Source organism: Anopheles gambiae, chromosome 2 (assembly GCF_943734735.2).
Source record: "Anopheles gambiae chromosome 2, idAnoGambNW_F1_1, whole genome shotgun sequence".
Classification (NCBI taxonomy): Eukaryota; Metazoa; Arthropoda; class Insecta; order Diptera; family Culicidae; genus Anopheles; species Anopheles gambiae.
In genome coordinates this window covers 32,436,330-32,580,508 of record NC_064601.1, presented here as the reverse complement: position 1 = coordinate 32,580,508, position 144,179 = coordinate 32,436,330, and the positions used below count along the sequence as shown (strand labels likewise).

The 144,179-nt window shown below is 44.2% G+C and overlaps 2 protein-coding genes across 13 annotated transcripts; both read right to left on the bottom strand.

Annotated features, from left to right (window-relative positions):
• Positions 1-33,586: 33,586 nt before the first annotated feature.
• Positions 33,587-34,592, bottom strand: LOC1273786 (serine/arginine-rich splicing factor 2). The gene is made up of 2 exons (XM_312800.4): positions 34,348-34,592; positions 33,587-34,265 (listed from the first exon to the last, which is right to left on the bottom strand). The coding sequence occupies exons 1-2, from the start codon at positions 34,372-34,374 to the stop codon at positions 33,843-33,845; spliced, it is 450 nt and encodes a 149-aa protein (XP_312800.4). The 5' UTR covers positions 34,375-34,592; the 3' UTR covers positions 33,587-33,842.
• A 231-nt stretch (positions 34,593-34,823) lies between these two features.
• LOC1273785 (neuroligin-3) lies at positions 34,824-124,279 on the bottom strand. Of its 12 annotated transcripts, none has more exons than XM_061647250.1 (10): positions 124,200-124,279; positions 122,277-122,460; positions 109,099-111,583; positions 54,547-54,764; positions 54,289-54,438; positions 52,437-53,499; positions 51,363-51,481; positions 50,980-51,240; positions 48,605-49,534; positions 34,824-37,575 (listed from the first exon to the last, which is right to left on the bottom strand). In XM_061647250.1, the coding sequence occupies exons 3-10, from the start codon at positions 109,329-109,331 to the stop codon at positions 37,253-37,255; spliced, it is 3,297 nt and encodes a 1,098-aa protein (XP_061503234.1). In that variant the 5' UTR covers positions 109,332-111,583; positions 122,277-122,460; positions 124,200-124,279; the 3' UTR covers positions 34,824-37,252. The 12 variants fall into 12 exon arrangements, with proteins under 12 accessions (XP_061503234.1, XP_061503235.1, XP_061503232.1 ...); XM_061647251.1 differs by having other exon boundaries at positions 122,277-122,455; positions 124,200-124,241; XM_061647248.1 differs by having other exon boundaries at positions 122,277-122,519; positions 124,200-124,240.
• Between the last annotated feature and the right edge of the window lie 19,900 nt (positions 124,280-144,179).

Sequence of the window (144,179 nt, the reverse complement as noted above, 5' to 3'; positions counted from 1 at the left end):
ATTCCTGCTTGCTGGGTAGGTCGGGGGCAGGGGCAGGGCTGCCAACAAAAAATAAGGGGCCATAACGGTTTGTAATTAATTCGGTACAGTTTAGGTATGCATCCGCAGCACCGCACATTTACCTGTGCATAATTGGGAGATGTTAGGTGTGTTGCGTTTTGAACGTAGTTTAAATCAATTGTAAACCCCTTTTGACAACACACTCTGCTATCCTATCCGCCCCTGCAATCAGTTACAGTTTTAGCATAAACGAACTTTTTAAACATTTTCCATAAATTCAACATTTGAAATTGATCTATTACGGTTGGTTATTTATTCATACTAGTTTGAGCATTTCAATCCTCGCAAGGGCTCGAACAGGCGGCAAAGAACCTTGAATTGTAGATGAAGGAGTCAAATACCAAAATGACCAAATAGCACACCCAGCGGAATGGGCTTTATCCAAGATTTCACCTGCCATGGGTCAAAGGTCAACATCGACAAAGTTAGCTCGCTGCCAACCGGTCATTCTATTGCTGTCTGAGGAAACAGTTAACTTCGAACGATCTCCCAATTGACATTTTAGAGTACGGCAAAATGTAGCAAAATTATTATGTTCTGCTTTTTTCTAGTTTTTTTCGTGTGTTGTTGGTTGCTCTTGGAGTAGTGCACGAATCGTAGATTGTACGCTCATTTGATAGTGTTGATTGACCAGATCGATGTTCATCGACACGACAACTCTTTCTGTCTCTCTCTCTCTTTCTCTTTCTCTTTCAGATGTTGATCTACTGAAGATTGAGCATTGCGTTGTGAAATGTTGAAGTTTGACTACTTCCAACGTTCCCGAATGCATCTGCTTGATGGTTTGGTTGGCTTGAATGCAAAGTAACATAAGTTAATTAGGTGAAAGTCTCATTAATAAATAAAAGGTAAATTATCACTTTTATCTCAGTTTAAGTATCTTTAAGTACCGTTCAAGCAATACGGCCATTCTTCCTGAATAATGAAACGTAGCTGTGTTTACAACACGAATGAACGAGTGAAGCAATGTTTAGAATGACGTCACTTGAGCAAGATCATTCCAACCTTCACACCGCCACGTACTGGTGGTCCCTTCGCCTCGAACGAACTACGCACGTGTGGGATAATCGGGTCTGTCGGATAATCAAAGCGCACAGCTCATGTAATCAGCTTCGAGTATAATTTTACCTCCTCCTCCTCCTCCTCCTCCAAAAGCCATAACCACACTCCCACTCCCTGCAGACTGATCATAGACGCAATCCCGCCCCATTCCGGTGTATCATCATTAATAATACGCATAAATTCTGCTCTCCGCTCTGATTGCCCGACCCGAGGTAAGCGCTACAGTCAAGTGCGTGTCTCGTAACGGGTGACATTTTCGCTAATGGCAACGGCAAAGTCACAATCTATCCGTACCGCCCCGATGACGTACACATAAATAATACTTATCCTTTTATAAGGGGCGCGGGCTCGGGCTCGGCGAGGCTCTAAGACACATACACATCCGTTCCGTTCCTTGGGCGTCGGTGACGGGCTACTGGTACTCCCGCCACACGGCCGGTAAATGCTTTACACACTCGTAGCAACCATTGCCATTGCCGTCCATCATCGTTTGGTTGCAACCACGCAAGCCAGCCTGCTGCGATTGGTGGATTTTCTTTTTTTTTTGGAGGTCGTGGACTTACTCGCTTCTCTTGATCATATGCTGTCGCAATCATAATAAATAGGCAAGGTAGGTTGAGTGAAGAGAGAGAGAGAGAGAGAGCGAGAGAATGACAGGGAGAGAAATTGGTTCCTACATTGAAGAGAAAGAGAGGCAGAGGGAGAGAGCGAGTTGTTGAGAGTGTCAATTGTGGTGTGATTTGAGATTGGGCAGAATAAAATTATCCTCTCCCACCCAAAAACAAGATGCTTTCTGTTCTGGCTGGAGCACCTGGGGAGCCCCCCCCCCCCCCCCTGTTGACATTTCCCACCAACCAGTGTTGACAGCCAGTGGTAAAGGGAGGTGAGAGGCAGATGTTGGTTTTGGTCGCATTTCTTAAGAAAAACCACCCGTGGAAAAGCGTTCATTTGCTCGCAGAGTCGGTGACGATGGTTTCCCATTTTTAACCCTCGCATTACAACGCCCGGCGGGCGCTCCCCGTTCGGTTGTGGAATTGCATTATTTATTTTCTTCTTTCCTCCCTTATGCCCCCCCCCCTCCCCCTTGCCCCACTCCGCCAAGGCTAGAGGGGTGGTCCTTTATTTGGGCATATTTCTTTTTTCCCGATTTCCGGGGCTAGCGTTCCGTTTTTCATCCCGCTTGCAGCAAAGAGCAGATCATCAACCCTCCGGACCATCCAAAGGATGGAGCACAAACGATGTACGGCGGTGGTGGTGGTGGTGGTGGTGCAAGCAGCGGGTGGTTTTAGACGATATTTATGAGCTTCGTTTAATCTGCAGCATGATGGGTAGGCAGGGAGGGCAGGCAAATGGAGGAAGCCAGCTCCATTTGGAAGAAAAACCACACACACACATACACAAACCGATTACACTAGTGGCAACGAACCCCTTTTTCCGGAGAAGACTCGAAACTGCAAACCGCAGCAAACGAATTTCGGCAAAAGGAGTTAAAGATAAAAAAGAATTAGGGGGGAAAAATATGGTAATAAAAATAAATTGAAGACAAACTTGAGGAAATCTTTCCCTTGCCGGCCGCGGGATGATGGAACGCTCAACGAAGGGGGTTTCTGGGGCTAAAATAAACATCAATCTCTTGTCCGGCCGGAATCCAAATTGCACCACCCGCTCGGAGCCAAAACTCCCGAATTTCGGAAGCACGGAAAAAAAGGGTGAGGAAAAAAGAAGAGGAGGAAAAAAAACAACAACAACACATACAGTTTCCGGTGTTCCGCGTTCTGCCACTTGGCCATGGCGCTTGTCATTATTCTATAACTCTTTATGAAACGGGTCATATTTTCTACTTCCTGCTACCATCATCCACCCGCCACCTTCGGGGTTAGAAGACAACCTGGGTTGGGTGGAGTTGTGCACGCATCAGAATGGACAGCGGCCGAGGTGAAGGTGAAGAGAACCTCTTTCCGGCAGTGAGATGAGGGACCTGGGGCTCAAAAACCAATCTCATAAAATCTAATGGCTTTAATTTGTTTAGCATAAATTTCGGAACGAAAGAAGTTTGTTTCTCCCTTTCCCCCTCCTTTTTCTTATTGGGCACTTTTTCTCTCTCTCTTTTTCTCTCGCTTCTCATTTTTGCCCCTTAAGGTGCTCCATTCCGTTCCATTTCGAGAGCCACCAGTATGGTGTGGGTGTAATCCTTTACTTTAATGCTTCCGAATACACACAGACACACAGACACACACACACCTTCGTAATGGTGGAGGATAACTTCCGTTGCCTATCGGCTTCCGATTGCAGCTCGGGAAGGGAAACGCACGCCGAGGATCAGGGTTGTGCCGGGGAGCCGACCGGAAACACACGCATAAACTAGAACCACTCGATATCCTGTGGAGACCGCCGCTGGGGGGCCAGTTTACCAACGGGCGCGAGGATTGTCGTTAGACACATGCGAGGAAGGGAGCTTAGCCGGAGATAACAAAACCGAGTGCGTGAGTGCGTGCCCGGGGAAAAGGGGGAAGGGAGAAGGTCATAAAAAAGGTGCCCAGCTCCATCCGGTTCGGGGCGAGCAACAGGGCCGGCGTGAGGGCGTAAATTTTGATGACTGCTCTTAAAAAAAATGGATCACCACCATCGTCACACAAATCACAATTCACGGTGCAAGGGCATACAAACATACACATACGCACCAGTTTGTTTTTCTGTGTGGGAAGTGAAGATAATTCCAGCGTTAACGGTGACGACGTCAGCGACCGGAAACAGTTGGTTTTTAGGGGCGAATTGCGTGGTAGTTGCGGTTGCGAACGCCAGTGGTCGGCAACTAGTGGTGGCATGGTGCATGGAACAGGGGGAAATTGTTTCGTAAAAAAGAAATACTGCAAAATGCTTCCACAGCGAAACAGCGTCAGAATAACCAAAGTGCTGCATATTTACGTGTAATGTGGGCAGATGTACACATCATTCTGACATTGAAATTGATCTCCCTGCTCGTAGCTCGTGCAATGATGCGACCATTGTTCATACTTACGCCAATTATTTAAAAAAAAATGCGTTTTTCATTTGAATGATCAAAAAGGCAAATGTCAAAAAAAAAAAAACAAAATCATTTTCATTTTCGTGTGGTGTGGTGAAAACAATTGAATCCGTATCAACTATACGAGAAATATAATATTTTTCATCGCATTTTTATGAGGAAACGTTTCGAAACCCTCTTCAGTGGTGAGGCGCAGGCAGTTGGTGTAGTGCGTTTGGTAATGTGATAGCTTCAATTCCGAGCCAATTCCAACACAACAAGTTGTAGTTCAATTAAAAATATCGAAAAAAAGGAAAATAGCTGCTCGTGTAAGGGAAACCTTGCAGTTGTTGCGATAACCGTGTTACTCAGCGGAAAATTGATTAAACTGTGTGTTCATGTCCACCTGTCATTTCATATCGGTGAAACATCCGTTATTCGAGATTTATTAACCCATTTCCTAATTGACAGCTGCACGTTATGATTTTGACAATTAATCATCCACAAACAATGATCACAAACAATCTTGCAACCGTTATGAGTATCGTTACTCGATTAGAAAATATTTCATGTTAGAGATCGAATGCTTATACCACCTTATACCATATATTCGGATGATTTTTTACTTTTTCTGTTAAAAAATTGCAGCTTCAGTACAAAGGTTGTATGATGCGCACAGGAGGGGGGTTTTAAAAAAACTGATTCTAGAGAATAATGCCGGTCTCATCAAGCCGTACAACTTAACAACATGCCCGCCATGGGTTCAAGCCCCAAATAGACCGTGCCGCCTTAGGTAGGACTGACTATCCTGCTATGGGGGGTAATCTAAAAGTCATTGAAAGCCAACCCCACAAGTGGTACAGGCAGGCCTTGACCGACAACGGTGTTTGAGTCAAAAGAAGACAATGTTTAATGTTTAATAATAGGTTGATGATATTTACTGCATGACAAATTTAAAATGGCCTAAAATTCATGTTTATTTAAGATCTTCTTAAATAAACATTAATTTTCATAACACAAATTTCAGTTTTCCAAAACATAAAGCAATCCAATACTACATCAGCTTAAAAAACGAGCTCTTGAATGTATTATTTGTATTTTGCGAGAATTTGAGTGAGGACGCATTCCGGGTTACCCGGGATTACGCCAATGATTGCATCACATTTTATAATAATGTTTCCAATTGTTGTAGATCTTTTTTTTTTTTGCAATATTTTCTACTGTTTCTTTTGCACAAAATCTTTAAGTAATGAGATTGGCTTTCCTGTAACTTGTTCGAGTACTTATTGCAGAGGAGTAAGTCGCACGAGTCATACATGAGCCAACCAATTCGAGCACGCAACGAAGCAGCATTTGTTTACATAAATGGTCAGTAACCATTAGCCGAATAAAAGAATAATTCAATCGAGATTTTAGCCCGTAAGCATTTAGTTAAGTTCCACGACTCAATGACTCTCCTGCGAGATCGGTTGAGATTTAGGTTGAAAAAAAAGGGGAACCATCAACGTCACACTCCCTTTGTCGACCACTGAGTTCTGTTCGGTTTTTTTTTTGTTGTTTTGTCACACGAGGAGCATTCTCGGTTGTTTGTGTGCATGCGTGGTATGTGCGTTTTTTTTTGTAAAAGTCCCCTTCCAATGTCGGTGCTGATGGGAGGGAACGTCGCGAAGTAACTCTCACTCGCTGCTACCGCCTCCGGGGCAACGGAACGTTCGTTTCCTTGTTTTGTTTTTTTTTTTTTCGTTTGCGCTTCGCTCCAACCCCATAAAACGACGCCCTTCTTTTTGTGGTAAAATCTAGCAAAAGTAGATACACCGCGTAGGGCTGTAGCTCATCTTCAACCGGCACACACCGGCAGCTTGTGAAGTGTCTCCGTGTCAATTATGAAGCAGTAAAAAGATCGATATACTGCCCCAGTGGGTGATCGTTCCGTGGGGCTAAGGCGGTTTGAAATAGAGCCATGAGAAGGGGAAGAGGTGGTGGAGGGGTGGGGGGGGGGGGGGGGAGGATGAGGAGGAGCTAATAAAAAAGGGGGCATCAACAAAGTCATCAGAAGATCGTTTAACGACATCGTTGTGGTGACGATCCGCCATATCCTTTCGGGTGTAGTAATCAAAGCGTGCTCACCAGACTGACCCATGTGCCGTAGGATTATCTTTATGGTGAGCCCCCACAGAGTTGCATCCCCGGCGATAGGGATGGGTGGATTTGTTGTGAGATGTGTGTGCGTGTGTGTGTGTGCTACATGTCAACAATAATTAATATTGATAATGTGCTGGAGAGTGTCGTTATATTTCCGGCTGCTTGGATGACCGTGCCTTCCACCTGCACGATAAGATCATTCATTCTAACTTCAGCACACGCGATGCACTTCACCAGCCAGGGGACGGAGGTACACAGTTTATGTCACGTGGTTCCTATCCATCCAAGCAGTCGCGCTAACGATGATGATGTTGATGATGATGGTTATGCTTATTTATATATCGCCTCCGACGCCTTTAGCGTCGAGTGGTTGGTTGGAAGCGTTTGCTCGCGCTCGCTTCTATTTGTTTTGCGCGTTCGTTACCATTACCGTACCGGAGGGTGGTGGCTGCAGCAATGGCAAAATAACAGCAAAAAAAAAAAAACATATTTTCTACCAGTGTAAACGGGTGGAAAAAAAAACACGCACGTGAATGAAAATAAAGGGGCAAAAAAATAAAATAAAATAGAAACATCTTTGTGCGCGGAGCAAAATTTGCATCTTTGATTAAGCATATAACATATGCGATACGGTCGGGATGAAAAAAAAAAAACATCACCCACCCAAGCTCTTCTAGTTCCCGTGTATCAGCGTGGCAGGCGTGGGGAGCGTGTGGGGATTGGAGAGGGGTCGTATGTTGAATCGAAAATGAAATGAGCTTTTTTTTACATTGCTGCAAACAAAGCTTCTGTGGGTTATCTCTGTGCGAAGAGGGAGCGAAAGCAAAGGCGTTTGTGAAGGGGAAAATAATTTTCACGATAAGGTACGCTTTACTGTGTAAGTGTGTGTGTAGGTGGGTGGATGGTAAGTATAATTTTTGTAGCTGATGGAATTGCTCGCTTTTGTTGCTGTTGCTTGGAGGTGAAATTTTATTCGCTTGCATACCGCCGACTGGCACCAACATCGGCCGGATGTTTTATGTGCGTGTTTACTCCGGCAATCAAATATGGCTGAGGCGGATGGAACAGGCTCTACCTCCCTCTAACTCCGCCCTTACACGCTCCCCGTCTGTGTGTTTGTGTGTGTGTGTGTGGCGATGCATTCGAGATGTTTAATGAACCGTGCTGTTTCCAGTGATTGTTATCATTATGATGTATTTAAATTACATGATCTTCCATGTTCCTTTTTGAGCTGGTTTTGCAAACCCCCGATCCAAACCACCCGGCACTCCGGTGTGGGATTATCAGGATCGATTGTTTCTTAATACCGGTGAAACGTGGTCTGTTTGCAGCAAACAAGGGAAGCAATTCCGTTTCGTGTGGTATTTGCGTTGAGTGGATGTTTTGCGTTTTATTAAGAATTGCTTTGCCGTTACCAACTTCTGCTCTGGTGTAATAATTCCTCCATGCAAGATAGAGTTTGGTAACCATTTTTAAATGCATCACAATAAATTTTGGCACTCATCTCACGAGAAAATCGTTCCATCGTTGCAACAGCTGGCCCGTCCCAAGCGGATAATTGAACTTTTCCATTAAGCGAAAATCATCACAAACATTACCACGAGATGCTCGCTGCTCTCATTACACTGTCATTACACATTCGCTACGGATTGTGCGGCTGGGATGTGTTATTGTTCTTTTCTCCCCGACTCCGGCCCGCAATGGCCGGAATGGTCGGAATGTCAGGCGGAAGCGGTACACTGCCGGCATGCATTTCCCTTTTACAAATGCAATTCCGATTGCGGTGTGGCGCAGCTGCGGCTTGGCGCACGTCGCGGTGATTGCGTTTCGTCGCATTTTTGGGCATGCAATTTGCTGTACCACTGTAATGCCTTGCAATGTGTGCAGGTCAGTGAATGTTTTTGTGTCCCCAATTTTAATATTTAAATATAAAACATTAATAATATAATATTTAATATTTAAATATAAACAGCAATTCCTTCGCTGTATTGCAATAAAAGTCCTATTGAGTACAGTCAGTACTCAATAGTTAGACGCCTTATAGCTCGCATTATTTGTATTCTTTTTGATTTATAGTTGGCAGACAGTTCAACTAAAAAGGACGCATTTGTATCGAAAAACTGGTTAAAAACACAAACACAAAAAAGCCATCGCCGAATGAGACACATTCCTAACTGTATTCTTATGGGCAAACGTGTCAACTAAAAAGCACAAAAACAATCGTTGGCATGCAATTAAACTTCAATTAATGAGGTCAGACTGTAAAAATCAAAATCAATATAATACAGAGGTCGAGTCATCGAGAACATTTTATCAAAAAGTGTGAGAAAGTTTTGGCAATTAGATGAAAAAGCTTCAATCAAAAAGAATGTATATGTCAGGTTCGACAGTTTGTTTCATAACAAAATCACAATTCGACAGTTTGTTCCATAACAAAATCTAGTATGCCTTGAAGTTGAAACGGTATCTCTCAGAAAATGGTATGTGATTTTATTCAGGCGTAGCACGAAGCAAGAACCCAAAAAACATACGTGACGGCCAGTTCTTGGATTAAAACGATGATCTGAAGATTACTGCTTTCAAACAAAACATTTCCTTCGCAAAATCTGATGCATAAGCAACAATTATTGAATCCGTTCAGCCAGCAAGCAAGTAGCAGTATACCAACCGAACCAAATACGCTATCATACTCAAAGTGAGGAACTTATAGCAACTTGGGACCACTGCTGTTCTCGCTTTTTATTAACGACGTCACACTGGCCATTACGGAAGCAGATTGTCTGCTTTATGCGGATGATGTTAGGCTGTTTCGTATCGTACGTAACACTTCCGACTCTCTTTCTCTGCAAAGATCGATTGATGTTTTCTCTGACTGGTGTATCAATAACGACCTGCTAATTTCTGTTGATAAGTGTACGTCAATGTCTTTCTTTAGAATAGCTAGTCCGATAAGGTATATCTATAGCATATCAGGGACACAACTACCGCGGTGCAATACGGTCAGGGATCTAGGAGTCACCCTGGATCGCAAACTAGATTTCCGACAACATTACTGTGATATTTTAGATAAAGCTAACAAAATGCTAGGATTTATTCGTCGACATTCGAGAGAACTCAATGACCCACTCTGCCTGTTAACTCTGTATAAGTCCTATGTTCGTTCCATCCTCGAGTTTAGTTCTACAGTTTGGTGTCCATTCTCTAGTGTTTGGTCCAATAGAATAGAAGCTGTCCAAAAGAGAGTTACTCGTATTGTCCTACACTTCACTCCGTGGCGTAATGTAACCCCTCGTCCATCGTATCATACTCGTTGTTTGTTGTTTGGTCTGGACACACTTGCTAGGAGACGTGATAATGCCCAATGTACGTTTTTGTCCAAACTTATTGTCGGTGAGATAGATTCGCCAGAACTACTGGCTAGAGTCAACATAAATGTCCCTCCTAGAGTATTCCGTAACTACAGACTAATAAGAACTGACCTTACAAGACGTGCATACAGCGAGAACGACCCAATGACTGCGATGGCCCGTAAGTTTAATCAGCGTTACATTTTATTTGACTGGCACCTACCTACTAGATTCTGTTGATCCGTCTTGTCATTGTACTGCGTTAGTTATTTAAGTTTTAGTTTTAATTCAGTGATAAGGCCGCTTGTTTGGCCAATCACTTAATACAATAAACAAAACAAAACAAAACAATAAGAGTGCCTGTGCATGTATCCATTTCGTTCAATCAAAAGACCTCCGATTGTTCTCAAATATCGTGTAAAATTGTGAAAGCTTAGGATAGAATTAGAAAAATGTATATAGAATAATCATCAAAGCACCCAGTTTGTTCTGGATGTAACTGTCAAACCAGTTTTTCTTCCTATTTTAGTTTTTAGACGTGAAAATTGCACTGGATAAGACTACCTGATATATCAACTCACTTTGGCTTCAATAGTTTCTCCGCAGCATGCATTGAGGTTTTAAGGCCGGGCTACATTGATCGTACTCGCACGCGTAATTTTGATTTTCACTAGCGCATCTGGCGGCGGCTGACCGAAGCATTTTGCCAAACAATTTGGAGCCGCTTCAGAAAATACGTTATTTTCCATTTTTTTTACCTTAACTGGACTGGAAAAGCTTTGTAATTGATAGATGAATATGTTGTGCAAGTATTTCAGCCGTTTTCGCATCAAAAAACGGTGAAAAAACAACTTAAATTTGAGATCCGGCACGACCATTCCCCCGACGACCAAAAAAAGCTTCCACCAGCCGCCACCAGATGCGCTAGTGAATATAAAAATTACGCTTGCGAGTACGATCAATGTAGCCCGGCCTTTAGTTTTTGGTGCACGCATTGATCTGGATGCATTTTCGGTCCTTTTTACCACGTTTGTTCGTAATTTTATACTTACAAAAAAGACAAACATCGAGAAAAGATAGAATTATAGTTATCGATTAATTATCGATTATAACGAAATCAGAGCACAAATTTGGAACGAAATCATGTGCAGCTCAAGAGTACCAAAGCTAAGAGGCTAGTTTCCTGATTATAGTCGTTTTTAAGTGATGAAACACTGAAAAAACTACTCCATGCCACGTTCATGAGAAGGAAATATATATTTACACTAGGTTTTGTGCAGAAAATACACAATTGGCCCTAAAAAGTGTTTGGTTGTGTGGACATGTTTGAAAACACTTTTTCATCTAACTGGCAAAAAAGCTTTGAAAATGGTGGACCAATATCGAGCTATTCAGCGACCTCTGTATTTTACAGATTTTGATATAGACTTTGGTTTAAACTTTTCTTCAACTGTATTGTTTTATTTGATAGAAAGACATTTGACACATTTTGACCGGTTTTTTTTTTGTGTTTAATCAAAGGTGTCGTAGATTTGTGTTCAAATTGCACGTTAAACTCTTTAAAAGTATGGAATTTTCTCTTTAACTTAAAAATGTATCTGCTTAAACAGCATGTCAGAAACAAAACTATAAAATAAAAAGTATGAAAAAATGTTCCTAGTAACTAACCTTGCTAACATTGAAAACCTTTAACCCTCCGAATTAGCGTCCTCTCCGACTGGGTAACAGTTATTGCTATCGCCTGCAATTCAGTACAGTTTTCACACGATTTAATTCTTTCCGCTTACGATCGCTTCCTTAGCCTGCAAGTCGTCCACAGCTGCTGCCGCAAACACACAGCCACACTTAAAAAGTAAGCAATGGACCAAAAAATGAGAAATTAAAGTTTTAATTGCTGAGACCTACTTTGGCTGTAGTTGTTTGGTCTTCTTTTTTTTTTAATTTCAAACAGCACTTTCCATTACAACCCAGCTTACTGCCCCTTTGCGTCAACGCGTAACTCATTATGGCCACGGTACCAAAATCTGCAAACCCGCAAAGCCCACTGCGCGCCGTGCACCGTGCACAGTGTGCAAGTAGTGTAATGAATAGGGGGTAAGGAGGTGCAACAAAAGAAACCAAAATAATCCATATAAAGTTTTTCATTTAAACTATTTCACTTTTGACTGTTACCCTCACCCCTCTCCCTTTCGCCACCGGCCCATCATGGCCATGGAAAGCGTCGGCCGCGGGTTTGGAAACAAAGCTAAAGTTTTTACCACGGAAAGCTCCCCTGCCAGCTTTGGCGATGTATCGTCTCAGCTTATCTGCCTGCTGCTCGTCTCTACAAAGGCAACAGAAGAAAAAAAACACACAAGTGCACACACAGACACACACACACACTTGCTCATTCTTGGCCGGGACAAGGGATAAGTAAAAGTTTGTGATGTTTCGCTAAGCGCTTGCTTAAAACCGCTTCGCCTTCAAATTCCATCGCTCCGATTATCGGCGGTTCCTTGGGCAATTATGTTTGGCTGATGGCAGGGATGGTGGAGAAGAGGAGTGAGGCAATGGGAGGGGTGTGGGTGTGCACCAGCAGAAACAGGCTCGACAGCACCAGGAGCAGCTGCAACAGCCGGCTTGTCTTGTTGCGATTTCAGTTTTGATAAGTTTTTTCTTCTTTTTTCCTTCCCCGGGAAGGCGTAGGACGGAAGTGTTTTTTTTCCTTACCTTCCAAAGTAGTATCTCTCCCTCCCTTCTTCCTTTTCGGTCCACTACTTTCTTTGGCACAGCCACCGGAACCATTGTAATGGCTGACGTTACGGGGCCGGAATGCCTTTGTCTTTGTCTCGCTTCTACGCTCGCTTTATGGGTGTGAGGGTGGAATGGCCTTTGATTTTGGCCATTCCAGCATTCTGCCACCTATCCCTCACCCCTAAAGGGGAACAATGTTTGGGATTAAATGTGTCTTAATTTCTTTTCCATCGACCGGATAATGGAAACCGGTTGTGCCATCGCGCATGAAGCAATAATTAGTTTTAAGCTCGTGGCTTTACGTTTTGCTTCTCTGTCGCTGCTTCACGGTAGAGCGTGTTGTGGTTTTGAGTATGATTTTTTCCTTTGCTTTGCTTGACCTTGAGGAAGCGTGGGGAAGGAAAAACGAACGGAAAACGGGAACATTTCGTTTTCAAATATGATTTATTTAATTGTGACCGTGTGTTAAGGATATTTATTAAAGAGGATTTTAATAAGAGAAAAGGATATTTCATATATCAATATTACAACATCGATAATAATAATAATTTGAATATTATTCTCGGTAACAATAAAATGTTCGTTTAATCATAGCTTGACATTTAATAAATAATAATATCCATTCGGTAAAATTCAAGAATAACCTACAGGTTCACAAGGTTCACAGGTTTTAATTAACATTACGTTCATTACGGTAATATTTCGCCATTAGCTTCGGGCGTTCGGTGTGATACCAACGCCAGTGGTTAGTGTCCATTGGCACCGTAGCAATGCAAACTGACTTCTCTGATCTATAGATGCAATTAAATGTTCGCCCATATCATTATACATGGTCATCATATTTTTTCGATAAGTAAATTTAATTTGTCCTGCCGCGTGTTGGAGTCGATTTAATTGCAATTTCTCCAAACAGAGCGCACCTGGAGGGTGGGCCTTCTTCTCAGCACCGTCCCGCTGCCAATATCGATAAATTATCCGTACCGGAGAGGTAAGGGGGTGGAAACTAGGAAAAATGCTAAAAATAAGACAAAGTAAACGACAGAAAAAAAGCTTTCTGCATTGCGTTCATTCGTTCTCGTTCGTAAGGCGCACAGAATCTCTCAGCCCAGATAGGCTGGTGGTGGTGGTGCTGGGCTTGTACCTAGCCGTAGCCGTAACCTTCGCAGCCGCTCCGTGGTACGGACGTCGGCCTGTGGAGAGATGAGTTTGTGAGAAAGTTGGCTTTAATTTAAAGATTACCAGCCACCGTATCGATGGTAACTGCCCGGGTGGCTTGGGTAGACTGCAGCCGCGGGGAGAGAGGGGAGCATTAAGCTCCGCAAGGATGATTAGTGACATTGGCAAAGCGAATGTGAAGAAGAGCAGAGAAAAGGTTCGCCGCGTCTTTTAAGCGAAAAGCTCACCATTACTGTACGATGGAATGGAAAAGGGAACGGCAATAGATAAATGTATGGGAAGATAATCGAAACGGCCAGTAATGGAAGGGGCAGCACGGATGGGAGTGGAAGTGGAAGGACCAAACCCCCTTCCCTCGGTTCGACGCATAGTAGGCGAATCATTGCGAGTCGAAAAGACGCAACGAAAGAGAGAGAGAGAGAGCAAAAGCGCAACCGATGTGTTTGAATTTCGCCCCAAAAAGCGACGACGTGGGTTGGGATATTTAATTTATTGCTTCCGCTGGAAAATGTGATCTTCTTCTCTTCTCTCCCATCTCTTTCCTCCTCATTCGTGCACGGGGTTTTAAGGAGTTGCCAGTTCGGCTTCGCTTATGGCTTAATTTTGCTTGCTCTTTCGCTTTTTTTCTGATCTGTGTGTGTTCCACCGCCACAGTTATGCCCCCTCACCCGTGTCTTGGTAGCCGGGTGGATGCGTGTCATAGCAACCTGGTGTCGAAAGATGAACTCATCGAAGCGGGCCGGCGGGCGCACCACGTCCAAGCACCACAAAACGCTCCCGTTCACGGTGGTGGCTGAAGGTTCGTTGGCGATGTTTATGCCACCGTGCTGCCGTCCGTTGCCACCGCCGCCGCCGTGTCTGACGCGGCTGGGATGGGGTTTTTGGTGTGCTCGGCGATAGTGAAAATGTAATCCCCTGATTACGGGACCCGGGTGAAATGAATCGCACAACGCAACGGGTGGACAGACACGAGGAACGAAGCAGTAGCAGCAGCAGCAACAGCAGTAAAGAAGCCAAGCTGCTGGAAACAGCTGGAACAGTATGAACATTCAATTTAGAAAGTACGGTCGCCCTCGGTCCGGTATTCCTTTGGCACAAACACACACACACACACACCCATTGCCTCGATTGCCACGGAGTGTCTCGTGGACGAGAGTCGTTCGTTTTCAGCGCCCACCAGCAAACGGGTTATTTAGTGCTCGATAATTTGATTTACGATCACGACCATCGCCGTGTTCCAGGTGGCTGACAGAAGGCGGGACGCGAGCATGGATACGGGCGAGTGGTGGTGTGCAGTGGTTGGCGGGCACTCGCCCTATGTATGTTCGGAAGAAAAAGCGTCCGCATCTTAAAGCTTCAACCTTGAAGGTGATGTGGGTTGAACGTTGGTTTCGGGGGAGCACAGACGAAAAAATCAATCCCAGTAGATTTCGGAAAAAGGAAGTCCGAAGTTTTCATGCTTTTAGATGTGCTGCAATAGCTATTAAATTATCATCCCCCCGGGGAGATACATATCCTGTGCGCTGGGATATTACGAGGTTATGGATTATATTGCACATTGCAGTGCATCATGGCACTGAATGCCATTGTGGACGGGGTTATGTTTGAGCTTCTCATTGGAACTGTTCGATACTTCCATTGAAACGCATTCGCTTTGATCGTTCTGTATTTGTTGGAATGCTGTTCAAAGTTAAGTTTGATCGCAAGCACATAACTCGGTACGCTGATTCCGTTCGCCAGAGCACACCACCTTTTGCTCTCATTAGCGCTCATTTTGAAGTCGGCGCTGAATGGGTTTCGCCGGACGGAATCTGTGCTTTGGTCGCTTTGGTGTGCTCTAAGTTTGCGAGGAGGAGTTTTCGACGAGATATTAATGCAAGTGAGGTTCATTTTGTCGCAAGTCTTCTTTTATGTACTATTCAATTGACATATTTACATGCATTAACTGGGTTAAATAATGAATTGATGCTTTCTTGGGATACGAAACGGACTTAACGATACCGACCCAACGCAATGCCCCCGGACAACGATCAAAATGGGCTCATGGAACGTACGCACTCTTAGCAAAGCCGGAGCCTTGAAACAACTTGATGACGCCCTAGCCACACTGAGCATGGACCTCGTAGCTCTACAAGAGATTCGGTGGCTAGGGAACGGTGTGCACAACAGGCGTGGTAAGCAATGCTACGATATTTACTACAGCTGCCACGACCGCCACCACGTGCTCGGAACGGGTTTCGCCGTAGGTCCCCGGCTGAAATCCGTAATCATAGATTTCAAGGCTATAAACGATAGGCTATGCACCCTGCGCATGCGAGGCAAATTTTTTAATATAAGCCTCATAAACGTTCACGCCCCTACCGAAGATAAAGAGGAAGAGGAGAAGGACCTTTTTTACGGCCGCCTCGCTAGAACTATAGATGCGTGCCCCAGGCATGACCTCAAAATCATCCTGGGGGACTTCAACGCAAAAGTCGGTAGGGAGCCATTGTACCGCCAATACACTGGCTGTCACAGTCTGCATGAGCACAGTAACGATAATGGTAGTAGATTGGTCCAGTTCGCCGCAGCGAACAATCTGGTTGTAGGAAGTACCAAATTTGCGCGGAGGGACATCCACAAAATGACGTGGGCGCACCCGGATGGCGAATTCTTCAACCAGATCGACTACGTGTTAATAAGCCGCCGACGACAGTCGAGCCTGTTAAACGTCAGAACTTATCTAGGAGCCAATATCGATTCCGATCACTACTTGGTTGGCTTAGTGATACGTTGTAGAATCGCCCGCCCCCGCGCCAATGGGGGAGGAGAAAACACGCAGCCTCGGCTCAACACGGACTCTCTAAGGGACATTACTGGAGAAACAGGAATTCAAAGCCGCTTTAGACGAGTCTCTACTACCAGAAAACAGAAACTACGAGCGAGAGGTGGAACGCTCTAAAAACAAAAATAATAAACTGTGCAAGAAATATACTCCCACCACGTCGTGGCAACACCATATCTGCCTGGTTCGACGATGAATGCAGACAAGTGACCGAACGTAAGAATATTGCATACCGAGCAATGCAGCAACGGCATAGAACGCGGGCATGCGCAGAGGAATATTCACGGCTCAGACGCGAAGAGAAACGCGGTCATTCTACAGCCTGAAAAAGCAGTTCACCTCAAAGAACCTGTCGCGACGCACGAAGCTGGGACTATATAGTACCTATATAGTACCAGTACTCACATACGCCTCTGAGACAAGGACACTGTCCAAATCTGACGAAGCCCTCGTAGCCGCGTTCGAGAGGAAGATGCTCAGAAGGATACTTGGCCCCGTATGTGTGGAAGGACAATGGAGGAGCCGCTATAATGACGAGCTATACGAGATGTACGGCGACCTCACTGTCGTACAGCGTATTAAGCTCGCCAGGGTCCGGTGGGCTGGCCATGTTGTACGCATGGAAACGGACGACCCAGCCCGTAAAGTCTTTTTAGGCCGTCCACAAGGACAGAGGAGGCGTGGTAGGCCCAAATTGAGGTAGCAAGATGGCGTGGAGGCGTCCGCCATTAAGGCCGGGATAACGGACTGGCAGACGAAGGCGCGAGACCGTGAGCGGTTTCGGACACTCCTGAGGCAGGCCAAGACCGCAAAGCGGTTGTAGCGCCGGATAAGTAAGTAAGTAAGCTTTCTTGGGATTAATTATAAAATTTGAACGTGTACAGATGGATTATTCGAATGACGCATTTGGAGCATATCCGCAAAAAAACGGATGCTTTTGAAGATTTCTCCATATGGTTTTTTTTCCAAATATTTTCTTAATATTCATTTGCGCCTCGTCTTTTGCTTGTATCAATTAAGGTATTATGTAGAAAAGCTGACAAAACGGTCTTTAAAGCTTTATTCCTGATACATCTAAAAAATTTTGTAACTTTAAAACTATGAATAACAATAATAGCATAGAGCGCCTGGTCTTGGTTATGTAATACGTAGATGACCACCTGAACTAGTCGATGGACCTTTAATAATTGATATCAAATGATTTAAGAACCATATTGGACAATATTGGCATGCTACGTGATCATTTTGCTATGAAATGAAGACAGTCCGACATTCAGTGGACCGCATACTTTTTATACCTTATATCACATTTATGCATGGTGTTAAGTGATTTTAAAGGACATCGATCTGATTTTTTCCAATAACATAGCTGAAGAGTGTCCTCAATGATGGGTGAAAAAATTTCTCCGATAAATGGTCTAGGGAACTGGCCAGGGTGCCGCAAAGTCAGATAAAAGGTGGGCCGACTTTAGGTGGCTGCCACTGTACATCCGATTTGCGTGGATGTTGTTGTATCATTTTTCATCAATGTTACTCCCTACACCAATCGGTGAAATTCATGTAACCAGGTAAATCATCCAAATCACTTAAGTTGAGCCTTGAGGCGTAGCTAGCTTGTGTTGAGATTATTGTGACGCTGATACCGCAGCTGCAAAAAAAAAACAGAGAGTGAAAGAAGAAGTGAAAGAAAACACCCGAGATTATTCCAAAAATCCCATTCGATCAGGTTGTACGTGTGTTGGCGTAACTTTGCTTGCTGTACGGCTCATTCTTTGAGCTTCTACAGCTGCTTCTCCACATCTGCAACCTTTGGTTTCATTAATTCATGCAAAAAAATAGAACAGAAAGCGAAGGAGGGAGAAGTTACGCCATTTTCAGTGCGTGGGTAGAAAGTGCAGCATAAAAAAACAACAACTGCATTTATACTTCTCGTGCTCAATCACGGGAGAGTGTGCAGAAAACATGAACGCACATCATTTGGAAAGAGAAAGCGAATACAGAGAGCGTGAAAGAGAGAGAGAGAGAGAAAGAGCTACGGCGAGTTAGCAACAGAAACACATCTCAGTAAGCGAAGGTTTGGAAGGGAAGCCGTCGTACAGCAAACGGGACGCAAATGACCAACTCTACACACAAACTCACACGCACAAACCAAACCGTCCATAGTAGGGTTATTTGAAAACGAAAAAAATAAAACCACCATACACGTGTACGCCGTGATGATGGAAATAGCAACATAGAAATAGAAAACAGAAAGCGTGGAGCGGAACACAGAAGAAATGGAAGGCACAAAATCAACCAAACGCATGCCGAACGCAGCGTTATTATGTTTATGGCACAGCATAAATAAACGCCTCATGTTTACTACGCACTCCGCGCGGGTACGAGGGGTTTGCATGACCTTCCGACACCCGCCCTGACTCCTTACCGACCGACCTTTGCCGTGCCGTGTGCGGGTGCTGTGTCCACTAAAGCGTCCGTCCCATAATGCCGGACGGTATTCCATCATTGCTTCGGTCGGGATGCCGTAACCCCCCTCCACCTCTCAGTGCATCTTCCTGCCTCAACCCCAAAACAGGAAGGAATGCTAAGGAGTCGGAAGGAGTAGCGCACGATACTTGCCTTTTCACCGTCCGGATCCGACGTCTCGCGGGATACTGCTGTGCGTGTGTGCTTGTGTGTGTGTGTGTATAGGCTTGTAACGCAATCAATTCCTTTCCAGTTTCTGGAATCCGGTGCTTCTGGAAAGAGTAGAGCAAGCAAGTGGAGTGGAGAAAAAAAAATGTGCAGAAAAGTGAGGTGCTCATTCACCGTTCACGGGTTCAGGGGTTCACGGGTTCAGGTAGGTTTGTTCGTGGTTCGTTTGCATCCTTTGGTGGGTGGGAGAGCCTGCGCAACTAACAACAACCAAAAAAAAAAAAAAAAAGGAGTAGTCGACGAACCAATCCAGAGGGTGCGAAGAGCAATTTCCCTTTCTTGTTACGACGACTGCCAGAAGCCGTGAGTGAAGTATGAAGCCACTGTGCGCCGGTACACCTCTCCCCCCGGTAAGCGGAACTAGCCGTCCTATGTTTGAGCTTCCAAGAAAATGGCACAGCAGAAAAGGGGTGGGGGAGGGTGGAACCGCCTCACCAGCAGGGCGGTAATGTTTGGGCGTTCGTGTTCGCATATTCGCTTTAATAAAGTTGTTTGTCGTGGCTTGCCGTGGTTCCGTGCTAATGAAGGCGGAAATTTGATTAAGGGATTCGTCGTCGTTCATTCGTTCGTTCGTTCGTTTGTCGAGCCGATTGAACGAACGAACGAACGACGAGCACACACCCGTTTGTTGTCGCGTGTGATTGAATCAATGAATGTCTGGGCCCTTGTTCCTTGTACGTACGCATACGTCGTGGTACACGCCGAACCCGTCCAAAGGGCGGAACATAAAACGAAAGCAAATACGTACAGCGATGAGGATCTCGAAAGATCCGCCGTGCGCGGGTAGAGCAGGTAATCCTCATGTACTCATTACCTTTCCTCCGATAGGGGGGCCTTTTTGTTACATTGGATTTGCGTATGCTTTCAATATGTTAAGTGTACTATCGGATTGCGTATGCTTCAACTATGTGTGTTAAAGCCGTTTTTGTGATGTGTATGCTACCTTTTGCCTCTTTTATTACCACACAACAAAACTACACGGTGCACGAACAGTTGTGCGTTACTTTGTGCCGATGGAAATTGGAATAGAATTGATCAAACAAGCTTTAGCTCGGTCGTTTTTTTTGTTTTTTTTTCATTTTTTCACGGTTCATTTTCTGTGTGTGTGTAATACTGTACGAAAGGATAATTCAATTTATTGAATGGTTAAATTTATTTCACTCCACAATCAAACGCAACTAGCAGCGATGCAGAGCGGTGTGAGCACACAAGAGCAAAGGGGAATAATGGAACATTTTGTGAGAATCAAATGTGAAAATAAATTAAATCATATGATTCAACATCAATCGTATGTTGGTAAGGTTGTAACAAAAAGGGTGAGGGAAAAAATTATCCAATCATATCGGGCGATGGATAAAGAACACCAATCGCGCTTGGTAGGTGTTTTTTAAAAGTATTTTTTGCCTTTATTATTGGCGGGCTAAATTTCTACTACAAGCAAATGGTAGACACAAAAGCTTTCACGTTTAAGCGGAGCTTAAGAGGATAATGTTATGCGGTGGAGTGTTTAAGCTTTCATCCAAAATGGATTGTTTTTCAAACTCGTTTTTTAACTGTTGGTTCGGCTGTACTTTACCCCTGCTAAATGTATTAAATAGTGCTGTCAATTGTGGTGATGGGTGATAGTGAAAAAGATAAATGAAAATGCTGTTAAAATAAATGAGAGCGTTTGTTACATTTTTAAAGCTTTAATTACATTTCCGTAACCAGCAACAGCGAAAGCACAAAACTGACAATCAATTTCAATAACAAAAATACTATAATGCCTTGGTATTTAATTGTTTTGTAACTGTTCGCACTATTTTTAACGAAAAAAGTCCCAGATCAATTATTTGATCGTATGCATTTGTGTTGTCGATCATAAATTTTTATATCAATTTCACAATAAATGTGCAAGTACAGTCTGAACTGAACTAGATTGTGATTTAAGAAACAATATCTAAATCCATAATTCAAATGAAAGCGTATTGTTCGTTAACGAGTTGTACAATAATTTCATTTCATTTCATTTCATTTCATTTCATTTATTTCATACAATATCCGCCATCAAGGCTAAATATAATAGACTTAAAACTAATTTAATACTAACAAATAAACAAAATAATTCATGAAAAACTAAGCCTAACTAACCTAGTCTTGACCTAGCAAAAAAGAAAAGAAAAAAACAAGAGTAGAGCGTAGAGACTATCATAAACTTAACAAAAACAAAAAAAAAGAGAGTAATAGAAAACTAAGGAGAATAATTAAAGGGAATTAGAAGAAAAAATACGGTTACGGAAAGAGTTAAGAGAGGAGTCGAAATCAAAGAGATAGTAAAAGTGGTTGAACAACCTGAAACAGGACAGAAGAGGGTCATTGGAAGTATAAAGAGTATGACGTGTTTCAATTGACAGAGGATCACGTGGACGAAGAGAACGAGAGGGAACATACAGCGAGATGGACGAGAGTAAATCAGGAGCATCAGTAGCAGAAAGTAATAAGCCACCAATAAAACAAGCCTGAAACACTTGGCGGCGGAAGCTTAAGGAGTGAAGATTGAATAACTGCAATCGCGTTTCATAGGGAGGTAGTGAGGCAGCACCGAACAAACGACGAAAGGCAATCCTGGTAAAGAGGCGCTGAAAGTTTTCAATTCTCGAACAGCCATCAATAGTGGGAGGATTTCAGATGATACTTGCATATTCAAGAATAGGCCTTACCAAAGCACAATAAAGGATTCTTAGGATGCTTTGATCTCTAAAAATAGAGGTAAAACGTAAGATAAACCCAAGGGTTCGATTTGCTTTTAGTAGCACCTCATCAAGCTGCAGTTTAAAGTTAAGACGACAGTCAAGTATAATACCAAGGTCACGGATGGACATAACACGAGAGAGGGAAGCGCTAGAGAGAGTATAGTTAAATAAAATAGGAGAAAGAGAGTGAGAGAAAGAAATAACAGAACATTTTTCGGGACACAGGCGAAGTAAATTGGATGAACACCAATGAGCAAATGCATAATAATTGAATAAATTTTTCGCCGCTTTAAATCGATTCAACGTTATGCTCTTTTAGTTCAACTGTATCAATGATAATCGCACTAGTATACTACAATACTTCCATATCATTCAGATCGGCATAATCATTTGCTCGGCAGCTTGTGAGCCCTCTAATTTACGCGATTCATCGGTACTTTACATCGCAAACGATCCATCATTCGCTGCTGCAGTGTTGCGCATCGCACGCCAATAACGGCTGTACTATCGTGCTAGGCTCCACTATCGTGCATATCATATCAATAAGAGGGTCATATTGTTCAGGGAGTAGATATTAATTAATCGGGCTTGATTATTCTACCCCCCCAACCACCAACTTATCGATATGCATTTCCAATGGCCGATGGCCATTTTAATGCATAAATTGACCACAAACATCATTCCCACCATCATCGCGGCACAACCACGTGTAATAATGGACCAAAGCTTTTTGCTTACCGATTTCGTGTGTCTGTGTATATTTGTGTTCGGGTTTTTTTTTGTTCTCTACAAGCATGATCGTATGTTTTATGCAATAGGTATTAATTTCGATCAGATATTAATGGGACCAAATTGTCCCGGTTTCAGACGGAATTCACCGGCCCCGCCGTCTTTCATTGATGGTATGGGGCATGCTGCTATTTGTTCAGTGTTTTTAAACAGTAAAAAGAGTTGAACTGAAAATATGGTAGATAGAAGATGAGAAGACATATTCATGAAGCCAACGCATTAATAATTGAGAATTGAGACGGTTAGAATACTCTCTACAGATCATCAGTGTCAGAAATTTCCTGTTTGTTATTAACAATTGATAAAAAGTCAGATAAAGTAAGATTAAAACCAACAACTGTCATAAAGATGCATAAATTGTTTGTTGTACCGAGAGAAATTCAAGATTGTAGTGAAAAAGAACAATCATGGTGGAGGCGCATGGTTGCTGGTAAAATGTACACGTTACCATGGGTGAAATAAATTGTAATTAATCATTTCGACGACTTTTCAACCAACAGGATATGCAAACCATTCTTTAAATCTGGTGTATACCTTTAATATAAATAACAGAAAAGCATTGGCTTCAGAACGGAAACGGTAATAACTGAACTTGCTGTAACCTGTAACTGTATAGCATGATTAATATGTACTGTTTCTTTGGTATGTTATAGTAAGCTGATTAAATTTGACGTCGAAATGCAGATGTACAGACATGCCAGAGATTTCCAGCTCTTCAGACGGTTTGACAACAAGTGTGAAATTATAAATATTTACAACAATAGTGCGGTGGAGGCGCATGGTGGTTGTCAGATGTTTCATATTACAAGGACTAACTAACACTTTGAGCACTGGCATTCTGCACTAGCTTTCTGCGGAGAGCACAGTACAAGATAAGAGAGTGGATATAGCGTTATGATGGCTTACGATCGTTCAATCTCTTTTTGATCCTCAGAGACAATGCCGCTTCTACAATATGCGCTCTCTCTTTCTTCCTGCTGCAATACTTTTTGCGCAAAGTGTTAAACTTTCTCTCTCTTTCTCTTTCTCTCTCTCTGCAGCCTCTCATCCATGTAGACACTAGATCTTTGACAGTTCTCGCTGTCGAACACCTTCTTGGTGGGGCACGAGTCCGGCATCCTCATAACATGCCCCAGCAATCGTATCATGCCAGTCTTCGCCACGGTCAGGATGTTCGGTTCGCCGTAGATCTCAGCAAGCTCGTGGTTCATCCTTCTCCTCCACGCTCCATGCTCGAACACACTGCCAAAGGACAATCTTTGAGAATGCGTTGCTCAAACACGCCTAGAGCGTTTGTATCCTCCGCTCGGATGGCCCAGGACTCGTGTCCATAGAGGACCATCGGGCGAATCAATGTGCAATATATCTCACATTTCATGCGGGCTCGAAGTTTTCCGGATCTCAGCTGTTGGTGAAGCCCATAGTATGCCCAATTACCCTGCACAATGCATCTCAGGATTCTTCTGGATCTGCGTCATTTGGAAGATCTGTTGAAGAGTTGCCTCCAACAAACCCAGCTTGATAGCTGGCGACAAAATTTGACTAATTTGCAGCACACTAATTAAACATATCTTTCTTTTTCTGTAAGTTGAGCTTTTGATAGGCAGACCAGATAGAAATGATTAGGAATTTTCATGCGTACAAAGGATTATCAACTTTTAGTAAAAAAGATACTGTCTCGTTAAATACGTATCGTTTAGTCAGCCTATACTTTAGTAGATTTCCTTCCATTGTGTGTCCATCCGTCAAACATTCCCTTTCGATTGGCACTAAAGAACCAAAATGTTCCTTTCCAAAAGCGCATGAAGCTGGTCGCGTGTAATCTGTAGCGCGTTGCAGATACAATACCGCATCAGTCACGTGGGAGGGCACGGGCGCGCGCGCGCGTGTGTGTGTATGTCATGTTGTTGCGGGATTAGGCGGCGCATTTAAGTAGTTTATCATTTTCCAGCCCGTTATCTCACAACAATTGGCTCACGCGACGGTACGCTCTCTGCTTGGCCCTGCGACGGTTGGTGCATGGTGAACGTTTGAATATTAATAACCGGACACCGGGCGGACGCTTGTGCCACACGGTCACCGTTGCAGAAAGGTGGTGTGTTTCCTCTGCTCATCACCCCGGCCGATCGTCACCAATCGCCATGGTTGTTCGGTGGAAACTCTTCGCCCAGCTGCGCCCGCGGTGGGATGGGCTGGCTCGCATTCTGTCGGTCCATCGGGCCTGTGCCGGGCATTAAGCTTCCATGTTATAAATTCAGCCATTTTCCACGAAAAATAAAGCCATCCACTACGGCTATCCAATCGCTTCGAGCGTTGATAACGGTGTGCCAGGTGAAGCTTGCTGGGTGGTGGGATGGTGGTAATTTCTCTAAAATTGCGATCATAACCGGTTGGGCTAGATGATAATCTAGGCAAAGTGGTTTCGTTTCAAGCGGGCGAGGACGTTGAGCGGTTGAGCGCGGAAGGGAGAGTATGCGCCCACGCCCCGTTTGAGTGAATCTTCCCGTTGCGCAGTGAAACTTGCGTCAAAATAAATGATAAATAATTAATTAATTACGTACCCTTGTTGGTGTACGGCGGCGAGCGACAGGGTCATGGCAGCCTGGCAACCGTGTGCGTGTGTGTGTGTGTGTGGTTGCTGGACGGTACTGTTTTCCCGAACCACAGGAAATGCGTGCAGTCGACCGATAGTTAATGAAGCTGTCGGGAAATGGTCCAAGGGAAAATAGGATTATGAAAGGCTCACGGGGGGACGGTTTATCGTTTTCTGGAAAGGGAGGCTAAAATTAAAACCTTAGAAATGAAGTTTAAAATAAGAGTGAAAAGGTAAAGTTACCCAAGGTTTAGTAAAGCCTGGTGGAGTGGATGAACAGGTAGCTGCAAACGAAAGAAAATTATTTGCTAATGTTTGGTGGATTGGGTGTAATTTTAATTGTAATTTAAATTACTTAAATACGTTATGTTTGCAAAACTCGTAGATACTTTATACTCGAATGCTTGTTCATTGAAAATGGGAATCCAAATTTAACCTAAAGTTTTCAAAAATATGTACGTCTTTTTATTTATAATTTGAACCATTCCAAAGCTTTTATATTAATAAAACAGGAATTGTTACTTTGGTAGCAATTTGTTTCCGGGTGTTGATTGCGCTCATCATGTTGATCCATATTTAAGTAGTTTTTTTTTATAGAATCCTTGAGTGTGTACAAGGCATAGAGTACAATAAATGCTGGAGACATTTTTGCTCGTATTAGTTTTTTACATGCTAGTTTTTGGTCGGTTTTGCGATAGATTGTGTTGACCAGACAGCAGATGAGCCGAGTGTTTAATATATTTAAATTATTGGTTTCAACCGCAGAATGACTACTTCTTTGGCTACAGCATGCATCTATGGTAGGTGTTCGTTGTGAATAAAAACCCCATGAAAAAAGAACGAAAGAATCGTCGTTCACGTTCGGGTCTTTTTGGTGAGCGAACTAGTTCGTTCGCGTGCGGTGAAAAGAATCGTTTTGCCCATGCCTAGACTGTACCATGAGACCGACTCAACTCGCTTTTGCTAGTGGCAATAATTTCGCGCCGTTTCCTGCCCATGCCCTTATGCTCGACCTTAACGGGGTGTGTGACCGGAGGCTGGCCTTGTCTCCTCATCTCTTTCGTTTCCTGTTGTTTATACTTTCATACTGGGTTCATACTACCAAGGCGGATTAAATTATCAGGTTGTTGAAAAGAGTCTTTGGGGGGGGGTCGCCATAGTTTAGAAACTTTACGTCATTTTAAACCCGTTCGCCATTGGTTTCCGCACACAAAGCATAGCAAAGAGGACAGATTTCTTTGTTACTAGGTACATTTTTGTATGTCTATTTTTATTTTATCGAAACAAATGAGATATATTAACAAAAGATTTGATGGTTTGTTTAGTCAGGAAATTTAAAATCATGCGAGTAAGAGTTCCAATCTCACTTAAATTCTTGATGTGGCTCGCAGATAATGATGAATAAATGTAAAAATAGGAAAAAATAGATGATTTCTTAGTTTTTATCCTCAAACATCGAATCATCCACATGTCGAATACACATTGAGTTATAGAATAAATTCCCGAAATAACACACCTCAATCTATGTTTTAATGTTAAATAAGAACTCCCCACGCTCAAAATATATTTTTAATTAATATGTTGGCAAAAATGTGGCGGTTAAATTATATGAACAAATGAAATAAATGTAAACAAAGTATGAATGTCTGGGGACCGTACGTCAAGTGATGAATTCCCGTCAAACATTGCGAGGGTTGCGAATGATATCATCTGCTCGAAATCTTATGGTATTTTAAACAATCTTTGATTTTTATTCATGGATTATTATTTTTTTTTCGGTAGTATTTGTCGAAAAGGTCACTATTTCAATTTTTGTAGATTTTTTAAAATAAAATGACAAAATTCAGGAGTTTAGTATGCTACAATTTGCACTGGTACACCTTCTCTTGGGGTGCTATAATTATAACTGCTAAAACTAGGGGTAAAAAAACTACCAAGGCTCGCAAGCTCTTTAATGCGAGGGCTCTGGGGCGGTGAACTTGTATGGCGTGCGAGCCCTCGCGCGCCCTCGCAAATCGCTGTCAATTGCATGGCGGGTTGTCAAAATGCTCTAGATTCCATCACCTGATATGTTTAATCCACCTTGCTGCCTACACAGTCAACACAAAAACGTGCTAACAGGCTAATGCTAAAGCTTTTTTGTAAGAACATATCATTGCTGTATCGTAAATGTTCTACCCTTTACATTGATTCGTTTTTTTGAAGGCGTTTCAAATGCCTCTTAAGCCTTTTAAACCGCAGTTCAAATGCTTTACTGCTCATTGTAACTGTTTTTTTCTATTGCATTTAAACCTCGAAGAGTGGAAATCTATCAATGTCATGTGACATAAAATCTCGATATACTCTGTATGATTGACTATTGTATGATCGTGTTCAAAAGATTTGATCGTTCTCGGGTTACTCATGCCTTAGCTACGTCTTATTGAAGCTTATAGAAACTTGGTTATGCATACTTAGTGGTACTTACGGTACTTAGTGCGGAAGATAATGATTTAGAATGGATTCGAACCATGTCCAGCCGTCCAGTTGAAGGTATGAAAGTTGATACCTCTATCTCATGTGATCGACTGTTATCTGATTTTATTATAATTAGAGGTGGCAGATTAGCGTTCAATAATCATTTCATTGGGCACATATTGTTAAAAGCACTACGACAATGCTAGGCCTTATGATGAAGCTGATCGGCGATATAAATACATAGTAAAATTTAAAAAAATAATTAGAAACTAATTGCTTAAAATACGATTGTTCCAGGAAATAATAAAAAAATGTATTATCAGCATATTATACCATGCGGTAAGTTAAAACCGTGTTAATAATCTTTGGCTCGACAGGATGTGGCTGGAACAGCGAACCTACACGTAGCAAAATCCATCTCAAGTGTAATCTCTCTAGAAATATGTTTTGCTATCAAAACAACACACAAAAGACCGTACGTAAATTTTCTTCAAGTTGTGCTTGAAAAAAGACCCAAGTTGCATCCTCAAAAGTACTTCATATCAGTTTCTTCAGCAAGAATTCGAGCTTTAACCTACCAACGTGTAAGCTCAGCTGAAATAATACTTTTTTGTATGACTGTCTGTGCGTGTGTGTGTGTGTGTGTGGTTAATTATTTGCAAACCAAAATCTCGTGCCCAAAAGTTTTTGCCCATCTTCAAACGGTCGACATAAACGAAAAAAAAAAACAAAAATGGGGGAACAAACCAGCCAACACTCACACTGGCAAAAACGATCAGCGAGGCCGGCGCAGCTCGATTGTTGTACCACAGCACAGAAGGTGGTTGTTGAGGGAGTGTAACCGCAATGGGGAATCTCTGCATGGGGCCAGCTCCAGCACCAGGAGGGCGAAAATAAAAAAAAACGTTTCAGCAGAAATAATACCATTTTAATGAATGAGAACCGTTTTTGCTTGCTCGGTTGTTGTGCTGTTGTGCTGTGCAGCAAGTTTTCCCTCCGCAAGTGTTCTGTTTACAGCGAGAGTGCTTTCATCATAAGTGCGCTGTCGATGGCGGGTGGTGAAAGCAAAAGGTGATCCAATTTATGGTACTTTTTTTTTGTATAAAACACAACAAGCTAACCAAACCTGCCCAAGGGGCCCCGAGCCCTGCCGCGAGCCAAGGGCGTGTGTATTTGCGTGGCACACAGAGACGCGCAGTATAAAATATGGTAACAAGTGACAAATTTGCAACTCAAATTGATTTAAATCTACTTGATGTATAATGTGCTACAGAGTGAGCGAATGTAGGTAGGGTCCTTTTACGTCTATCGAACTGTGTGTGTGTGTGTGCATCCCAAAATGAAGGACTCACGCAGTTGACGAAGCGAAAAACAAAATCCTTTTGCACCCAAAAGCAACGCATACGCATGGCATAGAGCGTTTTCGGGGTGTTGTCGAGCAGCACAGCTAGCAAGTGTGTGTGTGTGTGTCTACATTTGTGAGGAAAACAAAAGAATTTGATCAATGGGCTCAACGAAAGCAGCCCGAACGACGCAAAAAGGGGAAAGGGGATCAGAAGCATACGAAAAAAGAATGAAACAGTACAAAAAGAAGAACAGTGAAATGAAAACATGCAAAGAGGGAAAGAAAAAAACACCATCAGGCAAAAGATAAAGTAAAAAACAAAAAAAAAATCATGTACATAAAAACATTAGCCACGATAAATCATTAAATATTTATGAGCATTGCGCGTGCAGAGCAGAGCCAACAGCCGACGACAGAAGCGCAGAAACGCAGAACGGGCCCGAACGCGGGCCAAAGCTATCGCAGGCCCCATCGCAGGCTGTTGTAGTAATAATAATGTGTACGCAATATCGCTACTATTCCTGGTGAGCGCAAGGCAAAACAAAACCCCCCCGTCCCGTCCGGTGGGCTCAAAACACTAACGTAGAGAAACAGGGTACTGCTTTGGTGGGAGAAAAAGGAAGAGCACAAAACACATAGCACACACAAAAAAGGAAGCTCCCCAACGAAATGAACGCAGCGCGTGTGAAAGTAGCGCGAAGAAGCGGCAAAATCAAACAGCAAATATAATGAAATAATATGTTGCGCGAGCGGTTGGACCGCGTTACTTGGCGCTTTCCGGTTGCGCCTGCAACGATGTGCTAGGGCGTGTGTGTGTGTGTATTTGGTGTAGAGCCTGGCGCACCAACAAACTGCACGCAAACGTGGGATTGGAGCGGCTTTCTCCACCCGTAGCCTTTGTGTGTTCGTTCCCCGTTTCATGGCTTCTGTTTCTTTCCATGGGTTGGGCTTTGCTACTTATGCTACGAGAAACAAAACAAAAAAAAAAAAAAAGAACCATCCCATCGTTCAAAAAGCGTATCTAAATATGCCTTTTCTTTTACTGCGCTGAATAATTTCTCTGTGGGGGAGTATGCGTGAGCACTTGCAAGGTTCCGCTTGCATGCGCAAAGGATGGTGTTGGCGTTGGTGTTTTTATTTTTTTGTTTGCTGGTTCTGGTTTAGCTTATAAGAGCAAATGCTTGTTTCGAATAAAGTAAAATACGGCAAACCTGAGCCAATAACTCTTCTGCAACAATTGCAATGGTGAACATAGTGCAGTATTTTGCCATTTACATATTTTTAGTTTTTAGTTTTTATTTTTTTCAAGCTGACCGATAATGGAGCAGTAATGGTAAATGCGACGAGATGTTGGTCCCATCGTGAAGGGCGCCCCATTTTATCCCGTCTGGGAATTGGTGCGGCATGTATTTAAATTAATTAAAATGACCCTCCTGCTCCCGTTTGCTGGGAGTCACGTGGCGCAAGGGCAATAAAATGCCGCAGCAACGGCTAAATTGATTTCTATTGCTCGATAGATTGTTTTTTTTTCATTCTATTTCTCTTTTCTTTACCTATTGCTCTCTTTCTCTCTTTCCTATTAGCTATTAGCGGTGGGTGTCCTTGGCAACTGGGACCGGGGGCAATAAAAGTTTAATTTAATCGCTCTAAATGCGGCCCGACCCGTCCCGTGAGAGCATTCCGGTGGAGCAATCAATGATCGGGAGTGCTCGAGGACGCACACGCCTTAGCACATCCTTGATCGAAGAAGGCGCGCCGGTTCGCCGAATGGTGGGTGCCGCTGCAAAATCAATTCCGCTGCCACTGCACAATCAAAGTAAGCTTAAAAGAAGTGCGTCAAGTGCGTGAGTGAGAAGGCTAAAACAAAAAGAAGTACCCCCGCCGAGCGTTCCAATCAAGTTAAGAATGCGTTAATGCACGACCGTGGGTAAAGAGTGAACCGGTTCGGGGAGAGCGGGACGGACGGTGGCGATGGAAAGTATGCATGGTTAATGTGCGCTGGAAATTTTAAACCCGTTCAATTATTCAACACAACGGGTTCGCGGACGGTAACGCCGGTACCATTCACGCGCAATGGTTCCGCATCAGGAAGGTTTCCCGGGGTTTCCCGGGGTAGTAAGGACGGCGGGGGGAAGCGGTACTCGGTTCACTTCCGTGTCGGTACTGTTGGCAAACTTTCCCATTCGTCGAAGTGGACCGAGGGACAAAATTAAAAGCGTGCAAAGGTTGGATCGTCCTAGGTCGCAGAAGGGCCATAAACTCAACCGGTGAATTTTCGTGCGCAGTGGCATTACATTTGCTGGTGTAAAGTTATCGATTTGCTTAACTATACTCACGGAATAAATTTATAATAAAAAAGTGCTCCTTTAATAGAATAAACAACGAGGAAAACGGAGTTCAACTCTTGGATCTAGCGTTGTGCATCCTCCCGGTCGGTAGATATAACCCTTTTTCTTTTGCTTCCGCTACTTCAGCCCTCGTGTAATGCGTGTGTATGCCAGTTTTTGTCCTTCCTTCCCTTCCGTTTTGTTTGCTGCTAATTATACGTGCGGTGAACAAGTCGGTCAACCCCACCAGCATACAGGCGCAGCTGCATCCCGAGGCCTGCTCCTGTTTCTGCTCCCTTCTACTTTCGTTCCAAAAAACCCCGGCCATTGACCGTTCCTGCAAACAGACAGTAAGATCGGATGTGTCCCCCTTTTGCCTGCACGACCCGAAGCAAAGAGAAGCTCTCCTTTCGTGCACAAATATTAAAGCACAGCACGCATTTACAGCTACACGACCGATCCAGCGCGTTGGAAAAACGGAAAACAGAACGGAAGCAAGCGCAACGCAAAGGAAATGTTCAAACCGGGCGGCCTGCTTCTTCTGTTTTGCTTTTCCGCCTCTTTGAGTAACGCGAGGGGGGGCAAAAAGAAAAAAATGCCAGCACAATACGAATGTGCGGTGGAATGTTACTCTCCTCCCAGCCCTTCCAGATCCACCACCAGCATCACCGGAAGGTCGCGTGCAATCATCCCCCTCCAGGGGCTAATGGAGAGCAAAGCGTGCGCGGAGCAGCAGAATACATCAAGCAAGCCATGAATGTGCGGCGCTGCTTCTTTCTTTGCCGGCAGGCGAGAGGAGGTTTCGGGAAAATAATTTCTTCGACCAGCCGGCCCCGAATGGCTGCTATATTGCATCATGCCCCACGCGCCCAGCCTCTACCACCCCCCCACCTTGCACTCGTTTTCGATCCGTTATCAGGGAGCCGGAACTCATTATTTTGCATCGTTGGAAGGTGGCGGCGATGGAGGGCTGGAGGTGGATTAAGGAGTATTGGGGCGCTTGCGAGGTGAGGCCTAGGTTCATGATAATTTAAGCTCATTCCCTCCACCACACACACACACACACAGACAGTGCCACTTGTGCAATGATCTTCGCCCACTGCTATCCCTTCTTTCGTTCGGGATTAGGCCCCCGGATCCTTCAAAGTGAAGTAGCACACACACACACAAGCAAACGCCCCGAGAAGCTGGATGGATGTGGCTGCCTCCCTTCCACTCAAACACTTCCCCCACCCCTCCTCCGAACACCAGCAACACTTGCATGCGAAACGAAAACGGAATACTTAAAGGCAGAAAGCGATCCCCGGGACGATGATGTTGGCTTCCACTGGGTTTTTTGTTTTGCAAGCGGGCCTTCCTCTCCCTCCCTCACTTGTGCTCCATTTCACTGCCCCTCCCCCCTCCCAGCCCCTGAAGATTATCATCATCAACGGCGTTGGTCGTGTGGTCCACACCATTTTCGAAGCGAATGAGCATCAGCCCGAAACGGAATCGTATCCCCCGTCTTAACCTTCCTGTTCCGCGTTCGCCCACCCCTCCTCCACTCCAACCGACCGAGTCATCGCACACGGTAGTACCAGTCGTTGTACATGATTTTATCATATCACTCTCACTCAAAACGATGCACTGGTGGTGGTGGTGGGGCAGACGACTGGCAAGCTTCAAACGGGCGAATGTTTTATTCATGGATTACTACTACAACTACTACCGTAGCGCGATGCAGGAACATTTGCCGGCAGGAGTTCGAGGGCAGGAGGGCAGCAAAAAAAGAGCGTGTGTGTGAGAGAGAGAGAGAGAGAAAACGCAAGAGCGTAAGAGAAAAGTGCACCCAATTGACGTAGGCTGCGGGAAGTTCGGGGTTTCCCTCGGGCTGGACAGGAGAGGTTGCTTTTTGCTCTCGCTTTCTTCCTTCCGCTCGTGTTCGTTTCTCGTTATGCAAATCTGCACCCCAAAAGCGCGAACGTTCCCGGCCCGAACACGCAGGCATGCAAACGCTCACGCGACCGACCAGAGCGCCACGACGCTCACCCACACCGCCACCACCAGCGCTTCCGGTCAGAGATGCCGAGCATTATTCGAGGTATTAAAATGTGAACAATGTGAAACACGCTTCGCTCGGTTCTTTTTTCTTTTTGCTTCTGCACTTTTTGGCTGCTCCACCACACAAGAGGCCACCAAGAGGCAAAGGTTCCCATGTTTACTAACGTTTTGCATGTGCTGCATGATGAGTGAGAAAGAGCGCGAGACGTTGTGCCAGCGATCGCGCAACGGGAGGAAATGAATGAAGGACACGCCAATGCCTTTTTAAACTTTTATCCAAAATATATTCAATGTATTTGCACAGTGTTTGAAAATTTACCGAAACAGTTTGCAGCGCGTAAAGCACAGAGGGTTTCAATTTAGCCCACCTTCGAAGCTTGTTGTGGATGCTAGCAACAACCAAAAACGTAAAAAAATCTCCCCGATCCAAGCACTCACACACAAACGAGACGACCGAAATGAAGAGCGTACCGAAACACCCGCTGTCGTTGTTGCGAATTCTTCCATCCAGCGACACCTAGCGACGGCGGGAGCGGCTGGTACGACGGCCACCGCTCTGCGACCGCTTGCGGGCGGGGCGGGACCGGGACCGAGAGCGGGCCCGGCTGCGGCTCCGGCGCCTCGACTGGCTGCGGGCGGGCTTGTGCGGCGCCGCGGCCGACCGGGAGCGGCTCCTGCGTCCTCGGCGCGCCGGCGACGGGCTCGACGGCTGTTCGTGCTGCTGCTGCTCCTGGGCTGCCTTCATTGCCATGCGACGGCCGCGCGACTGGGAGCGGCCGCCCCGGGAGCGACCCCGCCGCATCGGTGCGCCGCCCGCATCGTGCGGTGCTTTCGCCGTCTGCCGGTAGGGTGCGCTTGCCGCCGCCGTCGTCATGCTGGCAAGCGCGTCGCTCGGAAACGAAAACATGCCCGACGCTTGATGCTGATCGGGCAGATGGGCCTGGCGGAATCGGGGTGGAGCGAAAATCGAGGCGGTCAATTATGGGGGACACCCATTCGGGGCGGGCAATGGCAATACTTACATCCAAGTCTTCAATTACCGGATCCATGCTCGTTTCGAATGTGTGCAAAAAATGGTGCACCAAATGCTCGGACAGGGCAAAAGACTGACGGTGCTCCTCTTCGTTGCTCGCCAGGTTCCGGGAAGGAGTAGTTGCACTGTGAAGTGCACGAACGGGAGACAAAGTAAAGCGATCCGTACCAGCTAACAGCTTCCTTCGTAATGAGCGTGTGCTTCGGCAAGGCCGCCAGTATTGTGTTGGCAATGTGTGCTGTGATTGAAAAAAACCCAACTGAACCTACCAAACAGTGGGTGATGCTTCGGCAAACGCACCCGACACGCTGTTGAAAGCGTTGCACACTATGATGCAATTTGAATTGGAACCAAGCTCAATTCGTTACGTCGCGTGGTACCGTTGAACACTTCCCAAAAAGAACAAAAAAAGACCTTTTCCCTTCGGATGTGCACATCGGCGGTAAGCCTCTTCAACGAAGAATGTTCTCTTTATATTGTTTATTCGAATCTTGAATCTTTCTGGTATCGTCTCTCGTGTATTACATATCTAATTACAATCGTATTTTACAAAATCATCATTCACTCGACCCCCTTCTCCTCGGGTTCATCCACTCTAGCACACGATGCGTAAATGCTGCGCAAAACGCAAACGGGCTGCATTCGTGCCTTTATGTTAAACGATTTTTGTTTCTAAATGGTTGTGGGTGCACGGTCTTACCTTAGTGTGTTTTTTTTTTTAAATATCCTATCTGTCATCGGGCTCATCGGTCGATATCTATTAGTGTGTGTTTGTGTGTGTGTGTTTCCTTAAAAGTCTTATACTCCCATGTCTAGACGGTAGCTTACAGTGTACGAGTTCGTTCGTGCGCGATTAATGCAATGTCCCCAATCCCCCCCCCCCCCCCGCGATAATTATGTGTGTGTGTTTATGTGTAAAACGTCACTGGAAGTAACACTGAACATTGTCACTGGAGCGTGCTGAACGGGGTCATTACAGTGATTTCTTATTTTTACAGATGATCAACAACCAATGCTGACGCAGGTTCACGAAAACACTCGCACACGCAACGCTACATAAACGAGGAACAGTGAAGCTAAACATTCATCCCTTGCAAGTGTTTGCGTAATGATTGGAACGTATAATTCTGTTTTTTTTGTTGTTGTTATTAATATTATTATCCTAATCCTAGCAATCAATCAATTATCAACGCGCTTATCGAATGCGGTTCAGTGCTGAGCGGAGGTTGTCCACTTAGTTTCCTCTTCTCTGTGTGCTGCCCCATCTGCTGTGCCGGGCGGTTTTGTGGATGAATGGTAATTGAACTGCTACCCTAAAGCGTTACAATGTACAGTTGGTTTTTTGTGTGTTTGTTTTTGATCGTTACAACATTTTACACCCAGCTTTACAATGTTGCAAAACCCATATAGAGCCGTGCAGTGCTTGCAGCGCTTTTTTCCACTCTCTCTCTCTCTCTCTCTCTCTCTCTCTCTCTCTCTCTGTCTCAACTTTCAAAAGCGCTGTTTCCTTCTGCGTACAACCACGAGTTGCGCGGTTCGATTCTGATTGCATGTGATTTTGCACGTGTTTTGTTACGGCACTTTCAAACATTGTCAATGGACGACAGCAGATGGAAGTTAGAGCGGAAGTTAGATCGTTGGATGCATTTTAAACACAGCATGGAAGCATAACAACAGTTTGCTGTGTGTATGTGCTGGAAGGCAAAACAAAGTGTAACTAAAACGGGAACTTTTTATCAGTGTTTACGGCAGCCACTTTACAAGGTGCTCAATTGGACGTGTGATGCTATTTGATACCTTCATCAGATATGTTGGGTGTTTAATGCTATTGCTACATTGGTTCGGTTTTGCGCATTGATGTTTGTAACTGCGCGTTAATTGTTGTTTTTTTTAAAGGTGTTTTTGCAGCTCACTTTCCGCAGTGTGGTTTGCTGAAACGAATAGTTTTTAAGTATCATTTGAACATAACAACATGAAACTCTTTGTCGCAACTCTCAATAAAGCAATAACTAATATGGTGAACCATTCCATTGGCACTTGTTAACCCAAAAAAACGTTCATGTGTGTGTTTGTTATGCTTCAACTGCTTCTTATCTACCTCTACCGGAACGAAGTGCGAAACAAGTTTAATTGAGCTCACCAAAACTCGATTCCAATTCGATTCGATCGAGCGCGTTGGAAAATGGGCAAAGTTAATACAAAGTTTACCAAAACGGGGAAAAACGTTTGCAAAAGGTTGTTTTGATTGGCGAGGTTGTGTTATGCTTGTTTGCGCGGTGAAACGTTTGTTGAGAAGTAGTTTTCCCATTCCCAGCAAACCGGTTCGGCGTATTTGCAAACGTGCGCGATGTATCAACACACTTGTGAAAAGAGTTTAACACGCGCACACACGCACACACCAATGTACACACCAACTGCTACCGAAACAAAACTCAATTAGAGTAAGTAATCATGGGAGGTTTTTCTGGGAAATCGATTATCCCGTCGGTTGATTGAATAGAGTCCAAAGAAACGCTCGCTCTCGCTAAGCGCCTAACGCTGATTGATTGACGCGCCGATATCAGTATGCCATCTGCACACCCCTCCGCACCCCCCACCCCCACCCCAAAAGCACTGAATTATGTTAATCCCTTCGCCCGTGACATGTTTGGCGCGGTGGCGAGCGAGCGAGCAAGCGAGCTTTAGAGCACAACATTAACATGTGCCAGTTGGGACGACCAACATCTTGCGAAGACGATCCATTTTGATCGATTCGGTCCACTTTACCGGGTGGAGGGAGATGGAGGGAGGAATGAGAAGAAGAGGGAAGGGAACAGGGGCTGCTTTTAGTTGGCCACACTGCCCCTAGCTGCACCGTCACCGTCTCAAACCAAATCACCGCAATCGGTATGCAATCAGACCCGCATTTCGCTCATCGCGGCATGGGGCAGCTGCGGGGCGCAGCCGCTGTTCTTGAGATTTTGGGATTTTAATTGTGTTAAACTATCTTGATGTTGTTGTTGTTGTTGCTGTTGCTGTGGATGCTGCTGCTGCTGCTGCTGATGCTGCTGCTGCTGAAGCTGCTGCTGCCCGTGCTGACCGTGGTGGGAGTGATGGTGGGAGTGTGCCGTATGCAGCGGGGGACGGTTTTCCGGCGAGCCGCTCGAGCAGGTCTGGGCCGCCCGCATGTGGATGCCGATGGCGGTCCCGTTTGGTGGTAATTTAATTTGTTGCACATCTAGAAAAGCAATCGAACATAATGACACAACGGGAGGAGAAGAGAAGAACAGTGCGAGGGAAGGGAGCAATGGAGAAAGAACAGTTTTAGTAGTCACGTGGTTTTGGGGGGGGGAGTGCCGAATCGGAATCCGGGTTCCGGGTCAGGTCTCGGTCAGGTCCGGGTGTTAGGTGCTAGGTGTGCTGTGTGTGTGTGTGTGTGCTGACTGATAAAGGGGGAAAACACAGCAAGCCGTACTTTGGTACTGTTGGATTCGAATGGGATTAGTTTCGTGTTAGCGATGGTGACCGCTTTTACCAGTTGTTTACGCAGCGAATTAAGCCCGCTCCTATCACCCGTGTTAGGGCAGAAAGAAGGGCGTCAAATCAAAGGGGGGGGGGGGGGAACTCGGAAGCACACATGATAGGAAAATTTTGTAACCCGTGTTACCGCCGTGTTTACAACAAACAAGCTCTACAACTAATCCGGACGGATGTAAATTGGGTTAACAGTAAAAATTAACACACCCTCCCGGGCAGGCATCGAACCGTGCGAGTGTGTGTGTTTGTGTGTTTGGGAAAACTTAATAATCTTTAATTGGTAATTATCAAATTCGATTACTCTATTGCCCGGAACGTTTTCCCGAGCATGGTTTGTCGGCTAATGTTTGTCGGCCACTCGTGCCACTCGTACTCGTGTGTGTGTGTGTGCCATGCACTACCAAAATGACCGGTCGAATTGTAGCAGGCCACACGAGGGGGCCGTGGGAATCGGTTGCACCTGGTCCACCAACCGACGACTAATTGGGCAGCGCGAGCGCTTATCAATAAATCAATCAAAATAATGAAGTATTTTGAGGTTCGGAGCCCACACACACACGCACATAATCCATCTTTCCGTATGTGTGTGTATGTGTTTGGTCGGACGGAAAATCATATCAAATTAAACTGAATCAATTAATTGATCTCGCTCCGGTGTTTGCATGGCCGGTGGGGAATGATGAAGCTGTGACCGTGGGGTGTGGTTGGTGTTTGCGCGAGGAGTGTTACAAAATTTGCGATAAAGTAATTAATTAGTCTATCAGTGTGGGTATTTTGTTGTTGTTTGCTTTTTTATGTTTTATTTATTTACTCTGAGCTTTTACTATCTTCACTCCGTCGATGGATGCGCTTTGGATGGCAGTGTGTGTGAGTGTGTGTTCGATCGTGTAAGTAATAACTGATTCGAAGGTAGTTAGTTGGCGCGATTGATTTTTCAATGTTAGCGATTGTTTGTTTGTATGCGATGCAACGATGTATTAAATGTGATCATTAATTGATTTTACTCCTTTATATGACTACCCAAATTACATTTCATTGCATGTTTGCCATCTTGTTATAGCCATTTTTCACTATGTTTGCAGTAGAAGTTTACATTGCTTAAAAGATCATCATTTTTAATGGAACGTATCGATCGAGGAAGCAGTTAATTAAAACCATTTATTTGATTAATTCAATTCGAAAAAAACTTCGTCAGCAATGACAGGTTTCAGTAATGTAATTATTTATCCATCCCATTTATTGGTACAAATGCACTTTTTTGGTCCTTATCCTTACGGCGTATTCCTTTCAATGTGAAAGGCTTTGGAATAATTTCCATTTGATGCATTTGATTGCAAACATACTACACATGTACAGTAGGGTGTAGAAAAGATCTTATGGTATGATATAGACACTTCTTCTTCTTCTTCTTCTTCTTCTTCTTTGGCAAAACAAACGTTGACGGTCAAGGTCTGCTTGTACCACTAATAAGTTTGGCTTTCAGTGACTTATTGATTTTGAACATTGATATTGATATTGAAGATACTACATACCAAGATAGTCAGTCCTACGTATGGAAGTACGATCCATTCGGGGCTTGAACTCATGACGGGCATGTTGTTAAGTCGTACGAGTTGACGACTGTATCACGATAACGGTCCAAATATATAAGCTGGATAATAATTTCCAATAACATGTGTTACCCGAATCACTCGGTTGACCTTCTACTACAGTCAGTCCAAAAAGTATTCGTCTAGCTGAATATTTTGCAGAAAAAGGCGAATTATGGCCGCAATAGGCATGGGGTGGTAAAAGTAATCATGGGGTTTGATAAAGGGACCATCAATACACACGTTTTGCAAAAAATAAGCATTTAAATAGTACTATATCAACCAAAATACATAAAAAACTAAAAAAAGTCGTTTGATGGGCGCGCAAAAAGTATTCGTCCATCAGACTTTTGGCGTAATATGCGTAAGAAAACAAAGGTTATGGAGTCAAAAAATGTCCTGATCTTGTTTCTTATTGCATTTATGACTATTGGTGACTGCTTGCACAACGCAAGAACACATTTGAACCTTTAAAAAGGCGTAGTTTTGACCCACACATCCTCCAAGACTTGTTCCAATTATTCGCTGGTAGAGATTGCATTTCCGGGCCATGTGGCCAAGTTCCATTGAAAAAATGGCAACTGCTATCATATTGAGAGTCTATTAATTCATTTTCATCAGTTTGGTTTCAGCTGGTTTGATGTTTCGGGCAAATGACAATGCTCTGTATGTTCTCCAGCTTGACTGTTCTTGAAACATGTGGTATTTTTTTAGTACAATTTCTCAGAACTGGCACCCAAAGTACTTAAAACTGCAAGAATATATTTCTCCATCTCGTCTCCTATCAATTTGAATCATTTTTCTAGCTCACCTTTCCTCCATGTGCCCTGGTAAAATGACACCATGATGCTACCGTTCAAGGTGTATGGATATTAGGAGGTGAAGTGCTTCAGAGCAAATTGACATTTCACGACTTGACATAACAATACTGGGGGCTCCGGTATTAAAATCGGGGAGGGCTGGAGGGGGGTATAGAAAATTGTATGCGATTTGACATAACAATACTCAATGATGGCGCCCGGAAAACGCGCTAACAATTCACCTCCTTAATAAACACACCTTGCTACCGTTACACGAGATTTTGTTGCTGCATCTTAGTAGACTGTTTTTGCTACAGTAGACGTCGGCCGTATGACCTTGGCGATTTAAACATGTTTTAATATGTTAGTAGAGCCTAATTTGAAACAAATTCCTGAATTATTTGATGCACCTTAACAGATTTGGCCACTTTCTGGGTATGGTATTATTCAAACAAAACATGTTTGTAACAACTCACTCATTCAAGCTATTACATGACCAGCTACGATGAAATGCAGCATGACCCATCAACCAAATGTGACCCATCTATTCTCCTGACCTTATTGGCCATCACAAAATGCATTGATTCCTTGGTAAAATTTGATTTTTTGGACATTAAACCGCTTCTTTCGTTAGATTAACCGTCAAAGATGGCTGCTAAATGGCAGCTTGTCACACAATTAGTGTCAGAAAAATGGCCAAACTCTGATCAAATGAAGGAACGAGGTCTCCCACACCTTTTGTAACCTTCAAAAATGGGTAGGATAGGTTATGCATAAGTTAAAGATACGATTTGCGCCTTCATGCTGCAATCATTTAACTCCCCCGCGTTTAGTGCCTCTCTGACCGCTTGAAGTGCAATTGAAACAACAGGAATGCATTTATTTAGAAGAAAGTCACCAGTAGATTGATAATAATACATTTAATTTACGTCTAGGTAGTGTTTGTCCAGCGTAAATAATTAAAAAGCTAGATGGACGAATACTTTTTGCGCGCCCATCAAACGACTTTTTTTAGTTTTTTAAATAATTTAGTTGTTATTGCACTATTTTAATGCTCATTTTTAGCAGTAGGTGTGTATTGATGGTCTCTTTATCAAACCTCATCATTACTTTTATCGCCCCATACGCATTGCGGCCATAATTCGCATTTTTCTTTAAAATATTCAGCTAGACGAATACTTTTTGGACTGACTGTATATGATGATAGGTGTTACCGCGCAGCCACACGAGGGGCAATATACAGCGAAATGAACTATTTGACAGATGAAATATCTGTCAGATAACGCATCACAGCAGCCAGCTAGTGTGTAATGTAAACAAATAATGTGTACAAAATCGCAACGCATAACTTCAATATCAAATATTTCGTTAATGTTCTGTCAACAATTCATCATTTGTTCCAATAATAGGAAATGTTCTGCTTAAGAAGATATTCTTTTTAAGTGAATTTCGAAAGCGATTGTTGTATCTCCCCCAACCCTTTAACTGTACCTTGTCAGATATTTCGCCTTTCAAATAATTAATTTTGCTGTATATTTCGCCTCGTGTGGCTGCGCAGTTACACACGCGATTACAGTCAACTCTCTCTTATTCGAGAGGTGATGGGACTGTCGAATAAGAGGGGGTTTCAAATTACAGAGGTTGAAAGTGAATGAAAGGTCCATACAACCAAGAAAGAGACATAACATTTAGTATGCAGCCTTAACTGTTGCTATAGGAAACTGCGAACACGATTGCCAATTTGAGCATACATCATTCAATAACCATGGCAACACCATACACAAATAAGAGGGACACAGATACAGATTTCAGAGGTTTTCCAAATTAGAGCGACAAAAATGTCACAATAAGAATATTATGCAAACACGAAAAAAAAAACAGTCCGAACGGATAATCGAGTAAAAGTGCAGGGGTAAAATTAAGAATAAAAGTAGACTATGTGTTCAATAAAAAGATATTCAATCGCAGAAGTTCTTGAAGTTAACACCATCAATTCCAACATCCAAAATAGGAGAGCCTCTGGATTTCCTAGCTAAACACTCCCTTCCGACTGCATAGACTTTCCAACCTTTGAATCAGAAGCAGCTAGCGGGAAGGACTGGTTAGTGGGCAAAGTGTCAAAGACTCTGTCCAAAAGTCCGCTGTTTGTTTCTACCCTTGCTGAGTTGAGGGCCAACTCTTCGCGTGGCCTGCCGGAGAAGCTCGGCTCGTAACAGTAGGTATGATTTGAGAAACAGCAATGTTTTAGCAAGTCATACAAATGTGTGCTAACATGATCAGTTGCAGATGGTCTGGTCATAAACAAAGTGGATTCACTGTTTGGTGTTTTTAGCTCAATCAGCCACTAAGTTATTGTACAACCCATACTCAGTGCATCTGGTACGGCGCACCCATTGAAATCCCATTAGCATCAATCCAACCAAACGGCCTCTTTGGTGGGTGGTCATATACATTTGCCGACCACAGACGCAATAGCGACTTTGGAATGTATTATTTATTTTAAAGGCAAAGCCGATTTGAAAACAAAAAATAATCCCGAACGCTTGTGATGAAGCATTCCCTTGTGATGAAGCAGCACTCGTGTCGTGCAAACAGCTGTGAAAATGGGAAATGTTTAAGGGTATAATGTTTCACGTGTAATGTGTGCAACACTGCCGAAACAAATGCCTTTCTCAATGAACTTTTCTTTCCAAGTAGTAGCTCTAAGTAGTGGAATGGAGAGTTTGTCACCCACGTAAATCCACGCAGGTCCTCGCATGCACTTAAAGCTAACAAGTTTGCAGCCTCTACATTTGCTCCTTTCATGTGTGTGTGTGTGTATGTGTGTGTGTGTGTGTGTGTATGTGTGTGTATGTATGTATGTGTGTATGTCTTATTCACGCGAATTCCATCGGAAGCGTACGAATTGCCTCGAGTGTCTCGATTTTATCGCTCGAGAAGTATTTAAAACAAAACCAAACCTCTCTCTGTCTCCCTCTCTTTCCCTCTCTTCCTCTCTTTCTCTCTCTCTCTGTCTCCCTCTCTTCATTCCCTACCATTGCGCTTCTAGAGCTACTACGCGTTACTGTGTGAGTTTGTGAGTGGCTGGGTGGTAAGGAGAATCATAATTCGCACAACAACAACAGCAAAGAAGAAAAAAAGGTGGAAGAGGAGCGCAGTGTGACATTTGTCGGGATATCACACACACACATTGAACCATTCTGTTGCGCCACACACCCAATGGAACCACCAGAAAGCCCTCGAGACTTTTGCGCGAGCTTAATCCCCAAAGCTCAGTCAAAAGGGTGTAGAGAAAGAAGGTGCTAGGTGAGCAGGAGGGGAGGGGTGTTGTATTTCCCATGGCTTACCAGCGTTCGCGTATGACTTGTTTGTATGTGTGTGTGTGTATGTTTGTGGTTGTTGTGTTTTGTGTGCGTGTGTGTGTGGATGTTTTTTCGAATCTCCTTCCATCGCTTAGTCGAAGCGCTTTGCTTTGGGGAAAAGGAAATTATGTGTGCTTAAAATTGCTACGAGCTAGCCGCCAAGTGCTGGTACTGCCAACGCTAACCTCAACTCCCTCCACACCCCTGGCCTTCACCCCCCTCTCCCCCCCCCCCCCCCACACACACACACATACACACTCAGGGCACGCCGATGTCGAGCAAGTGTTTTATTTTTGTTTTTCCAACTCCGCCCTGAGGGTGAAAGGGGGCAGAGAGAAAAAGAGAAAATCGGAATGTGAAGGTGGTGGGTGGGTGGGCGGGTTGGCTGGGTTGGCAAAACCCACTTCTAAAAATTGCTGTCATGTCGCGTGGCAGCACCAGTACCAGCAAAGCAGTACGCCTGCCGTGTGGTACAAAACGGGGCCACTCTTTCGCTAATGCTCTTCAACCGGCAATCGGCCCCGGGGAACGGGGCAAGGGAAACGGGGTGAAAGAGTAGAGGGCTCCATGGAAAGGGGGAGGGGGGGGGAACGGGAGGGAGGAGAGGAACGTGGAAAACGTAGAGGATGTATTTAATTTGCCTTTTGCGCGAGCTTCCCCGTGCGCTTCCGGTACGGTGCGGCGCAACCATTCGCTAATCACTTTATCTTTCGCGGTCGCCGGAAAAGCGGCCGGAAGCGGAAGCGGCATCGTTTAAGGATTTCCTGCCATTGCTTCCCTTCCCCTTACGTTCGTGCTCATGTTGCTTCTTCTGCTTGCAAGAGGGCGCGCGCGTGTATGTGTGGCCCTGCGACGGTGTGCAACTGTGAAGCTTTAATTATACGGAAATAGTTATTTGATAAAGCCTTCGGGTGGTGGTGGTGGTGGGGTGGTTCTGTAAAACGGGTCAATGTGTGTGTGTGTGTGACGCTCTTGCGTGACGACAGTGACACCATCTTGCTTACGCCCCCCTTCCGCGAAAGACCCCGAAATGTGTATTATTGCGAATAATTGATTGAAAATAATCGTCTTAACAAATGGCGTTCCATCATTTGTGCGACACTCCGTTTGGTATGTGTGCGTGCGCGCGCCCGCTCGGAAAGCGGAAACTCCGGGTGCGGGGAGGAGAACATGGGGAGGAGTGTTTCTTTTTGTAGTTTTGCCACCCCTGTTTGATGGTTGGATGCGTTTGAAAAGTGGAGCACACCGCGTGTATGCGTGTTGTAAGCGAGGTTTAATTTGATTCCCATCCCCCCTGGTCGGGTTCTCGGGTAGATTGTTTAACGCGCGCTAAAAGCGTTCAGCGATTCAGTAACAACCTGGGCGGTGCCACGGAATGCCTTTTGGTGCCCGCCCGGCAGGGGGTGGTTGGTTGGCTTGAAAAGATGTGTATGTAAAAGGGGAAGAGGTCCTGCTGCGCTTCTCGCCAACCCGTCCGCGTCCGGTGTGCTGATCGGTCGTTGTTTGACGATGGAGTATTGTTGTAAATAAATAGTTGCAACACTAGTACTGCACGTGGGGTAGGCGAGGGGAGAACTGAGGTGAAACTGAATGAATGCCTGTTAAGTGGTTTTGTTCTGGTTCCCCCCTCCGGGTGGCCATCGTTGCACCCGTTGTGCACGTTGGGATTACCGAGGCGAAACCGACCCGCCGTCGTGGGACTTATTGACCGGCAGCGGATGAACATCATGATGGACGTATGTTTATTGCAATACAATGCGATGAATGGGTAAACGATGAACAGCGGGTGTGTGGCGAGCGTTAATGCGCGTTGGCTTTTCCTGCGGATGCCCGCCATCAATCAAGATTAAAGGCGACACTGCTTTTGGCGGGAGTTTAAAATGGGTTGACAGCCATTGTCGCCGTCTGGTTGGGTTGGGGGCGCATGCTGACCAACGGCAACAATACAAACCAAAAAACAAACACGAAAGCAAGAAAGGTGATCCAGAATTGATTACCGAAATGATAATAATAAAAAAAATGGACGCTGGTGGTCTTTATTCCCGAAACGTTGGGGGGTTTCAATATTTAATATTTTCCCTTAAATGTGACACTCTACGAGAAACCTTCAATAAGATTTGATGTATTGTAACCGTTTTTTGTTTTTTTGAATACTCTTGTTTAGTGACTAAGGTTTATCCTTTGAGCTTTTGCTCTATGAGTCAATGGCATTTCGTTGCCTATCCTAATGCAGGGATGTTTTCCCTTTAGATGCAAGAGAGATGTTTTAACGGGACCGCCCCCAATTTATAATTTATAATTCATATGCACGTGGTGTTTTGAAACAACGTATCCAGAAACCGCAACACAGTTTTTGTATTTAAGTGTTATTAGCGAAGATACATCACCAAATGAACTGACCGGCTTAGAAGTGGCGCTAATCGGAGTTAAAAACGTTCCGTTAATTTAGTTCAATCAATTGCCATTTTTCGATAAAATCAATTACTTCAAATATTTTGCCTAATAACTAAAGTGACAAGCAAGATACGATATACAGTGAAATTTCTCTAATGTGAATCTTTAAGGGACAGTCAGCTTAGAGAGATATTCATGTTGAGGGAAACTAGTAAAGGTGTTGCTATGAGGTATCCAAGAAATCACATGAAAGACATGGCATCCTGTGACCAATGTTTTTATGAACCATCATTCAAGAATTCATCTTAGAGAATTCCGGCTGGCAAATCGCATATGCAGCTTGAAGGATATTCGTCTTAGGGAGATATGCATCTTGGAGAGACATAAAATATATGGAATATGAAGGGACCGTCAAAATATTCATCTCAAAGAAACAATTCATCGTGAAGAGATTACATCTTAGGGAGATTTCACTGTATTATATATCGTAATTAGTACTAAAATTGATTTATGACCGCGGCTTGTTCGAGGCCGGTCCCATAGTGCACTGTTTGTTAACTATCGGGCATTTAACTAAAAAGAATGTCCACTACCAAGGTCTGAACAAACAGAATTCAGTTTGTATTGAAGAAATGTAAAAAAATCAAGAATCTAAAAAGGAGAAATTAAACCGAAGGAAGCGTTCAGTTTGTAGTTCATGTCTGAACAGCTATACCATAAACGTAGATTGCATTCATTTTCTAAGGTTTTTCTTATCTGTCTTTGTTACTACAGTGAACCCTCTCTTATTTGAGAGGCGATGGGACAGTCGAATAAGAGGGGTTTTCAAATTAGAGAGGTTGAAAGTGAATGAAAGGTCCATACAAACAAGAAAGAGACAGAACATTTAGTATCCAACCTTAACTGTTACTATAGGAAACTGTGCATACGATTGCCAATTTGAGCATACATCATTCAATAACCATCAATAAAATGTTCAAATAAGAGAGGTTTTTCAAATTTGAGAGGTGTCAAATAAGAGAGGGTTCACGGTATATATAAGGATGGTGATGATGATGATGATGAAAAGTTTATTGGCAATGGTTTTGGGACAAAAATGCCTTATAAATATGACAAAAGATACCTGACGAGACAAAAAATGTTGACTTGGAGGATCCTTTAAAATACCTTTATGGGCCGATCTTTGCCTAAAGATTTTATGTTTACTATTTTGCATGATGATAAATAAGGTGGAGCATTTTATCCTTCGACTTAAAGCTGACACTATAATTAAGGGGCAGGTTGGTAAACGCCGCAAAACGGATAACAAAACAAATCCGAAGCCAAAGCACAAAACCACCATCCAACCAAAGCTCGCCGCATCACTTTCGGAGCAACTAAGTATCCCGCCAAACTGGTTTTGATTGAAACGTGTATGTGTGTATGTGTTTTCTCTTCGTCTTTATTTACTGATATAGTTTTTCACCCTCACCCGGTCTTAGGTACAGGTTTATTCTTTCCCCTCCCACGTATGGCTTCTGATTCATCATGTAACACGCTCCCCCGGATGTTCCCACCCCTATCTTCTATTTCGGCCCTATGTCTGAGCGCTTACTCCTCATACTACGTTTCTTACACACTAACACAAACAATATGCTTTGCTAAAACTATCCCTCCACACAACACAACGTTATGAAAAAACGCAAAACGTAACAGTGAACGAGAAGAATGGTGTGGCGTTGCACAACATAACGAACCTCAAATAACAATCGAAATACACGTGTTCAGCTCTCTCTCTCTCTCCCCCCCCCCCCCCCTTTTCCCACTGCTTCTGTTCTCAGCTCTAATGGTGTGGGAAGTAATCCCGTGAGTGGACGACCGTAGCGCCATCCTAACAATCCTTAGCAATCAATCAGATAACGGATAATGAGGAAGAACGAACACGGACACGGCCGGACGCGGACCAGCACAGTCTGACAAAAGGATGAGCCGGTTTAGTATGGGGGGTCGCAGTGCCGTATTCCGGTCACTATTTCCGGGAAAGACAGAGAAAGAGAGAGAGAGAGAGAAGGTGAGTGAGCGAGAATGACGCTTGATCGTGGGCTGCCACTGCCTCCCGGCAGCAGAATCATAATCGGCCCTAATGTCTTCTTCTGCCTGCTGTTTTGCTTTTGTTGAAGGGAAAGCGTCGGGCCCCCCTTAATTGGAAGGCAGGGGGTCCTTCTCCAGGCTTTCCGTGTCTTTCTCGTGGAAGAAATGAATGATGAGGACGAGATAGTGGAACAAACAACGGGGGTTGTTTGGTTAGGGGTTGAGGAAACGGAACGACTGGAACCTGCCTGCCCTGTCTAACGGTGCAGAACATTGAGGTGAGCCTGAATACTGCATACATAACGGAACGCAACTCAACGCGGACAAGAACTGAGTTTGTGGTATGATGGTGAGTTTGGGCCAATGGGTTTTGTGTAAAGGTGAGATGGTGGTGCTCGTCATGGTGTTAGTAGTAGTGGTGGTGCTCGTAGTAGTAGTACTAGTAGTAGTAGTAGTATTAGTAGTGGTGGTCCGTTTTCAGATCGGTGTGGTCATGAAATCTAGTCTCGGTTTACCTGCATTGGGTCCGGCGGAGGACGCACTCAGTCCAGTTCCGCCAATGTTCCGTGGCAGCGTCATGCACTCGTTCCGGTTGTAGCTCATCGGGATGTGCACTTGCTGCTGCTGCTGCTGCTGCTGCTGTTGCTGGGAGCTGGGCTTTGGCAGTGTCATCATGCCGCTGACAAACGTCCCCCCGCCCGTACCGGTGCCGCTCCCGATGAAGGTCGAGTTTTTGATCGGGATGGCGATGTGTTCACTGCGGGGCGGCAGCTTGGCCGTACCGTACGCGTTGTTGTTCGCTTGCAGCGGCATCTTCGTCACGTTCGGGGCCGGCACGTTACAGCTGGTCGCGTCACCACCACCACCACCACCACCACCACCACCAACACCATTACCACCAACACCAACCACATTACCACCACCGTTCCCGCGACCATCGACACCGCCGTGGCCGACGCCACCGCCCGGCGAACCACTCTTCATCACGCTGATCTGCATCGCGTTCGTGCAGATGTGCGGCGACTTGACGTCGCCGGCCAGGATCAGCGCACCGGTATCGTGGTTCTCCACGTCCACGATCACGTTCGCCGACTGCGAGTGCCCGAGATGGTAGTGGGCGTGCTTGATCGGATCGAACGGGCCCTGCTGGTGCAGGCCGCCGCCCCGCTGCTGGTACTGCTTCTGCAGGCTCTTCACCTCGAGCCGCGTCTTGTCGCGCTGGTAGTAGACGCCGGCAAAGATGAGCACGTTCAGGATGAGCAGGCTGCACCCGATGGCGATGGTGACGCTCAGGGCGGTTGAGTAGGCGGCGTAACCGGCCGCCTCCAGCCCGGCCAGCGTGTCGGTCGTGGCGTTCAGGATGGTCGCCGTCGGCACGAGCGCACTGTAGTTGCCCACTGGCATGCAGGTCGTTAGCAGGACCGGTTCCGCCGTTGTCATGACGACTGGAAAAAAAAACAAACAGGAAGTGAAGAGTTGTGACGAAATAAGGTAGAGTGAAGGCTCAATGGGGATAGGATAGTATTAAGCATTAAATCATAATACATTTGCCTTATGCGAACCTGCAGACTGATATGTTTAGTATACTAATATACCAAACACTTTGAATTATGTCAAGTGTTCATTCGTTAGTTCAAGTGTCCGAGCAAATCACCCCAAAAGTATGCAAATTGTGCGACCCAACAATCGGACAGTGGTTGTCAAATTTTGTCAAACTAATCCCATGCTTATACTTAGGCTATAAAATGGTTTTTTTAAATAAAAATATGAATGATAGGGTTTTCCAAGGATTTTGGTTAATTCCCGACTACATAAACACTTGAACGATAATCATGATTGTCAATCAAATGTAACTCTTATACAGGATTTTCCAGAAGTTATCATAGCTGTGGGACGTGAAATGAACTTAATGTAATGGGAATTGAACTCTATAGCACCTTTGTTGACAAATCCAACAAGAATTTCCAATAGGAGCTGTCCAAACAGGGTGCCGTAGAGTCCAATTTCCACGATATCAAGTCCAATTCCGATAAGAAAGAGTTAAGGAAGTGTCTCACAACTATCAGAAAATACCCCTGGAAAACCCTGTAATATGAATTATTACTATTTCCCATTATTACAACAATCTTTTACGTGAAACTGCTGTGCAATAAAACATACTGAGGAAGATTTATTTGATGGGAAATTATAATAATCCAATTTGGAATACAAATACCTTTTCGTATTCATATTTGTATATAATAATATAATATATAGCTCAAAATATTTCAACATACTTTTAAAGGGATTTAAATGTTTTTAAACGCATGCAACTAAATTTTCCTTATCGCCACAACACTGTCACTGCTCAAAATATTTCAAACGACTAAAGAGCCGCCACAGACTCTGCTGACTACAGCTTTAGTATAAAATGCTGTCTGGTAGGGCATGGTTTTCGTGTAATAGTAGCAGAAGAAAAAAACAATAAAACATTTAATAACATGAGCCCCTTGTAAAACTCGGATGAAATAACATTCAACATGTTACACTCAAACAACCAAAAACTATTTCCAATAGCTATCGGTGCAATGTACAATGCTTAATTGCTCTCCCATTGGTTAGTTTCTATTTCCTTTGTTAGTACGAATGCTACTGTAACAAAGCTAAACTTCTCCATGGCACCAGCAAATCTGTACATAGAAATAACACTAAACATTGTTGAGCACTCTACTACTGGGTCGAATTAATTGCGTTCGACGCTGTACTGTGCCGTGCTGTACTGGCTTATGGCTCATGCACAATTTCATTGCACCAGCCACCGGAATGTGGTTACCGGGGCCAGTTTCTGAGCTCCCCAGCAACATTGCGGTAACAGTCGAAAGCGTGCGAAAGTTGGTGCTAAAACACCTACCGTTGGCGTGCAGTGCGTGGCCCAGCTCGCCGCCCGTCAGCATACCTCGCCGCTTGAGATTGTCCTCCAGGTAGTTGAGCCGGCCGGCGAACGAGTCCGGCTTGACGAGCCCCTCGTACAGGTCCATGTCGTCGTGGTTTTTGAAGAGATTGTGCCTCGCTATCACGTCCTCCATGCCGGCTTTGTGTAGCTCCGGTATTAGCCGCAGCCAGATCGAGAGCTGATGCGCTCGGAAGTGGTTCTTCATCCGCGGTTTCATACCTGCAAGCGGTGCCAGGAACGGGAACAGAGATGATGGTTGAAGATTAAAACATACACACACACACAGACGCAGGTCGGTAGATAAAGGGAATGCGAATAGAAATAGGTTCGGTGCGCATTACCAATTTCCAGATATTTCTGATGCACCGGATCGTACTCCTCCCAGTTGATGCTGCGGAAGCGATTCCGTTCGCGGGATGCGGCCAGAATTGAGTCCTGCCGGTGATGCTCGTTCGGGTTGCTGGTTGGGGTTTGGGTTTGGAAATGGAGAGGAAAAATAGATTTAATCATGTTAATTGAGCTAATTTCTGCCGGAAGTGAATGAGGTGGAGAAGCTTTCGGATTGAAATAAAACCGTGGATGTGATTGTGTGCAGACTGTAATAAACGGTGGACGTGTGTGGAAGATGGAAGCGCTTGGTGGAAGAAACGTTTGCATTCGAGTGTTTGCAGAATTTCTATGAACTCGCTCTTTCTTTTAGGCGAAACTAAGAAGTGGTGAACGAATACGTAGATCAAGCAGCTATGATATCAATGCTTCCCACTATACATTCTGCCAAGGTGGGATTTTAATTGGTGAAATGAAATTGAGAAAATTAATTTTTCGTTGCGGATCTTCAGGTCGTTGAAATAGATTACACTAATGACTCTGTTGCTCGTTTAAACCACATTATCCGTAAATCATTCAAGAATATTGGATAGCTACGATACACACTGCACGTAATCGTTACACTTGGCATAACTGTCAAATCAAAACCAATCGAAAATATCAACTTATCATTTTTGAGTAAATTTTCAGCTGCTCATAATTCATTTCATGGCTCATTTTATGGTTCATGTTACAGGGTTTTCCAGGAGTTCCCATAGCTATGGGACATTTTATTGACTTTTCCTTACGAGAAATGAATTTGATGTAATGAGAATTGGCACCCTTGTATGACGCATCCAACAAGAATTTCAAGGTGCCTGTTCAAAAAAGGTGCCATAGAGTCCAATTTCCAATATATGAAGTTCATTTCCAATAGGAAAGAGTCAAGGAAGTGTCCCACAACAATAAGAACCCCTGGAAAACCCTGTTATGTGTTATGGTAAATAAACATGACAGTAGGCTATTCAGTTCACTTATAGAACTAGGCAAAACAGAAGACTTGGAGTATTTCAGACATCCCTGGAGACTTAATGCATCCCCGTACTTACCCAGTTCGGGCAAAGTTAGCCCAGTACACCATGAGCGCCTCGGACAGGGCCACCTCCGACTTGGTGTAGTTGCGCGGGAAGTGGTTAAACCCGTCGACCAGCGGCGCCCCGAACACGTACGGCAGGTCCTCGCCGTGCACCGTCCCCATGCGCTGCGGGTAGTCCCCGTCCTTCGTCTGGTAGTCGAACACGTAGAAGAAACACTTCGGCCCGGACGGTTCCTGTCCGGGCAGTGGCGGTGGCGGCGCCAACATATCCCCGGTGTGCACGAGCGGTGCCACGAACTGGGCGTCGGACAGGGCGGAAACCGCGGCGTCGCGCATATTAATCGGATGCTGCACCGTCCGCTCCCAGTCCGTGTACTCGTTCACCACCGTGTAGAAGATCTCGCTCAGATGGTACGTGTACGCGTTCCGCACGTACGTGCGCAGGATCTTGTCGCGCCGTTCGCCCTCGAACCCGCTCTGGATGTCGGCCGCACTGAAGCGCCACAGCGCCTCGCCCGTCACCACGCCGAACAGCAGATCGTACCGGCCGGCCGCACCCTGCGACCGTTTGGACGTGCCGCGCACCGGCAGCTCGTCGATGTCCTGGTTGGAGCGGCCCGGCCGTATCACGACCCCGTCCACCGACGGGCCGAACGCGCTCAGAAAGCTGGGCGGCTGAATGTCGGCCCCGAACAGCTCCTCCAGCGGCACGTCCCGCAGACAGTCGACGATCTGCTCGTGGTTTTTGATCAGATCCTCCGGGATGGAGCAGTTCACCTCCTTCGCGAGCTTGAGCGCGTACACGACCGGATCCTCGACCAGGGCCCAGGACGAGTAGGCCGACCCGGACAGGAGGATCGCCCGATGGAACAGCCCCGGCACCATGGTGGGCGACGTCATCAGGAAGTTGATGCAGGCGGCACCGCTCCCGTGCCCGGCCAGCGTCACCGTGGCCGGGTCGCCCCCGAACTTGGCGATGTTCTGCTGCACCCAGTGCAGGGCGGCCATCTGGTCCATCAGGCCGTAGTTGGCGACGCGGGCCCGCAGCTGTGGGCTGGGATTGGCATTTAGAAAACCTGCCGCAAAGAGGGGTGGACGAATGGAAAGCAGAGTGCGTTAGTGACGGGGGTTAGTCTTCTGCGGGCCGCGAAAGCGGTCACAACTTTGAACCACCCAAAATCTTCGGGGCCATTTCATCGGGCTTTCAGCACTTTGCACTGGCCGGGCGGATGTGCCAAAGCACTCCATTAATAAATTCATGCCAGTGGCTGATTCGTTGATAAGGATCGGAAAAGGGAGGAAAAAAACGGGCGCCGAAAGTCAACCCTCGAAATCGAAGCCAAAGTCGAGATGAATAATAAATGAATAATCGATTAACCTAATGAAAGCCTCGACCGGCGATGGTTTTCAACACACTGTGCATACACCCGAATGACCGAAGGGCACTGCCGGATCTATTCCGTTTGATGTCTATCAATAGAAGGATGCTCGTAACGTCATTCCGATGATCGAAAAATGGATTGTAGTGTATCATTTAATGTAGGCTGACTGTGAACGCATCGTCATCATCATCATCATCATCTTCTTCTTTAGCATCCGGTGGATCGCCCGAGGGGGAGGGAGAATAAATCTTTTAGCCTGAGTGGCTGAGAGGTACAAAACTTTGCCCGAGAATATTCATCATCCTATGCATGATTGATGAACGAATGGCGGCAACATTGCTTCTTTGTCGGGCTGGAGCTTTTAAGGTTTGCTGGGGCAAATGTTAGTGGTTCGAGTTTGCTTCGCTCCAGCCTTAAGAAAGCCTCCAGCCTTGTGGCTATTTTTAAATACCTGGAAAATAAGGGTGGTGGGAGAGAACTTACCCAATATACCTAACCGATAGTTTAACGTAACTACGACTAAATCACTGTAACTGGCTAGCACGGTGCCATCGTACGGGTTGCCGCTGTTCCACTCGAACGATTCTCCGTGTAAAAATACTATAACAGGCAGTTTCTTGTCACTTTGAGTGGCTGCATTGGAGAGAGAGAATGAATGAAGACGAAGAACCGTGTCATTTGCGTTGCCATTTGGAAGGACAAACGGGTGGTAGGGTGCTGAGCCTTGCATCCGTCACTCACCATGAACTGGAGCGAATACATTCAAATACAAACAGTCCTCCGATTGGTTCTGTAAAAAAGGTAGCAAACGTTTCAAGTACTCCAGTCGTCCTTTTGGCATCTTATCTAAAGCTGCTGTTTCGTTATTTACATTCGGCAGTCGCTGGGGACATACCGGACTAAACTTATCCGCTATCCGTATGCCGTCCCAGGGCGACGGCGTACGCGTTGGACTAAATCTGCAATAAAAAAAGAGATCGTGAAAGAAAGAAGTTGAAAGCGGTTCAGACTCGACGGTACGGATGGATATTTGGATGGTGATTTGAAACAAGCAAGACGTTGTTCGCCACTGTGACGGAAGTTTCCTTTACTTTATTTAGCCTCTCCCTCTGCCTCAAAGCTTTTGCCCGTTTTTTTTTTGAGGTCCATTATAATCGAAATACCCTTCGGGGAATGAATGGTCGTTCGAGATGCTCCCGGTTATCACCGTCACCGCATGTATACATATACTGAAATCACATTCGAACCCCAAAACGAAAACACCCGAAATAGTAGTTTTGATTGGTTTGAAATTTGTTTTCGAACGAGTTCGTAACGAGAATGGGAATGTTTTTTTGAAGCTGTCACAATGGGGATGTGTGGTCTGGGAAAAACTGTCGAACCGCAGACGAGTAGCATTATCGGAGGCTTTGCGGTGGTGCAGTCAAGAGGATTGTCTGTTTTTGGAAGGGTAGGGATGGTGTGGGACATTAAAAACTACTACTACCACCAGTGTTTTCCTGCGCTGGCGAACGTCGGGGCTATTGTGTGAAGTTGGTGGTGAAAATTGGGAATCGATTTTGGGTTGATAATATTATAATCTCTATGATGACCACGTTGCGGTGTTTGGAGGGTGTTTTTTGGTGAAAGTAAGTATGTCGTAAACAGTTTATAGGGTTTTAGTATGAGCGAGAGGAGTAAAGAACGTCTTTAATGATGTGATTGGGCAATGAAGCAAATGTTACATTTTAGTATTTGATTTTCATTTGAATGGCAATAGAAAAAGGGCAAAGGAACAAATGGATATACAGTGAAAATAAAGATATAAAGTGAAAATGGAGATGCAAACAAAACTGAATGCAAATTGTAAAGGTACCAGATACAGTTTGTGGGATGGAAAAGAAAATAAAACAAATTAAATAAGCATACAAATGAAAGAGTGGACGTAGTTTGAGTTCAATACAGTCGTTGAATCGCTAAAAATCGCATATTTGACAATGTGTATCAATTTTTGCCATCAATAATAGAAACTATTAATAGTAGTAACAGAAAAAAAATGCTTCAGATACAATACTGATAGCGTGCATGTACGCTTAAAATATATAAATCACTATGTTAATGCCGTGATTCTGTGAAATTTAATATGATGCAATCAACAGAACCCTTTCATGTATTGCTGATGCAACTTAATTTCTATTCATAAAATCACTGTTATTTCAGGGAACGATAAATCCTTTTTTCCCAATGTATCATAAATTAATTGTTCTTTGATGTTTTCGCTTTGCATTAACGTAGAACGATAAACATCGATTCAATAGTGCAATCGCTAATGTGAACGTGAGATGCTTTGTGTTGATATCAATCGGTACAACATAATTGAAGTATTTTTAATTTAATTATCCTACCATGAATGATTTTGCCAGCTAAGTGAGCTAAAATAGCAAAATATCGATCTACAATACAGGGAACACAAATATTACCACTGGTACCTATTAAATTTATGTTTCATCACACTTGCCAACTAGCGACCATGTCGGATAATTGGCAGATGAACTAAAGAGAAGCAATACAAATAAATGCAACTTGGTCGCTTTGCATAGAAACAAATCAATACAGCCCCAGCATGTCGCAGATCTGTTTTCCCACCATTTCTTCCCATCCTTCTTGCATCGCTTGCATCACGCGGTGGTTCGCGTATTATTAGCGCCGACATAATGGTGAGTAATTTGGTTTGGCAAGTTCGTTTTATTTTTTGGTGCATCCTCTACCCTATTTCAATCTGCTAAGATATCATCTCGCTTTCTCTCTCTCTCTCTCAGTGTGACAGTTTCGGACAGTAGTGGAGTGGATAGTTCCAAAACAGAGCACAAAATGAATGGAATTTCAATTGACATACATTTCAATGCGTTTTTATTTTGTTGCGCACAATCAAGCGCACGAGCGCGAGATGAAAGCAACCATAGCAACGCGAATTGTAGGTATTTTTTTAATTTCATTTTTGGCGATTGTGCGATTGTTGCAACATTGCCCTCGTGCAAACGCACACTAGCACACAGACACACACAGACACATACACACAAAAACCAAACCGATGCTCGGTCAGATTGATTTGTGTACGATGTCTGGTAACAATGACACCGTTACCGGGTGTGATTATGAAACGAATATTTTTACGCACAGCGGAATAAGCACGCGTCAAGCATTGTCAAGCAATCAACCATCTGCTGCATCATGCTGATGCTGGTTGTTGCTGGTTTGCGGATACAACTGCAGTCAAATTGATGGAGTGTTATGGAGGTTTATGAAGCTTTGTCACTGGCTTTATGGTTTTTTGGCTTTGGCGCGAAGGAGGAGAAGGAGGAGGGATGGGGTGTAAAATAAAGCAAAAAAAAAAAGAATGCTCCTCCACCAAGCATATTACCAAAGCTATACAGGACGGTTGATGAGGGATGTTTTTTGCTCCACCGTATGTATATGTTATGCCGGTATTAATTTAAGCAAAATGCATAACAGACACAGTGACGCACGGAATTGATGGTACAGCTGCATTGGATGACTTTGCATGCGATGTGCTCGTTCAATTTGTACACGATTCGATATGCTTTGCAGTCATTTGATACATTTTTGTCCGGCAAATTTTGAGGCATCCTAAAAGGTCTATTTTTTTATTTATTAAGATTAATGTACCATACTTACATATTACTGAAAAACTTTCATATCACTTAAAAGCTACGAGCACCATTGAACATGACAAATTGCAGGTAAGTAAATGTAATGTAATGTAATAAATGTTTTGGGCGCTTCAAGTTCCATGAAATTCAATCGAATAAGAATCAAACAGAGTTGGAGGTAAATTCTGTAAACCCGTGCACTTGAGCTTCTTTTGGACAAGCAAACGATGAAGGACAAAACATTTTTTTTAAATTAATTTGTACTGTATAATTACTGAATAAATGAAGGTTATTTGTACACTTTTTACATTTCAATTTACAAAATCGTATATTATAAATTATAGCATCCGGTAGGATACTTAGACCATGACATTTTTAGGATCATAATTTAAAAGTATACCATTTGGTACTTATGATCTTATGATTATACAAATGACCTCTCTTTAAAGCGATTTAAGCAAATGAATTGACCTAAATATGACTTTGGAATTAGACCTTAAACCTTAGAAATTACTACAACCTTCTCTAGCTTGCGTTTTGATTATCTTAATGTAAGTGATGATAATATCTTTTATCTATTTTTTATCTCCTCCGTCTCCTTTATAGTTCCGATAAACATTTTTAATTTGTTTTTCATTCATTCCAAAGCTAAAATGCATATGTTAAAATATTAATATTTATGATATTAGTTTATGTCTATGTAAAGAACTAAAAATAAATAAACAAATAAATAAATGAAAAAATCAATTAAAGAATAATAAATAAATAAATATATAAATAAATAAATACAATAATAAATAAATAAATGAATAAATAAATAAATAAGTAAATAAATAAATAAATAAATAAATAAAATAATTAACGACAATAGCGGCTCGAATATACCGTTCTCAATAAAGACTAGGCAAAGCTTCAATGCTACAACAACCATCAATGCATTTAGCCACTGCATGTAGTTTTTTTTATCACAAAAACATTTGCAATTCGATTGAAAAATTAGCTGAATGAGCTGTGTTCATCTGGATATAAAAATAAAATAAAGCAAATTAAGCAAAAGAAATAGCCACTAATCATCCTAGACCCGTCACTAACGAAACAACACTCCAGCGCGTGTGTGTATGCGTCCCCAATGTGTTGTTTTTCGGTCGGTTTGACGTTTGACCGCAATGACCATTCCAGCGGAGTGGTTTTAGATCAGCGTAGGCCGCAGCTAAAGCTCTTGGGTGGCAAATAATTATTTTTATACGGTTATTACCATTATGATAATACCCCTCGTGCAAGCATCGAACGTCGCGTGCGCCTGTGTACGGGGAGAGGTTGGCCACTGTGTCCATGTTTTTCCCATGTCCCGCCGGGAAGCGCGAGCGCGCGCGCACCGGTGTCTGTGGTTAGGCGGTTTCGAGCAGGGTGGCGCTGGATTTAGCTGCATTGCCGTGTACGACCGGAACACGGGACACATCATTAGTGTGTGCTCTCGGCCACTAGACACAGTGTGGGAGGAAAGGCCAGGAAAGCCGTGTGAGCAGAAGATCATCAGAGCATCTGCTGACCGGAGCAAATCTGAACCGTGGCAACCGTGTCGTGTCTCTGGCTATGTGTGTGTGTGTGTGTGTGTGTGTGTGTGTGTGTGTATGTCAACTGAGTGGATGTTATTTGCGAAATGACGATGTTGTTGCGGCCAAGGTTTTCCCATTTTAGCTCCCTGGCCCTACCCACCACCACACAAAAAGTGTCGATGTCGACCGGTAAAGTCACTTTTTATATCCATCATCAAAAACCAATCCCATCCCCTCTCCCCCACCTGCTCCCCCGCTGCGGCTTGATGTAATTTAGATGTGTCCACGGGCACCTCAATGGAAAGATCCGGCGGTGCGGTAAGTGTTTTGTGATAGAACGACACCGACTGGCGGCAACACAGCGGCGACGTAGAAAAGAAGCAAGAAGAAAGGGAAAAGCAAACAGCGACCAGTACCAGCATCCACCCCACCACCACCGATGGCGCATCAAAGAGCAAAAATTAGCGCAACAACACGCGCTGGGCGCGCGAGGTCGCATCAGCCATCCCTACCGGAGGGTTTTCTTTCGCGGACCCGGCGAGAAAGGTGAGCCCGCACCGAGTGTGCCGAGTGTGGCGAGAGATGTTGCCAGCATCATCCGTGTTATGGTTATGATTATGTGTGAGGCTTTTGGCCCAAGAGGAGGAAGCGAGCCTGGTGAACAGGAAGAGGAAGAAAACGGAAACCTTACAGCCAGTCGGTGCGTTGTTTGCGCGGTAAGGGAACCGTCAGCCGACTTAACGCACCTTCTGGGAGTGTCGAATTGATAGATAAAAACATGTTAGAAAACAACACCCCACGAAGCCGTGGGTCGGCCGGGGCGAATGCGCACACAGTTGGGTGTGGATTTTTATTCCTTCCCCCCGCTCTCCCCCGGTTTTCCCCCATTCCTTTAGGCATCCTAGGTTGTTGGTTCGGTTTTGCTTTAGTGCAAGCTTTATGTTGTTCTACCATTACACCCGCGCTGCCACACCGTCCGTCGTCGTCCTCGTCGATGCCTCGGTGCGTTCTTTCGCTTAAGCACCCGGGAGTCTATCGGCTTAGAATGTAAAGCTGCGCTATTTTTTGTCCTTTTTCGAGGGGCCACACTTGGTTTTTACAAGGTTGGAGATTGAAAAGAAATGTGATTACTACTAGCCCGGATAGAAGTTTTTTTTACGTTCGACTACTCGTTTTATTTCCCATTTACTGCACGCGTCATAGCGCGGGAAAACGTTTTTTTCATTTCTTTTTTTTTTGGCGTTGGCGCTATCAGCACTTTGCCAGCGCCTGTTCTAGCAAAGCGGCACGGGACTGACGATTCGAATGGCTTGCAGGTGAAAGCAAATTTGTCGAAATGTGTGATGTGCTGTGTTCAAATAATCACATTTCGGGAGGCGGTTTGTGTGCTCGACGCCAAACGAACGATTTTGCTTTTCCCCACAAAGATGACACAAAACACAGCAAAAGCGAACACAGCAGTGTTGCACGCTTCCTCTGGGATCGGTGTGTCGATTGTAAATTCGAAACCTGGAAGCTGGATGTACTGAAATTCCGTCCACCGGTTGGGCAATTGGATGAAATTTTCGTATTAATATTACACTTTCGCGTACAAGAATAAACCCAAGGCCGAACATAGCAGGGGCTCCGTTTCCGATTAAACTGCTTGAGGCGTTTTGGGGTAAATTTATTCGTTCCCATCTCCTTTTTCTTTGTCTTCGCTTGGTTGTGTTTCGTTTCATCGAACGTCTGTTTCACGGAATCGATACTTTCAGTTGATTCGTGGAACAATTACGTGGATACGATATGTTTTAAGGACTGTTCGGCCAAACATAAAGGTTTGCATTGCAAACTCGTTGCTTTCTACGAACGCAGTGAAGAAAGGAAAACTTGCGCGGCGTGTGTAAAAGCTTGTTGAAGATATTTGTTTTTTTTTTTGCTTTTAGTTAGTAAGATATATTTCATTTGATGAGCAAACGAGAGCACGGCAGGGAGACGGGAGAGGTTAGAACATGATGCAGGAAACTTTCAAGGAGTAAACTATTACAAGTGGTCTTTTGGCACATTTTTGAAGCTCCGAGGAAGCGGTTAGCAACGGATGGTACTTGAAGACATGAAAACGAGAAAGACCCTAAAAAAGACAAATTTTCCTTGTGCCTTTAAATCATTCTTAAAGTTTCAAGCTTTGCTTGAACAATATTAAATTTAAACATATTGCTTAAATCTTGTTTATTTAAAATTGCTGCGCTTTGGCAATCGACAAATGCCAAATGTAACTGCCTAAGCTTTTCATTCTAGTCATGAATTATGAGCCAATTGATGTTTTATTAGTTTTTCGAGCATTTGAACTGGAATAACAATATACTTGAATTATTTTTTCATTATTTTTATTGTTAAGTGGTTTGTAGTTAGGCTTGTGAAATACGTTTGCTTCTAAATTTTAAGCAATTTTTTGTGCCTTTGAGGGGATTTAACGAACAATGTCTGATAAGAAAAGCAATGTCTTCTTTGATTACATCTAAAAACTGTCAAGATTTCCTCTATTTCAGCATTGATCAACGGTCAGTATCGATAACAGCATGTGTTCGATCTCAAATGACCTGCGGTTCTACCACAGTGCCGGATTATGGCAGCTGACGTTTTGTCATTCTTGTGGGTCTAGGGAGCTACCGCTGTGAAAGGGGAACCGCCTTTTTGTTGCACTTGTCACGAGCCGAAGAAAAGCGAAGCACGCATAAATGGTGTGTGAATAAAAGAAGTGAACTTACTTGCCAACAAAGAACAACCGACTGATTATTTCGTGTAAAAAAAAAGTAAAAATATCACAACGTAGGGACTTTCACGGAACATTTTGGTGCCGTGACCAGGATAAGTGCCTGATTATCGGTGTCAATTGTGGTAATCATAATTAGTGCAAAAGTTCTCGCTTGTTCTTTGCTGTGTGCGTGTGAGTGTGTGCTTGGAGCTGGCTAGGATTTTGTGTGCGTGTGCGCGTGTGCAACGTATTAAACAGTGTGTTTAACGCAAGTGTAACAATGGCGACGGCGCGAGAAGACAAAATTCGTGGCAAAGAGCAAAAAAGAAAAAACATTATAGATTCGATGCGGCGAATCGATTTATTCGTACAAACGTACACTGTGGACAAGATTCATGAGGTGACCACAAGGCTCGAGAGGCTCGAGAAAGTGTGGTATGGTTTTGAAGAAGTTCAAGAAGAGTTAGACAAGCTAACCCTTGAGGGAGACAACGCTGAAAATGAAAAGACGCGTGCAGAAATGGAGGAGCTATACATGAGTGTTAGATCCAATCTGCTACGGCTGAAGCCATCGTCTAATCCAATAGTCAGCGACGTTAAACCGGTACCCATTGTGTCCCAAATGAAATTACCAGTAATACAATTGCCTGAGTTTGGAGGTGATTTTAATGATTGGTTACCATTTCATGACACGTTTGTGTCCCTGATTGATAAATCAGATGAGCTTTCTGGTGTGCAAAAGCTACATTATTTGAAAGCTGCGCTCAAAGGTGAGGCAGCACGGCTAATTGAGCCAATTCTCACTACAGATGAGAATTACAAAATTGCATGGCAAATGTTGGTAGACCGCTATGGCAATAAACATTTGCTTAAGAAACGTCATATCCAAGCCATTTTGAGGCTACCGAAGATTATCAATAGCAATCTAGATTTATTGCGACGCACTGTAGATGATTTCCAGCGACACACATTGGTGTTAGAACAACTCGGTGAACCAATAAAACATCTTAGCTCATTCCTTGTTGAGCTTCTTAGTGAGAAATTGGATAGTGCTACTCTTGCGGCGTGGGAAGAAGCACAAGCGGATAAAAGTTACACATACAGTGACATGGTTGAGTTTCTGCGTAAGCGTGTGCGTTTGTTGGAAACGCTTGCTAACGATACGGGTGAAACGAGTAAGCGACAACCGCGTGTAAAAGTGAGTGTGAACACTGCTGCAGCGGCCGAGAAAAAAGTGGATATGTGTGTTGTGTGTGGAAAGCAGGGGCATACAATAGTGAATTGTCGGCGTTTCAATGAATTCGATGCAAAGAAGCGCCAGCAAGTTGTGAGGCAGCACAAATTGTGTTGGAATTGCTTGCAGGGCAGCCATTTTGTAACCAGTTGTACGTCAAGGTATGGGTGTCAAACGTGTAGCAAACGGCATCATACCTTGCTGCATGCTGAACGAAGCGATAGTGTAATAGCAGATGATTCGGTGGGTTCTGTTAGTACGATGGTGCTTGCTAATATTCCAATGCAGTGCAACTCTACTGACCGAAGCTCATATTCTAATGTTATGCTGACAACGGTGGTGTTGTTTGTAGTTGACGCAAATGGTACGCAACATCCAGTACGTGCGTTGTTGGATAACGGTGCGCAGCCCAATGCGATAAGTGAGCGATTGAGTCAGCTTTTGTGCTTGCCGCGTATGCGTACCCATGTACCCATTACAGGTGTGGATGGAACGACGACTCAGGCGTCATGTGAAATGAAGGTGGAAATCCGTTCCAGATTTAGTGAATTTGCTCTGAAACTAAATTTCTTGGTTTTGAGCAAGGTAACAGCAAACACTCCAGCCACATCTTTCTCCACATCATGTTGGAAATTACCTGCTGGGTTGGCGCTCGCAGACCCAGAATTCCATCAGTCTGGACGAGTGGATATGCTAATCGGTGCATCGCATTTCTACACGTTTCTGAGGGAAGGCCGGCTCAAACTTAGTGAACATGGTCCATTGTTAGTTGAAACAGTGTTCGGTTGGGTGGTAACAGGTGAAGTGCTCCGAGAAGAAGCTATAATTCAGCAACAAGCAGCTCAGTGTCATGTTATGTTATCGTCGGAAAACATTAGCGATCAACTTGAGCGGTTTTGGAAAATCGAAGAGCTGCATGTTTCGCATTTCTCGGCGGATGAGCAGAAATGCGAAGCTTATTATGATCAAACGGTGTCACGAGACGAAACAGGCAGATATATCGTGAAACTGCCTAAACATCAGCAACATTCTACCATGATTGGAAAATCAGAAACGACATCACTTAAGAGGTTTGCTGGATTAGAACGTAAGTTATTTGCTAACTCACAACTTCGTCAGCAGTACAATGAGTTTATGTTGGAGTACATACAACTCGGTCATATGGTTCCTGTGTCGCCTGACAACCTGGATGCAGCAACCTGCTGCTACCTTCCACATCACCCTGTGTTTAAGGAGACAAGTTCCACGACTAAAATGAGAGTGGTATTTGATGGGTCAGCACCAACTAGCACAGGACACTCTCTGAATGATGCGCTATTGGTTGGACCAGTCATCCAAGATGATCTTTTGAGCTTAATAATCCGTTTTCGTAAATTTCAGGTCGCGCTAGTTGCGGACTTGGAAAAAATGTATCGTCAGGTACTTGTGCATCCGGAGGATCGACCGTTACAGAGAATATGGTGGAGGTTTGACGATAACCAGCCCATTCAGGCGTATGAGTTGCGGACAGTAACATACGGTTTGGCTCCTTCATCTTTCTTAGCTACAAGAACACTTCAGCAGTTGGCTGAAGATGAGGGTGACGCGTTTCCTACTGCCAAGGATACGCTGAAAAAACAACTGTACGTGGATGACCTTATTGCTGGGTCAAATAGTGTTGATGGAGCTATACAGCTACGTGAGGAATTGAGTGCACTGGCGCAGAGAGGCGGTTTTACTTTTCGAAAATGGTGTTCGAATTCATTAGCCGTTTTATCTGACGTTCCCGCTGAACAATTGGCAACAAAATCATCGTTAAGGTTCGACGACAAGGAGACAATTAGTACGCTTGGTATATGTTGGGAACCAGAAATTGATACGTTCCAGTTCAACATTTCTATTACTACGAAATCAGAGAGAGACACCATGCGTAGCATACTATCAATGATTGCTCAACTGTATGATCCATTGGGATTGATTTCACCTGTAATTATTACAGCCAAAGTTTTGATGCAATCGCTCTGGCGTTTGAAGTTGAGTTGGGATGATACGGTGCCTGAGGACATTCAAAGGAATTGGATTAGATTTCGAGCAGAATTACCAGAACTTAAAGATTTTCGTATCCCTAGATTCGCTTTCGCTCATCAATATCGGCAAGCAGAAATACATTGTTTCACAGACGCGTCAGAGCTTGCATATGGCGCGTGCATCTATATTCGGTCTGAGGCTGAGGATGGAAGCATTCATGTTAATTTGCTAGCATCAAAATCGAGAGTGGCTCCACTGAAGGCATTGACGATTCCTAGACTTGAACTTTGCGGTGCATTATTAGGAGCTCGATTGCATGAGAAGGTAATGGCTGCAATGGAGATTAAGTTCGTTGCTCATCGATTTTGGACCGATTCTACCGTGGTGCTAGATTGGCTAAATGCTGAATCAAAGACTTGGAAAACATTCGTAGCAAACCGAGTTGCTGAGATCCAAGCAATTCGAGATGCTGTTGGGCAACATGTATCTGGACAAGAAAATCCAGCTGACCTTATTTCACGCGGAGTTTTACCGCATCAGCTCATCAACAATCAATTGTGGAAACAAGGTCCACAATGGTTATCAGAGAGAAAGGAGAATTGGCCCCAACAAAAAGAGAGAACAGGTCAAATTACAACAGACGAAATAAGATCGAATGTCGTTTTAACAACGCAAATACAAGAAAAAAATGAAATATTTACAAGATATGGGTCATACCAGAAGCTAATCGACGTGGTTGCATATTGTTTTCGTTTTGTTCATAATGCTCGTCGTCTGCAATCAAGAATAAGCAATAGTGCATTGACGGTAAAGGAACTTGCTGATGCTAAAAAGCGACTTGTAAAACTTGTGCAAGCTGAAGAATTTACCAACGATCTTCATAAAATCCACAAGGGGATTCCTGTTGCTCGAAATTCAACGTTGAAGCTTTTAAACCCGTTTATAGATAATGAAGGAATAATCCGCGTAGGTGGCCGGCTCAGAAATTCTGATTTGAATTATAATATTAAGCATCAAATAGTTCTTCCTGGATTCCATCCATTTACTCAACTCCTCATCATGGACAAACATGTAAAAGCAATGCATGGAGGAATATCATCAACTCTTAACGCAGTTAGAGATGAGATTTGGCCAATCAATGGAAAAAGAGCTGTACGTAAGGTCATACGAAATTGTTTTCGATGTTGCAGAGCAAATCCACAACCTATAATTCAACCTGAAGGGCAACTACCAGCAGAACGTGTTACAGTTAACGAGGTGTTCAGTTGTACGGGTCTAGATTATTGTGGACCTTTGTATTTGAGGCCAACACACCGCAAGGCCGCACCAAATAAGTGCTACATTTGTGTATTTGTCTGCATGAGTACGAAAGCAGTACATTTGGAATTAGTCGGAGATTTGAGCACAAATTCGTTTCTGATGGCACTTGATCGCTTTGTTTATCGGCGGGGTAAACCAAAGCACATTTATTCAGACAATGGTACCAATTTTATTGGTGCCAAAAATGAACTTCATCAGATCTACAAAATGCTGTTCAACGATTCTGCAGATAGCAAAATAGCAAAACATTTGGCAAAAGAAGAGATACAATGGCATTTGATACCCCCACGCGCCCCAAATTTCGGAGGCCTTTGGGAAGCGGCGGTGAAGGTAGCCAAAACCCATTTGATTCGTCAACTAGGATCATCGCGTTTATCATCGGAGGAAATGACTACTGTTTTAGTAAAAATAGAAGGTTGCATGAACTCGCGACCATTAGTTCCGCTTTCTGAAGATCCCAATGATTTGACGGCATTAACTCCAGCGCACTTTCTCATTACAAACAATTTGAAGGTTATTCTCGAACCTGACTTGAAAGAGGTGCCTATGAATCGTCTGGGAAGATACCAACTCCTTCAGCGGTACACGCAAAACTTCTGGATGCACTGGAAACAGGATTATCTGAAAAATCTTACTGTTTTGCATCGGTCAGCTAAGCAATCTAAGCAATTATCTGTCGGAGATATAGTTATTCTGAAGGATGAGCAGCTTCCAGCAGTTCAATGGCCATTGGCACGTGTCGTCGAAATACACCCTGGAGCTGATGGAATTTCCCGAGTTGCAACACTTCGTACGGCATCCGGTATTGTGAAGCGAGCAGTATCTAAAATCTGTCCGTTAGAATGTAGTAATCAAAGAATGGATTGAAAACTGAGTGTTTCAAGGTGGCCGGTATGTTCGATCTCAAATGACCTGCGGTTCTACCACAGTGCCGGATTATGGCAGCTGACGTTTTGTCATTCTTGTGGGTCTAGGGAGCTACCGCTGTGAAAGGGGAACCGCCTTTTTGTTGCACTTGTCACGAGCCGAAGAAAAGCGAAGCACGCATAAATGGTGTGTGAATAAAAGAAGTGAACTTACTTGCCAACAAAGAACAACCGACTGATTATTTCGTGTAAAAAAAAAGTAAAAATATCACAACGTAGGGACTTTCACGGAACAGCATGAAAGCTGAGTAACAACCCAGCCCGAAAAGCTCTTTTAGACCGTACACGTGGTACGCCCCACTTGAGGTAACAAGATGGCGTTCAGGCGCTAATGATTAAGACCAGGATAATGGATTTTCAGACGATGGTGTAAGACGATGGTGTGGTTTCAGATACTCTTGCAACAGGCCAGTGGTTCTAGCGCTGAATAAGTAAGTAAAGCGCAATGGATACAAATAGAATGATGGAAAGACGTGATGAAGTAATCTGAACAACTCTCATAAAAAAAATATAACTCAAGCTATTGAAAGTAGATAAAGCTTAAAACATTGTTTGAATGTAAATTTGTTTTAAATTGTTATAAAAGTATTATTAGTGTCTGTATGTTATTTTTAATATTAATTTATTTAACAAACCCCCGAATACAAACGACTTGATAAGCCATTTGTGCAAAGCCTCAGAGGTGCATGGTAGGTGACAGTTAAAAAAGCTATTCCCAAAGAAAGCGTGTGCTTGTTAGTGTCCGCTTTCTTAAAATGTGCAAACTACCAGTAGGACTGGCATCTTGCCAGTTGGGCAGCAGCACAGAGAGCAAGTGCCGGCAATAAACTACAAAACCAAATCTCTAATTTCGGCCACAGTTGCTACTCCCAAATTGATGATTCACACCCAAGTTAGATAGAGAAAGAAAAAGGGAAAAGAGAAAGAGTGTGAGCAAGAGAAAAGAAATGCTATCTGAAAATGTGCCATGTTTGTCTCTGCTCTGTTCCCTACCCTCGGGAAAAGTTGTTCGATATTACACCGAGCCAGGCAGCCCGGATAGTTTACGACCAGCCAACCCCGGGCTTTGGGGCTCCTTATTTCGGGCATCGATATCGGGTGCGTCCTTTTTCGAGTCAAATTTGTCGTCAACATCAAAAGAGTGAATCTGTGCAGCGCAGCACACACACACACACACACACACACACACACACACACACACACACACACACACACACACACACACACACACACACACACACACACACACACACACACATACACACACACACACACACACACACACACACACACACACACACACACACACACACACACACACACACACACACCTTTGGGCGTTGAAACCTTACCCGCCGGGTCATACCCTGGGCAAGGTGACGCCCGAACGGGGTTGCCGTTGCCGAGCCGTTTGTCGAAAGGATTAAAGAAAGACAATAACGACACCGGGTTGCAGAAAAGAAAGTGTGGACGAATGGAAAAAGAAAGCGTCGCACGCAAGCGCTCCGCTCGTAAATAAATGCAAAATTCGTACACACCGAGCGCGGCTGCCGATTCGCCGAGCAGGAAGTAAATAATTTTGAGCCCCAGCTGTGCGAATTCCGGCGCGGTGTAGTGCTCCTAGCGTGTGCCCAATGCTAGAAGAGGGGAGTGGGGGTGCGAGCTAAGCAAAAAATATTTCACAAAAATGGTGCACAAAACTCGGTATAAAGAGAACGCAATAATTGCACTCCGCCCGGATGGTAGATGTTTCGGGAGGAGATAAAAGGGAAAGAATAAAAACCCGCCAAGCTTGAGCCTTATTTTTCTCAAGGGAGTTTTCGTGCGCCGAAGATGGTGATGGTGCCGTGGTGCGCTTTGCTGTCAGTGTTCTTCTCCCCTTAGCCCTCTCGCCCATGCATTTGGAAAACGGACGAAAAAGCTTTCTCCTTCTTTTCGTATCGTGATCATTTTCGGGCATCAGCGGCGACGGTTGTAACGGTTGTCGACCCAAAAGCGTGTGCCGGGGCTTGGGGTTTTGGTACTTCTTTAACCCAAAAAGGGGGAAAAGAGAGGGAGAGAGAGGGAGAGAGAGAGAGCGAGAGAGAGAGAGAGAGAGAGAGAGAGAGAGAGAGAGAGAGAGAGAGAGAGAGAGCGAAAGGAGAAAAACTTTCGTCGGATAAAAATGGTTCGGTCTGGTCGGTTTCGAATGATATTTTGACGTAGGTTCCACGAGGGGGTTTCTTTGTTGTTTTACTGTGAACTAGTGAAGCGCTGTGAAGTGTGTTTCGTACATTCAGCGCTGTATATTTTTTCCTTGTTGCGTCGGTTTCTTGAAAGATGGTATTTTGTGGAAAGATTATATCCGGCTTTGATTGGAGTTGGTAAATTCTGGAGCTAAATGCTTTCTATTTTGCAGCAGGGTGAAGTGTATTTATTCCTTTTTTTCCTCGAAACCCCTAAACGAGACCCAGAGCAAGATAGGTTGAAGGCAGGGCAAAATTTCACCATGCTTAGAAGCTTAACGGAACAAAAGAAAAAAAGGCTCCAAAACTCAAAGTGGCTTGCTGTGTGCGAGATAATCGTGGTGCTGCAGTTGAAAAAGCAAACCGGCAGCCCCAGTACCGCGCAGTGGGTGTGGAGTTGGAAATATTTAACATAAAACTGAAGAATGGCGAAAGGGCGAAAAGTCAAGGCCGGGCCAGCGGCTAAGTGGATACGGCCCGGGCTACAGTGTTATGTGGCGCGCTATCAAAATCAACCCGAAATTGGAGTAAACTTTTTCGTTGCGCTCGTCCGCTTTGCGCGCAACCATGTTTGCGCTGACGTTCTTGTGTGTGTGTGTTCTTCGTTCCTCAAGCTTATGCCCTCTTCCAACCGCTCAACCCTCTCTTGGAGCGTTTCACTCTTGCCAGACCGTACTATCTTCATCGCCAAAGCGCTTCGGCTTGTCGTGTGGCTCGAGGCCATAGGGAGATTGATCTTGTTTGTAAAACATATTGGGAGGCGTTTTATATGCTTTACCCTGTACCATATGTTTTCTGCCGGTGCGGGCTGGGGCGGCTTCAAAGGCTACGGATCGGATTTGGGCGATTTGCCTGTGCCGGTACTTCAGCACCCACCACACTCGTTCACTCATGGGTAGCCGAGCCGAGCTGCGGGTGATGGGACAGCCCCACAAACAACCCCACCAGCGCACTGGTTAAGAGACGCGAACCGCTGGGCTAGGATCGTTTGAATTGTGCATTTTCGATTTTTGCTCAATCTAGCACGAGGCGCCTTTCTCCGTTCCCGTTTGCTCTTGCACGCTCTTACTTGTCGTGCGGTGGTGTGGTGCGATACACACGGATCTCGTTCGAACCGTTTTACATAAAGTGGCCATAATGTATGTAAACGATAGAAAGGAAACAAATAGAGAAGTAAAACGTTACCATTTAGGTGGATGGGTGGAAGGGCGGTTCACACAAAAAAAACCGGGGGTTTAGCGTTATTCGATTCAAGTCCACTCGCAACTAAAGCTCTTGGTGTGGTGAAAACGAAAAACGAAATAAAAGCGGGAGGGAAATATTACAGTAATATTTGATTTCCTTAGCTGCAGTGTACAGGCTATGGGACGAGGGACGAGGAGCTACAATGTGCAATGCTGCAAATTGGAATTTCTGGAATGCTGCTTTTTAGGGATACTGTAAGGGTTGATAGTGTTTTAAACTTTGTGGAATTTGATTTGGCGGACTGGAAGATGCTCTTGGTGGTTCCGATGAGGCTCTGATGTGATTATAGTAAAGCAGTGTAGTAGAAACTATTTGATTGGAAACGATCGAGGAGCTTCATAGTAAAATAATTCTAGGAACTGGACGAAGAACGTGACATTAAATAAACAAAAAAGTTCTCTTTGATGGTTTCAGCTAGAAAAAGCTTAAAAATTCCATCCTGTGAGCGTTGCTTAACATGCTATTTTGCCTATTTTGTACAAATAAACATCTGAGTTTTAACCGCTAAACGTTAAACAAGTTGTACAAAAATTGTTGTGAACAGCGTTTGTTTACACATAGAAAGCCTGACAAATCTTCTACGCTCGTGACTGTTGTAGGGTTTTCCTGATGGCTTGCCAGGATAGGGCATAGGGTGCCCTCCATTTGTAACCGGGGTTTGCGATGGCGGTGGGGAGAGACGGTATAAATAGAGCCGAAGGATGCGCCTTCGGCCTCTTTACAACCACACCAAGTCAAAGGGAAGGAATCAAACTAATTTTGTGATTTTTCTCCAGCAGAAATATCCACATTTTCTCCTTTTCTTAAGTGGCTTTCGCAACAAAAATAGTTGGAATCATATTGTTTTGGTTTCTTTATTATTTCAATGATATATTTCAATTATGACATGAAATAAAAATGTAAACAATGAAGCATTCATTAAGAAAAGAATTGAGTTAAAGGATATAGTTTAGAAAACACTTGAAGGATACACATATAAGCACATATAGGTACCAGATGAACATTTGAAATGAATTAGAATGACAGCCCTGACAGTTTCGGACAGTCCTGAGGCAAGCCAAGACCTCAAAGCGGTTGTAGCGCCGGATAAGGCTTCCGGTCTCTTTCACAACCGGTGTAATTTATACACATATCGTATACTAATCCCCAATAGAAAGAAAACTTGCCATTGAGTATTTTGTTTTAACCATAACACTTCAAGTAGGACAATAAGTGTTTAACACAAAATAATCTTAATGCGAATACATACAAAATAATATGACTCAATTGTTTCTTAAATGACGCTACAATTGCCTTCATTATAGGCCAATCGTTTGCAGGAAAGTTGGCCAAGCGCATCGATAAATGTTCCGGATGAGATGTGAGATGACCCAGTTTAGCCACTGGGCTGTATGGGTCATCTCGGGTTCGGTTGTACTCAATACAAATTACACTATTTTTATAGCACATTGTTGACTAGCACCTTGTCAGCCCCGAAACGAGGTGACATATAGACGCTGACAACAAAAGAGGACCCCCGATAGCAAATCCCATCCCACGCAATGAGAAAGTTTCATTTGCGGCAACATTTTGTCATCCATATTTATTACAGCGCAGCTGTGGTGCAATAATCAGAATATAATTTCCTAAGCTAACAAACCGTACAGTTTGTATTGAATCGTCCCCCCGCAGCGCATTGTCTTAGTTTTGTGAGCAGCATCCCTAAACACACGGCCACACAGCGTACAGTTTGCCACAAGTTCGGAAGATACACTTTCCCTCGAAATGGAGGGATGGTGCTGAGCGAATGGGGAATGGAAGGCAGAACCTACCCACGAGTGAAATGTGTGTTATATACATGTGTGTGTGTGTGTGTGTGTGTGTGTGTGTGTGTGGGTGAGTTTGTGTGCACGTGCAAACACAATATGGTCCGGGTGGGGCTAGAAAACCCCTGCGCAAACAATGCACGAAACGCACGAAACACTTTATGCTGGCTGGGAAATAGTTTCATGTTGCTAGCGCCACGTTTCAGCCACCGTCCGCGTTTCGCGTTTCACCCTGGTTACCCGTTAATGATGGCATCTTGCGCACACGGGGTCGGGCGACGGGAAAGAACAGCCCACAGCAGCAGCAGCAGCAGCAGCAACGGCAGCACGTGTTCGCTAGCGCACACAAAGCAACAAACAGGAAGCTGGCCTACAGCAGAAGCGCAGCAGTCGGCAAGCGAGGCAAAGGGCCAGAAAAGGCCATTTTCGGTCGGAGCACGCGTAACAGCGAAAAGATGTAATTTAACTCATGTGTCGTAAAATGTGTGAGAACCTTGCGGTAGTTGCGTTTCGCGTGGTGAAACACTATCCGCACGCTTACATTCTCATCATTTCGCAGATCAGAAACACGGGACGGGGAAGTGGAATTCGGGTTTGGCGTAGCGTATGCCATTCGCGCACCACATTCCTGTCAGCCCGCAAACAGTGCTCCCCCACTCAAACGCACACACGCGCGTTGGATGGTATTGCCGTCTTGAGAATGTGATGTGATACGCCGCCAACCATCGCTCTTGCGCCAGCCCGATCGCTCGAAGGAAAGGATCTAAATTGAAAACTCTTCACCTAGCAGAGCGAAGATAGCAGCAGCCGTGCGCGGCCGGAATCAGTATAAACATGACGATGCGACGCGAGTCGGCAAGCTTGGCCAGCTTGGTTGATTGTTTGTAGCGACACATTGGAGGAAATCATCGCGCCCGGTCCCGTCTCGTCGCGTCGTGCTGGGCGAGCTAATCCGATTTTATTGCATGTTGATGAAAAGCAACAATGTGTCTGCCATTTCTGAGCAGCGGCTTTGGGGGCTGACACATACGCTACAGAACTTGATTAATGCCAACAGTGTTTGCGCAGTTATGAGCCGTACTGTATGCTGCAATGTTAGTTTGCATGTCTTCATCGCCATTCCCTGGCGCAACTGTTTTGGGGCGTAAAAATGCACGGCATACAAACTTAATTGCAATTGCAGCGCTGGGCCGGAAACTGAGCATCAAACATGTTTCATAGCTTCGGTTTACAAAAGGGTAAAGTAATTTATTCACCCGGAGCCAACAACAAACAAGGCTTCCGCTCACAGCTCACGTCTTACGGGCTGAACACAAAGAAGATCTATTAATGAATCCTTCTGTTTGATTTTCATCCCTCCTCCCATCATCTGCCCCCTGCCTGCACACTGTACACGGGGCCGTCGTGGAGTGAGAAAATTGATGCGAAGGAACCATGCTAAGCCCCACCATGTGTGTTTGTGTTTTCCACGAAGAAAGCCCATTTATGGTTGCCCGCCCGGAAGCGGGAAGCCCCCGCACGACGACAGGTATTTATTAGCTTTTCACACCCTCGGGGGCTCATCAGCGCGATGAGCGATGGGCGCTGGTGGTGGAAGCATGCCTAGTTCATACATCAAAAACTGATGATGAACATACACACAGATAGGCGCACACGCCCAAACCGCTGTGAAGCGCTGGAACGGTGCGCTTTCTTTCGTTGCTTTGATCGAGCGGGTGATAGTTCGTTCGTTGATGCCATTTAACATACACACATACACACACATACACATACATACACATACATACACATCAGCAGCAGGTGACATGAATGTGCCAGGCTTACATCATTTTAGAACCTTTGATGCTGTGCAAAAGCTAGTGACAGTCGTTCATCACGTGACTATGAAGACGCTCGCCAGTTTTAGACGAGATTTGTCCAATGAACGAGCGTATTCTAGTGAAAGGAAGTCGTTTAGACAGGTTGGACCATCATCATAATTCGTTTATTAGTTTGGTTCTTGTCATTTTGAATATTGTTTTACGTCACTGACGTTTTACAGTGGAAAGGAAAGATCTCACTCTATAGCAGACACGTCAAACATCAAGAAGAACTTTGGCAGTTATTTGAATGTAGCAGAAATAGGTTGTAGATTGTAAGATAAGAAAAACGAGTGTATTAATGTTTATACACTGAGGAAGAAGGTTTCAACATTTAGATCCTTATAGTTCGATTAACGAAGTGTGAAGTAAGTTCCACATTGTTGCTTGTTTGGGAAGGTATTCGCGAAGATGTCATGCAGCATGTGTGTTTAGTAGTTGTTTCCTGACTTCATCGAAAAGTCGGTCTACCTACATTTTTACCCATTTTCTTACTTTGAAGCTTTCTGGGAAGTTCGTAAATCATGTATTGGAATACCAATTTCTTCACTTCATTGATGTGGGTACTTTTTAGCCATGGTTCTGCAGAAATCTCAAGAAACTGAGCACTTTAAAGTGGCGTGAATTGTATGAGGTCGACTGAAAGATAAAAATCTCTTTTCCTTAACAAAATGGCCTTATTTAACATTTGCCAATGTAGTGCTAAAATGTTGAGTTATTGTTATCAGTCATAAGCGTTGTGAAAATACTGCATGTGTACTTCGTGTGTCGTCGTGTGTGAAGGCGATATACAAGGTTTAATGAACTGTCCAGGTCCGATAAAATTTCCGACTAAGGGTGCCTACCAGAGAAGTAAAGCATGTGTAAATTTCATAAACTGCTTTTATTATTGTAATGTTATTTCCATGCTCCATTATTTCTACGCAATGAAAGATTTACATCTTGAGATGCATCTTGTCAGGAATAGCATTCTGGATGCTTCTGGAATAAATGTAGATAAGATAAGAATCTGGGTCCAAGAATAAGTCTTTAATTTATTTTTTCACTGATCGAAAGCACAACTTCCTCCTCCCCCCTCCCGGCTTAACTGTGACCCGCGAGAATATTTTCAACCGTAATCCAGCCCGCGACCCAAAACGAGTTTGACATCACTGCTCTTTAGCTTATTTGTGAAGTTCACAAAGGCTTAGCTGCAGTTGTTTCAGCAGCTGGAAGTAGACAGGATATGATTTAAACTGTTCACTTGTCACAGCGAACATTAAAAAGTTACTAATATTTAGTGCCATTTTTCGATTTCGATTCTAATCCATACAATCAGTCATCCGATTCAGAAACGCTGTAGTGGGTCTGCCACGATACAGACTTTCTTACTCTAGGAGGTTATTTCGCTGTAAACTCATTCCAAACATTAAAGCATGAACGATAACGCTGTTCTATTTGGTCTGTTTTGATTACATTGTCACCAAAAAGGCACCGCCTTCAAGATACCATCGCAAGCATTCCGCCTTCGCCACCCGATAAAACCAACAAAAAAAACCCCTCGAAAGCACAAAACAAACAGCTAATGGTGTACTTAATAAATGTAAATCACAACCTTGCGCCGATGCTGATGAAATCTTCGGCAAATCATGCTGTCGTTCTGATCGGCGTTCGCGGCTAGAAGTTAATAAGCGAACACGGCGCCATTTGACCATTTCTTTCCAGGGTGAGCAAACACGAGCCACACGGCGAGATCAGAGTGGATGAAGGCAGAACTTCTAAGTCGAAGCGATGTGAAAATACTCACCGGCACCAGCACTGGGGCGAGCGCTGGATACTTTGCATTGCAAAAATGTGTGTTGCATAAATAAAGAAACGTTTCATTAGCCTAAGCCATCGGGGGCGTTGGTTTGAATGGAAGGGGGTGGGGGTGGGGGGGGGGGTGGGGTCAGGGAAAGGGCAGAAGGTCAACCAAATGGCGCTCGCTCTAGCAGCCACTGTTCAACCGAAAATCGACCCAGCCCTAAGCAGTATCCCGCATTCAAATTAGTTCGACAGCACTTTGCACCGCACGATCGCCACCCCACCGACCCCGTCCAGTTCGCACCATCCCGCACAGTCGGGATGGAGCTCCGATGCCAAAACCCCGAGCTACAATACACAGCCTGCTGGTCAGCAGTTTGGCCAAGTGGCATAAGGCTTTTTCGTTCGAGATTTCTGCTTCTCGGAATGATTAAATTTCCCCATCGATAACAATCATTCCGGGGTTTCGGGGTTTTCGGGAAACGGGAACAGCACAAAAAGGAACCCCCCCCCCCCCGGGAAAGTGCGTCCGATGCTGTCGGGACGGGGAAAATCAGAAATTGCCAATACGCCGACTGTTTTGCCATTGTAACAGGATCAGATTGTGGGTTGCCGGTTTGCCCCGTGGTAGGGAGGGCTTCCCGGATGGTCGATTTAGGATTTTTGGGCAATTTTCGGAAGGTTTAATTTGAAGCTCGAAAATTGCTTCCCTCGATATTTGGTTTTGTTGAACTCCCGGATTCCTGGATTCGTTTAAAAAAGCATACTGTGCGAAATGGTTACACTAAAAAAACAAGTGCAATTACTAGTTAAATTAGGGTGGAAGAAGTTTTTTTCAGGTTGCTGACCGACACTCAGCCAGTATGCTACTTTGTGAGCCACACCGAACAACTTTTAGTTTCGATCACAAATCTCCATATGTTGTGCCGGTGCGAGTAGCAGCCTTATATGGCACCGACGTGCCATTTTGTGTAATTCATTCAGCCCAGTTAAGCAACACACAATTACTCCGAAAGGCCTATGGGGGGCTGCTCTTATCATGTTGCTCCATCGGTGCCCCAAATGCTTTCGTAACAGAGTGCAATAAAAAAAGGCTGTAAGAACGGGGTGAAGGTTTGCTGACACTTTACGGCACCACAATCTGGGTGCGTTTTCCCCAGATTCTCGATACACGCACTAGGCTAGTGCTATAATTAATGGAGTTTTACAGCTCGGAGCACAGATTGAACCAATCGCTCGTGGTGTGCGTGTGTGTGTGTGTGCCAATGGTTCCAATTTACAGCGACAAACGATCTACTACTTCCCAGAAGCTGCAATAAAATCGTAATAGCACATTCTCGGGCGTTGCTGGTTGGGATTTACTACTCTACTTTCTTGCGTTTTACGTTGTGGTATCGTGTATCTTGAACGTTCTATTGTTTGCACTGCTACCGCAAAGCTATCTCCTCCATTTGGCTCGTTTCAAAGATTGGACCCGAATTTAATCGCTTTTCAATAACCGACTCACATAGCAACAGCGTCTTAGCTACGGTTGGGCGTTGCTAGCTTCCCCCTCTCCCCCCCCCACCGTCTTTCCCTAATCAATCAAGTGGGACCGTAAATTTATGAAGCATAAAAAAGAGTAGCCTACTCCCTGTGACGGCTTGTGTACACAAAAATCTTCCCCCCCCCCCGTTGAAAGCTTACCACAGCGTCTGCGAAAGCTTTCGCACAAGCAGCCCGTTTCTGGGAAGCAGCTTTTGCAACAAATCATTCACCTCGCCCGCAGAGGTGAGGTTTTCTTCGGGACTGGGGTTGATCGATTTAAAATTGCTCTATCGGATTGCGGTTTAATGGTTCTATTGAGACGATGCCCAGTGGCCACATTCGTTTGGATGTTTGGGTTGTTGCAGTGGAAAGGGAAGCTTTTGTGTCTGCGTCTATGTGAGTGTGTGGGTGTGTGTTCCAGCTACCCAAGAACCGAAGCTGAAAGCAAAATATAATTCCCTCTGCCGAGTATGTGTGTGTGTGTGTGTGTGTGTGTGTGTGTGTGTGTGTGTGTGTGTGTGTGTGTGTGTGTGAGTGTGTGTGTGTGTGTGTGTGTGTGTGTGTGTGTGTGTGTGTGTAAAGCAAGAAATCGATTCGAGCCGGCGGGCTAAAGAAGGTATCTGCGTGAACTTTCTGACCGGAGGGTTGCAAGAACTCGACCCCTGTCCTAACCTCAACCCCAAAAGCCCCCGCCAGCATAATAGCATTAGAGTGGAAATTGTTCTTTGTCGATTGCGTAGGAAAGGGTGGGAGAAGAGCGGTACACCATCCAAACGGAACGAAAATGCTCGTTCGAGTAAAAGCGGCAAATGATGGTGGACGGTGAAATGCGCGGTTGTTCTGCGGGCTGGATGGAAGGATAAATATTTATTCGAGCGCATTGTCGGGGGCCCGATGTTTTTAAAACTGTACTTTGCTTTTCTTTTCTTCGATTGCCAATGGCAAAATTTAAGTCTTGAGTTATATGATGTGCTTTGTATTGTCTAAAGAAAACGGTCATTTTATAAAGCAACATTCTATAACATGTACATCTCAAGAAAATACTTTGTTCGATGAATGAAACATACTGCAAATTGAAAAAAAGAAGAACACACCGAAAACTAGTTTCCCGACCGCACGACATTATTTGAAAAAAAGAAGAAAGTTTTAAAACTAACGCATTCCTGGAACATTCCCACTTACATCAGCTTTACCAACTGCATACAGGACACTGCTTGCACCATTAATAAAGCATGACGTTTGCACAGCACCGAAGCACATAGCGCACAAAACTCGAACCAGAAACATCGCCTTCATCCCTCGCCGTCTGCCATCTTCCACGAAGCGTCGTCGGCCTGCGGAAACACGTCGATCATTGCCCGAGAATCATAAGTTTCATGATATATTCATCAAAAGGCTTACGCGAAGGGCTTGCGCCGGGAAGAAAGTTTTCTCGAGCCTTCCCCGAAAGTGGTTGATTTTTTGTTTCTCGGGGCAGACAATACAGTGGAAAAGTTTTGCTCACGCTCCACACTTCTCCCCCCCCCCCCCCCCCCTTGGGAAAGCAAACCTTTGTTGCTACGCAGCTCGGCTCGTTCGTTCATGCGTACGATTAAATGAGAGAGCAAAGTTCTGGGCCGAATGAGGGTAAGTGGGGTGGGAAGGAAAATGATAAGATTGGCGAAACTTCTCGTTCCGGAATCGATCTTTTTCGTTGGATGCATTTAATATTGAAAAGTTTTTTGGATGAAAGTCACTGGCCCATTTCGGGGATTGCGCATTGAGAGCGTTGCAGGAAGGGGTTTTGATTGTATGATTTGTGCCGTAACACGTGTGGAATTTGTGCGTTGCTTGGCAACTTGATGCATTTCATTACATTCCTGCTCGAGCACGGTGGCGTATGGTCGATTGTCTAAACATTGTCGGAAGCCAATCGAAGAAGCAACAACAGGCAGAGAGGTATTGGTACAATTATAACCAATCCAGTGTACGTTTTTTAATTGAATAATCCAATATTGCACAACGCTTTAGCTTCTGATTGCTAGTTGCTCACACTGGCACTACTCGCTAAATGGTACACTCGGTGGTATTAGTGGCGAGGAGGAAACCGAATCTTTGCGTGGCGAACATATTCCGATCACGATCACTAATGTGTTGATGCCACAGCCCACGCCAAGGGGACACATTTCGTGGATTCGCGTAGCGTGCTTTGTTTCGCAAATATTCGGCGAATGTTTTTGCCGTGGCGCGCGTTCGCGTTCAGTAATATGATATTGTTTTGTGAAGTTTCCCACCCCGCCCCCCGAAAACAGGCAGTTTAGGAGCGGTACGCGAAGTTTGCTATGCTATGATACGGGAGCGAGGTTTGGGCTGCTGTTTTCACGAACCGGGCCTGTAAAATGCCATTCCGTTCTACGAATTTTCGTACCACCGCGCTGGCGCACTTGGCGTGATTCGTTATTCAAGCCTACGCTCCCATATAGGTTGAAGTAGGCTGCGAGTGAAGCACGCACCGATCGCGTACCCGGATGGTTGAGGTATTGGAAGCAAATGCTACATCATTTCGATGGAAACCGGAATGGAAATTGTATGTACTGTTGTTCTAGAACTTTATGCGCATCAAATAACTCTATTAAATATCTTTCGTTTAAGAATGAATAGCTATAAAAGTACAATGCTTTGTGACTAAAAACGTCACCCAAAACTTTCCCATTTTCCCGTCCCACACGGACACAAACTGTTGGCATGCTTTTAGCTGAGTTGTGTTGTGCTGAGTCGCCCTGACAGTACCTAGTATTACCGGTCCGACAGACCACATCCCACCGAAGCACTGCAGCATCGCAACAGCTCCATGACAGAGAGCGCATGTGTGGGTACGCAAATGGTCGAATAAATAATGATTTACGACTGACACAATACGAAACCGCAATGGAAAACGACTCCAGGACGCCTACGGAAGCCATTGCCTCTTCCCCCTTCCCGAAGGCCCAGAGGTAAGTACAGCCCATCCGTCAGTCAGCTGGCGATGCTGCTCTGGGATGCGTGTAGGACCCTTCACGCAGTAACTCTTTGTGTCGTTGGCTGTGGTAACTGTCACGCTGCATTTCGGGTGCTTCATTCGGGCAACGGTGCAGCAGCACCCGGGGTGCAAAGGGTGCACTTTTTGGTCACACACACACACACACATTACACAGAGACGTTTGGATGTGCCGAAAGGATTGCGGCTACGAAAGGATTATCTGCATCGGTACAGTCAAACGGTGAAGGTGTGTACCTTTCGGATGGATCCATTTGCTGAAGAAAGCATTGCTGCAGATGCAGATGTAAACGGACCCGGGCCGTAAGGCATCCGATTAGTAGCGTCGAATTGCGAGCGGACGAGCGCTGGGAGGAATCTTTCAAATGGATCGGAATGTTCACTGGATGGATGAATTTATCCCTGGCTGCCGGTCGGAGCAGGCTACACACAGTGGGCCAAGCAGCCCGTGCTCTGCCAACTGGAGAAAGCTTATCAGGAGCGGACTCTTGCGTTATGTTTGATTGATGTTTGCAGGGAATGTTTTCGAGCCTATCTCAGCAAATTAAACACGGTACGGTACATGGGTAAACTGCATACGCACATGCCGATCCGTCTTGCAGCTGCATAATACAATAAGCCTTGGGCGGTACGGCGCAGCTAGCAGGTTCTTCATTCTGAAAGGTTCCAGCGAAGTTGACGTTTAAATTAAACCTCCGTACGATGCACAACCGGCCAGTTATTCCGTGCGCTCGTACGTTGCTGAACAAATCATAAGGCGTTTGCAGAAAAGTGATACCACTTGAAGCTTGTTTTGTGGTATTGTAACACTGCAAACCATCGCATCGGAAGTCTGTCTCAAAGCTGCTGTGTTAGGCACACCTTGCGCGGAAGAAGAATGCAAGCATCACCTCGGGGTTAAGCTTTCTATAGCAGACACCCACGGAGGGGAGGCATAGAGCAAGCGCTGTATCGATCCGACAGCCGGGCGGGGCAAAGGTGTCGGTACCATATGGTTCCGGTATCTGACCAAGAAAAATGAGGAAATTAATTTTGCCCGTGCAGCACACACTCGAGCTCACTCAGAGCCTCGTCCTAATTACGGTTCGGTCAGCGGCTGCCTGCGTGCCGGGGCTGTGTCAAAACCATGCATAACCACACAGCAGCAGCAGCAGTACACACACACACACAGACAGAGCTCGTTTTCCCCAAAATTTCCCGGTAACTGTACTCGTTAGGGCGGTAGGGTAGCGTAATATTCACTGGACTGTAGCCGGCCGTACCTTGCCAGCTTAGCTGGGGCCGGCCGTAGCTGTGAAGCTTTAGCTTTGAAAAGTAATTCGCATGCACACACGGCTGTTAGACAACGGGGGAAACTCCCAACCCCCCTTCCGTGGAACTTCCTTCTATACCGAAAAATGCAGAGCTAGAACTTTCCGGGCCCAACAGAAGCAACAAGGCCCAAATCGGGAAGTAAAGAGAGAGAGAGAGAGTGGCTCCGTCGGCTCGCCCGGATGAAAAGGCGAAAAATGTGGACACAATTTTACAGACCCGCTTTTGTGATGTGCGGGGTTCGGTTGCAATGGTGGCAGCATGCCGGTGGGTGAGTACTTCGCCGGAACTAGTTACGTGTAGTTGTAGCGAAATTGTAACTGACGGAAATGGTAAGACGTACCCCCGCTGCTGAGCCTGACATTATTTTGCACCATGACCATGGTTGGCGCTGGTGGTGGTGATGATGGTGGTTTATGTTTGAAACCTGTGCCTTATGCAATGACACTGTGTGCGCGTGTGTGTGCATGTACCAGAATGCAAAAAGGATGATGGCATGTTATTGAAAGTTCCACAACTCGGTGAGGGGTTATCGTAATGACGGCTCTGGTCGTTATGCTTTATAATTTGGAAACTCTGTAGAGCGGCTTGTCTTTGTGCTGTGAGGAACCTGCTGGATGAGTTATTAGTATTCGGCCACTACCGAGCCGAGTGTTAGCCAGGAGGCCCAACTTAGTCAGCATGATGAGACATCGGGAGGATCTTGTTATAGAGAAAAAAGGGACAAACGAACGGCTACCGAGGACCCCATAAAACAAGTTTATGGTTATCATTATCTATACTGATTGTGAATCATTACACTGCCTCAAGTGATGCTTTTTGGGTGGAATGGATTCGGTTGGCTTATATGCTGCAGCAATGGTTCGGTGCGTCGTTTATGATTCCACTGGAGGAGACAGGCCGTAGGAGCCGTAGCTACCATCGTTCAGCATAATGGCTTGGTCTAGTACAGCCTCCCGTGGCGGAGCGGGCGTTTGTTGTTTTTATTTCTCTTGCCGTGCCCTTGAGGACACTTTATGATAAAAGAAACGTTTTTTTTTAAGACGCGTCCATGTTGTTTATTGGGCCGACCTTGGTTGTTTCATATTTTGCAACCTTTCAGCCCACCAGACGTCACTTTTGTCAGGGTCAGATTGTGCCCGTAGTTGCCGTGTGAGTTTATAAAACGCTTGAGCTTGAGTTTTGCGGTTGTTGGATCAGGAGGAAAATGCCTAACGTCAACCAGTGTCTCTCCAGTTGTTAGCGAGTGGGTAAAGGTAGGTTGCAGCTAAAAGGACTGAACTAATTTTAAAAATTGCGTCCCGTTTTCTGTGTACCGAGGCGGAATAGTTGCAGCGGTGCAGAGTGTTTATCCTGTGCCGCATCCTGACAAGGCAGAAGTAATATGCAGTCCGGTAGTTTTATGCGAAGTGATAAAAACGGATGATCGTATCTTTAAGCCGGTGGTTTGTGGTTGATAGTACCGAGTGGAGTACTTTACCTAGAAATACCCTTTTTCAGAACTAGGCAGAGTTTAAGTGTTTACACAGAACACAGCCGAACAGTATCTAACGCAAGCTACCCTTGCATGTAACATTACGTGGAAAACTGTGTAAAATACAGTGAAGCAGCTAGTCAGGGATAGGGGGTTGCCTCCCCTGCTCATTGAAATCGTTCATCTATCTAATCTGCTGTAGAAACAAGCTGCATTGAAGCTCACTCATCAGTGAATGAAGTTGGCTCCAAGTTGAGCGCGTCTGCTACGTTGCGCTTAAATGGAATGGTTTTGGACCATACTAAGGACCAAAGCAAGCTCCACTCAACGGGTTGGAAAATATGCGTTTTCCATTCGTGCCGGGACGGTATGCATAGCAAAACTGCACAACGAAAACAAAGTGAAACTGTCGCAGTCGTGGGGCAATTAATTTGCAGGCTATTTAATTGCCCGGCAGAGCTTTGCTGGACGCTTTTGGGGTAAAGTTTTATCTACCTACGGAGTTAGTGTTTAATTACGCTGTTGCATAAATTATCATACATCATTGCTGTAGTTGTGCACCTGGTTGCTGCTGCTGCTTCTGTTTAGTGTAAGAAATGTTTAGCAAATTTTTTCAACACATCCGAACAGAGGTAAAGCAGCACAGCAGCGAGCTAGAATGCTCCATTCGCTGGGTCTCCGGTCAAACGATGCTTTCTTCACGATGCGCTATCCATTCCTTTAACTGCGCCCGTTACCGTTAGGAGCTGCCTTGCTGGCTGCCGCTCCTTCTCCTCAGTGGGTGGCAAATGAATTTCCACGCGAAGCTTTGGTGGGTAACTAATAAAATTTTACTGCAGCCACCTTGCCCCTGCGCTTTGCGGCCCACCCGGGGAGGGTGATTGTTTGCAGGGGGGGTTTGGAAAATGGAGCGAACGCGTCGGAGCCGCCACCTCCATGCTGCACCTTCAACGAAGATACAACTTGCATTGGGCCCGAGACGCCCAAAGACTTGATGCCCGCCACCTTCCAATTCCCTCTGTCCGTCGGTGTGTGTGTGTGTGTGTTGTGGTTATATTTTACGTTCAAACCGAGCGTGCTGGAATTTTATTCCACAAACGCTTCATGCCACCCGTATCACCCGGTCGGTCGGACGGCACCGGAAGGTCGGCAGAGTGTAGGCGGGAACACATTCTTCGTCAGGTGTTACCACGCCAAAAGCTCTCTTTGGCTGTGGCGAGGATCGTTGGACGCCATCTGCCAGCTTGGTTGGTTTGGGGGGTGGTTGAGGGTTGAAGTTTTCCGAGTTGCTCTTTCGCCGGCCCCGGGTTTCCCCGGTTGGCAGGTGTGGTCCGAGCGACGCTGGAAGCTTGATGAAGCAATATTAAAGCAGCTGCCGGTGAAGGTGCAGGTAAGGTGGTACCGGTCTCCGGGAAGGGGGAAACTGGGACGTGAAATATGAAATGCAAATCAAGCGCAGCGAGCCATTTTGTGCGATTGGTTGAGAAAAGGCGAAAGAGAGCGAGAGAGAGAGAGAGAGAGAGAGAGAGAAGGAAAGAGAGAAAGATGCCCTGGAATTGACTCCGCCGGTAGAGTGAAATCCAGCAGGGAACTCACATTGCATGTGGTTCAGTCGGCCCGGGGGAGGTTTAGTAATTAATTTACGGAAATATTAATCCTATGAAATTGATTTTTCCTTCGCTTACGAAGGCAGTTACTGTGCGTGTGTGTGGCTGTTAGGTTTGATTTACGTTGGAGCGTGGTGTAAGAAACTATTACACCTTTGGGTACGACTGTCAGGAATGATTTTTAGTAAAGTTTTGTAAAAAGAAGCGCTTGCCACAAAACAATGCATTTGCTGTGTCCGCTGGAGCGAGCTGTACTTAAATCACGGCACATACACACAAACACTCCCAATCCTGTTTTCCGCCAACGAATTGGTACTTTGGAGCATAAATTTTTGCGATCATTTCCCCCGCTGCCGCCTGGGGCCGTTGAACACCTGGTTCCACCACATGCCATTGACCTCTCATTAAGGCTATAAAAAGCAAATTTCAAATGCACACTGGCTGTATCCATCCTGACCAACGATACTGTCGCCATTGTTGCACAACCATCAACCATCGAGGCTACCCCGGAGGGCTTTCTTATCGTTTTATGGTGACGAATGAAACTTCAACATCCATCAAACAATTTTCTCTGACGAGCATTTTATTACGTACGTTGCCGGGGGTTTTTTTTTTGTTATATTTGTTTTATTTTATTTCCCTTCTCTCGATCCTTTTCTTATCTCTTTGCGATGCTTCGCAAAGGCACTCGCCTTTCGGTTCCGATTTTTATTGACCGCTAGAACGACACCGGAAAGCTTGATTGTGGGTGTGTGCGTGCTGCGTGTGTATGTGGAACTACCTCTTTGGGTACAAAAACGAAAAACGGCATGGATCACCAACGTTCTTTCCTTTTTTCCCCCCCCGGAACGCCAGATGGGAAGAAAATGGCCCTGACCCAGCCCAGACTTCGGCGAAAGAATGGACTCGAAAAGCAGTGGGTGACGCGCAGGGAGGATGCCCGTATTATGGCCGTTTTCCATGCCATAAAATCCTGCACCACTGTCGTAGCATTTCCATCGCAAACTCGAGAGAGAGAAACGGCAAACGAATAAAAACAGGATCAACGAGAAAGACACACTCCCGTTACAGTCGGGGTGATGCTTTTTCCCTTTCCTGGTTTTTTGCTCCTTTCTTTTTGCCCTTTCCCTTGCCTTTGTCCTTGAAGGCAGGCAGGACGACAAAGGGTTGAACTGTGCCGGGCCGGCCGTGCATAAAACTGTGGCCACAGGAATGCGTCACCGCTCCCTGATTGAGCTGGGAACGGCGCAGCATCGGCTGAAATGGCCAAGGCAATGCGAAAGATAACGTTCACTCAACCGTAGCGAGTTATTGTTTTATTCAGTTTAGTTTCCTCTTTTCGGTTTCCTCCCCTTCACACTTGGCTCGTGCTCCTTGGTACACTGGCCCACACCGCCGCCGGGCCGTGCCCGTTTGAAATGGGCGGTAAAAGTAAACGAGAGGAAACAGTTATAGCCGTAATGTTTATTTGGCACTTAAAATACAGCCGAGTAACATTCGTCCACGGCGATGGAGCACCGGAGCGAGCGGCTGTACCCTTTCCGCGTTCCTACCGGCCAACTCGCGCACGAACCGAGTCATATGTTATTAAATACCTTGAAGGTTCCTGGGTTTTCTTTCCCTGTGCACTCCGGCCCTGCCGTTGGTGCAGAAAGGGGAGAAGGGGGAGGACAAGCAAAAATAAGGCAAAACTCCAGCATTCGCCTCCAGCATCCAGCAGAGTTTTGGTTTGGTGGTAAGTTTTTGTTTTTTCCACTTTCACTAATGTTTCATTCCGGCGGCCAGCAGGGATGATGATGTTGCGCCTTGGCCGGGGGAGGTGTTTTTGCCCCCCTGCCGGTTCACCCCACCGCGCACAAACGCAAGGCAGCCCGAAGGCAATGAAATTAAAAAGTTGAAACGATTAAGTAAATTTATTCATCAATTACACGGCAAACGTTTGGCAGGCCCAAGCTGGTCGGGCTGGGGTGCCGCAAAAGAGCGCATTTTATTATCACCTTCCCACCGGGGAATGAAAGCTCCCAACACGTGTGTGTGTTTGTGGTGGGTTGCGCAACGGCGGTTTTGTGCTGGTATAGGGCACCGACAGCTCATAAAGTGAACGTTTTGTTGCGCCGCAAGAGAATGCAACGCTTGTTGGTGGTTTTTGGGGGCCTTTTGAGCGCTCCTTCATAACCTTCATTCCATCAATGTGCCCATCATTGCGGCTGGGGAGGGGAGAGAGCGGGCGAGAGTCGCTCGCCTTTTATTTATGGCGGTAATCGAGGAAATGAATGTACCGCCACTGCAGTGGGACACAGTTAGTGCCTTGTGCCCGGTTGCAGGTATCGTTTAATTACAGCAGCCACGTGTTTTAGAGCGAACTTTAGAGTGAGGGGAAATTTATTTTAATATGCAATAGCCGTCAATCGATCTGTTTGGGAGTAATTCAATGGTTGAACGGTCGACAAGAATTGATTACGATAATGTCGATCAATATATATAACATACGTTAATTAACTAAAAAGAAGACAAAGTGAGAACAAACAATTACCAGATACTCTTTCATAAAATTGCTTATTCTTGATGGATTACACTGATCTTGATATTGATTACACTGATGGTAACTTTTTGTGGCTCGTTTGTGCTGTAAAGTATTTTTTTTTTTAAATCACAGTTTAGAGTTCTTAGTTATAAGCTATAAACAAGTTATTATTTCTAAATCACAACTAAACACGGTCAATAAGTAACACTTTTTATCAAATCACTCTAATTTTAAATTAATAAAAAAAACTGTTATTTCTGAATAAAACCGTAAAACACAAAGAACATAATATACTGTACATGTAACAGCTGTTACATTAATTAATGACACAAACACTTGACTACTGGAGGGAGCCACAATATTCAGTTCATATTCTTACTTTTGAGCAAAAACTGGCAAACGTATCAGACTTCCTTACCCTCTCATCATGAAACTGTGGACCTTTTATACAAACTATTACGAAAGGAGCTTCATGTTTGAGCAGATAATTTGAGCGAAAATGTAATAAAGAACCCAAACTAACAAAAGGCCTGAATAAGGCGTATGGGGGCAGAAGCTATTAAAAAAGAACAAATCAAACAGGCAGTGCAGGGCAGCTGCAGCGCATCCTTTACAGGCGTTGGAACATTCCACTTCATTAGATTGGCCATAGAAACGGGGTTTCCCTTCATGCATGCATGAGGTTACGCTCTATTGTACCGCACCGGAGATGGATGTGTAACAGGCATGCAGTAATGAGAAATGCCAACTTTCTCGCTGCCTGTCGCTGTTCCATAATGCTTCGACAAGTCTGCACACGTGTGTGTGTGTGTGTTTTTTTTTCATAACTACCGAGCCACACAGCATTTTTCATTAGTTAATCCACCGCACAGCACAAAGCGGAAGGGGTACGAAAGATGTTTGCGTACACTATTCAGCCTATATGTACACACACACACACACACACACACACACACACACACATACAATGTTCCGCAACATCTCGGCTCGGCAAAGGTGTTGGCCTTGGTAGTTTGTGCTATTCACCGGGAAAAAAGAAGCACCGCATTGCGAGAAAAGAGCACACTGCACCAGCGCGCGTATGTCCCGCGTGCACGTTCAAACCACGGCGATGCGCACGACAAAAGATGCACCCGTTTTTCGTTCTTCACAAAGCACACACACACACACATACCGTTGGATGTGCACCGAGTGAAGAGACGAAAATGGAAACAAACAAAAGCTTTCGTCCATTGAATGAATAGTTTGCGGTGCGCATAGATGCCTGCAAAGCTGGACCCCGAAAGCAATCGGCTTCGATGGGGCAGGGGCCAGGAAAGGCAGAGGGAGTGCATTCAGTGCAAAATTCAGTCCGGCCCCTTTCCACTGCCCCTGCCTTGAAAGCGATGCTATGTGTATGCTTACATTTTTGAGAAACTATGGCACAACGGATGGTTTCCGAGGGAATGAAGGTGGAGCGTGACCACGGGAAATGAGGTCAAAAGAACGGGGCTAACCTTGAACGTGCTGGAGCGCGGCCCAATCTGAGTGATGACGATGCTGGAAAGCTGTATGGGCATGTTTGGAAAACAGTTTTAAGTACTTTTAGTATCACATTGTAAACTATTTTCGAGTTTGTTTTCTATATGTACGAGCATATTCGCTATTTTTTAAATCATTCGTGTTTGAGGCCCGAGTGTTTCAGAATGTTGAATGTAGCGACATGTTTTCAAAGAAAACACATTCATATTTTTCTAATTATTATTTAAAAAAAAAACCTGTGCACATAATTGCTCATAAAGATGACCAAAACCTCTCAAATGGGCAACCCTCTAATTCGTTTACTGAATTTAAAAATGATTTTCAACTTCATGCACTCCGCGACTAACAGATTTTTTGACCATTTGTTATGACGACCAATCGACCCAAGATTAAAGTCTTTAAGTGTTATTAATGTGTTTACACTGTCACCTCTAACTCCTTCTAGCACGTAAGAGCAACTTCTACGATGTGCAAACTCCGCTAATCTTAAATTCTCATCGACTAGCAGATTTAAGGTAGTTTACTGTACTAAGAAAGGATCGGAAGGTTGACACTGGTAAGGTAAAATTGGCATTTGAAAGACTTTCGAGTAGTAGATTTTGGATAGTCCATTCCAAACACTTTATAGGGTAACGGTACCTATAGTGGTGCTAGTACCAATAGTGGTGATATTGCACTAAAATGCGTCTCATATGACAAATTAACAGTAGTTAAGTTATTTAAGTTAGTGTGAAATGTTCTTTAGCCTTTTACAAAGGGTTTAAAAGTTAAATGGGGCCATTCCGTTACTTAGTGACCGAAAAATCCATTATTTTGTGAAAGATATCAACATTTTTCCAAAATCCTTAGGATTTCATCACGATGCTCATATTTTTGTTAACGTTCTAAATGACCACATAACAACGCAATTATTAGTTTTTCAACATAATTGTTATCAAATGATATTGTTTTATTCAAATGCATTGGCTTTTGACTATATTTACGTATTTTTAGGTGTTTTTTTACGATAGTGCCATTATAGGTACACTAAACAGGCATGTTCCTATAGAGGTCCTAGTTCAAAAACCAATAAAACCAGGTAATTTTAGATTTTTTTCGACGACATTTTTGACATGTCGTACTGTTTTCATTAAAATAAGCAACAAAAATGAGTTTTCCGTAAGTAATTTACCAAACAAAGGCCAAAACTCGCTTATTTGGCTGAGTGAAAAATCGACTTCAAATCAAGCAAACTCTTCTGGGTATGGGTTGACGACAGGTGTTATTCAGTACTTTAGTCAATATTTTCATCAACCAAATTCATACATTTTTTACGATCAAATTACGAAAGAAATCATTATTATGGCAGTAATCCTTGCTATTCACACGAAAACAGCTTCCAAACTAAGTTATATTGATATTATACACTGTTTTGAGGCATCCTTGTTTACCACCACTATAGGAACACAATGCGACGACTATAGGAACCATACCACCATTATAGGTACAACGAAGCAATCACAAAAATATGTAATTTTTCGTAAATTTGATGTGTTTCATGGTAAAAATGGTTGTGATTGCGAAGATAAAACATATTTCTACTGTTACGTGTTAAAATATTCTGAAATTGTCCTTCCTGACACTTTAAATCCGTTAAAATACATCTGTACCAGCACAAATTGCACCAATGTTGGTACATTTACCCTACTTTGAATAAAACTTAGTAATAACATTAATGAAATCCTTAGAGAAATACCATAATCGACGAGTGAAATAATTCGCCACCAGTCGATTCATATGCAAATTGTTGAACTGAGCAAAGCGTTACGTAATTACAACATTTAATTTATCATTGTCATATCGTTTTGATCATCGATAAGGGAAAGATTATGTTGAAAGTGTACCCCTCAAAACACGCAAAACAAAGTGAGAAAAGAAATATACACACGTATAATAATCGACGTATGCTATTTTCCACAAAAACAAAGCGAATGATTTATTTTCAAAGCAAATATGCACTCCTACCGTAAGCCATCCAAATGACTTTTGTAGCACCAAACGTAACGACAGCTCACGCTGTACGATGCATACGTTAGCATTTCCCTTTGGTGCAGCAACCACTACTGCCACTCCACTCACCGAAGTGCTTACCTTCAACCAGGACGTGACTTCGTCAACGCCACTGTAAGTGTCTGTCTAATGAAAATTTATTCCAAACGTGAAGAAATTTTAATGACCAAAAGGAAAAGAAACACGCCCCTCCCGGCAACGGCGTGCGCGCAAAGTGTTCCTTTTCGGCTGCGTACGGTGCTGAAAAACTAGGCAAACCTATTTACGTTTTCATAACGTGTGAACCACCGAGCGGTACCGGTAAACCTGGAGTGTTTTTTGTTTGTTTGTTTCGCTTGAGCCATTGGCCAATGCTTTTGAGGCTGCGTCATTTCGTCAAGACGCGGCGCGCGCTTGGACGTGATTTTCGTCCGGCACGTGCACGACGAATTTCGCCAGATTTCCGCACCGCTCTTTCTATGGCGGGTAAGGTGGAATGTGTGTGTGTGTGTTTTTTTTCTATCTCTCTCTCTCCCCCTCTCCTCTATTTGCCCATTCTGGAGTCCTTCCAGTGTGCTTAGTATTCTGGTCGATTAGATCTGGGAGCTTGGGACCGCCCCGGTATGTACCCCAAGTGTCCGAGCGTAAATAAATCGTCACTGACCTCTTAGGGCACTTCGGGTGATCCCAGTCCCGGTGTGAATGGGCAAAAGCAAAAAAAGCAAGCCTCCGAATAGGAATAACGCGGAACAAAGAGGAAAACAGAAAAGGTTTGGTGCTTCCACCGCGTCCACCATCCCGATCCCCATTCGGTGAGTCGGTCGAATCACGTAAACACACACCCTGTTGAAGCCCCTGCATCTAGGCTTTCGATCGTTTCAAGGGGTTCGGGCGGGGGAAACAGAGTGGCAGGAGGGATCAATTATGGAAGCCACCGCGTTTGATGGCTCTCTGGTGACTCGCGAACCAAAACGAATGTGTCCTGCCCGCAACGTATCGGTCAGCCATTCGGTTCGGTGGTATTGCCGCGCCAAATACCATTCAAGCGAAGATGGTTCGACTGTCGTGGGCTGTGGCGAATCAGGCCTACAGGCGCTGTGTGGCTGCGTGTCTATGTCCGGTTTTGTGTGTGCGCAAAATGGTGAACCCGGGCGAATGCCGGCTGGAATTTCGTGCCACTGCGCTACACGGCGCGTGGTGAAATTGATCGTGCGGTGGACGATACCCGGTCCCGGCACAGGGTATCATGGGCCTGATTTTGCATTCCATTCACAGATCACGGCGTTATTGAACGGCCCGGGCGTGTGCGTGTGCACCGCCGGGAACACGAAATCGCGCACAGGATTCTCAATTCAATTGGGCTAAATGCTATCGGTACATTTCATCGCATGCAAGGAAAAAAATGGCGCGGGTAGTGCCGGGCAGCGTTTGCGGCCGGGCGGATGGAAAGCGTTCAATGATAACTGTTTGGGATATGGTAAATTCATTCCGATACGCTTTGGAGCTTTTCCCCTCGGTGGTGCAAGCGTGCTTGGTGTATTTGTAGGAATAGGACTGAACATTCTTGCTAGCAAACGAAACGTGTGTTTTATTTTAACGATGCAATAAGAGAATGGGATTTTTCATAATTTGTTACATATTGTTACTTATCTTATAAAACGATCTCATTTTTCTAATTTGCTTTTGTTTTGTTTTGTTTTGTTTCTTTGATATTTGAACTTTTCTTTATTGAAATGATTAGTAATTTAATTCAATTTTTATTACTTTTTCGATTTGATATAAAGTAATATATTTTAAAAGTTGTATGCTGTGCAACAAATGGATGCTTTTGAGTTATTTTCTTTTTTTAATAGTACTCGTTTAATAGTTTAAATCGTTCAAAACACACGATATATACCCTTCCATTTATTAAAAAAAAAACTTCTTCCACCTGCGCTTTCATTGCACGTACTTATGTTAGCTTTTGTGTTGCCATTTTTAGACTATTTTAGTTTGTTGAATGAAGTCTCTTTTAGAGTGCTTTTTTGCTCGCAATCGTAACCGGCTGCTCAGTCCCTTTTGCAGCCATCGGCATCACTTTTCAGAAGCTCCCCGTAATTTATTCCACATCAGGATTAGATACCGGGGGCCTGCTGCTACTCAACCATTATGTGTAAGCACAAAGCGCGCAAAGACTCCCGTTCGTCAACGCACACACACACAAACGGAACGGCCCCTTCACGGCGCATATCCTGTGACATGTGCTACCGGGAACCGTGCTGATGGCATTTCATGAACCTCCCTGGCATTCGTTAAACAACACAATGCACTAACAAACAGGGCAATAGGAGCCAACGGGATGCTTTTTACTCCCTATTTTATTCTGCCCGCTAGCTGAGCTTTCTGTCGCCCTATCGGTAGGGTGCATACATTTACCGATACCGTAGGCAGCATTGCTACAATAGCGCAGGTGAAATGCCAGCGTGTCCCACGGTCTTCACTGATGTGTATGATTAGCGCAGGGAGGTGCGGGGAATTCCTACCGTCACTATCACTATTGGCACCTATTATTTGAGCGCAGATTACACGCGCAAACGATACACCTTCGAGTGCGACTGGTGACTGGTGCTTTGGTTCGGATTTTGGTACCACCGTCTGACCCCAGCGGGTTTGATCTTTCACGCCATTCAGCTGGCGTGTCTTGCCCGTGTGTCTGGTGCTGTAACCGTCACGGGCCCTGTGCCAGGCGCTGTCGGTGCAGCGAGCATGTTAGCTTAATGATGGTTTGGTGCGAGCGCTTCACCACATCGCGCGGTTTGATGAAGCGTGATGTGTGTGTGTGTGTGTGTGTGTGTGTGGGTCGATGAATCTTTGATAAGCCCGACCGACCGTGCTGGGAGCCCACCGAAACAGGCACAGGGAGCAGCACCGTAATGAGCTCGAGCAGTGACGGTACACCGCAACCGGCTTGAGCACGTCATGGTGCGCTAATGAAGGTCCGCCACCGTGGTGCTGATCGGGCTGTGTACTCATTGATGACTGTGCGGTAAACATTGGGGAGCGTGTTTTTTTTGTCGTTTATGTTACATTAATGGTTTCCTGGGTTTTGTACGTGTAGCGTAAGTGGTAAAAGCGTTTTTTTTGCTGTTGTTGCACGTCTTTCCGCTAAAGCACATGATCGATAGGGTCAGTAGAAGAGCCATCTTTCAACCGCTAAAGAGCTGCAAACGGTGCAGAAAGGTACGTCTTTTGGGCTAGAGGAGTGGAAATTCAATCTCGCATGAAGCACAATTTGTAGCGTTTGTATGAATTTTCAAACAATTTCACACCACGCACACCTGCTGCTGCCGCTGATGATGAAGCTAATCATTATAGTGCTCCGCTGTAGTGGAAGGCTGGCTGTTTGTTATCCCATTTGCACCTCACCGCTTCGTTCAGCGCCACCTGCCACCGAGCAGCCGAACAGGAAAGAGTTAACTAGTCTAGAAACTAGGCTCCATCGTTTGCACGGTGGATGGCCTGTTAGCTATTCACAACCTTTCTCGTTCCCGTCTGGTCCGGATAACTGATGCTAATGAAATACGCAGCTGGCTGGATAAGCATTACAAGCGCTTGTTATGTTAAAGTTTAAACAAAATGCTCTACCCGTGTACGTGTGCGTGTATGTGTGCGCGAGAGAGGGCTGTTAAGGGGTTTCCCGTACAACTAGGCCTAAGGTGGCATAGGGCGGTAAACACGGGAAAGCGAGTTTTGCAAAAAGTGACAAATGAATGTGCTCGGCCCCGCTCGGATCGGCGGTACGTGAAAAAGGTGTGCGCCTGGCGACGCCTGGCAAATACATTTGATCCTTCACGTTGGATTATGGTGCTGAAAACAAATGTCACACAGAGCCCCCCCCCCCGTTCGTAGGAAGCTCGTACATCATGGTAAATGTTGCACCTGGGTACAATATTTTTAGATGAGTTCCGGGACACGGCGAACGAACCTAGGCACCCCCCCCCCCCCCCAAACCACCGAAAAGTGGCACCGATTATGGAGCGGCAACCAAATTGTGGAGAGGAAACATCGAGTGCGACAGGAGCATCGTTCGGCAGTGAACGTTTTTCTACCAACACTTTCCTACCAGGGGGACAATCTGACTTTATAGCGGGGGGAGGAGTAGGTTGGGTAGGAGCGGTGCGTTTTGGGATGAAAATATGGAATCCTTTCGCTTCCTGGACTAGGCACTAGCACTCACAAATTATGTTTAATCTCAGCTGCTCACCGGTTCCGGGGCAGGTAATATGGCCGCCCGGCCGCGTCTCGCACACACGTTTGTCGCTGACGTGTGTTATTAATCGCTACAGAAAACTACCTACGCCACTGAAGCTACATAGAAAGAAAGAAGGAGATAATGTGCTGACGGACAAACACACACACACACACACACACACTCGCAAACTCAAGCCATATTCCTGGGGACAGCTAATCCTAAAGATATGATATTTACAGAAACCTACAAAAACCACTTTTCTCCCGGAGTATGTGTGTGTGTTTGTCTGTGTGTTCTGGTTTGGGGTTTTCCCCCTTCGTTTGCCATGAAAAGTTGCTGACGGGTTGAATTTTTCTCTTGAAACTCTCGGTCAGGTAGCGATGTGAATGGGCAAACGTAAATGCCCTTCTTGCAATGCTGCACGGTGTTCCAGATGGTGTTTGTTTTTTCTTCTTCTGTGTGTTACGTACACGTGCTAATTGAAATGAGTTCGTAGTTGGTTTTTTTTCGCGTGTATGCTATGCTGGTATATGGTAAAAGGTAAAGAGTTTTGTGCTGTGCATGTTTCTACCTATCATTCCAGCAGTGAGCTGCAGGTTGGCCAATCTGTGCGGATGCTCAAAATCGATAAGACCAAAGATTAAGTCACCGTGCAACCGAACAACGGCCGGATTGACTTCACCGTGCCAATCGGAAACGGGGTAGTAACGCAAACTTCTTCTTGAGTGGTGCCTAATCCGGGAGCGCTTTTTTGTGATAGTGTGTGTGTGTGGTGCACAAATTTTCTGCCAAACCTTTCTAAAACGGGTCTCGTTTGCTTAGTGCGGGGAAAAACTGAGCAAATGGTTTTAAGCGGCGCTTAAGGAAGATCAATACTGTGCCGGATTGGTGTATGGCATGTGCTGGATCTCGAATAGGGAAGCACCGTATCCATTAAGGTCATGTTGAAGAGTTTTCAGCTTTATTTACAGCACTTTTAGTACAAAAATTGTGATGATAGTACCAACATTGGTTGAAATCTGCTGAATAACTATCATCACGAAGACACACAGTCAATCTTTTTTTATTGATATACAACAGCCGTTAAAGGTATTGTTGCTGCAAATATCATGATGGATATATTTTTAGGACCTGCCATCACCATCACCTGCAACGATTTTTGACATACCAGCAACGACAAAACAATCGCCATTAAAAGTTGAAAATGATACATTTCAAACAAATAATTTATGTTGATATTCGATGTTTTGAAAGTTCTCATCGCTAGTCATATCAAACTACCTTCAAAATTCGGTTTAATTTAATTTAATAGCAATTTAATGTTTTAACCACCACCACCGCATGCACCACTACAGAAATACAATAGCACAACTCTAGAAGTCATATCCACACTAAGCAGATTAGTCTTTTTTTTCGTCATGCTCCTGTATACAATGATAAAACGAGTAGTTTTTGTAGAAAAAGTTTAATTTTCTTTGGGAAAATGATTACAGTGTGTTGCATTATGAAAACATTGGTTTATCTTGACATACTTCAAATGACTGTAAATCTACAAATTGTATCACTAATGGTACATTGAGCTTTTGCGTCAATTCGCATCACATTACCTCGATTCTCGGCTTCACGGTTGCGTCACAATTTGACAGTATGTTTGTACGCACAGTAATTGCGTTTGCAAAGAATTCTGTGACACGGCACACGCAAGCCATCACACAAAATGCGTTCAGACTTTGAACTTCCAGTTTGAATAGAGTTTAAGAGTTTTTTGAAAAGAGTTGCCGCTCTATACTCCCCGTGCAGCATAGCTCTTTACAGAGAAATTTGTATCCAAGTGATTCAAGCATACACGAAAGAACTTTACATTACAGGATAAAATAGTACACCATTGATTAAAATAGTTAACAATTCATGCGATGAAATTGAAATCCCCCACAGAGCGTTGATCCTATTGGAAGCGTGGTCCCATTGCTTTTACCTACAACAAACGTACAACGCAGCGACACAGACACAGTATAAAACAACGCTCGCTGGTACTCAACTACATTACAGCGACCAGAGATGCCGACCATCCCCGTTTTCTGATGCGATTATTAAACTTTAATTTATATCACCGAAAGGGAACGCACATCGCCCAACGGGGCCGCTCGTATCACGTATCGGCCGTATCACCCGCTGGCAGTAATGCCGAAGACCGTATTAAGCTTAATACGTGAGAATGGGCTCGCCCAAAACCCGCGCGCGCGCGTACACCAGCTCAGACGTACCATACGGGGGCCGCGTATGTGTAGGCTGGCAAAGATGGTATCACGTCGCAATCGTACATTTGTGACGGCGTAGTGGCTGGTGGCGTCTACCCCGATAAATCGAAAACGACCACGACCTTTTCTCGTACTCGGTGTGCCGGTTCACGGCGAGCGGATTGCGTGTCACACTGCTTAACAGGGGCGATAATTTTCGACATTCTCCTCTTCCCTCCGGTTTCAGGCCCACCCGCTCTCACTTAAAGCCTGAGCTGCCCGGCGGGGACGAAACGAAACTGGTGCGCCGGGACGGCACCCGACCGTTCGAAGCGATAGTTCTGTTTGCGGTTCGTGCAATCGTTATAGTTTCGGCCCGTGTATATGTGTGGCATTTCAGTGCTGGATTCAAACTCTCAGGCACCCAGCCGTGCTCTCGGCAGAACCGACCGAACCTGGGATTGACTGTATAATTGCTAATTCTACAGTATCTCCGAATGAAATCATTTGGGCGTACGCTCGTTACGACTCTCGTGCTTACATTCCTGGGCTGCGCTGGGCGGCCACTTCCCGCCCGTTCCACATTAGTTATGCTTTTTCGGGCCGGTGTTCGTGGGGGTGTGCGAGTGCCCTGCCATGGCGGCGTGTGGCTCAAAACACGGGAACGGTTGCTGTGCTTTCTCGCAAGCAGCACAACAACAACGCCGGTACAGCGCTTTGAGATTTATCGACAATGCTGAGAAGTTCGATTCCGATGGTAATTTATTTTACACAGTCCACAGTCCCACTGCCACACACACAAACAGGTCCAAAACCTCATCATAAAAGCGAGAAAGGGATGGGGGTCCCCAATTGGAATTGGGAAGGGCGGGAAGACACGGTCGCCCGTTGGCACACTGTGAGTGTGGCAGAGCTATGTGCCATGTTTACAAACACGCTCACAGTAGTCCTAATTTATGTGCAAACATGACGTTAATTATGTTTCGAGCCACACTGCGAGACAGTTGCAGCTTTCGGTACCGGCAGCCGAAAGTGTTGAAGTAGCCAGTTCCTCTCGCTACGCTTGGAGCAGCCGTAGGGTAGTCCACTTGCGAGGAGAGGACGTCAACCGAGATCGTTGAAATAGTTGTTCGTTTTGCTGAAGTGTGCTGCTAAGGTAAGGTAAGGCACAGCCACAGATAGATAAGGTTCGAACGTTGGCAAAATGGATCAATATATCTCTCTATTGGGAGAGTGATTAGCATGTTGGTTGGGTTTTACCCTCCAATGGGACAATTCCTTGATGTCGATGTAAATGAAGACATAGGAAACACTGTTTTTTTTTTTTTTTGATACGATATCTGTATCCTCCACTCGAGTGGATACGCACCATTCTTGAGTGTAATTATAATAAGCAGAAATTGGAAGTGATGCTCTAAGCAATAGCATCTCTATCAGCACTTTATTTCGTTAATAAATAGTTGTAAAACATAATAACGAAGCCAAACTAAATACAACTCTTGGATGATGAAAAAGTGATCTTGGACTTGAATCGAAACGTTTGTTTTCTTTGTTTAACAATAGAAGTTTGCTGATTTAATTGGCAATTAATGCTTGATTTATACTTCCCTGCAATACGCAGGCAAAAGATAAACAAAACCTCTAAAAAAAACAATGACTCCGTACGTACGTATTTGATCCAAGTCATTTCTGTTCTTTTGAAAGATGCTAAAACATCAATTTTGTAGACTTTACGAACAATGAAATGTATCTCCCTCACGTTGAAAACTTAGCAGCACCGACAGCTATTTAACTTCTGCCTTGGCTGCGCTGTTGCTTTATTGTTTATGTTTCGATTCCATTATCATTAAAATCAAATCAAACAATAGCCACCCGCAAAGGCCATTGCTGCTGGCAGCCATGGCAGCCGGGAAAAAGTTTGATAGACTTTGAAAAGACTTTTTTTTTAGAAAAAAAAGCTACTTCTAGTCAATAGTGGCATCGTTCGGTTAAGGTAATGCTATCACTATGGACAAAACTGATACCAAACGGTAATTAGCTTACACACTTTTGGTAAAAAAAGGAAAAAAAAAGAATTCCCTGCGATGGAGAATGCGAAGAAAAAACTAAATTTTGTCTGCCAGCACGAACAAAACCCATCCATACAGAACACAACTTTCATAAACTGTTCCTAAGCGCAAAGTTTTGTTCAATGTACCAAGGACAACAAAAAAAAGGAAGACTGTCAGCCGGCAGACATCAGCCGAGTGGAGTAACTTCATTGGAAAAATTCGCAACGCTCATCCTAGCCCTAGCAGTAGCCTGCCTGCCTGCACTGAAAAGCCCAGCTCGAATCGATTCCAAAGCGGAACGGTGAATAGGATTGACGCATCAGGGAGCAACTGACGAGAAACGGAGGAGAAAAAAAAAACTTTCGATGCGTCAAGTTTTCGATTACCGCCGGCGAACGCGTCACGTAGCTTCGCTGCAGATTGGCGGAAAGTTTGCAAACGCCAGATGGCGAAGGTGACCGTAGGATGAGGTTGATGCCGGAGGAAGGCCACACAGAGGGCGCATACTGTTTTCCACCGTTTGCCTTTCGCTGCACTTTTTGGCTTTTCAATCGCGTTGCCGTTGTTGTTGTTGTTGAGTTCGACACATACCTGTGCGAGATCAAGTGTGAGAGCAAGTAGCGAAAAGGGAATAAACAAATTGAGTTAGCAAACTTCATCTTAAGCGTGTTGTTTGATCGTGAAATGTTTTCAATAATGCATGGGCATTGTATGGGATTTAGTACAGCACTAGGCTACCGTACGGTGGCGTGCAAAAGTGTTGTTAAATGCGGGCTGAGAACTCAGGAGAAAAAAATCCGTACCAATAACTGGCGATCAATTTTTCCGGAATGCTTTCGTGAACTATTGAGACAGACTACGAACAAATACCAAATACAAACAAATAAGTGGTACAATTTTTTTGTTCTTCTTGCGAATGCAAATTGTTTGCTTTCACGCAGGAATATTTGATGGTAGTAGATAAGGTATTGCAATGATTTTGAATTCATAAACTTCCAAGGAATATTGCACGTTACACAGGCTAGAGTCATCAAACGGCGTTATATTCTTGGATGTACAAAGTACGATTTTTTTATTCAAATGTTCCTTTTTTACTACTATTGTTTTTAGGGAAACAATAAAAATACCACCCAATACGCAGGTGTAATTGGCACAACGTGTTGTGATTGATTTGAATGTAAATAAGAAGCGATGCGTCTGTCTATCACGTCCAATTAGCTTCGAGCGGCGCACAGCACCCTCAGTTTGCGAAACGTTAAAAATACATGAAAGTCAAACAAACATTGATTTAGAATTGTTAAAACAGACACCCCCGATGTCAAGCTGTTGGCATTTTGTTGACTTTATTAGTGCCGTTTGCATTCAGCAGCACTCACAATGATTCACACTTTGTACGCAAGATGTACACGTTGAGTGAAAGCTTCATGAAAAATTCACAAAATTTCTCGCACTTAAAATAGCACAGCGACGAGACTAAAAACAATGCAATACCAAAGAGTCTATAAGTGGTTGTGATTGGTTTGGGGTACAGCTCGAACAAGAAGTAAAAGTCTGCCCCCTAAGATTATGAAGCGAACACAAACGCTCCAAAAACACCAGGCGCCTCCATCGGCAGCTTTCTATTTTTATGGTTATGAAATATTAATGATTGCTGATAAATTATTTGTAACACACAGTAAGTGTGCATTTCACCCCAGCCACGTTTTCGCCTGCACAAAATTAATGGCCCAATAATACCACTCGTACGCACAGCTCAGCATCAACGCCCAACATGCTGCTCGGGCTGACCTTGGGGTGTGAAATCAGGCTCATCCTCACGCGCGGTAGTCCGGTTTTGTGTGCAGCTCTATTGATGGGGCCAAATTGCACGGACGTAAACCCGGAATGAAAAATTACTTCGATGAGCCCGACAAAAGCCAAACGACCGTCAGCCAAACTGACACCATGCGATACAATTTGTGCCGAAGTGGAACACGATGCCTGCTGGCTGTAGGGCCCGCACCATTACTTTGCTAAATGCCTTTTCGTCGCGTCAAAATGCCACTCCGTGTCTGTCCATTATGCCTGCCACATTTACCCTACCATTTTTTTATATTTTTTTGTTGGTTCCAGTACATACCAACCGACGCGGGTAAGACTGAGCGGTAAGCTTTGCGGACTAAAAGCCTTTAGCTTTCTCGTGCTTTCCGCCTCCCTTTGTTTGGGTCTCGACGATTGTCCATTTAGACGCTGGCGTTTGTGCATGTATGTGTTTGAGTATATATTTAGAGAAACTTAGGGCTTACTGTGGGCCACTTTCGTTCGTGCGATTGCCGATAGCCATTGGCGCCAGCGCTATTAAGGGTGCTCCACGGTCGATGGAATAGACGGGCGTTTCAGTAGGGCGACTCTGCAGAACCGCGTTGACCGCGACTAAGAACGAACCGTACAGTCCAGCGGAGTGAAGAACGGTATCGACACTATTTCTTCAAGTTCCATCGCTTTCGTTTTAGCTTTCATTCGACCGAGTTTGCTGTGTATAATCAATATTTTTGTACATTTTGTACGTACTGCACACAGTGAATTGCCCTTGTCAATGGTAATTCTGTCCAAACGTGAGATTGTTCGTTTTGCTTGGATTGAGTTTTCTAAAGAAAAACAAAAATAGTACAACACGGTAAGCTTTTTGTGTAAGCTTTTGGATGAGGCAGCTTGGCACGTAGCTGTATTAGCCGGTGAGTAATAGGATAATAGTACCAAACAATCATCACGCTGGCAATCATCGTTATTGATGTTCTTAGAGCATCATGTTCTGGAAATTCGCGGGAAAATAGCTGTTTATCTCTTCAATTGTTTTTGTTCGCCGTAAAAACAAAACGAATTCCCGGCAGATACAAATAAAACTGACATCAATTTATCTGATCAACTGATTCTACCAAAAATGACATCACTACAGCAAAGCCAAACACATCGTTACTGTACAATTTTTTCTCCAAGTACATGGAAAATTGATAAAAATTACACCTCACACACACACACACACACACACACACACGAATGCAGCACAAGTCAGGCGAAACAAACTTTTAACAACAACAAACGCTGCAGTAAGGCTCGCAAACTTTTATTGCCTAAGGTTCACGTGCTCGGCGAGCGTGTGAAAAAAAAAAAAAACAAAAACATTTCCAAACGGCCCACCCGTTTTGCAATTGTCGGCCACGGTTTATAGCTGCATGGTAATAGTGTGATGGTATGTTAGCTATTTTTGCTACACGCTTACAGCCCAGCAAGAGCAAAACGATTTTAGTGTGGCCGTCGGGTGGCCTCTCTTTTGGACGCACAAAAAAGCTAAAAAAAAACAACACCCCGAAAACGAAACGAACCGTGCCAAATTGAATAACAAGAAGAATGATGCCCGATGAAAGCAAAAGAGCAAAACAAAACAAAACAACAAAAAAGCACAAAGCACAAGAGGCATTGCTGGCGAAAGTAAGGCGTCTGATTTTTCCACGAAACAGCATTACCGCCAATGGTGTCTCGCAACTGTGAGCGAGGTCACGCGTAACGATCCGCCCGGTGGCGGAACAGTATGGGGAAATTATTATTGGAGGCCAGCAGCAGCAGCAGCAGCAGCAGCAGCGAGAGTCGGTCTAGTGGAAAATATGCTCGTACTGGAAAATTGTTACAAGGCCCGTTCTTACGACGTGCTATGCCCCACCATGCATGACGTAAATGTGTGTCTGTAAGCGTGTGTGCTGTTGTAGAGGTTTTTTTTTCTTTGGTTTTGTTTTCTTTGGCAAACCAACAATAACAACACGCTGTTTATGGTCAAACGAGCATTTCTTAAGTTTCAGAAAATTTTTGTCTGATTCGACCAAAAATACGATACGAGAGTGTGTGCAAGAAATCGTTTTACACGTCAACATTATGACTGCGCAATTTCATTTTGTTCAGGAAATGCTCGGTGAACTTATAGGCTCACTTGAATTAGCCCATAACAGTGTTTAAAAACTATTTTCAAACTCATCCCGATTGTCTCTTCTTGTGTGCAATACGGGATATGGTGCAATAAGAGATGAAATGTTGATAACAGCGGCATGTCTGACGCAATTAAATAAAACATCTAAAAGCTGTATTATTACATTTTTTTGAAATCTGGTTTTATCTTTTTTGCAAAACAGCATAATTTAATAAAAAAAACAATACACGAGCAACAACGAATGAGCGTATACTCACAAGTTTATTGGGGTTGGAAAAATCTTTAAATTTCGCCCGTGATTTAGTAAACAATGGTGTTTGCTTGATTTCAATAAATTAAAACTGTTTGCCACACCAAAAACTGAATTAAATCTTGGCTGTCTTTTTAATGAAGATTTTAGAAGCAAAATGAAAACTATTGGACGAATAATATAAATCTAATATGTGTTTTAAGTGAGTTTGATCTACCAAAATCCGATAAAAACTGTTTCTACAATTAGACTTCAAATCTTGTATATTTAGTATTATTTCAACCATAGTTTCAACCATATATGCTACATGACTTTTTGCAGTAAGCAATATGTGGACCTGGTTGGCATAAAACCATCACACAAACCCAAATTAGTCCAATGGAACAAAACGCAACCACCGCCAGTAAGTGCCAATCGGCACATTTGCTCCACGGTAATGCTATGCACGAGAAAAACGTTGACAGCGCAGCATTATATCGGCTGTTCGCTTGCAAAAAAAAGATAAATAAACAAATTGAAAGTGTCATCCGTGGCACAGATTTACCACACTGCGCTATTACCATGTTTGCAAAATGAGAGAAAAGACCAGGTGAGAGAAACGTGACCGATAAGGGAAGCGTTCGAAATTCATAGGAAAATCAACATACACACTCAAAAACACACTCAAACACACACTCACGCGGCCTAACGGTACGGCGCAATGTGCCACGCTGCCAATGTTCGTGCGTGTGACAAATAAAACCGAAACGTGCTCCATTAGCTTTATCAATGCTACGAACGTTGCTACGATTGATTCGCATTAGTAGCACCAGCAAAAAGGGGTACGAGAAGAAGAAGTAGTGGCTTAGCCTAGGCGTGGAAAATGTAAAAAGGTGAGTGAAAAACGCGTATGCAAATCGGCAACGGTGTAGCCGTGCTCGTTCTGCAACTCTAGGCCAGCTGCTTTACATGGCACACTTTTATTTCATGTGCCTCGCCACACCACCGAGTCAAACGTTTGCCAAGCGCTGTATGCTTTTTCTTTTTGGTTTTTTTTTTTGTACTATTTGGAACAAATAGGAAAAGCGGCTATGGAATCGTCAATCAAACTAGTTTATGTGCTATTTCATCGATTTCCCCGGGTTATGGTTTGGTTTTCTAGTGTTTTTTTTTGTTCGTACGCCGAATCAGGTCGCAAGAGTGTATTTGACTGTTGCAAGGCCATTCGTGATTGACAATAAATTACGGTATGGCAAAGTGCCACGGAATGTAATGATGAGGATAAAAACGAACACTTTGAGGATACTCGACTGTTCGACTAGTCCTGTTAACAGTCTTATTTCATCAGTCCAATATTTTTAGGTTATATAAAGGTTTGGCAAATGTTGTTTTACTTTTCACTTTTTAAGATACAGATGTTTTTGCCTTTATTGTTTTTATAATACTGGCCTGTGCTATATTTTAAGCCAGTAGGCTGAACATTCCAGCCTGTCAATGGAACAGTATTCAGCATCCGGGTTGTATCCATTTGACTGTCACGCTCTGCCATACTAGATTTCAGCAAATATGAACAAACAAAGATGCGATTTAAAATATTGTTTTTCTTTTTTCCGTTTAAAATGAGTTATAGAGCTATTTTTAAACTTAAAATATCGATTAAAATAATTTGTAACCTTTCTTGACACAAGACCCGATTATTAAACACAAATTGTAAAGACAAGATGTCAAAATCGGAAGATTTGTAATATGACAGCCGTTTGTATTGTGTGTTCGAAACATAATATTTGACGAAACACAAACTCACAAGCACACTGCCAAGATATGTATTATGAAACACAAACGGAAATCCAAAACTGTCAAACTGCTTTCTGCCAGCTTTTTGTCATGGAAAGGCGCCAATCTCAGATTGTTTGACCAACACAACACAACAGCAGAGTTGTTGCTGTTGCTTTCACGACAAAATATAAGTATTTTATTTCAGAGAATAATCAAATTTTATCATTTTAAACAAACATATGTGTACTGCCATATCCATACAAATGGCGATAAGCTGGAGATACTGGTAGCGTGCTGCTGTTTTGGGTTAAGAAGCTGCTGTTATTTCCTTCCTCTGTTGTTCTTCGATGGTAGTCAAAAGATGAAGGGCTCACGCACCCGGTTTGCGTTCAACAGCAAAGGATTCCAGCAACTTCTTCAGTGAGTGACTGCTTCAACAACCAACAGCATAGGCACATGTAATTATCACATCTAATACTGCATACACTTTTAGGAATAACAAAGACTCGGAGGGTTCGATTTCCACCAGAATGTCAAAGAAAATTTCTGCGATCGTCACTTACGAAGTGGGAGAAACTCATTTCGATGTTTTAAACAAGAATTGTTAGTTTGATAAACGATCGTGTCTTAAACAAACTTGTTTACGTTTTTTATTTTGATTTTTAACATTTTGACACATTGACCAAGGCTTTGACACAGCTTTAACGAAAGAAAAAATTTAACGAAACTTGTCTGTCTCAAGAACGGTTTCAAAATGCATACCTATTTTCCGTTTGTCTTGACGCACTTGTCTTGTGTCTTTTCCGTTTGTGTTTAATAATCGGGCCTACAATATTTATATTTCAGTAACAAATCAATCCTTCATTAGCTAACCTGATCGAGTCTGCGACGAATCGGCTTTTGTTTACACATTTTCAGCCTAAAATCTAAAAGCTAATTTGAGGTTAGTTTTGTGTATTGTTTTGTATGTAGTATTGGCATGATTTCAGCCGGCAAGTATCAAACTCCATATAAAACAACTGGCTAATATCGTAAAAGTCCCTTACTACTAGATTAATTCCGAAGATCCTTCCTCAACCACAGGTATGTGGTAGTTTGTGTGTGTGTTTTTTTTTTCTCGCTTGTGTTCAGTCAGGCATACTTTTAAACTTTTTCCAAGTCATAATTTAAAACGTATCAACAACTTTTCGATTCACCCGCACCGGCGGATGTGAATCCTAGGTCCAATCGAATTGTAACCATCTGTTCGTAAAAGTTCTAGGAACTTGCTCGAAACAAAAAATCCAGTGCGTTTCCATCCCCTGAACACAATATGAACGGTGTTAGATACATTTTCCTTGCCTTCCCTCACTGCACGATCGTACCCATTCCATTGTGCCCTTCGAGAGGAGAAGTTTATAAATAGATTTTCTCCCGGGGGTTTTTTGGCGTGTGTAATGTCATGGCTTTTCACGTATCAAACCGATGTCTTGCTTCGGGCGATATGTTTCGCAGAACATCAAGCTACCGGTATATGTATGTTTTTTTGTTGTACGCTCTACAAACGCTTCTCAGTAACAAAGTTGTGCGTTCGAGCTTTTACCGCAAAAGAGATGCTGCAAACAAACCGCACCGCAAGGATGCCACTGCACGGTGGTATATGATTATAGTTTTGCTCGGGATAACGTTTGCCGAGTGGTGCATTGATTGAATTAAACTTTTGCACAATATCACTGTTGTAACAAGCTTGACAGCTGCAGCATTGGAACTTTGGGGAGTAAAAGTTCGTGTAGGATTTCTTCCAGTGTTACAAGTACTTTAACGTCATTCCTTTGCTGAATTATGTCAACCTGGTTGTTTGCAGGGTTTGTCTGCGAGTGTTTCAATACAAATGTTCAAGTATTTCTGATTCTTGTTTACGGTACACTTCATTTAGTCTCATATATACAATTGATGTATAATTCAGTTTTACATTATTTGGCGAGATGATTGATTTATTTCAGCCAGGCTATTGACAATTGATTTCATGTAATGAACAAAGCACACCGTATAACACTCTGGGACAAATTCTCAGAACAATACTGTGTATTCGTGTAAAAGAGACTGTTATTTCGCCCAAAATCAACTTTATGATGAATCTATATTACTTACAAATCAGAAATAGAAAGCAGAGCAAGTTTTAATTTACGATGCTTTTTGATTGACGGCATTAGAGGAACAAAATTTGACAAAACTACGGTCGGTGTCGTAATTAATGTTAATCTAAATAATACGAGGATACTCCAATGTAAATGCACCAACACTGAAGTGGAGTAAAAACTTATGCTGGAGTAGAAGTTGCATTAAATGACTCTCAATTTCATAAATTAGTAGCCACGGTCCAGTGGAATGAAATTTTATTTAAAAAATTCTCTGTTTGGTGCAACATCAAATCGTCTCTCGGTAGTGAGTGCTACATTGACATTAAAATTTGAGAGTGATGAGAAAAAAAGAAGCGGTTCAAACTTTCTTTTTCCCTTTCAATTTTGCTTCTGCTGGTCTATGTTACTTGCTACCAAGTTTTCGTACGACAGTGTCAAAAAAAAACGGACCGTGAATGGTGTTAATTGATAAATTACATCATTTATCACTTTTTGTTCAAGAACGTTCAGCAGCATAAATGCAAAACAGCTAGCAAAAAAAGAGTCCCTGCTGCCCGGAGGGATGCGAGTGGATAGAAAATCCAACAACAACAACAACAACAAAAACAGCAAAATAGCAACTTCCCACCCTGCAGTAGCGAAACCCTTTTCAATCTATGTCAAAATGAAAACATTCGTTTCTGGTTTATGCCAGCAGTTCTTGTGCAGCACGGCCAAAAAAAGAGGCTTAGTAAAATTTAATAACAGTTTCGAAAATAAAAGTGACAGTGCCATGAAAGATTGCTCCTATTAAGCATGGAACGATGGGAGAGTAAGCGTACAGCAGTGACCGAAAAGTTTTTGATTAACAATAAAAGGATTCACCTATCAGCGTGACGTTTTATGGTGAACGATTTTGCATCTTTTTGGGTGTTTGTTTTGTCCCATTTTTTAGTACATTTAGTATGCACGTTTGTTATATCATTTAATGAGAGTAAATTTTTACAGATTTTGTAAAAATATGTAATTGTCTAGGCATTGAAAATGAAATAGTTCAAATAGGCCGTAGGAAAAGGGATAAGAAATGGAGACGCCCAGTACTTTTTGAAAATCGTTTAATATTCATCTATAAAATTGATTCACTTCCTTAACAATCACCATGAAATATGAAATAAAAAAGTATATTATTTTTTCTATGATATGCAGCCAAAGTTCACAATATTGAAAACAAAACATTCCCCACAACAAAGTGTCCGAGCAACGAAGGATAAACGCGTCAATGGAGGCGCCTGGTCATTGCATTAAACTAAGTAAAACAGTATGACAATAACTCGAGCGGAGAAACGAAACCCCCCACCTACCTGTTCATTTTAGTTGGCGGTGTGGCGTACGGGACGCCGAGGAACGCTTCGATGGGTTTGAGAAATTTGTATCCGTCCAGCGGCAGCACCAGCCCCTGCAGACGCCCGTACCGCGTCTGCACGATCCGGTTGCCGAGGCGCGAATTTTTGTACAGATCCATCGTGGCACCGTTCAGGAAGCGCACCAGCAAAAAATAAACGATGCAAAAGTACTGGAATTTCACGAACATCATGTTTCCGCTCGCTATCCGCTTCGGGCTTTGAAAACGACACCCAGCCCAGACACAGTTGCAAGTTACGACCAGCTGCAGTTAGGCTACTAGTCCGGCTAGACTATTGACGAAACGCGTTTGTTTTCTACGTGCTGTATCTACCCTTTCCACTATTTACAATCGGACGGTCAACTCTTCGAGCGGGGCGTGTATGCTTTGGGCGTGTGTTTCCGCGTACGGTTAATGGATTGGCGAGCTTCTTGCTTACGTATGAGTGTGTTTTTGTTTTGTTTTGCTACTTTCACGCGTTATGTTACTCCAACGCCAGCTGTTAAACCATTCATTCAACTGCCCATTAACATGAGATGTTTGTTTGTGGGGTAAATTATTCGCCGCACTTGCAGCCGGGGCAGCGTTTGCACTTCAGCTAATGCTTTAGAATTACTCGATCTACGTGACTCGTGCTCGATGCGGATGCACATTGCGAGAGCGAACCGCATTCGCCTGGAAGGGTGGTGGTCGGTTTTTGCGCGTTTGCTGCACACTTCAAAACACTAGCTTAAATGGTGCAGTACTTCTGGACACACAAACACACACACACATGCGGAAACGATTTTTCTACGCGATCGCTAATGGCATCACTTAGAAAGAAAGCAGCTTGGTCGCTGTACTGCGAGGAAGTTTCTTGAGAAAACTAGCAGCGATGGTCGTTTTTTCACTTTTTATCGTTTTTTTTCTTCACTCTCCCTCTCTCTATCACTCACTCGCTCCCTATCTACACTAAGCACCATCAAATGCGCGCACTATTAAAAACAACATTTTATGACGATGCTGTGCGCACTTGAATCGTTTCCTGCACCACGGCCGAGAATCGTCGATCGTTTCTATTCACTGTTTGCTCATCGAAAAACACTTTTTCCTCGCGCGCACTATCGCTACACACCTAGCCAGACTCGGTAATGATGATGATGATGCTGCTGCGGACGGTGGTGAAGCAGCCGTACGCTTCCTGGTTGAGAGCATTTTTCTGCTTTTAATGTGGCCCCACACCGTCAACCCGAAGCAATTCCGCTGCAATTTATTGACTCGTCGTTATTGGTGCACTAGAACTAATTGCAAACGGAATAGGGCCAACCACTGGCCCGGCCATTGGTCGACTGCCCGGACACGTCGAACCTTTGATGATTTCATTCGACCCTAGGCGCATTCCGATCGCCCCGAAGTGAACACTGTCGCAAAACCGGGTTCTGGTTCATTAGATGACGGGTGCAACGTGTTTGCTTGTTTGTTTGTTAGCCACCGGAATAGTGTTGGTGTCTGGTTCGCTTCCCGGTGCTTCATTAGCTGCGGCGCTCCATTCCCGTTTTCCCGTTGCCATTGGTGGAAAACGATTGTCACAAGCGATACCATCACACACTGTCTCATTAGCACTGTGAGAGTTATGAATGTTCACGCCGTTCGACCGTTTGCAGCGGAAGAAACGAATCGGATGATCTCACCCTACACACACACACGCTACACAATGCTGGCTGCACTGTGAGGTTATCCGGCATAAACATAACCACACATCCACACTAGCTCGCCTTTTATTTCCGCCACAACATCTCGGCACACGGCAGCGCAGCGAAAGAAATTGCTACAAATCGCCAGGCAATAATCTTCCTCGGTCGTTTTTCTTCGCTCACAGTGGGAAACATTTTGTCAACAGCAAACGACCGATAAGATGCGCCCGACCGCTCTTTGTCTCGCAACGGACAACAATACACCAGCACACCCGGGGCAACACTTTCCAAACAGGCCCCGCGAGGCCGAGCTGGTTCCAATGTGCAAACGTCCTCCGATTGGTAAGCGCACGGGCGGCCGAGAAACGGAACACTGCACAACACACTACGCCGTGTCCACCACCGTGTGTATCATTTATCAGTCCCGACCGTCATAAACAGCCATACTTAATGGTGCTGCGTCCATGGTGGACGACGACACACTGCCAACCATGGCATCCCCTTTGGGAGGAGGGTTTACTACATCGGCCAAGGTTGTGCCTCTACTGTACCACTGTCGCCACGATCGCTATCTGGGCATCGATGACTTTCGTTGAACTTTCGCTTCCGGGCTGGTGGTGTTTGCTGGTTTTTTGTGCCTGCTGTACCGTAGCGTGGTGCTGCTTCATTTTGTACATAATTGGGATTTGATTGCCGTCTACTGTTGTTCGTGCGTTCGCCGTAGCTGGTAGAAACATTCACGGTTGACGTTTCGACCGTGGTCCGGCGATCCTGAAATGAAATGGAGCAAGAGATAAAACAAAACAAGCGTTACATTGTAGCATTTTCTTGCTAAATTCCCATATTGGTACCAAAGCAAAGGAAATAGGAAGGATGAAAATAATAACAATTTTCCCGACTTACACTGTTAAAAAGAATATGAAAAGGAGAAAGTTAATAAATGGTTTATTTTTGGATGTGTTTTAGCTTTCTATTAAAATGCTGAATATCAGCCCAAAAGGCCTATGGGAATCTATTAAATTTGTTTTTCTTTTATTCATTTTAACTTGAATTTCACGGATTACATCGCCATAGCAAAAGATTCATTCATAATTAGGATAAAAATAGGAAATTATGTTCCAAACGGCAACAAGATTTTTTTTATATGAATACTTGCTCTTATTTATTTTTTTTTTCAATTGAAAAAATCCCTACCATTTGTGATAATTTTGTTTGAAATAAAGTTTTTTTTACAACCGGAGGTAGAAACGTAAATTTTAATTAGGAGTGTAACATATTCCCTTTATTTAAAAGGAAGGAAGTAATCGTTATAATACAAAATAAAATAAGAAAAACATAGTTTAGTTAACAGTCAAAAATGTTCACCTTGCAAAAATGTTCAATTGCTCATAGTTACTACTGGTAGCGCTCTTCATTCTTTACTGTCTGTAAGCCATTTTTCCTTTTTCCAAAATTAATTTCCCATTCAACGTGCTTGGTAAAAAAAAGCAAAATACGGCTAATTTATACAACTAATCAACAAACAGCAAACCAAAAGCACACATGCTTCAACCTATTAGCACAACCATGTCACTGGATTTCATTCCAGCCAGGGCAAACAATTTAAACTAGAAAAATCACTTCAGCAAACCTCTACAACATGTGCCGCCTTTAGCCTCCATTAGCATGCACGCTACAGACGTTGGCAACGAGCCCGCACAGGAAGGGGTACGATATTAATTACAACGAAATAACGAGTGCGTTTTTACTATTCATAAATCTCCGCTGTTGGGCCACCTCAGCACGCTCAGGCAGCTCATTTGCAGGAGGTCAGTGGTATTGGTTAGTGTGTGCCACAACACACAAACTGCAAACAGAAGGCTCTGCAAGAACGGAACGGACGGTGGTTCGGGCAACCGCAGGCAACTCCCAGGACCGGCCAAACCACCGACGAACGACGAACGTACGAGTCGCTCGTATGCAGCTGGCTGTGTGACTCGTCAGTGGGTTTAGTTTTCGGTCGTTTCGGTGAGCTAGAGCGGTTGGGCTGGTTGGTGGTCCTGACAGCACCATGCGCTTCCAGCGGCCGTTGGAATTGAGTGTTTTGGAACGGAGTCAAAAATAGGGTTTATGAGGTGTGCCTTTTGCATGAACCGTGCAGCCCCGCCCCAGGAATCGCGAGGAAGTTTTGTTCCATTTACAGGAAAGGTATGGAATTGATTGGAATTGATGGAATTTAAAATTTCGTGTGGTACAAGTACGAAATAAAAGCAATCCATTTTGCTGGGTATGATTTCTGATTCGTTATTTATCAATTATCTGGAGGCTTTCCGAGCGATGGCATCGCTTCCATGGCGTTCCGTAAATTTTTTGTTTTGCTCGATGGATCTGGGAATGTTTGATACATGATGTACCATGGTGGCCCGCTATGCATTCTCACGTGCTTTCATGCTCACAGTTGGTGGTGATGCAGTTGAACCCCACGACCCAAGGCAGAACAATTCCTTTTACCTGTATTTGTACGATACCTTCTCACCGTAATGCAATTGCACCGTACTGTGCAAATTTCTGTTCCAAATAAAGGCGAACAACGATGTAATGAATTGATTGGTATTACAGTGCCATGATGCTGTCCGGGTTAAGTGAAATGAATAATAATCATTAAGGGTTGGTAGGCATTACTCGCCACCCACCAGGATCCCGATGGCAATGAATAATTGGCACACGGGTGCTGTGTGGAAAAATGTGCCAGCAAACTGAATGCGCCCGACGCAAAAAATAACATAAAAAGCGTTCTCATGCAGAATGATGTAATACTGAGATTTTGATATGCGATACTTTCACTCCAGTGGAATTGATGATTGCAATAAAATGCTTAATGGAATGCAGCCGAAACCCCATTCCCTTCGCGACTTGAATTAAAGCGATGGAGGTAGCCAACATATTTAAACAAAGCTAAAGTATGGTACGTTTTGCAAAGTACATACAGTTGGTATACCAACTTCTTCGAAACGATCGAAAATCCACTTACAAACTCTTCCCGCCCAACCGAGGAAGAGTTAATGGCTTGCGAGTGGAGCCGAATTTTTCATTCTACGAAATCGGAAGCCACCGAACGCAAAACTCTTTGAAGTTACGTTGGCGCTGTGAGGTTACCGTCACCTTAAAACGTAGCAAAGAAACGCTACGCCTAACGCTTTGCTTTAGAACGAAACCATCAACGCCGCACTAAGCTTTATTGAGGGTTTTTTTTGTGTGTGTATTACTGGTAAATGTAAATCCTCATTGCAAATGCCTCCATTGCCTCCAAATACCAGGAATGGAAATGTGTTTGAAATGAATTTAAAAGTGTTCAACCATTCCGAACACGTTATGGTTAGTGCGCGAAACGCAAAGCCTCCCACCCCCCTCCTGGTTTACTGATCGAAGCTCCCCCAAATTCCATTGACCGTGTGTTTATTTATCGCGTCTGTGTTGTTTACGGTTTCTACGGATGCAAAATTAATTTAGTACAATCTGTTTCGGCCTGTTTTGTTCCACCGCCGAACCTTCGCCCGCTGGCTGAGCTGGCTGAGATTAACGTGGAAAAGCTTTTACCTGAGCAAATTCAGTTACTAATCCTTCTTTATTTTCGGAACCATTGCGCAAACCCGACGTCTGGCCATGTTTACATTTGTCGTCTTCAGGCGCTACCTATTGCCGCAGTTACAATTATGTTTGCGCTGTTAATCTTGTTGCGAAAGGTGCGTAGAATTTTGCGCAGGTGAATAGCGAATAAACGACGTTTTTTTTGAAGATCAATATTATCGAAAGAAACAAGCTTTTATTTGCCCTTCGAGGTTGAGTGCCCAACCAGGAAAGCGATGGGATTTGCTAGCAGTAATTTTAACGGTTCAAAATGTTCATATTTTCTGCAGCATTGCTAAACGACAGGTCGTTCTCTACGTTTGCTGCGTAAGATGGACTTTTCCTGAGGCAGCACACGTGTACCACATCAGCCAAGCGAAAATATAATTACATTACAGAAAAGAAAGAAAAAAACTCTCTCATCCATACGATAGGAAATGTGCGGGACTCGGGAAAGGAATTAGAACGACCGTATAAATCGAAGATGAACATTTTTCATTGATTTTCAAAAGCATCCCCTGCACATGTGCGGCCTTTGTACGGCCCCAGGGCATCCGTGTACGCACATATGTGGGGATAAAATATTTCACTAGAAGAAAAAAACCAACGGAGGAAAACAAGCGGATAAGGATCCTTTTTATGTTGGTAGAACCTTTTTTTTGTTATGGTTTTTTCCTCTCCTTCTTTGCGCTTCTCGTTTCTTCGTTCGTGCCAACTGTTTAATAACACACATACCCAATGGATTGTACGGCGACCATATTTCGATCGTCTGTGTCATCCGCAGATGGGATTAGTGAACATTCTTTTGGGAAAGCGGCAAGCGATTGATTTAACGCTGGCGGTTGAATGCGGGACGGGCACAGATTGTGAAACGCGGTGAAGCGTTCGATACGTTTCTTATTGCTTTTGAAGTAGCTGAGAGTGGCGCTGAGAGCTGGGACCTTTAATTTATTTTGAAGATAAAAGCATTGCTTCGATTCCTTCTTCGAATGAGGTGAGTGTGGGGTTTCTAAAAGGATTAGATTGCTTCTGAGAGTTTGGAACCGAGGAAACAGGCAGCATAAACGGTGAGATAATTAATTTACAAGAAAATGTAACAAAACAAACGTAACGGTTCGTAAATGAATAAAATTGATGTAATTTTAATTCCAAAACAGTGCTAAGATCTTTTTCCAAGAGTTGTTTGAACTATGACCAATAATCTCTGAATGAAACTGTGAGTTTAAAGACGAAACTTTCCCTTGTCCCAAGCGACTTACATTGGATGCATAGGCATCGTGTACATATTCTGATTCAATCAAGCAGCAACGCCTTCACCATTTCCCGAGAGTAAATGACGCAAAGGCACCCGGACGCTCAGTCTGGCCTGTGTGGCGTGGGCTACATGTGCAAAAGGGCACAGCAGTGCCGCTGTCCAAACATGCTTGCCTAAACATTCCTCTCTGCTTTCAAACATCGCCACACCATACCCCGAAGCCAGCGAGCGATCGCATGATGCATAATTGATTGCAAGTGTTTGGCACTTCCACCGTGAAAAGTGCCGGCACTTCGGGCATGCTGAAAGTGCGAAGCAGCGTAGCGTCGATGTACAGCAAACCCTGCAGCGAGCGAGCAAAAGCTGACGTACGGAAGTATTATCCATAGTTCGCTGTCAGGACTACTGATCATTTCCATGTTGTCAAGCAGAAAAGGCGACCATCCGAAAGGCTTCCGAACACATGGCACGCTACGCTCGGGAGCGGTGTACCGTCTGTGCTGCTTTGTTCCTTGCACGGCACGAGGCTTGCGTTGTTAGGGGTGGGAAGGGGAAGCGGCACAAGTCGGTGAAAAAACATCCATCATCTATCCGTGAGCAGCAGCTGAATCCGGTGCCAGTTGTTAACCGTGTTAGGGGTTGCGTATAAAAGCAGCTGTAAGGAAGACATTATCGATAACGTTACAAAAGGTTCCGTGTGGGAAGCCGACGAGACGAGCCATTGGAAGGAGGAGCACATGGTTCTGATGGACCAGAAAAGGGCAAGCAATTGCACAGCTTCGAGGGTTTTCATCATCACCGTCGCTGCTGTGTACCGAGGACAAAGAAGGATAAAAGGAAAAGTGACAGCTACCTACACGACCCACCAGCTGGCAGGTAGAAGATTACCTGTTAATGGAGGCGGAACCATTACAGATACAATGTTGTAACTGACTGGGATACTGTGGGCTCGTGCCAAAATCCATATAACATACATATAGCGATGCACAAAACAAGTTCCATTTTGTACGTTGTTAAGATTGGTTTTGTTTGTAGAAACACAATTTATCAACAGGACGAAACGATTTGAAAGACAACAGCAAAACAGAAAAACAAGCTTTCTTGAATGGGAATAGAGAAGGGAATGAATGGTTTCTCAAATATTAATTAATTCCTACTTCAACATTATCTTATAAGTCATTTAGTCGGCTAGACAGCTATCTTTACCACATCTAACCATATCATGAGCATATTACTGTACAAGCCTACCAGAGCATATAAGCCTGATTGCCTGACGTGTCACGTTCTAAACAAATTTCCTTTTACATCGAACCATCGATCTTTGGGTAGGGACGATAAATTTGCCCTCCAGACAGAGCCCACCAATAAGACGTATCACAACAAATACTGCTTTCTCATCACTTTAGCCAGTCGCTCGAAGTGACTACATACGCAGAAGAAATCCAGTGTCCGGGAGCTAAGCTTATACTTCCACTACAAGCCAACTGCGGTACCATCGCCGACCCTGAACGGCAACATAAATGACAATCGCCACCACTATCAGTACATCAGTCAATCGTAGTGAAGAAGTTTGGCTTCCCTGACACTGGCATTGCAGTGTGCTGCCTGGACCGTGTACCGGACCGTAGGCTCGAACTGGCCCGCACCCCCCAGCTCATTTGCAGAAACAACAGCAATTGCTCTGATTTCGGATAAGAATCGCATCATAAACAGGATAATCCAATTACTCAAAGAGACACATAACGGCACCGGGCTCTTGGCTCTTGTCGATGGCTGCCGATTGTGGAAATGGTCGGTCAGGGATAAATGCAGTGCACACTACTGGCTACATTTACCATCGATTGCTGCCTTTGGTGTCTTTGGCGTAGGAGAAGAACTAGTAGAACGTACGACTTATCGGCAGTGCGTTATTGTGACTATCTACTGGTAAGGAATTTACGAACCGAGTTTGCTCATCTAACGAGGATACTTTATAGCTATGTAGTACTATTCTGAGTATGGATTGGGTGTTTGCTTCAATAAAGGAACAAACAACGAATGATTTCAAGCGAACTAATGTAATCAACAGTATGGAAACAAAAATATAAACAGTCTTTGGATGTAAAAGCAATATTGCTTCGATAACGATAATTAGGGTAAAAAGGTCAAAACACTTCTAATTAATGTCTTAATATGCACCATTGTGCAAATTTTCAACCTATATTAATCAGTTTGGTCCGCTTCAACCCTTTGTATGGACGAGAGGTTTAACGATGAACAAACAAATGCTAACTGGAATTGAACTGGATTTGCTTTTGCAGAATTAACTAATTTATTTTGAAACGAATTTTTCTTCTTTAAATTGGATTTGGCCAACAAGCAAATAAATTATCTTTAGAAAAAAAAGACCCACTCCAAGCTAGCTAATAATACAACGAAAGTATTAAATTCGGTCTGGGCATTCTGGGCTCTGGGCCGCCACGAAAAAAAAGAAGCAAAACAACACTGAACCGAGCTGAACGATGGCTGCAGCTTTATTCGAACGTGGAAAAAGTGGCAAAACATTCAACCCATTCTAACGGACGAACTAAGCGTGGCGATGGACGCGAACCGAGTGTGTTAGGGTACTTTTGCCGAGCGAAATTGAATGATGGCAATAATAGGGTTCACGTGATTATGCTTTTTGCCCACCGCCACTGCCCGGCACGAAGTTGGCAACTCATCCCGGACGGAGCATGATCCCGACGGCACCATAAGGTTCTGGGCCGATAAAGAAGAAGGAGAAGGACGCTGATTTCCTAAGCGCTTTTTATAGCTGATTTTCTAAGCGTGTTTGTGGATGTGCAGATTCCCTTTTCCCGCACACGAGCACTGATAGCCGCAGGGGAGGGACACGCGCGAACGTCAGTTTAATCCTTCCCCCGGGACTTTTGCACAGAAATGTGAAGTGATCCTCCATTCACTTGGGACGGTGACTAGAATGAAGCACTCCACTTGGCCGGTTTCCGTTGTTCTCTTCCATTCCCCCCCCCCCCCTCCCCCATTCGCTCGCGGAAGAAGAAAACGCTCCCTCGTAAGGAAATCCCTCGACACTCAGATCACGCCCCGCGTGTGCTGCTGTCCGGGATTCCCGGGTCCCGTGTACGCCGGGTATGTTGTATGCAAAAATTTCAAATAACAAAAAATCCTCTCCCTCTCCCTCTCCTTGCTTTCTGGGCCACCTTTGTCACTCGGTGTGTGTGTGCAATGTTTCGCACCCCTCCCCGAGGGTATTTCACTGATCCAGGGTAGTGACTGTTTTCCGACAGTGGACCCGTTTCCCCCCCCGCCAGCAGTTCCATGCGCTTGTTCGCCGTCTCTCGAGGGTTTTCCATCAACTGGAAAGGGTCTTGGATTTTGTTGTCACAGGATCAGGTCCACTTGTACGTTGCTTGAGGGTAATGGGAGAAAGGAAGTGTGTGTGTGTGTGTGTGTGTGAGAGAGATCCTGTCCTTATGCGGAATGTACAACCTTAGAGCGGGATTTAAAGTATTGTCCCTTTGCCCATGCATGAACATCATCACGAGCATCATCATGCTGACCGAATGTGTGGCAACAAATGAGGGAATCAATTTGTCCCGGGTTCCACATAAACACACAAACACACACACAAACGACCTGGCTATGTCTAGTTGCTACATGGGCTGTGTCTACGAACCGGAACTCGAAAAAGGGAAGGATTGGTTCGTGTTTGGTTTTGAAATAAGCGTATCGTTTATCCCGCGCAGGAAGGTAGCCCGAACGGAAATAGTAACGCACATAATGGCCCCTTTAAACATTGAGAACAAGGTCCTTTAAGCACCAAGTGCGTTTCACTGTTTCAGTGCACTCGGTTTTGGTACAATATTTGCACCAAATAAACGACGGATTCCCTTCCAAAAGCGTTGCCCGCAAACAGGCCTGTCAAATGGGTTACGGTGCTGTTGCGTTAGGCGCCATATTGAAGCTAGCAGGACAAACAGGCGACAGTCCACGGACCGACTTTGAAGTCTTCTCGGCTGGACCGAAAGGACGCAAACACAGTGCACCCTTGCAAAAGGGATTGTGATGGATTTTGACCCTTTTTGTTTTGTTTTGGTGTACTCATTGTCCCTACAAAAAAAAACGGGATTATCACGCTGATTCGTAAAGCTTTGAAGAATTTCGACAAAGGGATTAATTTTGTCGTTCTCAAATCACTTCGCAGAAGCTGAAGTAGCTGAACGCGGTGGATATGCAATGGAAAACAATACGACAGTCGGCTCGCTAGCTAGGAATGTGTGACATTTGGAATTTGATTAAAAAATTCTAATCGTTTTATGCTTGGATAGAATAACAAAAAAGGACCCAAGCTAGTATAAAGTAAGAGCGAAAAACGAGTGTTTTTTTATGTAAAACGTTGTAAAACACTGCCTGAAGGCACACTTCCAACCATTCCATCCATTTCAACTGCGGAGAATCTTAGCAAAACGTAAAACAAATCCACACCGCGCTGCGAAATGGCGTAATATCAGTTAAAAGTAATCCCACCCAACATCCCACGCTTTGGAAAGTGTAATTTAACTCCCAATCAACAACGATTTTCCCACCAACGAACGACAGACAACGAACGATTCCTGCGTTATGATAAGAAGATAGCGTCCATTCTAAAGCATAAATACACCTAACATCGATTTGCACACCAAAGAAGTGTGTGTGTGTGATAGCGTGAGCTTTCCGTCGTGCATTAAGCAGTGAGAAAGACATCCATATTATCGTTAAATTTAACAGGGAATGCCGAGGGAAAAGAAAAACAAAGTACAAAATAACATCTATCAGCCATTTCTATCTTCATCGGAGCAGGTAAATTGAGTTTTGTGGGTGTAAATGTGGTTTCGGTACGCACACGGCAGGTCACGTTGCCAAGCATCAGGGGAGCGTGGTATTTGAATTCATTTCTCAACCCACACCCAATTTCTCTTGTGGTTTTCATTTGTGTAACACTGGCTAAAAGCACGCGCTAAACATGAACGGTAGACAAAGGCTGCTATGTTACTACTAAAGGCAGGGCGTATTTTGCTTGTTTTTTTTTTAGTTTATTTAAACTGCTTTGGATTAGAGAAAAAAAGGAACATTATAAGGAAGTAAACATTCTCGAAAGTCGTAAGGTGGATGGCCCCATAATGCAAGACGGTTAGCCAGCTAAGCAGATTAAAAGTTAAAAATGGTCCCCCCGTCGGAGGCAACTTATGGTACATCCGTGCGCATAAATCTGTCGCTTTAGGAAGATAAGTAGAATTTATTTCGCGTAATCTCTGCCATGTGTGTAGGCAAACGGGAGGGTGGCGTATATCGTATTTGGAGTGGTTGGCGACATATGGTTGTTGGTAAATATCGCATTACGACGGGAAATTTGAGTAATTGTACCAGTTTAGCAAATCCCCATATGCAAGTTGTTGGGATTTATAGAGTAGATTGATGATAAATTTGTAATGCAAAAGATATCCCCACACACACATACTTGCGGTGTAATTCAAATTGCCATTTTTCTTTTTTCACACAACCGAACATTCAACCACACATCGAGTGCCCTTGATCTACCGATAAACCTTCAATCGCCTTAGTATCAGCTTCGAAAACAGCGTCTATCCCCTCTGACTCCACCCCTCCTAAAACCCCAAACATTACCCCCTCCCCCCTCCTTTCCCCGGCTTTTCACAGATCGCTCGCTGTCAAACGTTTTCAAAAGTCACAAAACTGAGCATCGGAAAATCGTCACGACCGCGGGTCTTACCGTCATCAAAACACTCTCCCCGTGCCCCATCGATCGCGGTTGTAAATGAAGCATAATGAGCAGCCGGTGTGGGCTTTCCACGAATTGATGGAATTAACATTTCATGGTTTTTCCGTCCCGCTACACGCTCACCTGCGTTCGCCCAGTCTGGCACGCTCATTATGCTCAGGTATCGAACTGGAAGGTGTGCGCTTGATGGTGCGTTTGCGTGCCCTCGGTTCCTCATCCTCGCCTTTCGGTTCCCTCGCTATTGGTTCTCCTCACCTTCCCCGAACGATCTAGGGAGATTAGGAATGGTTTGATGTAATGGTTTTGTGGCTGGGGGAAGGGAGCTGGGCGAGGAAACGTTTCATGGTCGGGTGCGTAGGTTGTGACGGTGTTACTGTTAACGGTGAAGGCTACACGGCACAGAGATTAAGCCATTTTCGGGCAGGTGGGAGGCGGTTGCGTCGAGGCGCGGGGTACGGTGATACAAATCGGGTGTCATTTTTCCGATGGGTTTCAACATTGATCGATTAGCAAGTGAGTGGAAGGAAGTGGGAACACATTTCCAGTTGCGTATGGTGCGATACAGAATGGTTATGAGTTTGCTCGAATCATCTCGAGTGTCTTAATAATCTGTTTAACTTTGGGCAGCTACGTCGCGTTACTTGAGCTTTCAAAAACATACGAGTGCAATCTTTCTCCATGCTTTCAGGTATTTTGTTTAGGTTTTTTGTTCAATTGTGATCATAGATATAGATCTAATGAATGTGGTTGAGTAAAATCAAATAAAACAGTCATTCAAATTATACTTTAACATGAACATGCAAAACCACATTACTTCAACTTACTTCTGAGCTGATGCATCACTGCAACCGGAAGTAATTATCATAAAACATAACTACACTTATTTGCGTTTCTTTTTGTTTTACTACACACTGCTTTGAGCATTCAACATTGAGCTTCAATCGTAATCGTGTCACACATCACTGTCACTGGACTACTTTTCAGTACCACATCAACGTTACATCTGCACTTAAAATTAGGATTAGATAAAAAATGTGACCCATCATGGTAAACACTACACTACAAAGCTGATGAAAATATAGTACAATCACATTAAAACTCTCTTATCCATATCCGGTTGGAAAGAGGGGAAAAGATTAGGAATCAGACGATGGGAAGAATCATCTGGCACAATCTGGCACAGTGTTTTATGCGAACTCATTCACCGAAAGCTCCATCATCCAAGAGCATCATACGCTTTAAATCACACTGCACAACATTTCTTGAACCATATACGCTATATACTCCTCCCAAACAATACTCATCACATCCAACACACATCCAAAGACAACACACGTCATGTCACTTGCCAAGCAGCGATTAAAACAGGCAGTACGAACACATTGCATCATTTAACCCGTGCACAATTATCATGTTTTTGCTTTCTATTGCAACCATTTGTTGTCAGCTTTTCCACTTCATTTGCCATCCATCCAATCGGGATGATCTCATTGAAAACATTGTAAACAGCTTTGTCTACATATACAACACTGAGAGCTGGTCAGAGGGTTGGGCGGTGGAGCAATTTTTTTTTTAACTCCCTTTTCCCTTTTCACATTTTCCCTTCCCGAGCCCGATGTTTTCACTACCGCACCACACTCTCCCAGCGGGCGCAGAGGCATGCAAACGGGTTGCTTCTGCTATGCCTTTCGACCGGAATGATAAACTCCTCGGGGGAAGAAAAATCCATCCAGCATCCCGCACGTATTCCGTTTCTGTGTGTCGTGCCGTCATGAAATGTCACACTTTATCCTGCTGTGCTGTGTGTGTGAAGGCAGCGTACGTAAAGCGCCCTCTCGTGTTGGGTTAGGTACGGGTCTGGGCCCGGTGAGCAGATGGGGAAATGAAAGAGAAATAGGTTAGTAGCACTAGCGGGAGAGAGACACCCAGTCGCTGCTCCACAAGGAAAGTCTACTCTCTGTCGCTCGCTTCCCTATGGCTCTCTTTCTCTCTCTCTCTCTCTCTCTCTCTCTCTCTCTCTCACTCTCTATAACAAAGATAACATTTTTTCCTTTTCTCACGAAACCATTGCCATTTTCACTCGCAATTCTCTCTCACACACACACACACCTTCGCTCACACATGGAAAACACTTCTCTCGCAGTAATTCACCGATGTTTCGTTTTAAGGTTTGCACAAATCAATACAATTTGAATGCTTTGCCAAACCCTTGCTGTGTTGTTTTCCCGCAAAGCGTATCACAATTTTCCACTCATTTTTTAACTATTTCCTTCTAATCCAACACGTTCGCTTTCCATTCAGTCTGCACGCACACACGCAGCATGCTCTGAAGGTGTGTCAAAGCGCTGACACTCTCACGCACGCATGTTGTCATTTCCATCTGACGTTTCCACACTGAGCTTGCAGTTTTGACAAATGGAGTTTACTTGCAGCTGAATTCCAAAACCACACACACAGACACACAAACCTATACACCGAGTTCTACCGAGCAATTGCAACTGTGAAGGGTGACAGTTGCACAGATGTCCAGAATCCAGAAAACGCCCGCAGCACCACTACCAAACCTTGAAACTCACAGGAAGCACAGGGAAAAATCACAACAAGATGGAAGCCCTGCGCTTTCTTGCTCCCTCTTCTCTGCCCCACCTCTTGCAGATCCTGGCGGTGAGTGGGCAGGGAAGAATGGCCGGAGCAAGGAGTGAAATTTGGCGCTGGTAGTCTAACGGTAGTCAGAGAAACACACTCACAGACTGGAGCTACCATGCAGGAAGCACGAACGCCCGAAGACTGACGGGCGAGACACAGCATCATCGGATCGGAACGGTCGAGGCTTGCGTTCGTTAGCGGAGCTCGTCTGGCGGCGTCGCTCGTGAGCCTTCGTGTTCGGGCGGGGAGCGTCGGAAATGTTGGGTTTCCTGTTACCCAAAAGTTCCGAGTCTGGCATGCGCCGACGCAACGCTACCAATTTGACGGGGAAACTAGTTGCAAGTGCGATAAAACTGGCCCACGAGTGCAGCTTTACTTTGAGCGCACGGAACGGCATGGAGTCTGCTGAGAGTCAGCAGAGAGCTATTGCAGGGTACGTTGTTATCTCTAATGCTCACGCGACGTCTGGGATGGGTGCTCTGGTAGGTGCGATTAAAGAGTTACAAACAAACCAACTCGCGGAAAGCACTCACCACTTTAAAGACCACTGATGCTGCAGTTAGCATGTATGTTACGGTAAGATTCGGTGTCGACGACATTTATGTGAAGGTCCACAAAAGCCATTGGATGAAGCAACGGCACCTAGTTTCGGTCCTATCTGTCACACATTGAGTGACAATACATTCTAGCAACAAATGGGTTTACTTCTTTTTTTATTGTTGTGCAAAATTTTGCAACCTCCACTAACAAAGCAACAATCTAAACATGGTACGACATACGGCACAACAGCACCCTGTGCAGCAAAGCTCATAACGGCGCTTGTTCCGCGAACGGGGCATGAATTGGATATCCTCCAGCACCCCTCGAACGGTGTGAAAATTGATTTTCACGCCAATCAAACTCCTGATTTCTGGCGACCGAGCGACCTGTTAGGGGCGAGTGTTGTTGTTTTGGGGATTGGGGCGCTTGTCCTCGACACGTTATCTATATGCAGATGGGAAATGTGAAAAGATTATCAAACAAATTGAAACAAACCCCGCGCCCAGTACGGCCTGATAAAACGGTGGCCCAGGCAGGGGAAATCGTGCCCGTTTATTTGTCGATAATCTTATTGGGTTTTGCCATTTTGCGTTTGACAAAACGGGTGGGAGAGTGTGTGTGGATCCTCTTCACCCCTTTCCCTCCATCCCGTTTTCGGCACACGTGTTACCGCAATTGAGTTGTTTGGGATTTGGTATGGTTGTATGTTGCGGTGGCATTGTACGGAGCGCTGTAATTGAAGTAAGAGCGACACACTAACACGATTTGTATTGTCAAATTGTGTTTTTTTTCTCACCTAAAAATAAGTGTCAAAATAAACTGAAGAGAATAATGTTGTAGGCAATAAAGCTGTTTTATTTAGACTATTGTACAGTGAATAGCGCTTCAGAGGAGTATTCATCTGGTGCGCGAGCTAATCCTTTACATCCCGCAAGACCATTTAGTCTGGATGCGATCGAATCAAAGAGAAAAAAAATACATAAAAAGAAACATTTTCATTTCAGTGAGTCTCAAGAGGGCCGGTCTGGTGGTACAGTCGTCGACTCGTACGACGTAACAACATGCCCGTCATGGGTTCAAATCCCGAATAGACCGTGCCCCCATACGTAGGACTGACTATCCTGCTATGGTAACAATATGTCACTGAAATCCAAGCTCACTTCACTAAGTGGGTACAGGCAGGCCTTGACCGAAAGCAGTTGTTGTGCCAAAGAAGAAGAAGAAGTCTCAAGAGTATAGAAATGTCTCTCACGAAATGTCTGAGAAATGTCTCAGACGAATTAATAGAACGAGAGATTATCGAAAGACATATGAGAGAAGATAAACCAAACGAACAAACGTCTTTTCGCTCTTGCATCGTTGTAATTTTTGCATACTTTTTCATAGATATGTTGTCATTGTCAAAGCAGATTTTCACACAGCTGGGCATATATTGGAAAATTTAATAAACATTCGTCCTATTGGCCGCTTTTGTATTTGTGCCGTCATCAGCACTTTCGTATGTTAATAGTAATTGGTTAGAGATGTGGTCTGGTTTTTTTATGCTCATACATTCCTCAACGTATGACGTATTTCTCAACAATTGCATAAACTACTGTAAAAAAAAACTAATGTTTTTCTTTCGGACCACAAGCTTACAGTATTCAATCCTGCCATTTATTCACTTGAAAAGGTATGCTACTCCTAAGCTATGTGATTCGTACATTAAGGAGTATTAAAGAAGTACTTCTTCAAACTGAAGGTATACGTTTTTGTTAAATTTTCCATTCAAATCGCTACAGTACAACACTCGAAAATCATCTTACTTTGAATAAACTGACATTTATAGTGGGGCATACTTTGCTGATGTGTGCATTTCGCATAGGAGCAAACAGGTCAAGTTGCCCGCCTTTTCATTGGTTCGGCGTCGGGGCTTCAAACTGCAATGTACGAGATAAAGCTGCACGCTAGGAGCGCATCATTAAAATTGATTGAAGCTCTCTGCTCGTCAGGGAACGGCCGTAAAGTTCTTACTTAGTTTACCGGTAGTTTGTTAGCCGCCTGAATGCACCGTATACTTTCAATGTGGACGAAGTTATTTACGAGAGTCTACCCTAAACAGGAACGAAGCACTGACACGGTTGAATGCATTTTCATGCGGACGCTTTTGTGCCAGACAATTTCTTTACATTCTATTACGTTACGTTAATGATAGTCTCTGCAGGCCGATTGCTGTTGGAAAAAAATAGATATTCCAAGAGAAGTTGACTTTAGCATTGGCATTACACACGTTTCAATTCGAAATCATACAAATGTCGATTTACCTTGTGTATTAAAATTTAATGCCGAATTGATGACAGTGAGGTAACAGTGTCGTGTTACAGTATGTGTTGTTTTATTTTTCCTTAATGCCTTTAAGGGATTTTTCAACTTAACATTACAAAAGTTATCTTACATCAACTCAGAATGCAGGAGCTATTTAGCAAAATGGTAAAACAAACTCTAAAACTCGAGCATTTGATGTAGTACTAAGTAGCAACGAAACTATTAAGATTTTTGATAGAAAGTTTGAAGCCCTCTATGCTACAAGGACAACACGATAAACCAGACACTTGGGGTGGGCAATGAGGGAAGGAAAAGTTTTCGACCCTTCAACACGTACGCAATAGACGTGAAACAAAATCGCAAACTTGCAGCATGGCATAGTTCCGGTGTTCTGCCAGATTGTGTAGTGCACTCAAACGTGCGAAGAAAACCACATCCTTATGCTGCGTTCTTCTATCGAAACTATCGTGCTTAAAGCGTGTCATTGGCGTCAGGCAGAATGTGTAGCGCCCCGGCATGACAGAGGTAAAGTTTCTCCCAAGCTAAAACTACCAAACCAAGCGTTTATTTTAATACTTTGATGCTCCTGTGCCCACTGTCTAACACTATTGTGCAAAGCATCCTTTAAGTGTTTACTGCTTAATTTTGATCATCCATTATAATTCATTGCAGATTTGGTGAGTAAATCTAAACTAAACAAAACGGTTGACGTATGTGGTACCGGGCGTTCGGGTATCGGTTGGCAAACAACAAAATGTAGCCAAAATTATTGAACCAACGAAACCCATAATCTGCTCTGCTCTGGTTCGATTTTCAGAAAGCGAGCTTTTGTTCGATTTACGTGAACTGAAAGGACACCATCACATGTCCGCTGGAGAAGGAGATGATGGGAGCGATAGGGTGTTGGGTGTGAAAAGCTGTTGTGGAGTAAACAAGCAGGGTTGGCGACCCTACATGGTAAACATGTTCTCTACATTTCTCATTACGGATTAGCTGTTGTAGCGGAATCAATGTTTTCTCAGCGTAGTGAAAGCTGTTTGTTTCCTCTACCACGCTTCCCTATGTTGTGCTTTGAGTGTTATATGGCAATGGCTAATACCGTTTATCAATCTGTTTATGGGAAATTGTACTTAGGAGTACTAATGGAATGAACACATCACAATGAAGTGTAAAAAGTACCATTTTTAAGTACAAATTTCCGTTTCCAATATGTATTCCAACTCCAATTCTTACTGAATAATACATCAAATAACAATATTATTAAACGTTCTAAGAGACTTTCTTGGTTATGTTTATTTTTGTTAAAATTTAATTTAAAATTTAGCTACAAATGCTTTCAAACATGGATTTGACTATTGATTTGGTCTGTTTTTCCAAATTGAATGGACTGAAACACACACATTTCCTTTTCCTTTGTAACCAACACTACCCAACCAAGCCGGCCGTCGCACCGAAACAGTCGTTCCGGAAACTATTCAAACTCTTAGTGAATTCTTTGAACGTGCTGTACCCTACACTGTACATCACACCTTAACTGGCAACTTCAAACCCATTGCCGTAAGAATGTATATGTTTCTGTTTGTGCCATTTCTGTTGTTGTTGTTGTTGTTTAAAGTCTTCCCCTGCCCCTACAACTATCACCTCTCCACTACCCCTTCCTACCCTATTTGGCTCAATATTTTGGTGTCCGATTACGGTGGTACTTGGCCGTACGTTACGTGCACACTTGAGGAAAGCAAAATTGCAGCGACAAAAAATCTCATCAATTTGTTCCACGCCTTCCAGAGGCAACTTATACACACACACACACACACACACACACACACACACACACACACACACACACACCGGAAACCATACTTTGTAAACCGACCGCTTCGCAACTTCCCTGTTCAAACTTCCCTGTCCTGGCGTAGTTTCTGCTGCACTCCGACAGTTTGGTACATCGTGCAAGTAAAAACACATTTTAAGCTATCCAAACATTGTTCCTAGCAAGTGCGGTCACCGTACCGAGAGCGTTGCACGCCTAGACCGACCCGGACCGACCGAGGGTGCGACAGTGTTTTGTATTGATTTACGTTTATGGTAGCTTTTTGCTGCAAATCCCACCATTTAGGGGCGTCGAAAGGGTAAGATTTATACGCTCAAATATCGGGTGCTCTAAGGCGTCCTATTCTGAAGCATTCGGGAGTTAACACTTTGTCCTCCACTGTATCGACAAGACGTTACGACGAGCTCGAAAGAGGACAGGATTGTGTGGAAGCGTGGAACTTGAAGCTGCTTGCTTCAAAGTACGCTTGGGTTGCCTAATCGTGCGGAGGCAAAAATATGATTATGTGAAAGAATAGACGGACAAAGTTCAAGATTGATTGCAAGCAGTGGAGTTTTTAATTTATTAGAAACTTTATCATAAATTGCAAATTGTTGAATTGTTACATTGATTGTAAAAAAGCTAAACCAATAACACGAATCTTAATACATAAAAGTAAACATCAGTTTGACAATCCAATCTGTACGGTGACACATGTTTACAGTGTATAACCAAACAGTAAGGTATGTTGAAACACATAATTGATTAACATCATTTCGATAAAGGTTACGTTAGCGTTGACCATCCTTACGAGCAGCCTACCTTACGATCCACAAGTCCCAAGAAACGAGACGGCAATGGTTCCCCATTCCGTTCCATCCCAACCTCCCAACATCCCAGCCAGCCGGCACCCGCAAAAGGTGAGCTGACTACATCAATGAAGGGAAATGTCTTCACACGAGGCAAGGAAAAACAATAAATTATCCAGCCCGATTTCTTCAATCCCCCGCTTGATTGACAGTAGCCGGCCGTAGCAGGGTACAAGAAAAAGCGACCGAATTAGAAGGACCGACGAGCGCAAACCATGTACTGGTACAAGCAAAAAAAGGACAGGTAGGGCGGAGACAGCAGCCGCCCAACTTATGTGTTTATTCGTTGGTCGTACCGTTTTGCGGTTTTAGCCGGGATGGACGAAAAATTTGCTCAATTCATCATTTGACCGCAAAGTTGTTAGTTTCAGGTGGATGCGGATGGAGGATTTAGATGTTACCTTGGTTTCAGGTGTTTTAGTGCAAAAGGGGGGGTTCAAAACATGTTTTGCTACTGCTGCAAACGTGAGCTACTTATTCTGCGCATAAACTAACCTGTGCGTTCTTATCAATGGGGGATGGTCCGGGCAGGAATAGAAACACATCCTGCTTTTTATAGGAACTGCGTGTCGTTCAACAAAGGTAGTCGTTTATTTTTGAGAAAAAATGAGCATCGAACATTAACAATTAAAGGCTGGAAGTTGGTTGGATGTTCAGTAGTTGGCTGACAGCTGAGAGCAGAGCTGATTCCATCGGCGTCTTGGATCGCCATTGAAGTATAGAGTGGATGGTTTGTGCCTATTAGATGTCCCATTTCAAATAGGGTGTTGAATTGCAAATAAATTGCATCGTTGAGGACAGCTTCATCGACAGATATACTAGAGATTCGTAAAGATGTCAATGAATTGCTCAATTCTAATCCAATCACCCGTTCATAATGCTTCACCTGCCGACTGAACACCAGCATCGACCCTATTCCCTCGCAAGACATCGATTGCTATTGATTCTCCTTTAAAATTAATCTGAATCACTAACCACTATTAAGAACTTCCAAGAACTTTAGATTTGAACCAAACAATAACAAATAATTCAAAATAACATCTGCTCGTAATCTTAAGTTTGCTAAAAATACCCAGAATAAGATATCTGCAAGCAGGAAATGGCTTGCAAAGATGAATGTTAGGAATAACTGTTGGATTTGATTTCCGTCAAAAGGTTTAAAGTTTCTATCCAAAACAACTTCTATCTATTGATTTGTGCACACTTTTTTGATTCAAGTTGCGCTTTTTCATAAAGGCAACCAAAAAATGCCAAAAATTTGACCTTGAGTGCAAACACTGAGGATTAAGGACGTTTACAGACGAGGCAAAATGGAGCCAAAGGGGCGAAGCTGCGCCAGCAAGAATGTGGTAAACAGCTATTTGTTTGAAATTGACCATTGTTTGAAGCATGTTGGGCTTGTAAAATTTTGCACATAAACCCCAACAATTGTTCTGTAGTTTCCATCACCATTCCCGTGTTGTTTTTTGTGGTCTTACTGATCGAATTCCATGCCAATGATGGATGGGACCGAATCAATCCTACCCCCCCGCGCCCCAGTTCAATATTCATTAGCTGCAGAACTATGAATTATGTTTCCACCATCATGGTAGCGTATTAACGGTAAAGGCACACCAAACCACGACAAAAGAGAAGGGAAAAGAATAAACAACTCTTACCCCTCTCCTGCTGGTTGTTGGCACAAGAAATCACACTCCGATAAGAATCGTTTGCATTGAATTGCGCGCCCACACACACACACACGCTCGGCGATCGAGTGAGTACTTCAGCGCCCTTACTAGCGCTAACCACTACATCACTCCAGCGTGTGTGTATGCTTGTGCGTGCGCATTCCAATAAAGCATGTTGCCAAACCAGGACAGTAGAGCAATGCGCACGAAAACCCACGGCTAGAGAAATATGTCTCCGAAAGCACATACGCTCGGCTTATTGATGTGGTTAGCGTATGGGAAACGCACCAGTACCACCACCACCACCACCACCACCAGCAGCATCAGTAGAGGGCCGTTTCGGAGGCAAAAGCAAAGTACGGGATCGATGTGAAATATGGTTTGTATATGCAATTTATCAGGCCGTCGTAGCGTCCGGACGGCAGAAAGCGATTTTCACGGCACACCGGGCGAAAACACCAGATCGCGGACAACAACGAGTAGTGTCATTCGGTGCTGCTGCTGCTGCTTCCCTTGCTGCGTTTGCTTCGCAGGCCCAGTTGTCCGGATCGGAGGATGTTTGTTTCTTTCTTTCGCTCGTGTTTTTTTTTTTGCTGCCTCGGTCGAGCATACCCCGATTGCCAGATGCCGTGTGCTCTGTGTGGGGAGGCCTAAACGCTCATGAATATCGTGCCACCCGTATGCGTCCGTTAGCGTCCGGTGGCTTTAGTGCACCGGCACTGCTATTGATACGGTCCGGCAGTGTGCTATGCCGGCAGGCGGCTCGTATGTCGAACGACAAAACACTTATGCTGTAGGTGCTTAGATGAAGAGCGAAAATCGTGGAATGAATAGTACTAAATTACAAACGAAAAGGCACACGGTGCTGCTGCTCTGTGCTGCATGTTTACTGCTCCGGGATCCGGGAGCATTGATCGTCACCGGGTGGATTGAGTCGGATTGCCTCGGCGTCGGCCCCCAACTGGGAAAACCCGCCTGTGTGAGGGGTTCAGCGAGTGGGCTGGCTTTAAGAGTGTAAGCTTTCGCACTCTGTCCCCCACCGGTGTTCCCGGTTGTTGATGCAGATGTTGCGCCGTATTAGACGGGGACACAATCACGCATACATACACATATAGCGACACATACAGCACACTATGCAGGAGAGACCCGGTCGGTCCCGGTCTGCTCGCCGGCACTCTGCAGATGATTGATAGAACATGGGACTAGTGAACCATTTGTCTCGACCGATTCGGGCTCGATAGCCGTGGTTGTTTGGGGCTGGAGAGCATATACACCCGTGCACACATACACACCATGCAGAGCAGAACAAGCTGCAGAACAAAACAAAACAAAAAACTCCCGTTTGATGAATCGCAGACTTTTATCGATTCGATTCCTAGCAAAGGTAATGGAGTTTTCCTGTCATTGTGCCCTTTAGCTGGCAGGCATGTCGACAAGCGTGTGGCCGATTCGGTGAAAGTTGTTTTGTCAGCCGGTGAAGCCGGATTGGAGGATCAGTCAGCTAGCAATAATAAAATAACAATTTGTAAATGTTTCTTCCAGCTACCAGGCGCTGTCAGCAAAGTTTTTATCGCCACAACTTTACGAGTGGCGATGATGGTTGTTGCGGGAATTGCATGCCAAACGAGAAGAGTGACGTTTATTCAGTGCAATAGTATGCAATTGTATGAACGTTACCGACTTTGACAGTACTTAGATGATTAAAATTGTGCAAAATGCGAAGACAATCTTTTCAAACGAGTTTTATCAATTTAATAAACAAAAAAAAAATAAAGCTGGACTTACTACCACCGTCAAACTGCCACGACAATGAAGCCTTTGGGCATGTCGGGGCAGCGTTTCTCGTTACGTCCTTTTTTATGTATTTCTTCTTCTTCTTTTTTTGTATGCTACCCATTGGTTTTTGTAAACTAATAAAAACCAGCCCGATGACTATCATATGGCACTGGAGCGAAGCAGCACCTGACTAACGACCGCCATTCGCCATTCGCTTCGTTTTTGCACTCCCGCGCAACATTAACGGTTCTTCGGAAGCATAAAAATAATTAACTACACCCTCGAGCAAAGCGAAACCCGTGGCCGGCTGCTGCGTTATCTGATGCTGAAAGACTCTGGCTAAGACACTTGCAAGTACCGTACGGGCGTACGGGCGGTACACTTCGTTGTTGTTTTCTGTCGTCCACTATATTCCAGGCCGCTCCTTCTTCTGTGTGCGGCTCGCCCTCAAGCATCCGAGATCGTGATATCTGGGACATTTCCTGTCTGTGTGCTGTCGTGCCACCGCTCTTGCTCACTCTCTCTCCCATTGTATGTGTGTGTGTGTGTGTGCAGTTCGTGATCTTTACGCAGAGGTGATTTCAGTTTTTACTTTGCAGCTTCACTGCCCTGTGGTTGAGGCTGTGGTGGCGTAGTGGCACCAGCAGTGAGCACAAAACATAGATTTATGAACAAGTAACAAGTCTAGTCTTGCCCGTGTCCGGTTGGTGGTTGTAATTAATAGTGTTCACCCAAGATGCAGGTCCTGGTGCAGGTGCAATGATATCCTGCCACAGCTAGCAGGACCCAGTTTTGCGCTTCCTGCAGGAAACAATCGTTTTTTTGTCTTCCTTCTCGCCGTCATTGCGTGGTGTATTATTTGTGAGCTGTCGTATAGTGGGAGTGGCGACAAAAACCACTGCAGACCGCCGAGGATGCTGGGAATGTTTCCCCCCTCATCTTTGATCAGTTAAATACAATGAGGTTTCCTTTGAGTTTTTTGTTTTGTGTGATGTATTTAATGTATCACTTGTTTCTTCACGTTTTATTTGTTGGTGTGAAGATCTCATAGGAGAAATCATGCCATACCGTGAAGGTTCATTTTCCGTTGCAAAACGGTAGTTTATTATGCTTTCAACATTTGAATTAAAGTGTCATTTGTCATCATTTGATTCACTTGCCATCTCAAGCACCCCTAGGGGACGCACAATAGCTGTACCGTACTTTGTATGACGATTTCTTTCTGCTCTCACAAACGAGGGTGTAAAGAGCTAATGGTTCATGGGAAAATTAGATTGCAAAAGGTCGCAGAATCGCCCATAGAAAATACTATTCTTTATTGCCATATGGGGTCGTGCAACGCAGTACTTGCTTTTCTTTAGATTGATTTTTTTTCTAAGAAGACTTTACATCTGAAATCATGGTTTTATTACACTTGCATTATGAATGATATTGACAGCTTTAAAGTTGTCAAAGTAAAAGGAAACGGTGCAATTCACAATAAAAAATATTTGTTGCATATCTATTATTGGGGGCATTCACGATTCTAGTTAGTTTTTTGTATGGAGTTTGACAGTTGGAGGCTGAAATCATGTAAACACTCCATACAAAACCACACAAAAAACTAGCCTGCAATGTTCAGTCTAGATTATTCTAGACTCAAAGCTAGAATTAGATTCGAGTACCTGCTCGAAAACACGGTGTTGTTTACATTTATTCCAAGGTGAATTAAAGAGATCAGGTGGTGGAATCTGGAATCAAAGTGTATATAGTCCAGGTGGTCTCATAGCATGTTTTTACAACCAATTTTGAACATCACTTTTTGACAGAACGAGTGAAAACTTTTGCTCCAACGAGCTTTCTGGAGGCTTGACGAATACTCAAAACACTCTTAAAATCTTCATTCAGAAACAGAAGCGATAAAAATCAACCATCTAAATTCATACACCTTGGGATAAGCCCACCTGTGTATTATACCAACTTAGATAGCTGCTCGAAAACTGCTATACAATGCAAACAGCTGACAGGCTGAAATTTCAGCCTACGAGCTTCAAACGGAAAGGGCCCCATTATTAGGAAAGCATTACACATAAAAAAAACATTAAAATATCAAAAACTTTAATATACAAATAAAGAAAAAACCTTCAACAGCGCTTCTGGTCAAACATGCTACATGTCTACTAGGAATAAATTACTTTCATTGGGAAAAACAGACGCGAAATATCATTAACCTGTGTGATTGCTGTGTGCAAATATGTTCCAATATCCTTACAGCTGTCCAACATCATTTACACGTTCTTGTTTAGAAATAGGCAAACCAGAGCTTAAAAATAGCGCTCAAAATGTTTCAACCGTCAGAAACAAGACCAAATACCGAACACTTTTCCACCGAGGGTTATACACATCCCATTTGCATCCTTAAATTGACATTAGAAACAATTTGTTTAAATACGTCTACCGGCTGATTGCACTATCCGTTGCAGAAATCCAATTCCAATTGCAAATTTTGACCATTATTTATTCAATTAAATTGCATTGCAGCGGTGTGGTGTTTTGTGTGTTTCCCACTTGCCAAACCGATGCGCTTCCTGGCCGATTCTGCTTTCTGCTAACATCTCCCCTCCAGCTCCACCGTCACTTTTTCCTCTCCCGCTAACGGGAACTCAAAAGCTCAAATTTGCATTTCTAGTACCAAAGTGCGGCAGCGATCAGTCGCACCGAACGCAGCGGGCTAAGAAGGCAAACTGAAAGTGCAATGGTTGTTTTCTGCTACGCTGGATAAGTTATGATTTATCGCGATAGCAAAGGAAAGCAATAGAAAATTGGTGGTTGAGAGGGGTAAGGAGGGAGGGGGAGAAGAAAACCTTCGACTTTGTTGTGTGTGTGTGTGTGTGGTTCGTCCGGTTCAGCAAAACTGGAGAACGTGCTTAAGTGGACGCAGGTTTATGTAGCAACACAGCATTTTCTGTTTTCTTGCCCCTGTTTTACTACCTCTCCTTCCTTTCCTGCTGGCTTTAGTTCGCGCTGGAAAATGGCAAATCGAAAAAGTTGAACTCCTGGCGAAGAAATATTTTTCACTTTTACAATCTTTACCCAGCCAAACGCGCTAGCCGTGGTGCGCATTGGTGCAATATATTTCATTTCCCCGTGACTTTCGGGCGGCATACGCCCCGCGGCCAAAACTTATGGCATCGCTGGGTTTTGGAGGTTGCGGGAAGTCTTACGATGTGTTGTTGTTTTTTTTTTTCTTCTTTGCAGCATTTTTTACCATCGTCCGAAGAGGCCAACCCCATTTCTGCGCGCCATTAATAAACACACTACCGGACCAGGTGTTTCACCGAATGGGGGTAATAAAAATGCACTGCATGGATATGGGTTTCCCGTGCAGGCGTTGTGATAAAGCTAGGTGAAATCTAAAGCGGGCAAAAGGGTTGTTTTTTTTTCGAATTATTTGTGTCAGGTAGCAAATAACGTTCAACCAAAATGGTTCTTTTTTTTTCTGGAAAATATTTACTAAATGCATATAAGTTTACCTTTTTTGCAAATGTCATTCGCTGCGGCGTGCAATGTAAATGTATGGAAAACCGGTTTGATTGTAAAACATGAGCTTGCATGTCTTGGCTGCGCATATAAACGGAACAACAACAATAAGCCGTGAAGACAGTAAGGTAATGGAATCGTGCTTACTTCGCTGCACATGTCGAACTTATACAGTGTTGCAGCGACGTAATCGAATGTGCCTCATCCATAATTCATTGGCCGCCGAAAAGATAGGAAACTGCGCTTGCGAATGTGTGCCAACTTTTGCATGGACTTAGGATGTACATCGTACACGCTGTTTGAGCAAGTGATTGTAAAATTATGCTATGGAAAGAAGGTGAAGGGGCGGAATATAAACCTGAAGTATTTTCTTAACCACAGTGGAACAGCTATCCAAGAAACTTCTTATAATCATGCTCGACGTGCGTTCAAATCTCGAATGAGACATGCCACGGACATGCCGGCCTATATAGGCTTTTGAGACATATTCAGTACCACGCAGCCGGATAGTCAGTACTTGCTACAAGGGGACGACCTCCTAGGCTTGAACCCATGATGGGCATGTTATTGAGTAGTTCCATTTGATGACTGTACCTCGGGACCACGGAATGGTCCCGTGCACGTAAAAACAGGTATAAGTAAGACTCTTTTTGAGAGGCTGTTATCCCATGTTACAACAACCAGCAACATAATTCTTCGTTAACGCTTCTTCTGCCAGCTTAAACTGTTCCTGTTTTAACGATTTTCATAGCCAAAAGCGACATGCCTAATTGTTTCCTAATGTCCTTAGCACTCCGGTAAATACTGAGCTCGTCTCTCCGGAACACGCATGGAAATACAAAAGAAAAGTATCACTAGAAATGTCAAAGCATGTAGCATTTGGCCATGACTTCCTGTGTCTGGGACCGCCACACCGTACGCGACCGTTGGTCGTCCATTCGGCGTCATTTATATTGAAATGATGTGCAATCTAGAAGCAACCTTGCACCAGCGCCTTCACCCTGCCCCAGCTAAGAGCCTTTCTCACGTGAAATAGAAATGGTATCGCGAACTTGGCAGCAGCAGCAGCAGCAGCCGTATAGTAGCAGCGGTGGCATAAGGATATCCTGCTCACCTGAAAATTGCCAATAACCAGAGCGCGAATTGTGATTCAACCTTCGATAATGATGATGACAGGTGCATTTGTATTGGTGGATGGCAATTTGTGTCTTCTCCTCCATGCCCTGCCCTGTCCGCCCCACTATGCAGATGGCCACAGCATTACCGGTTTTCCTGCACGGCAAGCTGCCCCTCGTTGAACCCGTTGACGAGAAAATATTCATTTCCATCCATCACGTGAGTGTTTGTCGGGTCTGTGTGTGTGTGTGTGTGTGTGTGTGTGTGTGAGTGTGTGTGGGTCTCGGTGCATGTGTGAATCGGTCCGTATGATGTCTGGGCTGAGCTTCGTCCTGCTAGAACCAATCGTGAAATCCCATTAGCATCAATCATGCGCCCGGCGAGTGAGCCGGCGGGAAGTGTAGGTACGGTGATACGGTGATGATAGGTCGATTGAAGCACATTTTCGCATGAAAGGATGTGTGTGTGTGTGTGTGTGTGTGTGTGTGTGTGTGTGTGTGGGTGAGTGTGCTATCAGTGAAATTCAGCTGAAGTGAACCTAAATATGTCCCGTAGTCAGATAGTCAAGAGTAGAGATCTAGGAAAAGCTAACTACGCACTACTAAACACTACTTTAAAGTGTTTCAATCAAGCTTTAAAAAAGTCAAGAGAAAGAGTCAAAGAGAGAAAGAATATTTTTACTAATAAAGCAAGTATGCACTCGAAGCAAACACTTCACTCCCTAATACCTTAGCTCATGAGGTGCATAATCTTCCCATTACTTCCACAAAACCAGCAGCAGTACACACGCGTGCCAGAAAAGATGAAGGCTATTAAAATACTGCACAGCCAGCTGGTGGCAGGTGAAGGGAGGGCTGGGTCGTTATTGGAGGTTAAATTGAAATTCATACTTTTACTGCAGCCACGGCCACCGCTGGCACCATGGGTGAGGCTCATGCATAACCCATTGGTTCATGAAATGAAGGAAGTTTAAGCAACTATGCTTCGATTGCAACGGCACCGTGCAGCCTGCTTGCTCTGCCGTTTTGCTTGCCACAGAGGGTACGGAAGTAAAATCGATCAGAATATCAATAGCACAGGATGCCGTTGCCGTTGCCCGTACAACTCTCCAAATGCTCGTTTCGATGCGCACAACACTTTCCAAGATGTGGCCATCATGTGTCTTTTATCAGGGGAATATGCAAATAATCGTTCTCACTCGGGTGGGTGAACCGAAAGGCAAGCCAGCCCGATTGTGTGTGTGGTACGGGCATCGATACACGCTCCGTGTGTTTGCAGCGTGTGGTGGTGGTTCGTGTTTATCTTAGCACGACTAATTGAAATACTTCCGCAATAGTTGTGGCTTTTGAGGCTCGTGATTGGATAATGGGTTTAGAGTGTACCGCATCCCGTTGGCGTACACGCAGAAAGATAAGAAAGCTAGCTTGGGATCGTTTGGGAGATGCCGACTCTTGAGGAAGTTAAGCTTTCGAATGCGTGTTGGGGAGGGTGAGATATGGTATAGCATTGGTGAGATATGGGTTAGTATTGGCAGCAGCACGGAGTGAGTGACGATGAAGCAATGACGAAGGAAGCAAATGGATTACTGTTCGATTGGTTTGATGATGAAGTGTTGATTGATTTAAAAAAAAGCATACAAAATGGCCTGTTTCTTCTTCTTCTTCTTCTTCTTCTTCTTCTTTAGCACACAACAACCGTTGTCGGTCGAGGCCTGCCTTGTACACACTCTAGTGAAGTGAGCTTGGCTTTCAGTGACTTATTGTCAATCCTACGTCCTACGGGGGCACGGTCTATTCGGGGCTTGAACCCATGACGGGCATGCTATTAAAGTTGTACGAGTTGACGACTGTACCACCAGACCGGCCCAAATAGCCAGTACTTCAGGTTTAATTTGATGATTTTTTTTCTGAAAATCTTTATAAGATGTAGAACTTATGAATGAAATTGTAAATATTTTACAACGTTTTACATTCTTTCTGGTATATAATAAGGTAACAATGGTTTGATTATAAAATGTTTACCAAAATTCACTCAAAATTCAATTAAAAAACAAATGCCAAGTTAAAGCAAAATAGGTTGTTCGATAGTTAAGGGTGTACAGTATCAAATACAACAAACGAAGACCCAAACGATAAGATCAAAATAACTGAACCAAAAACTGAAGCAAAAACATCTTGATTCATTTTTTTTCCAGAGCAAAAGAAAACAATAACCTCAAGCACGGAAACCTTCTAGCATGTGTTTCGTTCGCTGATCCGGCAGTGCAATTTTTCTTTGACCTGTCTCCGATTCGTCCTCACCCGTGTCTTCGATCCCTGTTCGAGCTCATAATCGATTCATTACGCATCGATAGCAGCGCAATGGAGCGGGCATGTTCTTTCAATCATTCCCTGGGTGATGTTTTACCAGCAAACTACCTTCATCTTCCGTGTGGACCGGATGCGCACACGTTTGGAGACCGTTCCCGAAGCACGAGAAAGTCTATGCGAATACATAAATCCCCCAAATATTCTTTGTTTTTCCCCATCCCGCACAAACCAAAACCGAACGAGATAAGCAGCAACAAAAATGACAAAAAAAACGCACACAGACACACACATACGTGTAATTTCTATTCCACACATGCTCTTCATGGTTTTGTGACCGGATGAAATATGACCCTTGGTTCGATGCGTTGTGTCAAAGACAACGTTTGGGTGATCGCTCGGTGGGGTACACTGGGCATACCGTGTCCGTGCTGGTTAACCAATACCGATGACACATTCCTTGCATACTTTGGTGCTCGCGAGTAAGCAATGTAGGGATGGTGAACGGGAACAGGAACGGTGAGGTGTGAGACCCGTGTCGTACGCTAACAATGTCACACTGAAAGCATGTCGGACCGGTGCCTGGTAAGACCGAAATTCCTTAACCTCCCTTTACCCCTGTTGGAGGGAAATGAAAATCGGAGTATCATCGAAGCAATATCGATCATCCTTCCCAGAGAGAGAGAGGAAGGATCGACATTCGTCACAACCCCCGGGGCCAGTCGACTGTCCGCCAGACGGAAAAGCACTTTATTTCTACACCGTTCTGGGAGGGCCGGCAGGCCAGGCAGCAGACAGCGGTGACGGCGGTGAAGGTGTATGCAAAAAAGGTCAAACTGGTTGGACGGTGCTTCTGTTTTGCACAATTGCTGCTCGTCCCGCTCTGAAGCCAAAGGGAAAAGAGTGTTGCACAGCATTTTCACAGCAACTTAACGCTCCCTGCTGTGTGTGCCCTGCTGGAAACCTGGAGAGAGAAAAAAACCATTTCTAACGCTTTCTGAAAGCCCCGCCGGGAGAAGGTAAATGCGGAAATGCGCGAGCGAAGGGTCGATGGTCCAATTTTACGACACACCCAAAGTACGATGCCACCGCCCCGCACCTCATCGGATCGAAGGGGAAATATCAATTTTTTGTGCACTCAATGCTGTAAAAGAAGAAAATTGCCAGTTTTCAGCCGACGGATGGAAAAGTGAATAATACTTCTACTGCCGGCGGTGATTTTCATCGACAAGAAATACAAAAATGATCCGAGCCGACAGATAAGCGACCGTGCGCCGCTTCGATCTGATCTGATCCTGGCCGGGCTAGGGTAAGGGAAAGGGGGAGAGAAATAGACAGGAATGTGGGATACCATTTTACGGTCGGCCCTTCCGAAAGCGACCGCTTCACTTGGCGCAAAAGACCACTCGGCCGGCGTAATGTAAGGGAAAGGTAGGTAGGAAAAAAAAAAACAATTTTTCGATCGAAGAAGGAAAGAGGGAAGCGGGCAGAGTGAGTGCGGGGGAAACATAATAAAATGTAATTTGAGATTATATTCCCGATTCGGAGCGGATCTGAAGCAAGCGATAGTAGCGTTTGTGTGTGTGTGTGTGTGTGTGTGTGTGTGTGTGTGTGTGTGTGTGTGTGTGTGTGTGTGTGTGTGTGTGTGTGTGTGTGTGTGTGTGTGCGTGTGTCGTATTGCTTGTATGGTTGGGCAACCCGAAAAGCCATCACATTTCGTGAAGGATCTGTCACATAATGGATTTAAGATCGGTGGCAGAGTGGGTTATCGTTCAATCTCGTGTGTCTCGCAGCAATTGGAGTTCGGGTTCGGGTTGGGCTCCGTTCCTTTTCCGCTTCCTCGATAGGTAGAGATTAAATTGCAAAGAAATGTAATAAAACTCTGGCCGAATGGATTGAACATTCACGTAGGGGATCCATTAGTTTTCTAGTTTTGAAAAAAAAAAAATTACGGCTAAGACATAATAACATAATTTATTTTATAGTTTTGTCGTAGTTAGTAATTAAGTTAAACCTAACAATTGACTGCAACAAAAAACATTTTCTATATTTTATTTTTGTAATTTTGTGAGCAGTAAATTACTTTTTTTTTAATTTTGTTATTACAAAATCAGTTTTATTTTTCTCTCTTAAAAAAGGTTGCGTTTGAAAAATGCGTTTTTAAACTAAAAAAGGTAGATCTAGTTCTTTTTATAAGGATAGGGATTCCTGGGGTGATTAAGCATTAGGTTAAAATGGTTGACTGTGCACTGAAGACTATATCCTTGTTGTGCTCTCCTACATAAAGCTTCAAGCTTTTTATCGTATGAAACAAGATGTTTATGAAAAAGCTTATCTAGTGACGTCATAATGTGATATTTTATACCACTTTTAATATGGAACACTTTTCAAGTATAACAATAAAAAAGTGTATAGCATTAACAGGTTAGTTATTTGTTAATTTAGAATGCGAATTACTAGTGATTGACGGGTCGTCCCGAATCCACCAGGTCAGAGCTTTCCGTAAGCGAACCAGAGTTGCTACAGCCCGCTCCAAATGGTACAAGTAGGTTCAGTAGTAGCAACGATCCAGGTAGGTGCAAGCAAGCATAAGCGACTCCGACCCGTTGGTAGTGATGGGCGGGTCGACTCGAACCTATCGGGTTGGAGCCATCTTATCGTCGTTCGGGTCGACCCGAAAGGTAGAAGTAGGTTCAGTAAGTGCAACGACTCTGGTAGGAGCGAGAAAGCATAAGGGACTCCGACCCATTGGTGCAACGAGTTCGGGTCAGGTCGGGCCAAGGTGGGTTCATTCCGACCCGCGGGTGCAGCGAGTTGGGGTCGACCCGACTGATGAGTAGGTGCAAGAAAGCATAAGCGACTCCGACCCGTTGGTGCAGCGAGTTCGGGTCGGGACGGGTCGAATTGAACCTATCTTGACCCGACCCGACCCGAACTCGCTGCACCAACGGGTCGGAGTCGCTTATGCTTTCTCGCACCTACTCATCATTCGGGTCGACCCGAACTCGCTACACCCGCGGGTCGGATTTGATACCGACTTCAACCTAGCGCACCCGCTGCACACACGGGTCGGAATCGATTCCGACTGGCTCGCACCCAACTCCGGGTCGGGTCGTTAAATGAATCGTATGACCCACCTCTACTCGTTGGTGCAGCGAGTTTGGGTCGGGTTGGGTCAAAGTAGGTTCAATACATGACCGATACTCGCTGCACCAACAGGTCGGAATCGCTTACCGCAAGGCAAGACGAGGTGAAATATATAGCGAAACTATTTGACAGCAAATATCTGTCAGATAACGCTTCACAGCAACGAGCTGAGATGCAATGTAAACAAATAACGTGTACAAAATTGCAACGAAATCCATGAAATAGCTTCAATATCAAGTATTTCGTAAATTTTCAGTTAACAGTTCATCATTTCTTCCCATTTGAGAAGATTTCGCTTAAGAAGATACTCTTTTTAAGTGACTTTCGAAAGCGGATGTTGTATCACCGACAAACCGACGTGACACTTCGAACAAAATGAGCTTCAAAAGTTGTCTCCTTATTTCAAATGAAAATACGTTAAACACTAGCGCCATCTCTATAACGATTCGCTTACTACACTGACACAGTGAAGAAACTGCTAAATCCTCTTTTTGTTTTTCTTCGCAAATTCCAATGCGTATTGTTTTATGTACTTCTCACATCTTTTGCATTGATTTGGAAACTTATAAAATGATTTTCCTGGATGTTTTGTCCAATAATTCTCACAAAATCTTGCCTCACACTTCCTTCGCAATTTGTATATAGAAAAGTTGTTTACATCGAAGCAGCTGTGAGCAGAGCTTACTTTGACATAAGTGTTCGCCTCACTGGTAAATGACAGTACTTTCGCGTGGGACACTTTTGTAACGCCAGTGTCCCGCCGGTTTGTCGGTGGTTGTATCTCCCTCAATCTATTAGCTTTACCTGTCAAATATTTCGCTTGTCAAATACAGTCTGAACTCACTGGTTGAACTTCGATTCCATGCCAACTATTGAATATGTTCACACGTTTTTCCATACAAAAAATCTGAAATTTTTCTCCAAGCCATAAGAATTTTGTGAAATTTTCAAAAATCGGGTTTCCCATATAAACGCATGCTTTTTAATTGAACTGTCAGCCAACTATTGAGCGTTCAACTAAAAA

Excerpts from the sequence above, each read along its gene's own strand:
- LOC1273786 (XM_312800.4), bottom strand. The coding sequence starts at position 34,374 with ATGGATCCGGTAATTGAAGACTTGGAT. Across the intron at positions 34,266-34,347 it reads CGGTAATTGAAGACTTGGAT|GCCCATCTGCCCGATCAGCA; the intron begins GTAAGTATTGCC and ends CGATTCCGCCAG.
- LOC1273785 (XM_061647250.1), bottom strand. The coding sequence starts at position 109,331 with ATGATGTTCGTGAAATTCCAGTACTTTTGCATCGTTTATTTTTTGCTG. Across the intron at positions 54,765-109,098 it reads CCGCCAACTAAAATGAACAG|ATTTAGTCCAACGCGTACGC; the intron begins GTAGGTGGGGGG and ends TTTTTATTGCAG. Across the intron at positions 37,576-48,604 it reads CTCCGCCGGACCCAATGCAG|ATGTGCAACAAATTAAATTA; the intron begins GTAAACCGAGAC and ends TTGCTTTTCTAG.